This window comes from Falco rusticolus, chromosome 5 (assembly GCF_015220075.1).
Source record: "Falco rusticolus isolate bFalRus1 chromosome 5, bFalRus1.pri, whole genome shotgun sequence".
Lineage (NCBI taxonomy): Eukaryota > Metazoa > Chordata > Aves > Falconiformes > Falconidae > Falco > Falco rusticolus.
Window position 1 is genome coordinate 39,357,003 of NC_051191.1, and position 144,179 is coordinate 39,501,181.

The following is a 144,179-nucleotide window of genomic DNA, read 5'->3' on the forward strand; positions in this document are numbered from 1 at the left end:
CTTGTGGCATCATTAATTAATTTCATAATTTTCAAAGCGGTTTGTGTTCATTAGGGGGAAAGAGGCAGAGGAATGTAAGAATTAACAGTAATTTCTGTAGCCAAAACAAGTGAGGGGCTGTAGCCAACAGTCTGCACCATGCATTCCCAGGCATGTTGATCATACATTCAGAGTGAAAAAACAAGGATATTGTAATCAAAGAGGAGAAGGTTACAGAGAAGTGGTTTAGTTAGAACAAGGGAAGATGGATAACAAAAGGAAGACAAAGGAGAGTGAACATCCCAGACATTTTGCAGTAGAGTGAAAAGGGGAAAATTACTCCCATATAACTCTTTCACTGTTCACTCCTTTCTCAACATCTTCAAATGTATTTGTGCCATATCAGTGGCAACACACTGCCCCAGCTCATTTGCCACATTATTGAGCTCTTTTTCATTTGGCCTTGATCAACCAAACTCCCTAGTCATAAACTTTCTGACTCACTTTCACACATCAGCCTAGTTTCTATAGTGTAGAAACACCACAGAACAAAAGCCTAAGATGATAATGTCTCCTCTTTACATTTAACTTCTCCATGAAACATATCTCAGCTCTGAACCTTCTTATGCTTTCTGACATACGCAAATGTCTGTTTAAAATCATCAGATATATATGACCTCCTTCACCTAAGGTACATCCCACCCTAATGTCAGAAACTCCTGATCACTGGCTATTCACCAGTAAGAGCCTCAGAAGATTTAACATGCTGGATGTGAGAAAGCAGGAGCAGAGAATACCACCATTCTGCTTCTTTGCTCTGGAGTGAGAGAACTTCATGTAAGTGTAAGTTTCTTGCTCCGATGTCCACACATATTAAATGGAAAAAATAAGATTTTTATGAATTTTTAGCCTGTGTTCCTTGTGGTCTCAGCATCAAAGGAGGAAAAAACCAGAGTCAGCAGTCAGATGAAATTTCCAGGGATTAAGGCCTCTATATCATCACCTGTATTCCTCTATGAAGTTATACACTGCCACACTAGTTACACTGCAAATTGATTACATCATTTGTAGCCATCATTTGTAAGACTTATGTTTGCTCTGGACTTCCTGAGTCATCAAAATAACTCTGACAAGCCTCAGCTCTATCCAAGATCACAAGATCAACGAACCACCTGTGATGTTAATGGCTGGTTATCATGGAAGCAACAATCAAAGCAGTTTACTATATAACACAGTTTCAGTTTTATATAAACCCTTTTATGTAATTAGATGCTTGTTTTCAACCATAGTCAAAGATTAATCTCCTTCCGCTGATCTAAAGTAACTGGCATAAATAAGCCTAAGAGATCAATGAAACTCTGGGTAATTTTGTCTTTATTTTAATTTCTTTGCAGATGAATCATTTAAATTAATGATAACAGAACACTTTCACTGAATGACTTGGCTAAACAGAACTTCAAAATCAGGCTGGCTTGTCCCAGCAGGAATGGTGGAAAAATGTCTATGGTAAGGGTTCAGAAGTATTAGGGAGGATATGGAACACAAAGACACATGTACCAAAACGGAGTCAGAATATTTTTTTTCTTGCTGACAAACTCTTCAAAACTCTTTCAGGTAATCCTAGAGTTTCAATAAGCTCTATTGATTTAAGGAATGATTCACAGTTGGTCTGGAAATGAGGGAGCTTTTAAAGTGTAATCATCAAACCCATATGGTTTATTTCACAACATCTTACCACTCAACTTTAAAACAAATATAACTCGAATCACAATACAATGATGATTGATGTTTTTCATCAACGCCCAATTATCATTCCATCACGGTGCAAGACTTTAAAGCAGAGTTGTCTGAGCCAAGTAAAACACAAAGTGAGCATCTGAAAATCCAGATCTGTGCTCTTACAAAATGACTTACCAAACATTTATTATTTTCTAACATGTTAGGTCACGTTAGTTGTATATGGGTATACAAGATGAGGCATTTTCATCATATGCTTAGGTAGCTCATTTCACTAATTTCTCAGTAAGAATCCTATCTGCAAAGAGATTTTCACTCTGTTTTAAACAGGGCTTGTGCTGGAATTCTTAGCATTGGTGGGGTCAATTCTCAGGTTTTTTTTATTTCACTGGTCTCTAAATATTTGATACTAAGCATTCATACAGCTACCCACATATGTTGCTGGGTATTTCATGGGCATTTCATGATCAAATCATTACAAGTCCACTAAACTTCCCCTTTATCTTGCAGAATATGTTAGAATACATATTTTGCAATTGTGTTTATATACATATATATATATAAAATATGTATAGATATCCTCATATGTTACAGAGAAAGAGGTATTCTCTGCATCATCTGACATGACCTAACATGATTTTCATTGGAAATTAAGTTTCATAATTCAGAAGCAGGTTGTTTGAGGCTGGGTTTTTTTCAGCATTGCACAGTAACAGCAACAAAATGATAGGAGGTTATGGAAATAGAAAGAAGTCATTTAAACATGCAAGTAAATGCAGATGATAAAAGACATATCAGTAATCTAGGCAAAATTGTTACAATATCATAGGTTCTACATAACTTTTAACCAAGTTAAGTATTACCTCATTTTCATACCATGTATTATTCATAAGCTTTACTTGGAGCACAGTATATATTTTGTCCTCAAGGTCTGTAAAATAACTAAAATACAGTTTACATAATAAACACTACATATTTTGCTAAAATGCAGTCACCTCAGGTGGGCATAAAAGCAACTATTTAATAATGTTCAAAAATAATACATACCACTTAAGAAAAAAACAGAGAATGTTTTACTCATTAAAAAAAGTCTAGTGCATGTTAGCCAAGTGCAAAATAATAAACAAAGATAGAATTTATCTGACACTTTTTGCCTGACACAGCTACCTCAATAGGATAACATTTTTTTATTTTCATCTGTGGAAAGGATTTTGGTTTTATCCTGCAGCTCATATTATTGTATCTCCTATACTGTACTTCGCAATGCTGAATTGGTGCTATGATTCAGTGCTATGGCTGTTTGACGGTTTACATATTTTTGTGGGGAGAAACAAGAGAAGCATTCTAATAGGGATGTGTGTGTCATTTTAATGCACTTGGATCTTTTGCAGCAATGAAAAAGCTGAAATAAAATGTTTCCTTTTCAAAGGTGTCTTGATTTTCTTTTAAAAAAATCTAAAAAAAATCCAAAAAGCATTCATTTTTTTACTTAGTTTACCACATAAATGAAATTTGAGTGATTAGGTAGTTATATTGTTTTTTGAAAGGTGTACTTATTTGCTTCTGATTTTCATTGGAGGAGAAAGAAGAAATGTGTTTTAACACATTTTCATTTTCTCATCAAGACTTTCTGAAACAAATAATATTGCCTCTTGATCCACTAGAAACTTTCATTACAAGATTGAATGAAATAATATAGTCAGATAAAATGCCTTCAGGTATATACTCTGTAATCATTAGAACATGTCATTACAGCATCACACCAGACATAAGACACATACCTTCTGCATTTAGTTGCCTGTTCTTTTCACATAACCATTTAGAGCAAAAAAAAAGCAAACACACTTTCACACAGAGGTTTATAACAACATTCTTGACTAATTGCTTGGGTGACATCTTGATTCCAAATACATTTTGATTTTGATTTTTGTTTCTGTTGTACTTCCTATACTTCACCTTGGGGAAGAAAAGATTAAAGATAATGCCTGTTAAGTTTGGCTTCATATCTTATGAAAACCAATGTGAATACAATGTATTTTCCCTTAACATCTTTGAAAATTTCTTCAAGGATTCCCAAAGGCCCCTTTACACCAGTCCAGCAATATAAAGCAGACTTAAAGAGGATGCAAACAGAATATTAATTCCCTATAAAGACAATTTGTGTTGCTTACACATAGTGTAAACAAAAGCCATGTCCCAAACTGCTTGTTTCCTGCAGGACTGATTTTTGTTATTTGTTCAAAATTGAATTCAAACAAAATTATCTCTAGGAAAGGGAATTTGTTGACCTGAAAGAATCCTGTAAACTAACACTGTAATTTTTATGACTCCATTTCATTTCTACATGCACATTACCAGATGTCTGTTCACACCATAACCCTGTGGAAAATAACTTCATTGCATGCAGGTAATAATCCATCATTAGTCACCAATTAGAAATTCATGAGAGAGTGTGAAAACACTCTACATTCTGCCTGGTTGCTTACAGTGTGTGAGGCCTATCTTAAAAAGAACAGTTCAATGTCAAACTGAGTTTCGTGCTGCAGTCCTGAGTAACAACAGTACCACATGCAGGTCCCCATTCTTCCATTGCAAATACTCATTCTCCTCTGACACATCATCACCCTGAAATATTTCAGTTGGTGGTATCCAACCTGAAGGTTGTGGCACTTGTGAGTGGAGCTTGAGACACTAATAGAAATTCTTTTTTTTCCCGGCTCTTATCTGGCACCATGAGCCTAGTAAATCATATGTTTGCTTGCCTGTCTGTGCCTGGGTTGAGATGAACACAGGAGATGACTGGCGCCCCTGGGTGCAGCTCATAACTGTAACTAAAAGTAATATGATAACTTAAAAAACAGTGTGATCTGCTAATTAACAGCAAAACGGACAAAGATGGAGCAGTGAGTAGGAACAAGTACATGGTATTATATTCCTTTCAGGAAAATTGCTTTCCCTGCAACTAAGAAAATACGCAATATGGCCTCTTCAGACTTTAGTACAATTCTTCTCAATCTGTGGTCAACAAACCACAGGTGATGATGCTGCTTCATTTATTTGGTCAGAAGTTAAGTGATGCATTGACTAAAACCACTAATAATTGTTTGGACTAATGTCTTAAGCAGGTATCAAGAAACAACATTAATCATTCACCTTTCCTTCCATGCTTTCCTTCCATGCTGAACAGTAATGGGCATCAAGTGTTGCAGAGGAATGTGGGCATCACTTACTGTGTATTCACGTGCGATACAGTTCAACAAGAGCCTACCTCATTCCTAGGTAACAGTTGTGCCTGCTTCCTTTCTAGGATTACCTGTCTTGTAGGCATCTCACTCCATCATGCTCCTGGCCCCTCGGTTTCAGCTCCATATGTACCCAGAGCAATGCCCTATTTGGGGAGGACAGGTACCCACCTCCTATCCAAAATTATCATCATCAAAAGTGACAGACACTTCTGAAATTATCCCACAGTCTCGGAATAGAGACGTGCTGAGTTATGGCAAGAATGTATATGAACACAAACTAAGCTTAGGAAATTTTCAGATATGTCCTTTATCCAGCAGGTTGAATGTTGCGGCCAGGCAGCCCCTGATTTGCAGCTGGCAGGTGAAAAGAAATTTGAATGGTGTCATCTGTATACACAGACAGATGTCCTTGGCCAAGATGGCCTTGATCTGCTCTTTCTAAGCTGCTGCACTGCCATGTAGGCACACTGGCACTACATGGAGCTTTGAGGACACTGCACTAGCAGTGGCTTGGACAGCACCTACACAGGGCTCAGATAAAGACCTATATGAATGGTATAGGCTGTCTTATATCTAAGCCGCCATAGTTCAAACGAGGTGCTTCACCCAATGTCAGATATCTGCCTTCTCTAATTTTATATGAACTAGTAAAGCAGAGGTATCTTTTGGTTCTGATGTAGGTCTAACAAAATCTTCACTTATGATATCTTCAGGGCTAGTTTAAGTGCTAAATTTTCAGTGAATACTGATGAACACCTTGATATTTATATTGCCAGTGCCTGGGCCAGTTTTTTTTTAAGAGGGGCTTAAATTCAAAGATCAAGAAAATGACTATGAGTTATAGCAAGATTACTATATAGAAATGTGTAAGACAGCCTCATTTAAATGCAGTCAGGATGTGTTCGGGGTATGGCAAGTAACCCTAAGCAATGCAAATTTCAACACTGGATTGTGAGTACTTGCTATATAGTATAAGAAGGAACCATAGTCCGTCTCCATGCAGCCCACTGGATACCACTGTTTATACAGTACATGATCTGAGGTAAGACGTTAGCATATTAACACACATAATGTTCTAGAGCACATTTACAAAAAGCACAACATAAGACAGAGAACGTTCAAACTGCTCAGGGGCCAATCTTGGCCATAATTTTCTAAGATTATTCAGTTCATATTTGCACATGATAATCAACACAAAATTAAATATCCATATTGCCTAACTACATGTATATGCTCTAATAGCATAATTAAGATACCCAATTTTAAAATTAGTGTGGCATTACTAAACAGCTTTTCACATTATTGTTTCATTCATTTAAAATTATTTTTAGAAAACACAAATTCATATGCAAGGTATGGTACACTGTAAAAATACTAAAAACTGTTTAATAATGCATATTCACAAAGGGCCAAAATTAAGACTTAATAGGCATACTTGACTACCTATGTCTTTGTATTTGAAAACTTAGTACTACAACTTTAATGTTCTGTTATTATGGTTTATGTCTGGTTGTTTGAAATAGAGCTTTGGGTTTTGGCTTTTCTAGATAAAAAAAATCCATGCTTTATAATGGTGTAACCAGTCAGGAAATGTTTGCACATTTCATAAGTGAAAACAATACTATTTTTCATTTACATTAAAAGTTTTATTTTCAGGAAGTCAATGGACTGACCTGAGAATTGTCACTTCTATTTCCAAGCAGATGTGAATTCAGAGTTACTCAAATACCTTTCTTGTATATTGTTCATTACTGTGTTCAGTGGTTCAGTGGATATTTTCAAAGATGAATGATTTTGCAACAGCCTTTGTCCAATGTCTTTTTTGGTCTTGGAAATCTTCACCAATATTTGCTTTTTATGACAGGTATCAACAGCAATCATCTACAACAAAAAGTAGCAGTGTGCAACACAAATTTATTTTGCTTCCAGATGCCAACAGGGGTTAAAAGCTGTTCTTGCAGCCTTACAAAGTAATATTTGTAACACTGAAAATATAGCCAAATTGAAAACAACACTCAAGTCTTTGTCATCAATGTCTGTTTTGTAGTCATGTTTTTTCAGTACCTAAGATAATTAATAATTCCTGACATATTTATATTGTAGAAAATATTAATTTTCCAATCCCTTCTTTTGGAAGTAGCTGAATGCTTAAAAATTAAAGAAATAATACTTGAGGGAAAAAAATGTCTGGGAAGTGTTATCTAAAAATAATAGATGTTATAAACAAACTGTCAGACTGAACATAAGCACAGAACCCAGCATATAGATAACACCAGTGGATAAACTGCCACCACAAGATTAGTAAAATGTGTCTTTCCTCCTGCATGGATCTTTGGTCTGATTCCCACTAGATGACTTAGCTGAACTGCTATGCTTATTTCAGAAAAGTACCAAGTGCTGATATTATAATATTGGTTGAAGAAGCATCCACCGTGCACTTAGGGAAATGGTTCCAGTAACTAATTGTCCTCATTCTTAACTATTGTGTCTACAGATCTAATTTCATTTTACTTGGATTTAGTTTCCACTGGATTTTATCATAACATTTTGCCTGAGCTTACACAGTGTACAAGTGAACACAGGCCCAGCTAAGCGTCTAGTAAGAGCTGAGTCACATAAGGCCAAGTGGTGACTCCTGAGGGACCTTGCTCCAGTAGTGACTGACAAAGAACAACTGCATACTGCAAATACTGCTTTAATCCAGCTCTTATGTCCTGTATTTATCTTTTGTCATTCATGTTTTCACTATGTGATACCAAGTGATACATTACAGAAGTCTAATATAGTGTAACACTGATTTTGTTCAAAATTACAATCTCATTAAAACAAGTGGATTAAGTTATTTTGACAGGATCATCTTAATAACCATCTTGACCTTCTTTTGATTGTTTAATGAGCATCATTCAGCATTAAGCATATTATTTACTCTGTCAGACGTATAGCTGCTTATGTAAGAATTAAGAAAACCTATCTAGAATAAGATGTGCCTTCCCTTTTATTTTTAAAACTATCAGCAGAAACAGTAATTTTATTGTAATTTCTGAAATTTTCATGGTTTCTCAGACTTATTAGAAAGTAACACAAGCAGATGATAGGTACCATCTTAAAAGATCCAAGATCCAAATTATCCATAATACTCTAATTTACAGATAAAAATCTATAATAGGACCTGTTTAATAATGTATCTAGGTAAAGCTGGAAATTTTAAAAAATTAATGATTATCATATGGAAGAAATATATTTGTCTTTTTCTTTCAGATATATTCTTTTCTGCTTATTGATTGCGTAGTATGCAAAACCAAAACATTCTTCCTTTCCCTTATCAAGTTAATTTAGTCATTATAGTCCAGATGAAAATGAATTCTCAGTATATGTCAGCGATGGCAAAGTCCTATTATTCTTCATCTGAAGGCCAATATGTCATGTATCTTGCAACTGCTTTCAATACTAAATGTAGCTAGATGAATAACCACTGACAGGAGCTTTCAGTCCTGTTCTGCATCCTACATTTAACAGATGAACTTTGGTGATTTTGCTGGATTTATCATACAGAATTCAGAGACAGAATTGCTGGTTAGCATTCAGCAGTAACTGAAGCTTGCAGAGAAAGGCAGCTCTCCATAGGGCTGGCAGATTTACCATTTTCCATCAGTAACTGGGGGGGGGGGGGGAGGGGGGGGAGGCAGGGGGTGCAGGGAGCAAATTCAGAATTGTGCAAGGGGGAAAAAAAGGAAACAAACTATCAGTCTGCTTGTTTGGAGATGCTTGATTTCTTCTTCCTTCATGTTCAGACAAGTCCTTGCTAGCTTCAGACTTACTTTAAATTCCTTGGAAATTATGTAATAATGGATTTAGTTTCCACAATTGCAGCACAGTCTTAACTAAGCGATCAGCTCAGCAGAACTGTCAAAATGATGGTACAAAATTTGCTGAATTTGTCCCTAAGTGACCTGGACTTCACAGCTTTCTGTAATTATTATTATCAGATTGTGACATGAAGTTCCCACAGTGGCAAATGTTGATAGGCTTACACATGATCTTAAACAGTGTTATAATGGTCTGGGGTTTTCCTAGAGGAAGAATTATCATTGGCTGGGCTTCAGCCTTCCTCTGTCCCTCCCAGCCGCTCAATAAAAGAATGTGGAAGGAGTTGAGATATCTTCTAAAGTTTGTCATGTAGGACACTGGTAAGGTAAGTAGGTTGCTTGGAAGATCTTCTCTTTTCAACTGGCATAATGCCCCAAATGGAAGAAATAATCTGAAAATGCTTAGTAGGACTGTCAGTCCCCCCCTGCTGTGGGTATCTGTGTATAGGCATATGCATGCATGAACACAAAAACCGTCCCGGTGCACCAGCACACTCAAATTAATCATTTACCTCTTTGCTTTTAATGTTGCTGCTTGATTTTCTGTTGATCTTTTGCATGCATTGTTTGTAATTTTTTTATTATTGTTATACCAGAAATACACAGTACTCTGAAAGGAAATTGTAGAAGGGTATATTTCAGAATAAGGGCAAGCAACACTATGTCAGAGGAAGACACTAGTTGTCAACAGCCTATATTTCCTGTTTATAAGAAGGAAAATGGGTATGTTAGAAAAAATGAGACTTTTATTTACTATCTAATGAACAAGGAATAAACTGCTTGTGAAAAGCAATCACAATTTAGTCATTCTGGTCATTACAGACCCTTTAGGTCTTTGAAACCAAGGATGGAGTGACTCTGTATGGTGTGACTCATTTTTCCAGATGATGAGTTCACTTGGCTGCTGGGCTAGAGTGCAGAAATGTCCCATTGCCCATGCTGTAAATGCTTAAGTAGCAATGGATTATGTTTCAGTTTAAGTTGCATCCCTGTTCACATTTGAATCATCTCCTCTTAATAAAAAAAGTGATCACTGAAGTAACCAGCCCTTCTTCTGGAGTAGCCTGGCTATAGTCTGCTCATCGCTCTAAAGCAGAGGAGTTTTGAATGGCATGATACTATGCTTTGCCTTATGAACAAATGTGGAACAGCTAAATCCTGCCAGCTCATTGACAGCAGATATGCTGTAGAAACAGCTCAGGCCATCAATCCCAGCACTGGCCTGATCACAGGGTAGTAAGAGGCGCTGCACTCTGCAGTATTTCACTGCAGAGACAGATGCTGAAGTTTGCACCAAATGACTTCTACTTCTTCAAAACACTTTGATGGCAAGTTCCCTGTCTTCTGCCTCTGTCTATCTCTTTTCAGCTGCTCATAACTATCCCTTCCATACTGCAGGAGGTTCCTCCTGCATATCCACTCCTTCTAGCCCTGATTTTTATCCCACTCCAGTCAGTAAGTGCTAGGTTAGTTTGAGCAGGTTATATAGGGACTTTTAGACAACATGGATCATTTTGACAGAGGATGTAGTAAGCATTGGGAAGAGTAAACTGTGGAAAAGCATATGTGGTCCAGCCATAACCAATGTTGACTTTGGCGTGTGCTGACCCAGAGTTCTGAAAATGGAATTTAACCCATGGCTTTTATAAGCAAGGAAAGGCTTTTCAACCAGCTCCCTAATTATGAATACACTGAATAGCAAAGAAGAGATAAAAGATATGCATAAAGTCAGACAAATTCCAGTTAGAGCAAGGAAACTAGCACCTCACATACAGTCACGGCATGTGGGTGTATGTGAGTGTGTTAAAAAAAAAAAAGTGAAAATTTGGTTAGAGGATATTTGCAATTCAAGTATCCTGGCATGGCTACTGCTATGTTGGTGTGACCTGAAAAGGAATGAAACCCATCTCCAAAGCATTGCTTAAATTCTTTATAACAGACGATTTGCAGGAGAATTACAAGCACATTGAAAAATTCAGGACTTGCAGTAAACTGGGTATGCAATCACATTGGGGAAGGCATCGTTAATGTGGTAGAATGCTAGAAAATGACACATCCTCTTCCTGTCCTACCTAGTGATTTGCATGTATGTTTTTAAGAAATAAAACTGATGTCACAATAATAGGAGATGCTCAAAGACTAGAAAGAAAACACCTGGAAAACCAGAAAGTGACCTTGAACTTAAGTTCCACTAATCTTCTCACTGAGCTGTTCAACTTCTACCTTAGCTGCTAATGGGGAAAACTGATAACTCCCAGGCTGGGCTTTTTTTCATGTTTAAAGATATAAAAGGAAAAATACATAGAATACAGTCTTGAAATTAGATTATCAGTTCCTCATAGGGGTTGCATTTTCATGCTTGTGTGAAGTGACCTGACTACTGGATGGTCCAGTGTAATAGCAAGACATTATTAATAATCAGAATCAAAATACCATGCTGGGTATTCATCCTCTTATCTCAAATACCAACAAAATATCATTTGCTCATTTCAGGATTGTTTCATCTAATTGCCAGTTACGCAAATTAAGGCAAAGTGTGGTTATTTTCTTGTGCATAGAAGCCTTTGAAATACCTCCAACTTCCTTAAGTCTCATTCTTGGTTGTTGTAATGGAAGAGCAGCACTTTTAGTCCCAAAATTTTCTGTTATAAAACCAACAGCACTTAGAGGTAGACTTTCATACGGATTTAGTATTTGAGAAGTGTGGCGTGAGCATACATAATGGGATTTTCAATGCTAAACCCTTTTCCCATCAGCTTGCTTCAACCAGTGGACACTAAAAATGCACATAGGGACATTTTATAGCCAGTGAAAAGACAGATTTCTGTGGTCTTCCAAATAACTCTTCATTGGACTGTGTCATGAGCTTGGACACCTCATCCAATCTTGTTATGCTCCTACTTTTAAAAAAGGGCTGAACACATTTCAGGACCATCATGTCTCAGCATGCCTGTTTGAAAAGTTTGTAAATGTATTTAGAAATGTGTTACATAAAAGTGAATTTGGAAATAATTTTATATTCATTATCAGGTCTTTTTTTTTCTTTCTTTTTTTTTTTTTTTCTCAGATCTTTTGCCAGCAGACCTTTTTTACTGAAATATATAAAAGGGGGGGGGGGGGGGGGGGGGGGGGGCGGGGAGGTTCACAGCAAGCACTTCAAGTCACCTGCATTCGCACTGACAACCATCCCTGCATGTCCAGGTATCAAAACAGCTCATGACTTCTGTATGTTCCAGCACATTTTCAGGTGTGAGACACTCAGTAAATTGCTGGTTTGGATGTTTTATCCTTCCATTCCAGCTTTTATTGTTCTTTGATGAATTGCTCACTTAGTGTCTAGAAAAAATAGACATCAATATTAATAACAGCTCCAATGAGCTGTGGCAGACTGAAGGATACAGCAGATTAGCAATCATTGCATGTCATAGACTTATGATGATAATTGGAATACATATTTACGTCTACAAAAAATAATATTGTAAATAATTAGAATAAAGGACAACTTTAAATTATGTATAGACTGCCTTATCCTTAGCAGAGTATTAACAATAAAGTTATAGAGGAAAAAAACAAGCTGTTTTGATTGTTTATGTTGCACAGGTACAAGGTGAAACCTAACTGAAACCTCACTGTGATATTCATGGGGAATATGTATTTTAAATTACAATACATTTGATGTATAATATCATAAGATGTAGATTCAACTCTTATTAAAACAAAGTTCATCCAACTAATGTTTCAAAAAGATCAAGTTAAAGAAAATTCCATGGTTTTATCAGTAAGATTAATTCTTTAATTTGGAAATTAATGCTATCTGTACCCTACCAGAAGGCTTTTAGAGGCAGGCATGCAATACAGTGTTCTTTATATCTAAAGAAGTTAGCCCCATTGATGTGTTAAATACATTTTTATTTCTGCTGCTGATATCAACTCAGAATTTGTCTTTTTGCCAACTTCCACTTATTCAGTACAGAAAAGATATTAAATGACTGAAAACTCTGTTCACATGGTTGTATAGTCACTTTCCAGTCAAATTAAATGAAAATGTAAAGCATGTGTTAGCTGTCTCTTCTGCAACACAGTAATTGGTCTAACCTCCCAAATGAAATTAAATTTAACTTTCTTTTGATGACTCAAGTCTGAAAGGAAGTAAGTATACCCATATTTAAAGCTCCTATTTACCTTTCCCTTTGTCTTCTTAACAGAGATAATCTGGAGCTTTGTCCTAGCAATATAGATGCTAATTTTACTATCTGGGAAAATCACAGCCTGTGACTCCATCAGACCACATAGAAAACTCTACTCCTACTTTCCCATTGTTGGCATCTAAGATAAATTTTTGTGAGTAATTTTCTTTTTTCTCTCTTTCTGTCTGATTTATATACAATTCAGATTAGCAATGTTTTTCCTTCTTAGCACCGAGTAGAAAAAAATATATGAAGGTTGAAATGACAGTAGGAATCCAGAAAAGTTGCTTTATCTCTACACAGTAACTATATATAAGTGACCCCTAGTAAATATGCTAAAAGTTTTTATCAAGAAATCTGTAACCTGGAGTTTACAAACCCAGAAGTATGCCCTTAGAATTTACTCCCGGATTATATCTTCTTCTGAAACAGTTTAATACTAGTGAGATGTAGTCTCATGTCAGCAATGCCCCTGCTGGCACACAACACTGACGTTGCACTTTCCCTTCTGGCCAAAGTTAAGCTTGGTCATAATTTATAGACACCTATTGCTCATTTTACCCCAAGCTCCACCTCCTCTTTTCATTCCAGAGCCACCAGGACAAAGTGCTAATGTAATTCATTTCTAACCCAGTTTGGTCAAAACGATCCAAGTTATGTGGCAGTTAATCTGTTGAAATTGATGTCTGTCTGACTGAACTAGGTTAAGGAGCAATTACACAAGCAGTTGAGGCAATGGATCTGGGCTGCAGTTCTTTAACTGGCTGACTGCTGGCTGCTGCACTTCTGATACATCCCACCCCACCCCTGTTCTTCCATTGTCCCTTCCCCGGGCTCCTCCTGCCCTGACAGAACTTTTTGAAACTCCTAAATCTGCAGAAAACAGCTCAGTGCAGGACCAGCCAAAGACCAGAGCTGGTAAAAGGAAGGTGACAAGAAAAAGCAACCAAGAAGGAATGCGAGGGAGAGGAGGTGAGGTTTAAGGAGGAAGCCAGGTTCTAGGAGCAGCAGAGTTTGCTAGGGACAGGGACCTCCTCAGCCCATCTGGAGGCATCCAGTACAGCAGAGGTGACTGACTGTAGAGCACCTGTCCCTGCATTCCTTAATCTTGTTCCTGCCACATTAAGGGTTATCTTTGCTATAGTTTCAAGTACGCCAGAACTGGACTTCAAGTGAGTAAGAAACAGGGCATACTTGGAGAAAGACACGATGAGGTAGTAGACTGTGCCAAAGAGGGATTTACATGCATCCAGGGCCTTTAAACCCATTTTACCAGAGATTTCAGCATGGAGTTCTAGAACAAAAGGAAGAACCTCCTGCCTGAGATATTTTTAGCTTTGAACTCCGTCCCAAAGTTAGGGCAGGAGCAGATGTTTTCTCTTTTCCCCAGCTGGAGGTTTCTGTCCCAGCCCACCTACGACTAACTCAGTTTGTGGGGGAGCTCCCTGCCTCGCCCCAAGGAAATTCAGCCATGTTCATGCCAACAATCTGCATTATTTGAGCTGATCTCCTTTGATGTGCCTAAAGCGAATTAATGTGTGCATGTGACAACAGCCTGAAGATGAGCAGCTGCTGTGAACCAGAACTGGCACTCCTGGACCCAGCAGAAAGCATCTGTCCTTGATTGCAGGTCCCTGAACCAACCCCCTTATCATGAAACACAGTAGGAGGAATGTATTACCCCTCTCTTACTCTATAGCATAATGATTAAAACCCTCACCTCAGACTGGGGGGAGACAGAGTTCTAATACTTTTTCTGCACAGGGGAATGTACATGCACATGCTTTGGATGTCCAGTTTTCAGATTAATGAGCATTTCAGAGCAGGATACTTTGTCCTTCCTTCTCCAGCGAAACCTAAAGCAAGAAATGGAAATCCTTACCATCTAGTGAAACTCTTGTCATCTAGAGCTTGACATATTCACTCAGGATGGAAAAGATCAAGAGCCCAGGCCCTCTCCACCTCTCCAATGAGCACCCACTGTTTAACTGAAACACAAATCTTTTCCTACTGACTATCCCAGAACATGCATGTGGCTGCTTGACACAGCTCTCTGTCAGAGTGAATACCTCATCATCTGCTTGCTGAGATAAGTACTCAAGCAGAGAAGAAAATTAACTGGAGGACAGTGCTGTAACTACTGTAAAGTAAACCACTGCTGTAAAGTGAAAGGGGTATTATACCGTCTGGTCTCACTTTAAATGAAGAGCAGAAATTAAGATTTGATCTGAGTCTGCTGACTGGATTAGATCCTGCCAGCCAGCCAGGCAGAATGATGTCTAATTTATATACCTCAAATATGTTTGAAACCTAAGCTAAAGATGCTCACGTGATGATCTTTTGGCAACTGCAGAATATGAACAGTTGCAAACACTTAGACATGGAAGAAATTTGAGTGATAGAAACTTCAGTACTTATAATAATCAACCTCTGCAGTGTTAAGTGACAGCCAAGTAGGCACTTTGAGGCTATGTACTTTAGACTTAGCAAACTCAAACGGCACTCAGATAACTGATTGTATTTTGTATATCAAGGATAAAATCCCCAAAGTAGCCTCTGGCCTAAAGCAATATTTCAGCATTTTAGATGACAGTGATTGCATGACAGCCACCCTCTCATGCAGGGTTCCAGGGAAGGGAGGGCAAGGGCAGCGCTGGGAGGCCTCACTGGTGCAATCCATCCCACAGAAGCACGGACTGCACAGCTCCTGTCTGCCTTGGTCCTTTCCCCCTTCACAGCCAGCACTTGGAGTTGCAGTGACCAACACTAATCTCACCCTTCAGAGCTGGGCTTGTGCGTGAGCAGCTTGTTTACTAACCCTCCAGTCCTGGCTGACTTTCTGCTGCCAGGAGTTTGGGGTCTGTTTTCCACCATCATTCATTAAGTTATCAAGCAGTGTGCCAAGTTTCCATCAGCCCAGCAAAAACCTCCTCAATTCCAAGCCGTTTTCCCCATGCCAGCACTCTACACTGTAGATCCTCTGAGCTGTCTTGGCCAGAGAAATCTGTTTATGCAGTTACATTTTCCTAAGGAGCTGACAGGAGAGCATGCACTTAATTAAGGCAGAAGATTACAGTGGCCACTGGGGCTAGTGCTTTCTAAAATCAAAACAATGATGTGGGACAGGGGGGGAATGTTCAAACTTAAAAGCACAGCCACAGAAAAGATAAGCTGTAAACATATACATCATTTTGGTCAGAGATGTCCAAGGCTTCTGGTCCTATAAATCCAAATCCTAATCCTAACACTGTGTTCCTGAAATTAGTTTGCTTTTCATAAGAATCTGAACCAAACCTCTTCAGGTCTTACTCAGAGATGAAACAGGAATTGGTGGCAATAAATGCAGCAAATAAAAATCTTGCCTGGCTGAAGGCTGGAGACTTATTTTGGCAAACTTCAATCCTTCTCAGCATATTCTGTGAGTATGCAGACATCCAACTCCCAGTACAATTGAGTCCTTAATTCCTGTTCGCTGAAGTAAACAGAGGTGAAATCATCAATTCAGCTGTGTTCTCAGCTTGCCTCGGTCTACATATTGCAAGGATGCGACCATAATGACCAACTGCATTACTAATACCTGGTTGTTTCATTCATGAAGGAAAAGCTGCTCAGCGGCTGTTCAGTGGGACAAGGTAGCTGTTCTAAATGAAGCAGAATTTTTTGATTGTGATTACTACACTGAGGAGATCTAGAAATCTTCATCCTGTTTTGAATTACATTTTGAATTACACAGCATGCTTAAAGACACATCCATGGTTTTGCAAAGGAAGCTATAGACCCTTCATCAAATAGGAAGAGCTAATATTTGAAATGGTCTCAGCAACAGAGTAATGAGAAATGATCAATTTTTTTAAAACCTTCCAAAAGGGATTTAAAGAATTTCAGACTAAGAAAGCTTATGTTCATATTAGGAAAACTGGTAGAAACTTGTAATAAAAGTATCCCACTACCAATATCAATCAAAAAGTGATAAACATTTTATAATAGGGAAGAGTGGACACTACTTTTGCACAAGGAAGTCATACCTCACAAATTTACCAGAGGTTTTGAAAGGTGCTCAAGAACAGGCAGATGTGGGAAATCCAGGTTATGTAGTGAATGTAGATTTTCAAACAATTTTACATTGTTCGTAGCACAGAAGATCCCTTCAAAACTTCAGATCTGAACGAAGTATAGAAACAAAGAGTAGAAATAACCAGCTGATTTTACAGGAAAAGAAGATCATCAGGATCTGTGCTGAGGCTTATGATGTTCAATATAATAATAAATCATCTACAAAAGGGAGAAGATTGTAAGGCAATGACATTTGCTGGTAATTCCAGGCTTTAAAAATGAATATTCATGTTACTTACTGGCTGGGTAATGAACTGTCAGGGGAAATGTAATGTTTACAAATGCAGGATCATAAACAAGACCACTCCTAACTAGATCTCTACAGTAGTGGGCTGTAAACTAAATATTACTACTATAGAGAGATCCTGGAGTTAGTGAATAAGTCTGTAAAAATCTGCTCAACGCTTAGTTCTGGTTACAAAGCTAACTAGTGAAAGTCTTAGAATAGAGATCAAAAGCAAAAACGTTATTATGTTTATTTATATTATGTTATTATAAACCTATCATAGGTCATATTTTATTTTTATTATTTGTTCTGATGACATTCATGTCGAAACAATACAGTGGCATAAGAACAGGTCCAGAGGCAACAATTACAATCAAAAGTACAGATTTCCTTCTGTATCAGCAGAGGTTAAGCAGACTAGAACTTGTAAGTTTGGAAGACAGAAGACTCAAAGGATTATGCTAGAGGTCACTGGTGATAATCATAAGTAGAAGATGAACAGGATGTAATTATTCAGAAGTTTATAGACAAAACTAAGGGGCATCAAATGAAATTATCAGACACTAGTTTGGAAGCAAAAAAAGAAAGAAGCTTGCATTCAGTATGTGTAACTAATTAAGCCATAGAATTCATTATGAAGAATGGTATAGAACCCAAAATCTGAAATGGTTAAAAAGCAACAGAAAATTTTATAGGAAAACAATGCTTCCATAACCTTAAAGTACAAAGATACCACTGGCAGTTCAGAAAATCTATGAACTGCAGAAGGCTGGAAGAAAACGCAGAAGAAGTATCACAGCATGATGCCTTTCCCGAGGCATCCATCGCCTTTCCCGGGGAGAGACAAGGTGCTTCACTCTGATCCACTACTGGTTGTTCTAACATTATGTGCTACATTGTATCATGCCAAATCTCTGAGCTTCTGTGGGAATCCCATAAAAAAATTACTTCCTCCTGACAATAAAACCAAACTTTGAAATCACAAGAAATGCCTCAAGTCTGAACATTTTTTCTTGAGCTTCTAATTCAGGCCACATTCAGATACATTTCTTTCCATTGAAGGCAGCTGGAAAATTTCTAGCAATTCCTATGCAGACATTATAATTCTCCCTTTAGTATTTCTGTAACACATATGTCCACAATTAAATAATACTCAACATTTTGAAGATGTGAAGCATCGAATAACTACAGATAATGTAACAATAATTAAAACTGTAGCTATGCCATACAAAAGAGAGGGTGGGAATTGCTTTTAATTGCATACATATACTAATAGTTTCACAAGAGACTGACCTCTGAACTGCGTGGTCAAAGATGGGTTGTCTTTGATACCAGCATAAGAAGATAAGCTGAGCTATAGGAAATACTAGCTGTAATAAGGTCTTTTAAACCTTTTAAACACTGTTCTTAGAATCTGATGCTCATCAGATTTCTTGGGCTGGAGGAGCCAGATGGTACTGCTGAAAGGCCAGACATGCCTGGGAAGGCTCTCCTTCGAGCCCATTACAAGGCAGAGGCAAAATTCTCACCGATTGCTGTGGGACCAAACATTGTAACTCATTAGGAAGGGATGGGCTTTTTGACAATTGATTTAAAGATAGGGAACTGGAATATGCAGGTGTTTATACTTCAGTGCTAGTTCTGAGTAACTATTATCATAACATTTTACTACACTGCTTTCTTATTACTAAGTGTGGGCAGAACTACAGTGTGCCTCAAATGGTACAACGTTTTCCCACAAAAAATTAGCATTACTCTTTTTCTTATCTGGGAGCTTTGCCGCTTGAGCTGATTACTCCCCTGAGCACATTCAGTACACTGCTCTTATTAACCAAGGAATAACATTTACGCTAGGTGATTTACTAGAATTATTGCTTCAGTCATACCACCAGATTAATCAGATCTGTGAAGAGGGCCCCCCCATATGGAAGCATTCTCACAAAGTCTGTATAGGTGAGGAGACTACAGTACTTCAATGTCAGGGTTTTGTTACAGGAGTCAGACTTGAAGAGATTACACTAACTTTTATTTTACTTCTTACATAATCAAGACTTAATAGCTAAGAATAATCACACTAAATAAAACCTCCTTTCCTATCATTTGAGTGACAACTCCTTACTCTCTAGGGCAGACTAATACCTTTTGTGCTGACCGCTGTGGAAAGAAACCTCAACCCAGTCTTGTATCCAAGCCCTATGACTGAGTGCCCATTGTGGCTGAACTTTCTGTAGTACTGCACAAGCCCACCACCACTATGCAAGACTTCTTTGTGAACCCTGGCATCTCGTGCCCCAAATCAGTAAAGCATCACACACAGCAACATCTGAATCAGCTGAAATTGGTAAGGGTAGCTGGTGTCCATTCACCAAGGTACTGTTGTAAGGATTTCATGGGTAACGGTGAAGGATCCGATCCTTTGAGTTCACAAAAGAAACTTTGTAAGGGTTTTGGAAAATATTTGCTATCTTGTAAAGTCATCGATGTCCCATTAAAAAAAAAAAAAAAGATGACTGGCTGAAAATAATATTCCTTGACTTCCTTCATATTCTCATGATAAAGAAACTTTATTAACAGTATACTATACTGATCAGTGGGTTTAGATTCAATAGACTTTGCTTAGGTCTTTCACATAAGAAAGAGAATTATCCTATGCAAAATTGTAAAGGCCATGAGAATTGGATGGGAGCTGCTAATATACTGAATAGTGAATGTAGCCACTACCTTATAACCTCACAATATTTCTCTACAGAAATACCAATGCTTCAACTGAATGCATCATAAGGAACAAAATGCATTCCAGACTAGGTAGGAAAATACTTTATGACCCCAGAAAAGACAACTAATTCTTCAAAAGTCCTTCTCTGTAAAATCTTATTAAACATAAAGCTATTTACAAAGCACTCCATCACACATATTATACAAAGGCATGGTGATTTAGAGGACACTGAGGAATGCTCAGCTAAGACAATAACTCTCATTCGGCAAAAGTAATGAGGAATTCAGATTAAGATTTTTCAAATATTATTCCTGCAGACAAGCTAAACTGTGAACACTGTGTATTATATAAGCTAGCAGATATCCAAAAGCTGTATGAGTTGCAGAAAGGCAAACAGAGAAAGAGTGGACTTATTAAGGGGCTGACCCACAGCTTTTAGCAGTTCTTACTGCACCTGGTTAAACTGTGGTTCCTGAAAGTCTGCTCTGTGTGTTAAAATGGCTATTTCTGTTCAGTCCAGGTCCCCACTCTTTGTGTTTATAATCTAGTAAGTCCGACCTAGTTTAGCAGAATTACTCCTGTTCTCTCCCAGGGACTGTGACGTAGTGGATTGGCCCACCGTGCAGCTGTCATGCTGGAGAGTATCTCCTGGTTTAGGACCAAGAGATACAGAGAAAACAAGCCATAAGGCAGTCAACAGTCTGCACACACATCTTCAACTTACTGTTTGGTCTGCTGGTAGCTATAAACACAAATTCATGAAACTGTTCCAGCCTATCTCTTTGCACACCCTCTCCATTCCTCTCCAGGCTGGGGTCCTGTCTCCAGCCTGTGTCTTTAAAAAAATTCTGCCTTTATCTGGCTTTGTGAACTAGGGCAACTTTCCCAGAGGGTGGTGCTTTCCCAGGCTTGTTTACCTGTCTGGGGAATTTGCATTGAACTGTCTCTCCAGTGAACTGGGAATATAATACATAGTACAGCATTGGAAAGAGAAGTCTTATTTTTTTAGCATTTGCTGTTGTTCTAGCATCTAAGACTGTTTGCTGTTGTTCTAGCGTCTCAGTATAATTGTTTCTGAAGTTTCTGGGCTTCCAAGGCCTCCCATCTGACACTATTTAGTAAGTTATTACTATTTAATATAGATAGTATATAAACAGTTAAAGGCTGAGGAGAATTGGATCAGAGTTCCTGTCTACACCCACTAGTGTCTGGTCTTTGGTGAGTGATCCAGCCAGTGGACTAAACCCATACAAGTATGAAGACCTAAAGCATAGCAGAAAGCTGAAGAAGGAACAATCTGTTAAAAGGTATCATATTACAGCTAACATACATTTGTAAATCTTGGGGATAAAACATAATAATGTTAATTTTTCCACTGATTCTCTTAGTCAGATCCAGTCTGAACAAGTTCCGTCAAAAATGTAAAATGGATGTCCAAACATCACCACCGCCTGAGAGAGAAATACAGTCTGTATTTCCAGGACTGTCTTATGTATAGCTACATAAATTCATTAGGTGCCTCCCTTCTTAGCTTGAAAACTTCCGAGGCATTTACCTTTAGTCTCCCACATATACTCAGAAGTGGAAAATGGATGCTTATCTCCTACCTACACCTCTCATTTGATAGGTTAGTTAGATTGGTACTTGAACTCAGTTAAAAGTCCCTGGAGAAGACTGAAATGTTAATTGTGGTCAGGGCTACCACTAACCACATCTGATGCTATGGTAGCACTGGGTGCGTAATTGTTTAGTTGCTAGAACATTCACCCAGGAAGTGAGAGAACTGAAAATCAGTTCTTAATTGGCCCAAGGGAGTAAACACGCATCTCCAGCCCACTGATGGCTAGGTATCAAGCAACAGGATAACCCAGACAAGATCACATCCCCTGGGGAAGTTAAGCCAGTAGGCAGGCAGGCATGCCAGGGCTAGAAGAAGGGTAGGTCCATACTGCAGCCCATGTGTCTACACCCTCAGTTTGGAGGGGGAGGGCTTGGCTCCTACCCCCACTTCCAACATGGCTTCTGTTCACTAGGCAGTGACGGTTTAATATAAAACACCTACACATTCCAAGATACAGCTGCATAATACCATTTCTGCCCTGACCACTGTTATAGCATCCGGCACAATCATGTTTCATCTGTTCCTGGTAATGTAGAAGCAAGGAGACAAAATGGCTAAAGGCCTAACTTATCTCCATTGAATTCAGTGACAGAGCCCCAGTTCTAGTGAGACCGGTTAATCACTTAAGTGATTAACCCAGACCCATAACATAAGTTAATGGCAAAAGTGAGATTAGAATAGAGGAACTGCTGGCAGGATTTGCACACAGACAAACCAGTCATGCTTCTGAGACATAACTCCATGTGCGTAAAACTTTGATCAATTAAGATGACACAGAACAACTGGGACCATTACAGTCATATTTCTAAAGTATCTGAAAAAATAATTCCTGAATTTGGTGGAGGCCACAGGCTTGAAAAATGGGCAGGATCTTGTAAAATGACAGAAGTTCAATTAATCCTGAAACACCAATGTCATCAGAATCTCATTTATTTTGTTTTGTCTGTCATCTCTGACTGCAGCCATCTCTCCCTAACAATGTAAGGTCTGTATTACATTTGACCACTTTATATTTCCCCTCAGACAGGGAGCAGACCAACCACGATTTTTTTTTTTTTTCACTGTGTCACAGGCACCTTCTGTGTATGTAAATAGCAAAAAATTAGCTGGAATCCTCTTACTTGCATTTATACTTATATTTTATGTTCTATATAAATATGAACAATCCTACACCCATTGTTAACATTGCATTTCACGGGGAGTGTTTTTCAGTCCTGGCTCCAAGCACATAAAGAACTTTTATGGACCTAAAAAATATCAGGGAAGAACAGGGCATGTGAATCCAAAGCTCTGGATTCCAAAACCTGATACAGTAGCATCCTCTATAGAAGTCAGGTGACTGATGTACCTGAGAGGGGACATTCACAAGCTGAGCATCCTTGATCATGGGACAGGGGGAAAGCAGGACTATACTACTCTAGATGAAACTGTTTTGCAAACAGGTATCTTTGAGGGTCCTTGAAAGTCTAGGGAAGCGTAAGTTTAGCTGCAGAGTCATGGCTTCTGTACGGATGCAGGACTCCATGCAACAAGCACGTACCGGCAGTTGAAATGAAGCTGCAGCATCGGTGCTGGCACTGGCCTGTTAACATCTCAGCCATCGGCAATGTGGCTGGGAAGTGGGGAGGCAGGGGTGGGTGCACAAATCCTCATACAGACAGTCTGAATCTTGTTTTTTAGTACAAAATAGAGAAGTCAAAACCCAGGGTGCCTCTTTTCCATACGAGTGACTAACCACCAGACTCTAAAGCCAGGTTTGGATGGCTCACTGACTTGTGAAATTGCGTGGTCTAGCTCCAACAGAAGGGCCAGCGAGCACTTTGTGTGCCTTCTTGCTGCTCCCCTCATCATCCCCTGCCAGTGTGGGGCTGGGGGCCACTCACATTTCCCTGGGAGATGGCAGATATGCCTGTGAATTCTTTCAGGCTGAGAAACAAAATTAATTAAGTGCTTCCTTTGCAACTGCTATAATCCCCAGGCTGTTATGTAGAAAGGTCCTTGTCCAGTCAATAGCTTTCAGGAGAAAAGTGTGAATCCTGCTCCATTACTTAAGAGAATGGTTTTAAGTTTCCACTGCAGGGACAAGGGGAGCAAGTGGCAGATCTCAAAAAGGCAGAAGCACTTTTTGGCAGACATGCATCAAGCAGCTCTGAGTATGTCAGCTCAATATATATACCTGAGTTCTCTACTGACCCTGAGCAGGTCTCTCTGCACAGCCTGCTGGATCTGGGGTTCCATGTGAAGTATCTGTTTCCACAGGCATGTACTGGAAGGACAAGGAATTAACTGAGACTTTTGGATTTCACTCTAAACTTTGAATCCAGAACCTCATTTATAAATAACTACCTACTTTCTTCAACTGAAGTCTGTCCTCTTCTAGTGGATATCAAACATAGTGTTTGAAACACTAGTATTTTAGAGAATCAAGACAGAGATAAGAATATAATCCATGGCAATTAACATGATGAAGTTTGCCACATTTTTACTTTCTGAGAGAAAGAGAGGGAGAAGATAAAGCCAGATGACATGCACTGGCAGTGCCATTTTCCATGTAATATCCTCCAACACAGAGGCCAGTTCAAGGAAGTAGGATGTGCCGCAATGATTCAGTGATTTGTAGTTATAGTTATGCTTAGACGTTGTTTGTAAACAGTGTATTTTAAAAGCAGGTAGCCTTAAATAATGCTGAATAAATAGTAGGCTCCTTTTTGAATTAGGAAGCTACAACGAGCAATTTTCCACTCTTCCAGCTGACTCTTCAGAGCCACTAATCCCAACAGAAAAACTGATAGGAGAATCATGTGTTCCAACTGACTATGCACTATTCTCAACAACCCTTCCTCCCATTAAACTCAGGCTGCTGACTGATGATACAGTAAATCCAGATTAGGAATTTTAGTATCTTGTTCTAAAAATATCTCAGCCACACAATAAAACCCCTCTCTAATATACCTCTTCCTTTTTTTTTTTTTTTTCTTTTTTTAAATCCTGGGATTCTTTTTGTGCTGTCAGGATTTATGCAGGATCAGGTATTGTCTGTCACTCCACTCCAACTTTGTACCAGATGAGCTGCCAGAAAACCAGCATAGAAGCAGAAAATCAACGTAATTTTTTTGTTGTATGCTCTGGGTAACTCAGCATAGATGTGATCACTTGCCCATACCTAATCTGTATCCTGTTTGTACTGCTGGGTCACCTGGTAAAGCAGAGACTCTGTAAGAGTTATCATGAAAGCAAAATTTTATTTGCCCAGCAAGGGAAAGGAAAGGAAATACAACAGAGTGTAAAAACAGAAATTAATTATGGAATCTACAGGAGCTTAGAGATGCTAGAGACATCTTTATTAATATGTGTACTCAACGAGATTGCACTTAATATACATCTGGTGCACAAACTCATAGCCACTACCTGTAGGCAGAGAAGGTCCAAAGAGTCAGCCTTGCCATGTGTCAATGTCATGACTGCCTGACACAGCATGTATGACATAGGACTGACCACATGCTGGCTCTGAGGATCTTCTCAGAACAGGAGCCCAGGCCTTTGACACCCCCTCCCCCACCCCCCCCCACACCACCCCCCCCACACCACCCCCCCCCCCGGACTTAGCACTTGGAGAGCACTCTGTGAAATACCTGCATGATTTGCCCTTCACATCTGTGTATACGTGTGGGGAGACAAGCCATTTCACTAATTTCAGCTTGGAAGAACTACATCTTCTTCCTCCCTTAAAAAAAGGGGGGATAAATTGAGTGGAAAAAACCAAAAACACATTTTCATAGTTAGAAACCTTTTCATATTGACTGTGCACTAGAAGAATGAATGTATTTTTCTTTATTCTTTGTAGCTGGCTTTTTAAAAATGCTTTGGAGTCTTTGTTCAGAAAATCCCTTTATTTTCTCATCAGGCTTCTCACAGTGGTAGGACAGTACCTAATCTCCTTCATCTTTTTCCTCCCCTGGGAGGAAAACACATCCTAGGACCTTTCTTGCGATTAGGGAAGCTGGCACATTACTCCAGTGCTTTGGTGCAGTTTCTAATGTGTACAACTTGGAAAATGCCTTAGGCTGGCACACTACTGGCTATGTTCCCTTCTAGATGGAGCAAATCAAAGTGAGACAAACTTCAATGCCCTGCTTCTGTGGCTTCTGATCACTTCTGTATTCACAGAAAAAAATAAATCCGTCAAAAGTTGCTTGTGGGTAAACTGAGCAGAGAATATATATTGAAAGGCATTAGTGAAGCCAGTAAAAGTAACCCACTCAAAGAAAATAGTTAGATTTTTTTTTCCAGTGTGCTGCATTCATTTGAGGTTAGTGGTTAAATACAGAAGATTTATATCAGAATTTCCACTTAATGAAAGTATTTGTGTGCATGATCTCTGTTTAGTTACTGTTAGTAGGGATTTTGCAAAATGTAATTTTCAAAAAAGCAGTAGGCTCTTACTGAGACTATTACCAAAGGTTCATGAAATCAGGGGGTGTTGATTGTGATACAACATAAATGACATTCTTGATTTCTTATGTTTTTCTAGGCTAGAAAATAAATGCATTACTGGAGAAACTGATACATCTTGTGTTCCAAGAGCACAGATTGAGTTTATGACCTGAATATGCTGTACATGCAGCAAACAGTAACCATATAATCCCATCACGTGGTACATGTGATAATTTACAGGAAATCTGAAACTGGAGAAATCTTATGGTTCTGCTTAATACATTTTTTATGTAGTCATTAGAGGAGGCCAGAATTAAGCACAGGAGAGAAAGGTGAGGAGTCATCTCTTTTAGCAGAAATCTCTTTTAGATTCATAGGAATTACTCGCAGATACTAATGTCTGAGACATTCATCCTTGCCTGTCAGACGGCACTGCATCCTCCACACTCCTATCAGCACCACAGCGCTTCCCCTCTTGCACTTCCCAGGGGGCCAGGCTGTTAACTTGGGCCCCTGCTCAAGTGTTCCTGTTAAAGCCCTTCATTGCCCATTATGCCCTGAGTCAGGCCCTTTCCTTTGTATCCTTCTTGGGTTCTTGCCTTGTCACAGCTCCAGGCTGTCACCTCTGCTTCCCCTCCTCTCTACAGAAAAAAAGCCAAGAGGCAATTTGTCTGCAATGGCAATCAATTATTTAATAGCAAGTGAAATTATGATTTGATAAAGGTTACAATGTAAATAAATCAAATATATTTTTGGCAGGACACCACACAATATTATGAACAATAAACTAGAATGCTGTAAAGTCAACAGGGCACACACTAAATAACTTAGAAACAAGCAGGTCTTGAAATGCTACTATAAACGTGGAGTAATCATTGAGTAAAGTCCCACGGGGACAATCTTTGACCCTAATTTTAATTTACACTTTAATTAATTATTTAAAGGAGAAAATAACAACAACAACAACACACCAGATATCACCACAGCTTGCTTTTGGCACAAATATGAGAGAAGTGGTGAAAAAAATATGCAATGGCTTGTTTACTGACATTGGGGTTTTTGGCTGCTTAGGTAATGGTATAACTTCTGTCATGATCAAAGGTAAAGTCATGTACTTAATCAGAAAGACTAACAACCATTCTCCCAGGACTGGAGGTGGAGGACCAAGAGGAGGGGACTTCTACTGGATCTCACAGTCCCTGTGAGGGATTAGACCTCCCAAAGTGGTGGTGGTAGTATCAAAAAGGATAATGGAGCTCATTGACGCATAAACAAGGGGATAATGGTTTGAAGTGGGAAGATTTCTCTGTGGTATGCTGCACTTGAATGAGAGCTATCTGACTTGAAGCAGAAATTAATGTACAGCAAATCAGTTGCCTTTGTTATGTATGAGGTCAGATGAACAGTCCCTTCTCATCTTAAAATACAGTAATTTATGCATACAGGGGAAAAAATTACCCTCACTAGAGCTTTATCAATCCCAAGAGGATCAGTGGAGCATATAAGGAATAGCAATTAGGTTTATAGTTATTATTTTAACAAGAAAATTTCAAACAAATCTCCACAATTTGACATATAATTCAAGGTTTTCCAAACTGAAAATTTCAAAATGTCAACGGTTCAAAACTTTGTGTTCCCATGATTTCCCTTTCCCCCTCCCTTTCACCAGTGAATGAATGATGCCCAGGGGTTTCACTGCATTTTTAGTCCTCTTCCTCTTCTCTCCCCCCGACCCCCAGCTTTCTCTCTCTGTTATTCTCAGAAATTCCTCAGGTTTGAAAACATTACAGAGTAGTTCAAGGAAACGGAAGGTCTCCGCTTTGGCAGGCCCCGGCTGTTTTCCCCAAGCACGGCTCTAAGCAGCCCCGTGTCCCACCAGCTGCCAAGACCCACACGGGGTAATGCCAGGCGAGCAGCAGCCCCAGCAACACTCTCGCCCTCCTCTCCGCACCCTCTCTGCTGGTGGCCGGCAGGCACTTAGCTTAGGAGCAACTCCTGCAGCCCACCACCTGCAACTTTTCCCCAAGGAAGAGGGATCTGGAAATTTTATGGGGTGATTCGAAGTGGCCAGAGCAATTTGGAAAATCTGGGCATTTGCATTGCTCTCCTTTTCCCTGTCTTCAATGAAGTGTTACATGGCAAATGTAAATTGTCCTGAATAGAAAAAAAAAAAATAAAATTAGGAACTTTGCACATGTCTGTAGAGTGAAACCCAGACTGCCTGATGAAAGGACTAACAATTAATTAAAAGATTGTTACAAACCAGGACTTAATCACGTTCTTACGGGTTACAAAAAAATCAGTGTTGTCTTTAGACAGTTTGCTGATATTCAGTATGGAAAGTTTTCCTTAGAGTTGTTCCAGGAAAGGGGGGGGAGGGGGCAGGGGTACAAAGCCTACCATTAGATACATTTAGGAGTAGTTTTATCAACAACTGTATTATGAATCTGTGTAAGAAAAATCACTCCAGTCCTTTCAAATTGCTATGTACTTCATAAAAGACCAAGCATTTAAAGTGAGAGAAGTATGATAGAAAGAGTTTTCTTAACTAGTATAATCTGGCATTGAAGAATTTGGAAAGTGTTTTATATGGATTTTTGTGGTTTTTAGCTGGGTGGCCAAAGTATACTACATTAATTTTAAGTCTGCACTTACAGACTGCAGCAGAGTGGAGAGCAAACAATTAGGTTTGTTTACTCACTGAATTGTGATACTCTGGGTCTTTTATTGATTTAAAGGTATGTTGATCATATTTTATGCTTTGATAGCACCTGTCAATCCAAGTTTTCAAATGCTTTACAGTAATTAATCAGCGAAAGCCACAGACCCTTGCTCTCTCTTTAAGCCAGATACAATAATGCTGAAAATGCAAAGACTTGATATATGCTAACGAAAAAAATACATACAAATGAAAAAAACCTTATAAAATAAAAATCTTTTGCTGTGATAGGTAAGCGTTAGGAACCCTATTTTCTATACAGAGGAACAGAACTGTAGATAGTCACAGCAAGTTAGCAGCAATGCAACACATAAAAGCTACAACGGCTCTAGCAGTAACCACAACTGGGACCCACATTTTGAGAGGTGCCCAGTACCCAGTAACTCCTGTGCTGCTTCAAGTAAGTGCCCAAATAAAAACAACCGGAGTTGCAGTCCATGCAAAAAGCCATCTGCCAGTTCCGTTCTTTAGCTTCCAAATAAGGTTCCTCCCAGTCAGAGATTACAGGATATGAAAGCCTTGTTTCTGCTGTGATGGTAATGGGAAAATGTGGTAAGGAAAAGCTGAGAGCATATGCTGCTGCAGGCAATGCTAATGAGGGGGCCACTCATTAGCACAGTAGCCTTCCCTATCATAAATCTGCCCCTGATTTGTTAATGTTTGCTAATATGTAGTTTACTGTAATAAATTAGAATAAATTGTACTAGCTAAATTGCCTGTGAAGTTGCAGTTTCCCTTTGCAAGACTGGAGCTGCCTATTTGGTTCATTTGCTTGTTCCATTCGGCCCTGCTCTGCTCCGTGCAGCCCCGCTCCCGCTCACAGACCCACACGCACCCAGGAGGTCTAAGCAAAACGAAATCACCACCAGTGAGTTTCACTTGGTTTCAACCTGAAATCATGCAAAACCAGACACATTATTTTTAGAGAAGGTAATGAATGAAGTTACCCAAATGAGTTTTCCAAGAAAATTCCAGCCAACAAGGGCTGAGATTTGGAGTACATGGGTCCAGACCAAGACATTAAGCCAAGACAATACTGATCACAAGTACCTCAAGCTCTTTTACCAGTGGGTACAGTAAATTGCTGATAGCCATTTGCTAGATCCATACACTGCCATCAGAACTGTTGACCACACAGAATGTAGTTGAATGTACAGAAAAATTATACAGTTGCTCGTTAATCTATTCCTCTTCTTAGGGTAGAGTCTGACACTGCAGACAATAGCAAAAGGAAGGGAAAACTAATTTCTGCCATTGGCTGTGAATTCCCTTACACCTCTGACACTTTAGGGATGTATGTGAGCCAGTTCAAGAAGTTAAACAAGAAGAAAATTATTCTCTTTTTTGCCCCCTGCAGGCTTAACATGCTGCTGACTGAGAAAGCTGAAAGTTCATTTAAGAGACTACTTACTCAAGTTAGCAAAAACACCGGTGATTATGCAAGAGGAGCAGAAAGACTGTAAATTGAGGGGTAGCAGGACGTTCTGTGAAGCAAAATTGTGCCCTCAGGAATCCTACATATTATTTCAATAGTCTGCAATCATCAAGATCCTTATTTAAATATCATTAACAGAATCCAGATGTAGTATCACAGAATCACAGAATGGTTGAGGTTGGAAGGGACCTGTGAAGGTCATCACCAGAGAAGGGCAACACAGCTGGAGAAGGGTCTGGAGCACAAGTCTGATGAGGAGCAGCTGAGGGAACTGGGGTTGTTTAGCCTGGAGAAAAGGATGCTCAGGGGAGACCTTATCGCTCTCTACAACTACCTGAAAGGAGACTGTGGGCAGGTTGGGGTCAGTCTCTTCTCCCAGATAACAAGCAATAGGACAAGAGGAAATGGCCTCAAGTTGCATCAGGGGAAGTTTAGATTGGATATTAGGAAAAACTTCTTCACTGAAAGGGTGGCCAAGCATTGGCCCAGGCTTCCCAGGGAGATGGTGGAATCACTGTCCCTGGAGGCATTCAAAAAAAGTCTAGATGCAGTGCTTAGGGACATGGTTTAGTGGTGGACTTGGCAGTGATGGGTTAATGGTTAGACTTGATGACATTAAAGGTATTTTCCAACTGAAATGATTCTGTGATCCGGTCTAACCCTCCTGCTCAAGCAGGGTCACCTAGAGCTGGTTGCATGTCTCCAAGGATGGAGACTCCACAACCTTCCTGGGCAAATTCTGCCAGTGCTCTATCACCCTCACAGTAAAAAAGTGTTTTCTCAAGTTCAGAGGCAACCTCCTGTCTTTCAGTTTGTGCCCATCACCTCTTGGCCTGTCACTGGGCACCACTGAAAAGAGCCAGACTCCTTCTTCTTTGTACCCTTCCTTCAGATATTTGTACACATTGATAAGACCTTCCCTGAGCTTTCTCTTCTCCAGGCTGAACAGTCTCAGCTCCCTCAGCCTTTACCCATGTGAGAGATGCTTATAAAATCATGTGAGGGAATTTTTTTCTATTTCTCCTGTGAGGTCAGGTGATGGAAGACAGGATGCAGTATGCATTAAAATCTATCACTTGATCATACTGAGGTGTCTGTGGGACATCTATGTGCTTAAGCTCCCTTTATAATAATTTGAAATCTTGACTGTATGGTCAATAGAGTCTAAAGAGTAATTCATCCCATCCTAAAGTAACTGCCTAAACCAGGTGAGATTAACCATTCTTTAAAATTGCCTATTTCAATAAAGGAAGCATGGCACAGCTATTTACACTGAAGGTGACTAAAATTGCATAAAATTAGTGTCTCCTGTAAGCTCTAAAGTGGAATTTGTTAAAACTTATAAAATAAAAATACAACTGGCGTGTGCTTATTCTGCACAGAAGGTATGCAGGGGCTATTCTAAGGTGCTAAATCAGTCTTATGGTCCCTCAAAATAGCTTTAAGGCAATTTTTCAAAAAATCTGTTCTCCACTGCAGAAATCTCATGTCTTTGACATAACAAGATTTGAAGGTTTTGGTCTTTGAAAACAGGCCTCATAAAGAAGTTTTCTCTGGTAAACAAATTTACTATAAATGCACTATTATTTAGTAAATGCTAAAATATTACACATGTTGGCCTAGACCATAAAGATATTTGTATCAGCTACTGTTTCTGGGTTCATTTATGAAATAGGATAAAACACAGGATAATTGTCATTGAGAGGAGCTGTATCAGAGAGCGATCACCTAGCAATGTACTGTAGAGATTCAGTTTTGGTACACTAGTGTATTCTTCTTGTTTAATGAATAGTCTCTGGCTTGTCTGAGACTTTTGTAACTTTTTGCACATGAAAGAAGTATACATAGTGGGAGAAAGGAGAAATTATGGATGAGCTTCAGAGGGGCTTTGATAGGATACAGATTCAGCTTCCTTTTAATCATCTGGATATCATCTGTATGATCATCTGCTTCTTCACAGAAGAAAACAAACACTAGACATTTTTGGCATAAGATTTAAGTTGGCTAGTATTAAACAGCAGCTGTAGATCAAGCCCCTTCATAGTCACCCTCCCTCTCAACAGAGATTCTAATTTTAAATATTTAGGTTTCCATGTAGATGAGACTGTATTTCTGGAGACACACTCATGCAATTGTTTATAGAAAAGGGGTTGTGATGAAATTAGGTGTGTTTTATTATTTGAAGACTTGTTATACTTTGCCTGTCAGGAGAAGTTTAGCACTGTAATTAATGTTTCCACGAATTAAACACATAGTCTAGTACATACAGTGCCAGCATTTAAGTAAAATATATGGTTGCTCTATCATCTGTTTAACAGACTTTGCCAGTTCACATTTCATGTTCATTTTGAATATTAGTGAATCTCTACTTGTTCTTCCTTTAAAATATCATTGTTGCATTGCATAGAAAAGAAATGTAATTCTATATTACTACAAAGAACAAGTCTTTTCAATATTCTCCAAGTACTCAGAATATTTGACATAGAATTTGGGCTTTGATATGAATCTGGGGTTGCACCTCTAATTATGCCTTTCAATTCCAAACACTGAAAACACTGAGCATTGAAACATTGCTTTACACATCCCATTTCCCTTCAAAATACTGCAAATAATATTTAAAATATGTTTGCCAGATTACAAGGATAAAAGCCAATAGCCATATGGACAAATATGCTTTACTGGAAGATCTGAATTCAGATTTTCAAAATACTAAGGTTCTGAAAGGAAGAGAAGAAGTTACCAGGATAGGTCAGCGCCTACCTAATCTCACTATTGTCAGCAAGTCTTTGACATGTAGGAAATCCTTAAAAATCTAGGTAATTCTGTACACATTGAAATGAGACATGCTAGATGTTGTGAAAATTCATCCAATAAAGTGAATGAACTTTTCAATCCAGTTTCTTATGTCAGTGCACACTAATCAAAAGGATAAATCCAGCTTGTTTTACTCTCACTTGGCATTCCATTAAATGCTTGCGAATTGGATATTTGGCTATTGAAGAGCTTGTGGCTTCAGTGCTTCTCTGACATTGGATCTGCAGTAACTAGGAAACTCAACTTGCTCAGATTTTTCCCTGAGTGAAGAGGGCTGGAATCAGGCAGTATCTTTCAATATCCTGAAAGAAAACAGTGCAGCAGCTGAAACCAAAAGGAATGAACAGGACCTGACAAGCAGCATCCAGTACAAAATGCATACAGAGGATGTCTTGAGCAGTTCTACCCTTCAGAAGCTAACCACAACGTTATTTTCTTGATAAAAGATAAGTAAAGAAGCATGGTAATAACATGTAGGGAGATAGGGTCATGGTGACGGGGGGAGATGGATTTTGGGATAGACAAGGACAGAAGAAATATGGTAGATTAAGGTAGACTAGAAATTAAGGTGGAAATCCAATACAGAATCTGGGGAGAGGTTTTTTACTTTACCTTTTCAACATGTTTTTCAATGGCTTAAGTCCTCACTCCAGTTCACAATGCAAAGAGTCCAGAAACAGTTTCAATGACAGAGCTGATTCTATTTCATCACAACTGTACTGCCTCCTGAGATGGAAAATACAGGACTAGTTTCTCAGGCCATTTCTTAGGGTTGTACTAAACAGAGGGTGTTCACAGATGAAGATTAAGTCTATTTTATACAGGCAGGAGGAATTACTATGTTTTGGGGTTTTTTTAAGGCTTTCATTTTCAGAGTAAATGAAGTGAATAGCACAAGAACAATTTCAGTTACAATATAGTCCATGTTTCCAAAGCTAGTTTCCAAAAGTATTCATGACTTCATGTTAACAAGTCTTGCCACGTATATTTATCTCTTTTTTTACTATTGAAGCTATTAACTGACTAAACCAACATTAAATTTAAAAGCTATAAAGGATTAACACATACTTTATTTTGAAATACAAGCTTAATTGAACATATGTTTTGACCTAGAGAGGAGCTTGTTTGTTTACCTGTAACCACACAATGTGCATGTGGTGAGATTGCCACATAAATGGACTCAGCAAGTGAAGCGAACAGTCTAAATGGTGAATTTGGTGTCCGATATCTCTGACCTTTTGCTGTATCAGTGAAAGCAATATAGACTCATCAGTGGTATACAGTCAAATGAAGTTATTCCAGGAAAAAGCAGTAATGAAAAATGGAAAATAATAGAGAAATATATGAAGATTTCAGAACAGAAATTAGAAATAATTTCTTTTTATTATTTTCTCCCTATATTCTTTTTCATTCTACATTCTAATTACTTTTCAAGGCCAGTGATTTAACCTTCCCCATTTTAATTTTTAAGGAGAAACAAAAAAGCTCTATGATAAAAAAAAAAAAAAAAGAATTAGCTATTTACCTCTTTGTCATTCCTACCAGTGGATCTTCTATGTCAAAATAATGTGTTGTTTGAATTGCTCACTGATTTTCCTTACTAGTCCATGTGTGTATTTGGAATATGCAGAACATTACTCACATGGTATGTAACTTAATCTTTAATGCAACAGACTTTCCCAAACAAGAGTTTATAAACACAAGCCATTCTGTTATTACTCCAAGGGCAAAGAACCATATTTTGCTCTAAATTGTACTGGTGACTCTTTTCCTCTTTAGAAATGTGTGGAGTCATAAATTTGCATCAAAGAACCTGCAAGTATGGGGTTTTTGCACTGTACAGCACAAATCAAGCTGTAGTACGGATATGATCCGTGAGTCACACATGAAGTTATTATACATGCAGGCACAGCACGCAGAGCTGCCACTGCTGTGTGGTATACCCTGACATCATGCTGCCAGTGGCAGTAACCAACAAGAAAAGCCTTGGTGACCCATGCCTGGATCATACCAGACTTGTGGATATACACATAGACAACTATGCATCTGCATTTCCTACACAGAAAGAAGTGAAAGTTCAGGTCACCAATTCCTCAAGAGCCTAAACATTTGACTCTACAAAAATTTGAGGACTTGGAAACTAGGAACTGAGTAAATCTATGTTCAGCTGCGTGCAAGGGAATGGACTTTATGAGCCAGACGGTCCTTTCTCCATCATATGTTCCTTGAATGAGAATGGAGGCTAATGTAAGTGATTTGAGTAACTCTTTAAGATGTTACATTAACTGTAACAGATTTAGGCTTCTACCTAAACCTACCTACCTGTGCAGCTTTAAATCACACCCAAGCTAGATACTTCAAACACTCAAAACTCAGCTCTGCAAAAATACCTGGGGTCTCTTTTTGAATGAAAAAGATAAAAAATCTTAGACTTGTTATTGTGGGGAAAGTCTCTTCGGCACCATAACTAAAGACTTTTGATACTAGAATCATTTGTTTTTATTCTGTTACAGTAGCAATAGTGGAACAGTTCTAATAAATAGACCTCAAATTTGTTACCATAAAATTCATTTAGACACAAAAAAAGAGGTTAACATCCTTTAAACTGGACTACTTTAACATACCCTCTGTTGCTATAGCAATTGCAGCAGAGCAATAGAAAATGGGAAAATACCCCAATACTGAGTGTAACTACAGTTGATTTGCCTGACTCTAGGTAGAATGAACACAGAAAAACACTATGACACATAAATTGACATGATCTAGCCATAAAGAGAGCACAAAAAGTATACCTTTGCAGTCATTGGTTGAAGAAAACCCTGTGTTCTACATGCACATGACATGAGCAAGTAGTATGGACCAGTAGATGCAAGCTGGTGCTGCATGCATTTCAGATGTCTTTACTTTGGACTACTTCTAGTCTGGTCCTGTGCACCAAATGCCCATTAAATAACGGAAGCCTCCTGAGTGCACTCCTGGAATACATCTGCAACGAGAACTAAAGCAGGGAAAATGGGGACAAAAGTGCACTCCCTATGATTAGTGGCGATCTAGTCAACAAAATCAGTGCAGTCTAGCTCCATGAATGCTTATATTTCCCTGTTGACTCTTGTGAGAGTTTGACTTGATGACCATATTGTAAATTTATAAACTGAAGAAGGCAAATGCCATGTTCTCCATCTCAGAGGGTGCTTTCTAACAGTGTCTAACAGCTTTGCCCTGTGTGAGTTCTCATGTATCTACTAAATGTAAACCACTACCTCAACCGTTCTCTTCATTCCACTCAGAATGGTCCCTCTCTTCTTCTGCCTATTTTCTGGAAACTTAGTGGCATATAACCTGCTCATCCTCTGTCTTGGTTAAAACATATAAATTGAAAAATCATAGGGAATGATCTGACCAACAAAAATGCAGGAGGACTGCCTAAACTTAATTTATTTAGGAAAACATAAGCTAAAGCACAAAAAATATTACCAAAATCACAGCAGAAGACTCAAGAAAATATCTATTTTAAACAAGAAGCATCCAATGCTTTATAAGATTTGCAGTCAGACCCGAGCTGCCTCACCCACTGTGTGATAGCAATGCGACACTGCAGATTTTTTTAGTTGGAGCCACTAGCTGTTAAGCAAATATCTTTCTTTCAAACCATTCACTTCCATTTCAGTTTTAAGTTACACAGGCAAACAGAGCTAAAAGAACAAGCTGAAGCAAAGAGGCACTGAAATTCTGCAAAGGAACAAAGCAGAAAAATGCATTCCTTCGTTTTCTCATATTTGCACAAATGGAAACTTGAAAAGTGAAAATGCCAATGGTACTTTGAAAGTATTGAGTATCTTCAGCAATTTAAATCTTTAAAGATTACTGCAGAGAGAAAGATATTTCCAGAGTTATTCTCTGCCAGTATCAGAAACTCCCCTTTATTAAACAAGTTCAAATAACAGCTCAGTGTTTCCAAACTTAAAGAAAATGTGAAGTGTTATGTTTTCCACAGGGAAACAGAGACAATATTTTCTTTTCTGGAATAAGTAATTTTATTATTTATTATATAAGCTGCATTAAGTAAAACAACAAAACCAGAAAAATATAAAAAAAATAAAATTGCCAGTTCCATCTGAGAACTGCAGCTACCCCTGGAGAGAGCAAAGTCCTGGAAACATATCCTGCATGAAAAATTGTATCGTTACTGCAGTATGTTAGAGTTTCATACACAATAGTAAAGGTACTTCTGCCTCTTTCCTCTGGAATTAGAAAATATTTTTACTGCATGATTCAAAAATTCCACTGTATTTGGTTTTCCTGAGCTTCCATCAGCAATGGTTCATATTCTAGAAGATGACAGAGAAAGTACCTTTTATAAATTCATGATTTATGTAAGAATAAGTATTATGGATCAGTCTAGGAGTGATGACATCAGTAAATATTACTGTTATCAAATGAGATTTCTTGATCTATCTGTAGAAATAGCACAAACTGTTTCAATCAAGGAGCCAACTTTCCCTCCTCAATTTGCAGTTTGAAGTTATTCCTAGAGAATAAGCAAGGATAAAGACCACAAGACAGAGACAGACTGACTGCAAATGTCTTGGCTAGGATGGTACAATTCCGTATTGTGGAAAGCAAAACAAAGACAGAGAATATATGACCTATAATTGAAAGTATGAAAACCAGAACTCCATTGTATCTTAGTGTCATATCGAGAATTTAGAAAGCAGCAATGCATCTGGTGATGAGGGCACTGATAGATTTAATCCAGGATTTTGAGATAATTTTAAGAAAATATAATACAGCTTCAGATCTTTCTTGAGAGAGAAAATGAATTTTTAATGAAAAGCTTTTAAAAGGGAGATTTTCAGCATGGAGGTTTTGATCAAAACAAGTGTAAAGAAAACAGCAGGGCAGCCAGTACCTGTGAGAGGTAAGCACGGCATAAGAGCTCTGGATTTTTTCCTGAAATGCTTATACAAATCTGAGCAATTGCACCACGAGGGTCTGAAGAGGTGTGACTGAGTATTTAGTCATCCTGTCGTTCAGACATCCACAGGATTGCGCAAAGAACTAGTTGTGCAAAGCATGGGTATGAAGGATATTCTTCTCCATTGCTGTGATACCAGCCAGACTATTCTGTGGTGGGTCTCTTGCCTTCAGTTTTGAGCAGACATGCCACCTGGGCGATACACAGCAGTTCCCATATTTTCCAATACAGCAAGTTTCACTGGAAAATTTCCGACCAGCTCTCATCAAGAATGGGCTCTTGTTTGTCAGGCCAGATAAGCCACCCCACCATCTGACAACCTTTCCCACATTTCTTGGCTGGTAGCACTTGATATGAATGCCAATGGGCATCATCCCAGCCCCAGAAGATGTTCACTATAAACTGAAGCAGGAATCAAGGGGACTCCCATGAATCAAGGCAGCAGCTAGGAACATTCTTATTACTGGAGGAGAGAGGTATGGAGAGAAGCAGCCCATGGTAACAGCACCAAGCTTCAGCAGATGCCTACACGGGTGCTAAAGTAGAAATACCAGGCTGAAAGCAAACTGGGGGAAAATTATGTTCAGATTCCAGTTAGACAGTGAGACATAGAAAGCCATTAGTGCAGTGCCCAGAAGAAAAACAAAGAACAGACTGTGGTGATGTATCTTTTCAGATACTGCAATTACCTATGAGAAATCAATGTATCCTTCAGGCAGTTTTTTATGCAGTGTAAAAGCAGACAGAGGCATAAGAACGGAACATAAGCAAAGTGTTAGTCCCAGTGTACACAATCCCTACAGGACAGCTAGAACTGCACTGCCTGGCGCACCATTAGCACCGAATGAAAACCCAAGGTCATGTTTTCTGGAAAGAGTTTAGTTAGTGGGATAGGTGGTCTCATCACCAGTAACCATCAAAAAGAGAGCACTGCATACTGCAAGACTAAGCACAGTTCTCATTACTGAAACATTAGCGTTATGCTGCAGGGATAAGGAACAACTCACTAACAGCATTACTAATGACAAGAGATACACATCAAAGCATGCCTTCTGGAGACAAGTATTCTTCCAGCTCTATAAAACAGAATATATATGCAAAATGCAATAATTTTGTTTCTCTTTTGAAAGTGTTGAGAATGGCAGACAGTAGAAAATTTCATACTCCAGAGCTAGCCATGTCTCGAGGAGCAAACGCCTCAGGAAGTTAGTCTTTATTACACACAAAGCTACAAGACAGTTTTGTTTAAAAAGGCAGGTATAAAGCAGTAGTTCCAGAGTATCTGGAAGTTGACACAAATGCATTCATCGCATGTGGAGAAAGAGGTATGCCTGAGATGAACTGGGTGAACAGCTACTTTACAAGCAGAAATGCTAAATCAGTAGCATGCTAAGATCTATGAAAAAATATTCACAGTCCAGCAGTCAACAGAACTAGGAGATCTATAATAGATCTTTTCATGATTAAAAGTTACAGAAACTACAAGATAGCAACAGATTAGTACTCCATTTTCTAGGAAGTGGACCGGATGGAGGGCAAAACTAATGGCACTGGTGAAAAAGTCTGTGTTGCTTATAAAGCCTGTCAATGGGTTCCTCTGATTGTGTTGAGACCATTAACACCTCGCTGACCAAGAGTTTCTTACTGCTTCTTTGCACTTCCCTATCATAATTTCTACTTGTATGGACTGATTCTCAGCTTACACACAAATTCAGGCAGACTCTCTTTTTGATCTTTGAAAAAAATGTAGCAAACCTGACTTGTTGAGACAACAGGCCTCCATGCCCTGCAGTTGAACACAAATCAGTCAGTGTCAATTGGGAAATTAGGCACAAACTATCATCTAATAGGTGCTTTGAAAGCAAATAAAGACAGGGTTGCAAGACAACCTGGAGTGTCACAGTGGTTATCAAACTCATCAAAGAACAATGTTTTCCTTATACACTCTAGCAGAAGAATGAATGACAGAACAAAAAAACAGTAAATGATGGGGGATGATAATGATCCAAAGATGCAAGGCCAGCAGATCTGGGTACAGCCTTTAAGGAATGGGGGAATGCGGAAGCCCAAGCTGCACTGGAACAGAGAACATGGGAGTCACATGGCAGATTGCCCTGCAGTAGGCAAGGCAAGCAACGAAGGGTTACCAGTGACTGGTCTTCTCATATGTAGCTAGGCCAAGGCCAGGATCTGAGTGTAACAAGAATCTCAATGACTGGTGACACTCAATGCTTTTGATTTTTCTGCAAGACTGGCAAACAACATCAGATAACAGCAAACAACATCAAGAGCAAGCCAGAGGCTACATTAAATGGGATCCAAACAAACAGATAGAGAAGTCTAGTAAAACCATGATGGCATGAAGGGAAAGGATAGCTTCCTAGAACATCTGCACACCACTGCTATCTGGCCCCAGCAAGTCACAAAAGGCTTTCACAAAAAACACACAGTAGTTATGAAGTGAACTTATATGTACAACTGAAATGGAGGGATACAGCCCAGAACTGTTCTTTAGTTGCTTCCTAAACTGTGGAGGGTGGTTTCCTTGCCACAAAGCTGTTCAAGAAGTACATGCTGAGCTCATACTAATTCCGTGGGGATATGTAATAAAAAGTATGCAATGAGGACTGTTTATATTTTCTCTGAAAAAGGATCAGCATTAAGACGTGCATGCTCCAAAAACAGCACCTTGGAAACACCTCCAATCCAGACCTCATACTTTACATTAGTGCTACAAGAGGATGTTTCTGGGTCTGTCCATGAGATTCTCAAGACAGTTGCGATGGTCATGTTGGAGGCAGCAAGCGCTTTTTCTTCTTCATCCAAAGGTGAAAACAAAGAGTGTGAGAGTATTCCTCAAGAAACAGAGTCAATTGTTTATATGTGTATTAGGATTTACATTACACTGAGGTAGATTTACAGCAACCAAATGTGGAAATCAATGAAGAAAATGTCAACAGATGCAGGGAAATGGTTAAGAAAGTCACCATAAGTTTTTCAAATGTTGGCTGCAGATGTTTGTCTACAAGAAAGTGTTCTTTAAGAATCTCCGAATCCTTGCTTGGTGAATTAACTGGTTACAAAATAAGTACCGGTTCTTAGCATGCTGCTGCAAGCAGTGTGCAGCGTGCACCAAGGAATTCCAGTAACCAAAACCTAGGCAGGATTTTTATAACAGTAGTTTGGGATTAGGAATTTAATTTTAATTTATAGTACCTGACTGCTTCTATGGGCCTAAATCACTTATTCAAAGGTATATTTGAAGTCAATGGCACAGTTGGAAACTGAGTTTTTACTTACTAGAACTCTGTACTGAGGTCCTTCTTGCATGACTGAATGGAAGCTGCATTCATCAGATTCATAATCTAGAAAATATATGTGGAACAATGTCCTTACTTATCTTAAAGCAGAGATAAACTCTCTGCCTTTTTTCAGAGAGTGACTTCGTTCTATACATCACTTCTAAGTATGTGCTGCTTTTTTTTTTAAAGGTTTTTAAGAGAGGGAGGGAGAGAGGGAGGGAGGGAGGAGAAGGAGGATATCAGTAGTTCCCTTTCAAAATTATTTTGAAAATGCAGATTTTACTTTTCTGTACATAAAATTTTGATCAATTTATAACATATTTTTGCCTGAGGCTAAGACAGTCTTTTCTGCTTATGTAAGGGAGAGAACTGAGACCTATTGGATCTGTCTACAGATATCTATAGCCTCTCCATGACCTCGTCTCTTCACTCTGTGGAAGCTCCTGCCTTTGGATAACAGAAGTTTTAGAGATGGAAAGCAGAAGGAGAGGGAGCCCACCTGCTAGCCACAGCAGCCTCCCCTACTGACCCCACATATTTCCACTGTAAAATCCAAGGAAGAGGTAATGCCTGCTTCAAAGCCTGGAGCACAGATAACTTTGCTGCCACTCTACCTGGCTGCAACCCAGAGCTGCTGGGGGATCTTAGCATGTGGCAGCCAGCTTGCGTGGCCATGTTGCAGGGACTACACTGAACACAGTGAACAGGCTCTAAGCTGGACACTAGCTTTCCTCATTCTTGTGAATCAAAGAATCTCAAAATACGTACCTATGTCTAAACACAAAGCACAACCTTTTATTGCTATTGACATTTGACAAAATTATTTCAGAAACAAACTTACACCTCCACAGGCTACATGATTCCCAGAGACCGCCATCAGTCACTGCACTGAAATACCTGATTTATTATATGCAGGTATGGGGTAATTACTACATATTTATTACTTATTATTTTATTATATGTTTATTTTGGAGAGGCAATAGAGTATCTGTAATTAGGTTTGCATCCACTATGAAGCCCTTTTTTCAAGCTGTTTTATACGTTTGACTTGTCTTGGCTTGAAAATTATCACACTTGGCGAATAGGTCTTGTTTAGTTTGAAAATATATGTACTAGCACTTTAGTTACTGAATTTCAACTCAGAAACAGCAAAGAAAGTTACTTTTCTTGTTTATTTCATTAAGAAGGAAAAAAAAAATGTTTGGTGGAGGATTTACATCTATTTTGTTCAGCTTTGACAAGTTTCCTGTGAAATGACTGTCTCTAAAGCACATGGTCCTTAGTCCTTGCATGAGTTCCATCCTTTCAAAAGTCTGAGCGTTCACAAAACCTGCGTGAAGCAAATGGGCATCTGCCTATTCACAATTCATCCTTCAGACTCAAGGATTTACAACCTGTTTTCCATTCTTTTCCCTGGAATCATCTTCTGTCTGATTAATGGAATATTTGGCTGAGAAACAAGGAAATAAACCAGTTTAAACTGAAGCACTGCAAGTTCCTTACCGATACCCGTTATTTCCATTGAACTGGTGGTGCTGTTTGGTTGGTTTTTTTGTTTTTTTTTTTTTTTTTTAAGATTCTATTACCAAAAGTTTGTGTGTTCTCTTCTCATTATTTAAATGCAAAACCTTGTTCCCCTAAACAAGGTCCTCCCCTTTTAGTGGTAGAATGGTGGAAAGCAAAACATTTGAGTAACGGATTATTTGGCAATTTCCCACCAGCACAACCAGAGATAAGATTGGTTTCCATAACAATTATTTTCCCTCAGTAACTCTTACTAGAGGTTCCTTTTAAACCTACGGGGGTCAAGCCCTTGCAGTCCTCAAGTGCAACTGGTTTTATCATGCCTCCCTTCAGTATGTAAATGCAGTTGTTTTTATTCCAGTTTGCTCTATCCCTTAAGGAGAAAAAAAAGTTTTTTTACAAGTTCACAGATTCTAAAATCCTTACAGTGACAATCAACCCATTGACTTAAAAAAATTTCTAGGTTTAATTTCCTCTTTCTATTCTCTTCCAGTATTTTGCAGTCTTCCGAAATTAATTTAAAATTGAAGTAACATCTAAAGAGAAGTGTTAGAAGACCTTTTTTATTTTCTTTCTTAGGTGATAAACATCTTAAGCCTTCACAACAGGTCTCCCATTTGTTTAGTTAAAACACATCTTTATTACCTCTTTCAGCTAATGTGAAAAGGTGCAAACATTTCACATACCCAAAGCTTTTTGGTGCAGGGAGCTCAGAGGAATAAAATGACTTGAAGCTGCCAATGACGGTCTGAAAAAGTAATTAATTACCAAGAGGCTTTCTAGAAGGATTAGTGTCCTTTAATATGCTGATTAATCAGCTTTTAAATAGTGAAGACCCTTGAGTAAGTCTTCCCAAGTAAAGGGAATGTCTTTACTTGCTGGTATATGATAATGGAATTTGAAAAATCAAAAGTGATTAATAACTGAAGTGTGGTTAATTGTACAAACATAATTATTTTCAGAATGGAAAAAGTGCTTAGTAACACATTTATTCTCTACCTATACTGTCTGGCTGAACGCTTTATTCAGGGGGTTTTCTTATTCTCCCAGCAGCAGGCAACAAACATCCCAGGGACTTCCATGAGAGCGCGGCCGGGCGCCTATCGCCCCCCGACGACACCCACACGGACCGCGACAGCCGCTTTGTGCTAGAGCTCGGATATTCCTAACACCCGCGGGCTCCGTAATGCCCCAAAATGACAAATGACCGAGAGCATTCAGCATCTCAAATTGTCTCGCACTTTACAAAAGTAAGCGCTAATAGGCCTGCTCTTTGGAGCTCTAATTAGTACTATGCATTGGAAACGGCCCCTGAAAGCCTCTTACGATCTCTCGGTCAAAGGCAACCTCAAAAAGCAAATAAATAGCAGATAAATACCTTTTTAAAAGCCCAGTTATAATTGTTATTCCATGTCACATAGGAATACTCTGCCTCTTTCTTACAAGTAAACATAATTATTTGCAAAGGCTTCTTAACTTTTAAATGGCTTGTCACAACCACCTCTTCATACGAATTTAATGAAAGGAAAATGTCAAAAGTCCTGCTGGGTGAAATAGGATGGAGTCTTTTGTTAGCTGTGTGGTAAGCTCAGAAGTGTACTTCCCTGATCTTTCACTTGTACACCTACTTCGGTGCTAATTTTCTTATCTTCAGAGTATTCTCCTTTATTGCAAACTAACTTTCAGAATAAAACTCACTATATAGATTGATTTTTGTACGATTAACCTCCTTCAGAAAACACCACTCCCATGCCTTTGTGTGACTTTTGATCTGGAATTAAAAAGAGCACTTACACTCCTAAAATTAAGCATGTGTATAACTGCAGAACAGAGGCCTAAATTATCTCTTGTCTCTATTTCAAATATCTCCAGGTTACACTTGTTATTTGCTGTCCTCTCTTGTGTTTGAAGTCTTTATCAATTATAAACATACATAACACAAATTCTTTGAGACCACAAATGAAAACAAGGAATACAAGTCTCACATCCTGCAGGACATTTTTTTCCAATGTCTCTTCAGACCCTTTGCTGGTCTTTCCTGAAGTTTCCAGCTGAAAACCTGATCTGTGACAGATCAATTAAAAAAAACCAAATAAATCAGATTTCGTGATGCAGTGTATTGAGTGCTCTACTTCTTTTCCTGGAATGGACCAAATATGTTCGCAGAATAATTCACCAAATCGGTGGGAGCTGTAGGACTGTATTTAAGGTCACTGTTAGCCACTATGAGATAGCACTGTGCTATTTACTACGGGACAGAACAGCATTATTCTGATGGGGAGAAATGACAGCCTCTTTAAGGGCATGCAATAAAACAACCATTAGCTTCAGTGTCATCACCTTTTATTGATGTTTATTTACTGTATGTGTAGCAATAACAAATATTCCAAGTTTAGCATCAAAGAGATCAAAATTGCAGTTCTGTAACAGTTTGGTGAGTTTGAAAGAGTGAAGCAAAGTTTCCTCATCTGGGAACTTCTAACGCCCCAGCAGAGAGGATGTTTCTATCAGCACTGCAAGTGACAGAAGTATGTGGGGTGCAGCAGGATTTGCAGGTTTTCCTGCCAGGCTGCTGAGCCTGAGGCTGCCATAGATAAGTCTCAGTTGAAGGCTGTACCAGCTGTGTTTGGAATCTACCGTACTCGTCCTGACAAAAATGCGCGGAGCACATGAAGTTAAATATCATGTGTGCAAAAAGTTACAGTACATATAAAATATATTTGTGTGTATATGTATATATAAATGTGTGTATATATGAATTTGCAGGCACAATATAAAAATGGGTGTTCTGAGCATTAACTGCACACAATTTAAATAAAAAAAAACAGGATAAAAACACGTACATTAAATAATTGTACCATACATGCAAACTTTGTGGCTTCAGACAAGCTTCTACAACTCTAGAAATGGAAGAACTTAACACAGAAGCACTGGTGCATAGTGTCTGGTTTGCTTTCAACTAATTTTCAATTTTTGAGCCCCTTATACGTTTTTTACTGGCAATACAAATGTCTGTGAGGCTTATGAAAATGAGCTTGTTTTTCTGGTACTGCAGGTTCCATGATCATTAATACCAGACCTAAGCATTACTGGAGTAAATGGAAGTGCTCAGGGGAGCCAGATCAAGTGTGAATATGTGACTGTATGCTGCCAAACTGGACAGTATGATGCTTAATGCTATCTTTAGGATCTTATACTAGTTTTGTTTGAACCACAGATAGATCCATGATGATCCAGGATAAAGTTAAACCAGTGGAGGGAGACAACCTTTGAGCCAGGGGAGTTTCAAGCACAAAGATTATCTATGGAAAAAATACTGAATGCATTTGAAGAGAGACAGATTTTAAATTCAAGGGACTGTGACATTGCTAATCTCAGACTCACTGCCCAAACCCTAGATTAACCACCACATTAAATGAGCTTCTTCAGGCCTCAATTTTTTTGATATGTTGTTTTCAGTGGCAACAGCTTAGGGTGTACCCAGGACCCCTAATGCCTTGCGCCTTATTCCCTCGTTCATGTTATGGCACACAGCATCATTTGTGGGGCCAAATGACAAACCAAACAAATGAACAGAGCCAGGTTAAAAATAACTCCAACAAAAAATCACGATCTGGCTTCCTGTAAGGCAACAAAAGCAGCTGTGCTCACACCACGGAAAGGGTGGTAGGGGCAGGTCTGAGCAGGCAGTGTGCTGGATGGGAAAATCCAAAGCCACTGCTGCTTAAGAAAACAGTGTGAGGAATCCTTCACAGGGATATTCTGCTGCACTCCCTCATCCTCCCCACTTGGATAGCTGCCTGTGGGTATGGAAAAGCCCTTAGGCCACAGGCTAAAGGCTATTCAGGCAATTCTGATTTGCTGAAGGAGTAAGACTAGAGACAGCTTTGGGCCACTCATGCTTACAGAATGCTTGCAGGTATAATGACTTTCCCACCAACTGTAGTCAAGTCTGCTTTACCCAATGTCTGCACGCTCAGATCCTAATACATGAAGGGGTTCTGGTCAAAAAGGGTTCTCACCACAGTGGGCTTTCCATTCTGTGCCCAAACTTTCTTAAATAGATGCTTAAATTATCTTCTGTATCAGGGCTTTTTGCAATAGTCTGTTACAGCTCTGCAGATCAGTGTACAACACTAAATAATGATGACAACAACAAAAGATTGTTTGCATTTGCAAAATAGTCAGCTGTAGCCTCTTTGGTAGAATTATTCATTTCTGTGAGCTGGTCTAAAGTATTTTATAATTAAATATATACTTAACTTGAAAATATGTTTAAGAAAATAAATCAGATAATGAAGTATTTGGAAAACATTAAAGTTTAAGATATTTAAAATGCAAAAGAAGTCAGGCAGCTATACTTAAAATTCAAAAAAAGCCTATCACTTCATATTTAACTGTTGCCATTTTTTAGACAACAACATACATTCAAAAGCCATGTAAGAGATTATGGGTTTAGTTTTAACTTTGAATACCCTCTTCTTACTGGTTTTATTTTATCATACTTCATGGTTTATTTTTTATGACATGCAGCCATATATATATGTAAAAAGCACATTTATTTATAATTGAGGAGATTATATACAAACTGAAATATACACAGGGCTAAGCTTCCTGGCTAGATCTCTTTTGATATTATTTTTTAATTGTATTATTTTACTAATAAGATACAAGTCCAAGGGTTTAACATTGCTCTGGGAGAATAACAGTCACTGAGAAACACATTGCTCACAGCTGCCGTGAAATATCCATCAATGAAAATTTCAGCACTTTTAATTCCATCTCAGTGACATCAGTGGCATAACTAAAATATTACTCACATGTAGTACTCGGTGAGTGTATGTGTGATTTTATCAAAATTCTAGGAAAGTAATTTTGTGCTTAGCAGGTTTTTTCTAACAAAAAATCAGAATGAAAAAATATTACTGTGGATAACGTGGTATATTAGTGGCAGATTTTTTTTTCATTATGATTAAAATAAGATGTAATTTTATCAGAGTTTAAAATGATCAGCAAACTTCTTCCTATTTATTTTAGTTTCTAGCTTCCCCCTCCCAGCTCAAAAAAAAAGGGGGGAGGGGGGAATTCATACTATAGAAGTAGCTTAGCCAACATTATGGAGACTTTTCTGATTATAAATCACTCAAAGGATAACTGAATTATCCAGTATCTACCATTCAGTGAAAACCATGGTTTCTTAATCATGGCTGCCAGACTTGTGCCCAGCCTGACCATGTATGTGGTAGCACTGCTTTGATTTTGACACTGTACATGTGGGCCAAGGCACTGTGCCTTCCTTTCCACCTAGGATGTGGTAGGATGCTGACACTTCTTGGCATCTCTCTGGTAGGTTGCTTTTTCTACTACTAAGGTCGGTACAGTCCAAAGAGAACCATACACTGAGCTACTTGCCTTGTAGCAATGCTAAAGCATTGCACCCTTTTATCCTGTTTATTTCCTCTCCGTAAGCTGCAACAGCAATAGAGAACACAACTGCAAGGAGAGTCCCTGAACCAGAAGTTTCTTGTTTGGAGATGACAGCACACAACCAGAGAAGTATTTCAAGATTTAACACGTACAACACTCTGCACTGCTAAATATTTCCTTTGATAGATCGGAGAGTGTAGAGAGGCCAGTGGAAGGCGCAATGACTAGGCTGCAAACCTGGGAGGGAAAACAACAAAGGAAAAACTTCACACCGGACAATATTCATGGAAATGTGTGTTGATGGCTCTCATAGCTTACCCTAGCAGAAAACCCACTCGACAAAGTCCCTGAGAGGCAAAAGAAGTGCCATGGCCATTAAGAAATGGACAAACCTCAACCACCCAGTGTTAGTGGGTAGCAAATGGAAGGTGACATCTGCATTTCAGAGGATTCCCAAACTGTGTTGCCTGAATGTGAAAGATGTAAAAGAAGCCACAGAAAAAGATGTGGAAAAGAAAAAGAAAGATGTAAAAGAAGCCACACAAGTTTTGCTTGTATAGAATTCCCAAACAGTGGCAGAGCCATGAACAGGGTTCATACTAGTATCCCTTGCAGTTTCTCCCAATTCCATATTAACAAGATTAATACAAAGACCATGTTGCAGACCATTGTTCACCAATCTGGCCAGCTGGTGCACAGCACTGGTGTTTGTTGCAACTCAGGCTGGGCTATAGCTGGTGCCCAGCCCAGCCCCATCAGTAGGCTGTGTTTGCTGATGCCTGATCCATCCTGCTCTTTGATGCTCTGGCTCAGAAAACCAGACTTTATTGGCAAACACAGCTATTGCAAGTAACCACTTGAGCAGTTGTGGAAGTGATGCAATGTGTGTTTGGCCAATTTCTTACTGGGACAGTGCTTGTTTATTTTGTTTTATAAAATAATTGGGAAAGCAACAGGCAGCAGACAGCACAAAGGGGGAGCAAGTCCAGACAACATTACAGTCTGCTATGACTTACTGGTTTCCCAATGACGGCAGTGAGACAGCTTTATGCAAAATCTCAAGTGCTGCTTGCTGTGCTGTGACACTGAGTATTTGTTTTGTTAGAACTAGTACACTGGGTCCTCCTGAGCCTGTTATCAGCTTTCTGTAGCCCTCTCCACTCCATTCCTCACCACTCCTCTCCTTTTATATCCGACCCCCAAAATGGGATATAGTACTCAGCACCAGCACGTTATTTCTTTCTCTCACATAGAAAATCCCAACTGATATACCCCAAAATACCTTCTTTGATGTTTCATTGTTGACATATATTTATTTAGTTTGTGATGCACTACTAGATCCTTTTACAGGTCCTGATTTTGTATCTGTACCTGATACTTAAGCACAGCACTTCCCTTTTGTTTTACTAAATCTGATAAGATTTAACCTGCTAATAAATCCTTAACACAATTTATTGTATCAGCCAACAACAAAGCAAACTATTAAGGCAGTGCAATAAAACTAAAACCTACAATAATTCATATTTGTGAGAAATTTTGCTTATTACTGTTACAATGACATTTAAGGTATCTATGATAGAAAAAGTTTGAGAAATACCCTTACATATTAGTCTATTTAGCTATTTAATGTGTATGTTTGAAGGCACATAGTGGGAACCGTCTAAAAACCCAGGGTCTAGTTTAAACTAGGTATAAGACTCTTTCTAGTCAACAGAGAAAATCCTCCAGAGGTTGATTCATTCCAAATGCCTTGATTGCTTATTTTAGAAAGGTAGTAATCACTGTCTGGATACGTCTTCCTCAACTGACTATAGAAGAAACCAAGACAACTGCTTTAGATACCAAACTTCCAAATTGCTAAAATTACACAAGATGAGTCCCAGCTGCAGCTTGTTCCCCCCCCCCCAGAACAGCCAATCAGACCTTAATTCTTCAAAGATTTAGGCCCTAACTCCAATTGATTTCTCACTGTGAGATCCTTTGAGCCACTGACTTCAATGAGAGCTACACACCTAACCGTGGTGAATTCTTAACATGGGGGGCTGCAAAACAGACAAAAAAGTTATCACATCTGCCTGTGACGATTTAAGTAGATATATCTTCTAAGCACCCGGACCACCCTTTTGCAGAAACTTCCACCCCTGTTGCCGGTGTGGAACATGTGTTCAAGCTCTACGTGCAGTAGCACCCCCACGCTAAGGAAGGGGAGGAGGGAAGAACTGAAGACATTATTGTCTGGGAGAGCCACCGCTAGGCTTGACAGAGCATCTCTTTTGGATTCCCTTTCTGGCCACTTCTTGATCCTTCTTACCACGAAACATATACTTATTTTAAAAAACCCAACAAACTAAAACAACGAGTAGAACAGACCTGGCAGGTGTTTTATTACAGTAGCACCATGCTGAAAATACATCTACTTATTTTTATTCAAATTGACAACATTTGAACTTGAGCGTTCCTTAATGACATAAAGCTAACTCTTCTTTTTTCCTCTTTGAAGTTACATCACTGTAGATGTTGATTGTTTAATTGTCCGTCCAATCATGCACTTAACTTCCCACTTAGCCCCATGCAGGACATGACTTGAAGACATTAACAATTGTCACTAATGTGGATTGCCTTAGGATGTTTAAGTTTATTTGTAATGGAGGCAAACATTCACTGTTTGGAAGAATTCTATAAAAGCTGAACGTTTTCTGCCCTAGGCAAAGTTTTCAGAAAGAATTCATATGTTTTTTCTGGTTGTAATCAGTGCATTCAAATTATGCATAATTTGATTTTCATGGTTTCAGTGTTGGATCACATAAAGTTAAGTATAATTACTACCAAAATTAAATTGCTGTATGCACCTTAGGATATTCACCATGGACTTATGACACACTAGCAGGAGATTCACAATTACTAAGAAATTATTTAAGAACATTTCATTGCTTTACTCTAACGCAAGTGAAATTGCAATGGTCATGAAGTCTTAGTGCTATTATAAACTAAAAGTAATAACAACTGCTATACACAATGGGCAGAAGGAGGGTGGGAAACCTTTGCATTTAGATTAATTTCCATGAAAAACATTCCATTATATTGGATCAAATTTTTGTTTACACACACACAAAGTAAAGAAGTGAAAAGGGTCTTCTGCATCCAATAGGGACTTTTTGTGGGGCCCTCTAGTAACTTTCAGATCGCTGTCTGAGGCAAAACCTATTGCCTACTGCAAGCTATTTCATGTATGCAAGCAGCTTCCACAAAAACCATGTCCTGCTCCACTTCTGTTTTTCTAAGCAAGATGGGTCTCACTGGTCCATCTTTCTCTCCAGCTGTGGCTTTAGACAAAGTTTTATTAGCCTTTTTTTTTTTTCTTCTTTAATGGATTAAATTGGGGAACTTGCAATAGGGAGTGATGATCTTGAGAGGATGAACTCCTCATTTCCTTCTCCCAGATAGTCCTAAATAGCTTCTTTGACTAGAAATGGAATTGGGGAAGTTTAGGAATAACTAAGCAGAACATTAATTCTGCCAGTACTCCTATCGGGCAATTTACTGACAGGAAAGTGGATAGATGGGCCCTTGATTTCTCTCTCACTCTATCAGAACTGAGATGTGTCAGGGCACAAGCAATGTTGTTCTGCTTTGCTTCTCTTTTTTGCTGCTGAACACTACCTAAATCGTTTTATTTACCCATGAAAAGTAGAAAATCTGAAATGCATACTAGACACAGATTTGGATTACCTGGTGATCCAGGAATACATAAGGAGACTCTTAATTCCCAGGGTGGACTTAATGGACATAATAATTCAGCAGATGTAACTTCATTTCTTTGGACCTTCTGATATAAATCCTGCAGATATAACTACACATAAATACATATATCTATATGTAATTTTCTCTTGTAGTAGCTTGAGAATCCTTTAAAAACTGACTAAACCCCCTTAATTTAGATTAAACAAAATGTTGAAGTTATTAATGTTATAAAAGATGTTCTAATTTTTACTCAGAACAGAAAATGTATAGTATCTTAATTTGGTTTTGCTTAACTTACCAATAGGTAAATTACTTTCAATGATCTGCCAAAACCAGCCTGATTTAAGGCTGACCTTTTCTGGAGGTAGGTTACTTGAAAGCAGTGCCTGATTTCAATGCATTAATGATATGTAGAAAAATCATACTTAGACAGCTTCTGGGTGTGTCTTTTGCCTAAAGTGAATGCATATTTTAAACAGCATATGTTTGGACTTGAATCTGTAAACGCCTGTTTATCTGATTTAAAATAATCAGGGACTGAAAAAGACAACATTAGTCAACACACAACATCCCAGTGAAGGGTCTACAGTTCACTATGCCAACTCCCTTCCTCCACTCCCAAGTCACCCAGACTACTATGCTCCCCAGTTTTGTGAAGGAAACTAATCTCATTAGCCAAGGAGAGAGCTTGAGGGTCTAGTTTTATGAGAATTTTCCTCTGCAGCCACCGCTTCCCCCTCCTCAACATCATCCCCTCAGGCTGACCTATATTCAGACTGCCACGGAAAAGGGCCTGCCTTTGCATAACCACTATGAATAAGTCCTCTTCCTTGCACAGCTACATGGAAAACTGGATGGGGAATTATTCCAACTCAGAACTAAAGTGGGGGGGTGGTGGTGTTATTATTTTTTATGGATTTCAGTCAAATCAGTCCCTTAATCCTGTTGAATATGCATGTACACTGATACATGCTGATGCCAAACAAGGGTCGGCAGAAATCCCTTGCTACATGCAGAGACAATAGGATGGAGGAACATGACACCTCTCATTCTGATATACACTTAGGGCAAATATAGTCCAGCCAGACATGTGAAGGACACATTTGTATTTGCTTATGTACAGTCATGGTGCACTCCCAACCTAAAACTAAACATGAAAAGACAGACCCCTGGGCTTGGGGGCTTCCAGCGTTCATATCAGGTACAGAATCAGTCCCTGAGACTTCTGAAAAGAGCAAATCTCCCCATGGGAAGAAAGACTTTCTGTCATGGGCTCTAAAGTACAGCATACAAGCATTTTAGAATTCATAGTATAATCCATTTTAAAACGTTTTATCGAGTATTTTGAGAAAAGAAGCTGCAAAGACAAATGGATTAATTTTCTGAATTGATTTACCTTGCTTAATTTAAAACAGGCTCATGTATTATTAGCACTAAATATGCATTAGGTTTTTCTAAGGGCACAATATCCCATGACTGCATGAGTGGTTTTCAGAATTACAAAAACCAGTTCTTGCCCTTTTCAACATTTTCACCTCCTTTTTTCTTTCTTTTTCTAGATTCTGTCTTGTTCCATAGTTCACATATGCAGCATGTGTATTATTGATTGCTACGATAAAGTAAGTTCAAAATACTTTTTTTCCATTTTTTCTTTCCCTTGGATGTTAAAACCGACAACTTAATGACTGTTGCCACTCTCTCGTGAATCACTGCCTTTGCCAACACTGGAGACAAGACAAGCTCACTTTTCCCAAATAAGAGGCCCTTTGCTGTGCACTTTGGGAACTGTAGTACAAGGCTTAGTTACTTTAAATCCATTTTAATTTTAGTGAGGTGCTCGATAATTCTCTGAAGCAATATAAACATGAAGGTCTTCCTCTTGAATTTTTGGTCACTTCACTAAAGTAGCAGGTATGGCATATTTTACCTAAATATGAACACAACATTGTCAAGAACAAATGCTGGCACTTCTGAAACAGAAGGAACTTTCCCACTGACTTCAATGGGAACAGGTAAGGCTAATGATGGATAGCTTTGAAAATCTGAATTTGGCACTGCCCTACCGGCTGTTTAGAACAGTTCATTGTTTCACAGGCTTTGTTGATCTAATGTCACCCTAACGTTTTTGAAAGGAAGAAGGCAGCTGCAAAGAAACTGAACAACTATGACAGCCGATGCTGCTGAGGCAGTTTTCATTTACAACAAATAAATGAGAGTAACCTGTAAATATAAAATAATTAAATTTTAGCCTGCATTTTGTTTCTTTGCTTGTTTGATGTGTAGAAAAAAAAGTGTGTACCTGCAGTGTTTGCTTTCCCACAGGAATTTCCTTAAGGAGCACCAGTGGTCACTGCAGCACAAGCTGACAACACATCACACCGCTCTAGCACACCCTACGCACCTGAAACAGTCACCTTGACTGGGGCACGTGGAAGTTTGTAGTCAACTCAGGACTTGCCTGCTTGGCTTGCAAATCCGTGATTCCTGACTAAAATTTTAATTTAACCTGTGTCCCAAGATACATACGGGAACAACAAAAACAGGGACAAAGTTTCAGGCTTACAGATCTTGATAGCGGAGCTCCAGGTTCCCAGCACCTAGGATGTCTACAAGGAACATGTAAGTTTCATGGTGAACCTTGGAATGTGTAAGTTTCATGGTGAACCTTGGAATCTGTAAGTTTCATGGTGAACCTTGGAATCTGTAAGTTTCATGGTGAACCTTACACGGAGGTGGGAAGGAAAGCCCAGGGTCTGTGCGCAGCCCAGTGTCTGCCGAGGCAGAGCGGGGTATGCGAAGCCTACAGTAATTGAATCCATTGCAGGGTCTGGGTTTACATATGGAACTTGAACAATAGGTATTTACTTAAATTACACAGATTACCTCAGAGATGTGGAATCTGTACGCCCTGCCCACTTCCCTGAACCTCTGGAACTGGGATCCTGTGGGGAACATAATGGGCTTAATTACGGTGTCTGGACTAGCCGCGCAGGACCCGGAAGGCAGGAGTTAACCTCAACTCACCTTTTACATGCCAGTGACCCCAGGCTTGGCTGGGAACCTGGAGCGGCTTCTGGATTGCCCCGACGGCCGCGGCAGTGAAGGGAAACCCCGCACGGGCAGGGCCCCGGCGCGCAGGCCGCGGGCGACGCTCAGGGCTCCGGGGCCCGAGGCTGCGGCCCGCCGGGCCCGCTGCCCGTTGCCGCCCCCCCACCGCGGCCGGGGAAGGCGGCAAGGGCCCACACGTGCACCCGCCGTGCTCCGAGGGCGGCCATCGTCCGCCCCCCCGGCAGCGGGCAGCGGGCCCGGGGTGGCACCGCGGCGGCCCGGCAGCTGCGGGGCGCGACGCCAGCTCGCCCGCGCCCCGGCCCACCGTCCCACATGCTGCCCCGGCCCCGTAGGGCCAGGCCGGCCGGCCGCCCCCGACCGCGGCGGGGCGGGCGGGGGTTGCGGCTGTCACATGGCTGGGGGAGGGGGCTGCGGCGGGGCGGGCCGCGCTCGGGGCTCCCCCGGCCGCGCGGAGGCGGGCTGAGGCGGCGGAAAGTTTGCGGAGTGGCTGGCGGCCGGCGGCGCTGCGGACCCCCATCCCGCTTGCTGCCTCCGCTTTTTTTCTACACCCCCCCGCCCCCGCCTTCCCCCCTTGGCGGCGGCTCCGGGGCATGAGCGGGAGCCGCCACCCGCGCTGAGAGGCGGGAGGTCGCGCCGCACCCCGCTCCGTCAGTGAGGCAGCGCCAGGGACGGGAGCGCGGCGGCCCCGAGCCCGCCATGCCCCGCCGGCCCCGCGCGGCTCCCGCCGCCCTCCTGGCGCTGCTGCTGCTGCCGCCGCTGCTGCTGTGGGGCCGCGCCGCCGCCCGCTGCCCCGCGCCCTGCCGCTGCGCCGGGCACCTCGTCGCCTGCAGCCGCCTGGAGCCGAGCCGGCTGCCCCAGCGGCTGCCGCGGGGGGCGGTGCAGCTGTGAGTACTGGGGCGGCGGGGGGCCGGGGGTGCCGGCCGCCCCTGGGGGCCGAGGTGCCCGGCGGGGGCCGCGGTGCCGCCCGCGGGCGGGCTGTGCGGGGGGAGCGCGGGTTCCGTGGCGCAGCGAGGCGGGAGGTGCCGGCGGCGAGGGGCGCGGGGCGGGCGGGGGCAGCGCCGGGGGCCGGCGGCCCAGCTGTCAGCGGGGGCGGCCGCAGCGGGACAGCGGCCCCGGGCGGGCTGCGGCCCCGCGGGGCGGTGGCGGTAGCGCCCGGACTGAAACCGGGCCCGGGAGCGCCGTGCGGTGTTGTGAGCGAGGGAGGAAAAAAGTTCGGATGACTTTCTTGGAAAGCGTGCAGTCATCATCAAGTTAATGCTGAATTGCGTGTCGGGAAAACTGCGCTGGGTTTTCTTTGTGCAGCGCTTCGTCCTCGTTCCCCGACGGTGTTGGCTGTGCTGGTTCGGGTGACCCCGGAGCTGGCCCCGCGCGGCGCGGTGGCGCGGGATCGCTGGAGCCGCAGCCGCGCGTGCTGAAGTGGCATCTGTAGAAAATCTACTTTCGGCGACAAACTTTTATGGGCAAAGCATAAATTATGGGAGCTTTCTAAAAGCCTGAGGATAGCTGAGGGACTTCTCACATTTGTTTTTAATCTCTTGTCACTCAAAGATCTTCTGTATTAGTCGTATTAATTTTCTATTACATTTCCAAAGCAGATTGAGATAAAGACTTTAAAGTAAACAGGACGACTTTCAATTAGTTGTGGCTAATTCTGTTCAATTGCCTCGTCTGGAGGTCATGCTGGTTTACGCATGAAATGTGGATGGCTGTATTGACACCATATGGAACTGAACATAGGAATGGCTCTGGGAGTTGAATATTTCCAGAAGTGGTATAGGAAAGCGTGAGGGGAAAGAAACTTTTTTTCTTTTTTTTTTTTTTTTCTTCTTTCTTTTGGCTTATGTGTTTTAAGCATACAAATCAAATACAGGATCTGCTTTACATTCAGCAACTGGTTTTGCTTCCTATTATGTTTCATCCATCCTGTTCTTTTGAACTATTTGAGTATGCAAGCATAAGTTTTCTGACAAAATCTAAGGGTTTTTTGATAGTAGGCTAAGCTTCGTAGCTTAGGTTTTTTAGCTTAGCTGACTTTAGCTGCCTTAAGTTAAAATTCAGGTGTGACAGCAATGCTAAACAAAAAAACAAGGGGAAAAGACACAACCTTCATTTCTAGAGTTGCTTTAAAAACCCCACTTTGCATTAGCGGTAATCCAAATTTGTCTTTTCCACTTATGTTACTGAGAGACAATAAAACACATTGCAGGGCTTTTTTGTTAGCACAGTGAAGGTTTTCTAATTAGAATTCCCTTGGTAGTATAAATTGTCCTTATGTAAGTTCACATTCCTTTAAAAGTGTGAGAAAATAAGTTCCACTTGTATAAATAAGCTTTGGTCTGTTGTAAGAAACCCTGCTGTGATTGATTACTCATTGGACAGCTGTGTCACTTGCTCTTAAACTCACAGGAGTACATCTTTGTAGGTGTCACCAAACCATGTGGTCTGGCCGCTTTTGTGTAAATATTTCTTTTGTTTGTGTCAAATGCCTTAGAAGTACCCTGCTCTTTCTTCCTTCCCCTCTTAATATGAGAAGGAAGAGTGCAGCATTGTCTGTTACCTCCAGCTACCCCAGTACTGAGAGCTGGGATTGCACAATCCATGAGATTATAATGTGTTTCAGTTTTACATATGCAAAAAAGGTTTGACTAGCCCGGGTTATTGTTGCAACAAACTGTGCTCTTACAAATTGTAAAAGACTGTTTATGAATTTTATTGGTATATGTTTACTGTGTTTTCCATGGAAGTCCATAGCGGGTATAGCCAAAGGCTAGTAGTTTTATTGCAGGTTTTCCAATCCTCTTTAGAAAACAACAACTATTACACCATGTTCTCAGCATATGCAAGTGAGATCTCCCAGGCAGGAGAGTGAAAGCTTTTGTGCCTGAGAAGGTCTAGTTATGTGTTGGGCTTTACACCTTCCTCTGCCCATCAGTCGACTCGCCTGGATGGAGTGTGGGTCAGACAAAGTTGGTTTTTTTGAAGCTCCATTTCACTCTTTCTTGCCTTTTGTGTTCAAATTCCCCAGTGAAAGAAAATGGGAGTGTCTCCTGTGGAAGGGCTGCGTGACCTCTGAGTGGACAGGGAGGGAAATAAAAAAAAATAAAAATGAGCCTGACTACCAAATTATGTCCCCTTCTTTTTGGTGGCAAGTGTGAGGCTACTGCTTTGTATGGAAGTGGCTTCACAAAATGGGGTGTAAACAGGCTAGAATTGTGAGCTTTACTATGATTTTAACAAAAAATACCATCTTCTGTAACTCTGCCTTCATGGAAGATAAGAGTCTGCTGAAAACCGGTAACAATTTGTAATGGCTTTGTGTAAAAACAGTTTTGAAGTTAGATTTCCATTTACTTTCAGGATGTGTGTCCTGAGATTGCAAAAATGTGGCTTTCTAAAGCTGCTATAGCAGAGCCAGAGATAGAAGGATGGAGGGAGGAAGAGTGTTGACCAGTGTCCTCCGTGCAAGCAAGCTGCTGGTGGCACTGCCATACCTTTCGTCAGGTTCACCGAGGAATGCTAAAACTGTTGGTGGGGCAGGAGGGAAAGTCTGAAATACGGTTTTCACTTGTGTTTGCATTACATCTTTAGTATTTACATTTTATAAATCCACTAGTTCTCTACCATAATTGCCAGAAAAAAGGGCCGTATGGTTTTCACAGCTGTTTTTCAATATTTTCCAGACTAAAACTTGAACATAGCAAACTGATTTATGAGTCACTTTGGATCAGTGTCTTAAAACAGCTACAGCCTGACTTTTTGTTTTTCAGCTCTCCTGATTTCTGCTGAATTAGCAGCTCTATAGGCCCCAGTGGGACTGATTAAGAAGCTGTTGCTGGATTTGCATTTTAAAATTTGACTCGGGGCTCAGGTTTCTGAGTTCTCTAAGGAAGAAGATGATAATTGTGACTAAGTGTTGTAAATTAAGTTAGAGTCTAAAAGTTATATTTATAAAATGTGTGAAGAAACACTCTCCCTCTCCCTTTATGCTTTAGGTCTTCCTTTCAATTTTTTTGTCTCATAAACACTGATGTTCAGGGTTATGTTTCAGCCTTCTAACGCAGGGACTTGTGAGTTACATTTGTATGGCCGTCTTTTCGTAATGGAATATAAAAAATAGTTTCTTACATAAAACAGGTTCTAAAAAGGGCCTCAAAAACTGGCATGCTTCTTAAAGTGGAAACAATTCCTGTTAAATGCTCAATGACTTACTAGAAATCTGAGGTGAGGAACAGGTACATGTACTTTTCATTGTTATAAATAATTTCTTAATATAAATCTGGTTTCTGAAGTTTCTGACTGCATTCACTGTTAACATCTTTGAAATTCTAGTAGCAGAAGTAATCACAGAGGAGGTTTTCTCCCACTTGTAATGTGGTTTTAACAGACAAGGGAAGTTCAGAAATGGAAAATGCATAGTAATAATCTTGGTGTTTTAACGTTGTCAGCTCCATTTCTACAAAGGAAAAATACTGATTCATTTTCAGACCTTTTCTTCATACTTGTTTTAAGATATGTTGAGAAATGCATTGACTTGAAATGTGCTTGTAGCTTTGCGACAGGGATGATAGATTTTTACATTTTAAAAATGCCTCAGATCCAGTGGTTATGAGTTTCAGAAACTTCTATAGGCTTAAGCTTCACTTAGAATATTAGCAAAAGACGAATATTTTAACTCTTGGTTCACTTCCAACCACTCTGACTTAACTTAAAAATGTAACTTGCAAGGCTTTTTTTCCCCTGGAGTTTCTCATGCCAGTAGTACTGAAATAAAATGTTTAGTAAAATATTTATAATTCATATTTTATCCAACGATTGGTAGACAAGCATGTATACAGCTGTGTGAAACAGGCGATTCAGTATTGTCTGGAGGCTTTTTTTTATTGTTGTTTTGCTTTGGATTTTTTTGTAACTTGTGTTTGACAACCTGCTGTGAGTAAACCAGGAATGAGGAATTTGTTATGCATGTACTTTTTAAAATAGGTGCTATGTGGAAAATCTGAGGGTATCTTTAGTGTTAAAAAACAAACACAAAAAAAATAGTTTGAAACCTAGTGTAAGTTGTTACGCTCACGGTTGGCTTGATGGACTCCAGATGGATGTGAGCTTGAGCTATGAGTGAAAGTGTCTGGCTCCAGTGTGGTGATCATGCACAGCAGTGGTTGTAATTGCAGGATTTTTATAGTTTTAAGAACTCTGCCAGATTTTTTTTTTTTTTTTAACATGTTATAACTCCAGCAGAACAAATCTACTCACGTCTGTTACTGTCTGGTAGGTCCTTTAGGCAAATGTTTTAAATAAACCTTTTGCAGGGTTTTTAGATGAAATGAAGAAATGCAGGTTTTTAGCACTAACTTTGAAAGCTTTTTGTTGAAATAATTACTGATTCCTGAGTCTTGTCTGAAGCATGGAGAACAGTAACATATTATGCACTAACAGCCATAACTTCACTGAATTTTGGCTGTTTATTTGCATAGTTCTTATAATCCCTACAGACTAAAGCCAAATATTGAATTAAGTTTAAGGGTAAAAATTGTCTCTACTCTGTCTGCTTTAAAGGACCAAGTTAGATTCCTGTCTAGATCTTTGTAACGACATATTTTTTTCAGTATTTACATTTAAGAATGCCGTATGAGAATTTCAAATCTATGCAGCTAATGTATTCAGATGTTAAATAAAGGGATTTTTCTCCAGTCTATGGCCAGACGAATGTTTGCACTAGATTTTAAAACAGTGAAAGATGCAGTCCTCAAAATCAAGTGTAGTTAACTTCATTTACAGGAGAACTCAAAATGATAATGATGAAACTAGCATTTGTGGATTTTTGAAAATGTTTCACAGTATTGGTTTTCCATCTTTAAGAGGAAAATCTGTAGGGGTTTAGACACCTGGAAGAAGGCATGGATGTATATTAGGTGCTTGAGTCCAGAGCAGAGTCTTGGAAAACATTCCCTCTTTGGCCACCTGAAGGTGGTGGAGGGTGTTCCCCTTCTCTAGGTGGCTCACCTTCCCACTTTTTTGTGCTGGAAAATGCCTTTTGCACCTGCGGGTCTGCCCTGTGCACGATCCTGTGCAGCCCTGGCTTGGGAAACTTAATGTGTACCTCTTCCCTGCTTGTGGCTGTGAGCCAGGTGCTGGTGCCACAGCCCTGCAGCCCACTGGGCCTGATGCAGGTGGCTGGCTTAGAGCACATCTTGTAACTGAGTGCTGTTGGTACCCCTTGTAATGCCCATATGTGACTGGGATTACTTTTAATGCTTGATTTTTTTTTTTATTATTATTTTTTTTAAATGCTGATTCCAGTGGAGAACAAAAGGGACAATGGAATTTTCCCAGCAGCACTGAACAGGTACTGCATAAAGCACCAAAATGGTGGGGGAGTCTAAAACATGGTTTTACTGTCCGCATGTGCTGTTGAAGAAACCTAGGTGGCTGACTGGGTTGCAGCATTACACCTGTGTCCAAGGATGTGCAATGGTGGATGTAGAGAAACCGGAGTTCTCTAGTTCTGTAGTTCTTCAGGGCTTAGTCACAGAGAAGACCACCTAGCACAGCCCCTGAACCTGGCCTGATTTAAGCCAGTTCTGGTCTGTGTGCAGCAAGGATTTGCTGATCATCAGGTTTCTTCACTTCCAGAACTGTGGATCGAGAGTAGACTTGTCCGTGGCAGTCAGGCCTGTGTTTGGCATGCTCAGTATAGGTGACTGTACTGAGTTATATTATCCAGAATAAGTAAGGAATCCCGGACTTTCCTCATAGATTGAACTTGAAATATACTTCATGCCCACATGGAAGGACCCCAGGCAGCTTGGATGACTGTTCAGTCCTTTATTAGCATGGGAAAAAGTATCATGAAGTGTGAGAAATTTCTTTGCCTTTACTTGATGCTGCAGCAGCTCACTGCTGAAGTGTACTGATACAATTCTTTACGTGTTCACATTGCAAACTCTGAAGTGAGCTTAAGAACTCCTTAAAAATAGTGCAGGTTTTGTTTGCTGGCTTGGATAAACTCAGTGTTAAAATGTTCAGTGAATACTTTGCAGGTGGCTGAATTGGTGCAGGTGAGGTGGTGACAGGTAGTGTGGGAGCCAGAAGGTGCATGTTTTGGTGGATGAATGACTTAAGAAAAGGGAGGTCTTCAACAGGGTTAGCCATGGTGACAAGACCAGTTGTGGATCTGTACAGCTTGTGCAGATCTCTATAGACGTGCAAGTTTGAGTTTCTGTAATTAGCTTCTCTGCCTTCTGTTCTATGCTCATTCTTTTATTTCTGTGATGTTTCCAGTACTTCTGAGGCTGCAGCAAAAGTTTCTTAGGACTCCTTTTTATGGTACTGTGAAATGTTCAATAGGACATATGGTAAAGATGCATGGTGTCTACAGAGAAAATAATTTTTTGACAGTGATCAATGCATTCTTATTACCCTGGCTTGTTTTGTAGCAAACACTACAAAGATGTTAAGAAGATTTCTTACAAACTGCATCAATATATATTTGGTATCTTCAGTACAGAGTGGCACAAGCTAAATGCATGGGCTACTTCTTCAAGTGCAATTAAGAGTGTTATTAATGTGACTGGTATACAGGTATCTTAGAATAGAATTAGGCCTCCCTATGTCTGTTATTTAATGATCTCCATTAAATTTGATTATGTAGGAATGGAGTCCTGAATTGCGTGGAAGTATGAAAATAGGATTGAGGTTTATGTACAGTCCTCATTGTGTACTTATGATTTGTGTGTTGCTTTACAGAAGTAAGTAAGAAGAGCAAATGATAAAAATACTATGATTGACTCAAGGAATGAGAGTGCAATGAGTACTGGTTTATGAATTTTCCTTGTAACCAGAGGTTGTTTTAGCCAGATCTTTTGTTGTGAAGGGATAGGGAAGAGGGGTTGTTGTTGGTGTATACGAGTCAAAATCTTGAGATTTTTTTCATGGGTCTTAGACACATCTCAGTGAACAGTTCTAAATTGTTCAGAGGTACAGAAATTCTTTGACACTGCTGGCAGTGATCAAGGTATTTACACTTCTTTATACTATGCGTACTCAAATCAGTTTCTATTCTAATTTTATTAATACAAAAAATTGTACTTGGAAACAAATTTTAACATAATTTGGATTGAAATTGTATTGCTTTACCTGTTATTTTATGACAAAACTGACAGGCTTTTTATTTTTGTAATCTCATAGGGACTTAAGTCACAATAAATTGTCTTCAATCAAGACCAGTCTTTTGGATCACCTTCATAGTCTTCAGGAAGTGTAAGTTAATTTGTCTTAACTAACATACCCCCCTCCAAAAAAACAACCACCCAAACCCAAAACAACCAAAAACCCCCAAATCAAACACCCAAAACAAAAAAAACCAAAGAAAGAAAAACAACCAGTGTTTGTGTATGCCAATTGTATAGCTATTTCTCTAGCCTGAACAACAAAGATGTTTGTTGTTCTGATATTTTACATTAAGTGAAACGAGTTATTTTTTAATTTTGGGGTGACACAGTTCAGCAATTTAGCAAGTCCAGTGTACATACTTCTGTTTGACATCAAAACTAACTCTCCCTTTTCTAATATTAATAGGAAGTTGAACAACAATGAACTGGAGATCATTCCAGATCTGGGACCAGTCTCTGCAAATATAACTCTTCTGTCTTTGTAAGTAGGTCTTACTCTTGTCCTTAGTTAGTGGAACTAACAGGGTTTGTGGAATATATGTGCGTTACAGAGATTAAAGTGAAATAATTGGAAATAGAGCAGCTTGTGGTTAGGAAGTTGATTATGTCATATTACTTAGCAGGTTGTTTAAAATGTGTATAATTGAGCTTAATCTTTGCAGTTTTTATGCTTCCCTCAGATATAAAGACTGCACTAGAATTAATTTATGTTGTGGTAGTGCCCAGAAGCCTCAGCTCTGTTGTGCTAGGCACTCTACAAACATTAGTAAACGTTATACAAACTTGTACAATGCAGACTTTAAAACAAGAATTATATTATCATTATGCATCTTGGCTGAAATCCCACTTGTGTTAAATCATGGCAGAATTCTGTCAATGTCAGTGGGCCACATGGGGAAATCCCCTTAAGATGCAACTTCAGGACAAGTATCTAGGTTAGAAGATGTTTTGCCAGTATCTTTAAAATGTCTTTTTAAGCCCATTTTAACATGTCATAATATTTTTATGGCTGAAGTTAATACATGTAATTATGACCCATGATTATGTCTATGTTCATTGTTCTGCTTAAAAGAAATTAGTAGGTTACTTTATGTGGCATCTGTAATATGAGTCTAAAGTTGTAAAAGGCATATAGGGCCCATAACCAAACCAGTTGATTTTAATGGAAATTTTATTCCTGAGGTTTTAGCTTGAAATTAGTTTGATACCCCCCCACCCCGTGATTTAATTTCCCTAAAATGTTGAAGGATGTGCTAACAAAAACAGTTACTGTCATACTATTCATTGGCAAAAAGAAAAGACACATTTTTTTGTGTGTGGGATTTGCGTTTTATCAATAGGAATCTAAAGTACCTAAAGCTAGTAATATGTAGCCTTCTGGCCGAAGCTTGCCCTTGAATACAAATTGCAGGTTACCTTTCTTGAAGAACCCTGAAGGGTTAAAACAATATAGTAAACTTTGGAAAGCTGTTCAGTTAATTAAATTGATCACTATTCAATTGCTTACATCTGGTGATTTATAGGGGTTTGTTTTTACTCTAGGCCCAGGTCAGCTAAGTCAGATGGTGCAGTCACTGTGTCTGGACTGCTCTGTTTGAATAAGAGCTAAGTGACATTTGATACTGATGTGATTTCTTACAGATCAGAATTAGAAAAGAATGAAAGAAAAAGCAGATGGTGTCTGACAAGTAACTCTTGAATTTAAGAATATCTTCTATTGCCTTAGTGTTGACATTTTTACACTGCCATAGCATTCTGCAGTTTAAACATATGATCGATCTAAAGAATATATTATTTTTTTTTACCACCTTGCTAAGGTTCTTTTTACCACAAGGCTGGGAATATAAGCATAGTCAAGTGGTTTGTATCCTCTTGCTTTACTTTTGATTAATACAAAGTTGAGAGTTTGTCTTCGCATCTCCTCTAGCCCTTCTCATGGAACCTTAACTAGTCTGGATGGACCTAAAATCATCCTGCAGCTGCACAAAGACTTTTGTGTTCCTTAGAGAGAATAAATGAAAATCGGTCATGGCTGGATTGGTTGTTCCATATCTTTAGGTCACTAGCTTGGTTCATTTACTCACGTGGTCAAACATGGGAAAACCTTTGTTAGATCTGTGCTCTGTGCTATATATACTGAAGCTTAAAAGATGAGGCAGGGAATGGGAAGGTATTTCTAAAAGCTGTTATCATACTACCAATGCAGTTAAAGTTGGTCTGATTGGGTGCTGGCTTGTTCTCGTTCTAATTTCCGTTTCTTCTCTGTGGTGTTGGGAGATTATTGAATATAAGTGCACTCCAGCTGAGATTTAATACCTATGCTATGAACACAGCAGAGATTATTTAATATTATTTTTGGTAGAAATAATTAATATAAATTAATTAATATAAATAAGTAATATAAAGGTTTCATGTTAACTTATGAATGTCAGTGTATAATAGTTAAGATAGTTGTTTGGTATCAGAATGGATGTACATAGAAAGTGATATTACATTCTTCAAAAAATAAAGTGTTTTGTTTCTTTTGCAAACAAAAAAACTTTAAAACATAGAATAGAATCATAGGGTCTTAGAATTGTTTAGGCAGGAAAAGACCTTTGAGATCATCAAGTCCAACCATTAACCAAATTGCCAAGTCCACGACTAAACCATGTCCCTAAGCACCACATCTACATGTCTTTTAAATACCTCCAGGGATGGTAGCTCGACCACTTCCCTTGGCAGCCTGTTCCAATGCTTGACAACCTTTTCCATGAAGAAATTTTTCCTAATATCCAATCTAAACCTCCCCTGGTGCAACTTGATGCCCTTGCCTCTTGCCCTGTCGCTTGTTACTTGGGAAAAGAGACCAATATCCACCTCACTGCAACCTCCGGTCAGGTATTTGTGGAGAGAATTAAGGTCTCCCATGAGCCTCCTTTTCTTACAGGTTGGAAGTTATTTATGTAAATATGTTAAATCTCATTTTACAGAAGAGAATATAAATAAAGAGGAATAAACATACAGCAGTTCTCTGGCATAGAAATATTTGTAATATAGTGTTATCATAGACGGACTAATAATCTATTTTATTTAATCTAATAATCTAATGACACTTTTAGATGTGAAAAAATGCTTGCACTTATTTTTTTGTGTGTTATATGGAGGGGTTGAATCTAACTTAATATATCTGAAGTCATGCAAAAAGAATACATATGGAACAATAAGAATATAACTTTTAGAACTACACTTCACAGAATAACTGTACTCGAAACATCTGATGACTTTCTTCAGGATTTTAAACTCCTGTGTGAAAGAAGCTTGTGGAGCCTTTCCAAAACAATCCACTGTTTCCTTATTGAGTCTTTGTTCTGACTTTCAAATAATAGCAGAAAAGAGGGTGCTAGTCTTCTGAAATTTGATTTGATTAAATTTCTTATGAGATACATATATGTTGGTTCATTACTGTCAGTTGAAAAGCCAGTTGTTTTTTCCAAGGAGTCTTCAAGGAATGCTGTGGAAGTGGTGCCCTCCTTTCTTGCCACAATCTTCATTGTTGAAGAAACTATCTTGCAAGAGGTTTTTTTCCCCACTTATAAGTACTTGTCATTCAGCTGTGAAGCCTTAGCATTTTGCCTTTTCTGCAAGAAATTTTTGCCCTGCAAAGGAAATTACGCTGCTGGTATGTCTACAGTGAATAATAATAGTGCAGGTACCTCCATACAGCACTGTATGTCTGAATTCTTTGAACAGTATGAACAAGCATGGGTGGATTATCATGTTAGTGTAGTTTCTATTTCTGGAGCTGCCTCACTCCTAGCTATCTAATTGATATTATCTAGCTTAGATATTTACATACTGTTGAATTATGCAAGGTAAACATACCCAGAGCAGCAGATGTTCCCAGTCTCATGGTCTCAGTCTGTCTGTAACATGAAACAATGATGCCAACATTTTGTATTTATGGATGCCAGTTGAAAGTTAAACACCATGGGAGAGGAAAGCACCAGGCAGGAACACCGCCCCCACCACCCTGGGAAGACCTTAGGTCTGTTTGAAGGAGTATACAAGCACATGCAGGCACACTCTCATTATATGGCTGGAGATCCATCTATGATTTTATTCATGTGATGAGTATATATCTTGTCACATGGCATGGGAATGCTTCTGAGCCTCCTGGGAATCTGGAAACTGCTGTGAACTAAATGGGTGGTACTTTGGACTAAATCTTGTCAGGAGGCCTTAGGCTGTGAAACTGTGACTGCCTGCCTGACAGTAAGAGATATAGTATGTTCTGGACAGAGCAAAGAGTAGGATTCATCTTCCTTACTCTAAATTCTTGAAAGTTCAATGTCATAAGTAGAAGTTACTAACTGTAGATCCTCTTCAGGTTGAATGGAGATGAAAAGGCGCTCTCTGAAGGGATTTGTCTTTCCTAAGATAGTTCAGATGACTTTCCTACTGAAACCCAGCTTCTTAAAAGTAACTTTCAGATGTCTAAAATTTATTTTTGAAAAAACTAGCCAATGTACTTGGGCATGCCTGTCTTAAAGTGATGTTACTTGCAAAGGTCTTATTGCATCTTTCAGCATATTTGGCCATTTAAGTCAATTACTTGAAATTGAAATTGCAGGGTGTTCTTTTTGCTCAGCCACCCAGCCCTTTTCTCTATCTTCTATGAGAGAAGACAGGAAGAGAGCAGTATACCAAGGCAAAAAGAGAGAAGTTCAGCCATTTCCCAGAGACTGCCAGCTTTCCAGTCAGCACAGTAGCTTGAGCCAGGAGGCCAGGTCCCTCCAAGTGCTGGACAACATAAGCTTTTGGGGAGAATGCTGGATTTAACAACAGATTACTGCAAATATATAATGTACAGGTGCCACACACGGTAATGTAGGTGTGTTTATTTTACTATTAGGGATAGATAAGTTAGATGTTTTCTAATTTGCATTTCTGAAGTGCTTGTAAAAACAGTTAAATTAATGTAGAATTGCTTTAAATGGTTGCGGTAGAAAATTCTGCAGTTCTGGGAGAATAAGCAAGTTACTTTTCATTGTTTCTAGATAGGTGGATTGCTTTTGTGTTAGGTAGAGAAATGGGCACTTAATGTCCTTGTTCCAGGAGAACAAGCAAAGGTTCTGAATTTGGTTCCAATACCAATGGCGTTCCTTATCCAAGATGTACCAGTCCTGTCCTATATACCCTGAAAATCTGCTGGAATCTGTGATACTGATACATGAGAAGAAAACTAGTGTTGCCTTTTAGGTCAGTCGTTGCTGCAAAGTTTTGTACCTAGGTTTAATTCAGAAATAGGTTGAAACTGAGTAATAGAAGTACAACAGCCTTGTATAGAAGTCCTGCATGGTGCTTAACTGCCAAGTACTATTTGCATAGGGGTTTTATTTTAGAATTCTTCAGAAAATGTTAGCTACTTTTAGTGTGATTAGTGTTTTGTAAGGAAGACAGACTGATTTGTAAATGCTGCAACATTATTTAAGGTTTTGTTTAAGGATACACAGTTCAACTAACAAACCCATGCTACTTTACTTGCAGGATTCTTAAAAATACGTAATTGTAGACACCGTCCAACATCAGTGCGCTATGTCCTTGACTACTGTGGAAAATGGAAGGCAGCAGTAACTTTAAAGAGAACGAACAGCACTGAGTCTTAAAAGTATCTTGCCTCACCAACTAAATTTTACTGTTCTTACCAAAATACATCTATTAAGTTAGAATTAATATTAAATAAGGGTATGTTATATAGTAATATGTTAATATTAATAAGGATAATAAGAATGTTATATAGTAATCCTCTTGCTGTCTGTAGAGACTAGAAGGGCTGTACATGCCAAAGACTACAGTGCATATAGTGAAATTCTAATATTAGGCTACCTTTAAATGATGGAGTGTTTTAAATAAACTTGTGATTTTATGTTTTATTGTATAGAAATTATTTTATTGAAAAGCACTAGTACATAGAGTGCAGTTGATTTGGATGGAAATATCCTTGTAACTTACATTGTAAAGACTGATCATGTTAGTCTAGAACAGAAACAGATATTTGGTCTTACTAAAGCCAGAGTGGAAAATACAAAGTTCATAGTATGGAAGTAAAGGGAGCACAGATGATTCACAATTCAGTAAAGTTTTTTCAACTTTTACATTAATATGTGGTTTGTATTAGGTTCCCACTTTTTTCAGAGTCTGAAATCTTTTGTTTGTAAGAGACATACAGAATGTGCAATGTGGTACAGGTTTCCTCTGTCATGCTGAGGGGACCCTCCAACCCCATCTGTACAGGAAGCCTTTAAAGCAGTTAAAACAAGGAATCATATGGCCTTTCACTTTTGAGTTCTGAGATGATGAAAAATGTTGCTAGTATTGTGGAGGTTTCTTGAAATGTGCCCCCATGTTTGTTAGGTGCCAGACTGAATCCACAAGTAACTTTTCTGAAAGCTTTCTACAGCCTTCAGTTTGTAATGTCTTTCTGTTGGTGTATGATGAGTTTAAATACATCGTCTCTGAAGACACATTTGGTGTCCTAGATGTTTAAAAAAGTAAAGGAACAAAAACTATTAACAAAAAAGATTGGTCAGGAGATAAAAACAGGACAAAAGGATTTCAAAGTAGCCAGTCTTAGGTGACTGCAGGGGTCACAAGTTTTCACAGTAAGCAAAATAGTTTCAACTTTAAATGTAGCTCTCTGATCAGCCACTACAAAATGACTCTGGTTACTTGGTTATGATTACTTGATCCATTATTCTCAAGCCTTTGGCGTTTAGTGAACACTTCTGAAAAGCCTGTCTAAAAGTTTAAAGTGAATTTCTGTACTGAAAAAGCATGAAGTCATTCTCTCCAAAGGGGAAAATAAAATAGCATAATGACCTAAGCCATCAACAGTGATTTGTTTAAAAACAAAAAGACTATTTTGGTAACTGAAAACAAACAAAAACCCAGGGAATGCCTAAAAAGTTTTTTTCAGATCCAGGTGGTAGTCTGCGCTCTGAATGGGAGGTTCTACTTGTTGCTCATCTAACCCACACATCTGCAGTGGGGAATTTATTGGAGATGATGATCTGCAAGTTTTAGTGTATACCAGGCTTCATCAATAAGCTCTGAAATTTTAAAATAAGTTATCAGAAGAGCCCAGGTTTAGCTTTCTATCTTCTTATATTAGCTCCTTTCTGCTACCTTGCTTAGTTGCTCATTAATCCTGATTTCAGTCATCAGTAAAATTTCCTCAGTGGACAGCATGCTCCAATCTGAGTAAAATCCCATTGGTGAAAGACCTGGCTACAACCTTGATTGTTTCTTGAGGTTGGTAAAGCATTGTGCTATCAGGCAGTGGAGACAAGAGCTAACTCCAATGTAATACAAACCTTTCACATGTGGAGCTTACGATACTGCAGTGTCAGTATCTTTACTTACAGGGCTTTCAGGATGAATAGCATTGTACATGCTACCTAATTTAAATATATCATCTGAAAAAGGATTTTTCTTTATAGCTCTCAAAACTAAGTCTTAAACTGGAGTAGTTTATCATAGATCTTTGCTGAACAAGATGCTGAGCCTGTGACTAGAGATTTGTAAGTTCATCTCTGTTTTAGGCAGCTTCATGCATGCTTCTGTTCTCCTTACCAAGAACAACAAAATAGTCTTACCTTTGTCTTTTGGGGCATAGGCATAGTAACAGAGCATATACTAGTCACGGATTTTCATTCTTTGTTGAAAAAATCTTTGTTGCTAGAAAGATACTCCTTCAAAATTTGAGCATGCACTGTTGCGTCCTGGCTTGATTAACCAACATACATTTTAAATACCTATCTAACTTTATGCAAAGTTAGTGAAGAAAAGTGGGAATTGTGCCCTTGAAGGGATCTTGTTTTAGTATTGTGTATCCGTTTCTGTTCAAAATGTGGAAAAGTATATTTAAATATGTTTTGTGATAATGAGCATTCCAGATCATGCTTCAGGTAGTCACATTGATAAGTAAAAGTCAACAAGTTGAAGCAAATATGCAAAATAGATTATACATTTGTCCCAGCTGGCAATGTAAAAATAAGAGTGATAGTTTGCACTGTGTGACAGTGTCTTAATGAGGAAAAGTCCTGCAAAGGGTCTTTTGTAAAGACAGAATTTTTTTTCATAATCCATGTTTGCAAGATTATTTGAAATAGTTATGTATGAGAAATCTGCCTCTCTCTCTCATCTCACAGTAGGCCGGGATTAGAAGCTGCCTGTAAAATCCAGGAGAATGCAGTTCACATTTAGAAAGTTAAAGTCACGAGAAAGAAGGTTAGATGCAACTCCTGAAAATGAAAGCTTACATTCAGTAGGAGTGGATGCCTTTCCCTTCTGTGCTTGCCAGAGAAAGTGGTATTGTGTGTTTGTAAAGCTAGCATGCTAAACTGAAGTCTGGCTCCCAATATTAAGAAAATGTTGGTCAAATATTTTACATCCTTGTCATCTCTTCAGTTACCACTTTATTATGGGAAGGATTAAGATTTGGATGCTGCCTGGAAGAGTTTGTTTTGAAGAAGGATTGAAAGAAAGGGTAGAGGAATGCCAGACTGGGCTTCAGGCATAAGGGTACTTGGAGAAAGTCCCAAAAATGAGAGTGGTGGTAAACCATGTGTGACTTGGGCTGAAGTTGCAAGCAAAAAGCTAGAGTGAAGAAACTTTCTGGAATTAGTTTTTGCAGTCTTTGATATTTGGTGTGGAGACTAAGAGGAAGTAAATGAAAGAATTTGAAAAGGAACCTGTCTTAGACTGGCAGACATGGAAACTAGATTTTTTTATGGCAGCAATTTAGGCTGAATGATGGGAAAGGGAAGAAGTATGTAGAAACACAGAGTTTGTTGTAGCAAAAATATGAAGTAGTGAAAGCCTAGACAAATGCTTTTGCAATGAGAATGGAAAAGAATGCAAATTTTATGAGCTAGTTGCAATGGAAAAAACTGGCATGATTTTCTGATCAACAGTGTTAAAGAAAAAGATAAATTAAAAAGAATAATAATGGATCGGAAAAATAGAGAACACTGTTCCCATGTGACAAAATGGAAGAATCGTAGGAAATTTTGCTAAGGAGGAGATGCCAAGTTGAAGGGCATATGGTACAGAGAATGAGGGAAACCAGAATGAAGATGTCAGGCATAAGTATTAGGTTATATCTTAGAGAAGTGGTAGGTGGTTGTTCCAGTAGAGAAGTGAAATGTAATGACTCAGTGCCTTGAGTGAAATAGAAGCAGATAGGAGAACTTCCCTCAATTTTTACTAACAGTTGAGATTAGGGGTAGATCTAGAAAGGTGTGTGGTCTGAAGAGCCTGGACTTAGGTGGACACCCTCAAAAAGGGAAGGTTGGCTCTGTAACAATAAAGGACAGGTGTTTTTACTTAACGAGTCCATACATCAGATTAGAAAGATGATTTATAATACTGGAGGGCACTATGCTGGATTTAATCTGGGTCATACTTAAAGTTGTCCAAGATTTTAGCATTAACTAAGTCACAGAGTGCACTAAGTCTGTGGTGGGTTATTATTCCTGTTGTTAGCTCATGTTGAAGTAGCTATGCCTGCATTACTTTTGTTTAGTGTTGTTAAAATAAAATGATGAACTTACACATTCACTTGGCTATCACATGCTAAATAACTTGTGATTATTTTGGGAAGGCCAGAAAGTGGAATGGGAAACAGACTCCAGGGTATCAAAAAGGAAGTTTGGAGGCAAAGTTTAATTAATTACATATTGGTACTATGACTGGAATCAGGGGAGAATTGCTATGTAAGTATCAGGTGTTTGGAAGTTTGGATTTACCTCAGTTGTCTTTTTGATGATGAAACATCTCTGATCCCAGAGTTGTTTCATTCTGCATCTTTCTCTTCCCCTTTTCCCACTTTGTTTGGTTTGGGAATCAATAAACCTTTGGTTTCAGGTTTTGGACTGGGTATCCATAGCCTATAGAGTTCTGAATTTTCATTTTCTACTTTATGCCTGTATACCATAAAAAGCACAAAAATAAGAGCAGAGACTGGCTGACCTGGCTTGAAAGAGCAATGACAGGCATTGATCACGGAATGGAGGAGGCCTTCAGAATAAGGAGCAACTGCTTGCCACAAGGAACGTGAGAAGCCTGTGTGTGAAGGAGGCATCAGACTTGTAGACCTACCAGTAAGACTGGAAATGAGTCAGAATCCTGGCTCTATTTCTGGCATCTTCATCTTGGGAGATTTCTGTATCTAACAATTGAAAATTTTCAAAAAAATGGATGTTCTTAATTCAGTGAAGTCAGGTGTCTAATGGTAGGGGGAGCACGTAGTCTCATTCATATAATGGGTTTTTTTGCGTAAGGGTAGAGTTCAGCTTGAATCCATAATTACAATATTTTAAATGATGTAGTTTTTCATTACAGTCTGGCTAATGTTAGTAGTCAAATGGATAGAAATAATAATAAAAAAAAAGCCCAAATCTTTTTTCTCTCTTGTAGGAGTTACTGACACTCCTTCTTCTGATATGTGCTCTTTAAAGTTGTCCAGCCTTTTCCTAAAAGACACAAAGCACGTGCCTTCCAGCACTTTCTGAGGAAGTTTATTAGTTTTGATCTTTCATCTTTACTATAAATTATATTTTTTTCTTTTTGCTTAAGTTTGCTTCCATCCAGCATCTTGACATCATTGCTTTTTACGAGAACTCCAGAAGTCAAAGGAGCTTGGTAGGGCGAGTGCGGGAGTGCAAGAAAAGATAGATGATATGCATGAGTCCTATGATGTCAGTGGGTGAGTGGAGAGAAGAACAAGTGAAGCAGCCACAATGATTTGAGGAAATATGAAAGAGGAGACTCTGAGCTGTAGTGGCACATAATGAAGACCACCCAATACATGCTGAGATGTGGACAGTCACATCTGCTTTGCCTGTGCTCTGATATGGCTGCCTCTAAGCCAGCTCTAATCTGGAAGCCATGTAGACACAAGATGGTTAAACTAAACATCTATGAATCCCAGTGTCTTGGTTTTAGCACAGCTCAGAAAGATATATCTAGCCCTAGCAGAGTGTTTTTTCTCTTTAGGTATCCTGTTGGTCTTTAGCAAGAGACCCTACTATGATTTTATTTGCCTGTTTGTGGGGCAAATTCAATATAACCTGCCTCTCAGGCCTTAGTTGAGGGACAGGAGATACCATATTAGCCCAGAATCACACTGGTGTTAAAACAATTATTTTGCCTCCAACATCTTTGGAGAACAGGGTACACAGATGCAGCTCTCCAAAACTGTCATTCTAGACAACTTTTTTACCAGGTTGCTCTGCCTCCGGGCTTCTACACGTTTTCCTTGTCAGGATCATGGTGTAAGATAAAACTTAAGAGGTTCTCAAAACACAGCAGACTAATGTCTACCTGGAAGAAAGAGTTATGCTGGAGAAAGAATTGCAAGGGTATTTTTTGTGCTGAGATTTTGAATAGAAATAAAAGCTAGGACTTTTGGTCTTAATCTGTTTCTGAGTTGGGGTTTCCATGTTATAGGATCAGAGCAACGAAGCTTGCATAGGTATTTCTCTTAGGTAGAAAACCTTACATATTGTCAATCTTTGTCAAGAGATACCTAATCATACTGTTTCAGATCTTCAGATCTTTTTTGATTTTTTTTCAGCATGTAATAACTATTATGTTTAAATGGTGTTAACTAGATCCCTAACAAAATGGATATGGAAGTTGCTGTCCTGATTTATATTTTCCGAGAGGCAGGGAAAGTGCAACTCAATATTTCAGATATGTTGTAGCTGTTGTTTATATAGGATGAATCTTGAGACCATGATTGATAGGGCTGTTGTAGATATTTTGGCCTAGTGGTATGGTTAAAGTAATGAATGCTGAGAGGGGAAAGCTAATGTTTCTCATACCCAAACTGATACTCTGTCTTAACCGGGTGTTCACACAGGCTTACGTAAAAATAATTAAATCAATCTGCATGTGCTTTTGGGTTGGTGTTTGAGGGTTTGGTTGGGTTTTTTTTGCTGCAAGTCAGGGTGTAGGCACTCAAATTGCAAAAAGCATGTTCACATTCATGCAGGTATTTTTGATGGTTTTATCTGCATTCCTCGGTGCTCCTGCTGCTTCAGCTGTAACAGAAGATGTAAGGAAGCTGCAGCATGTTGCTGTGAATAAATTGTGATCAAGTTGCTGCAGGTCTCCTTCTGTAAGAACTTGGATGTGCTGGTTCTCTTGTTGCAGGGGATCTCTGTTGCTCTGATCTCCCCATGAGGGTCTGTGAAATGAAAGCAAGGCGGTGTGTGCATGTGCAGCTCCTTTTCTCTGAGCACAGTAATAGCAGTACTTTTCTGGAAAGTTGGGTTTTGGGTTGAGTTTGTTTCGTTTTGTTGCCGTGTCGTGTCCCACCCCCATGAACAAACTTGTGTATCCTTGTGCCAACACAACACAGAGGGTACTGTTTGGCTCTGCCTTGACAGGTAGGCTTGAATCTTCAAACACGTCCTTTCTTACCAATTTTGAAGGTAATTTGGCAGTTCTGAGGAAACTGATACATTGCTTTTAACTGATACATTTACTTAAGCAATGATTGCGAAGAAAAATTGGAACTGAAGTTTCTCATTTTAACTAAATTTGGGTGTTAAAGTAGAACTGTTAGGATATGTTCAGCGCTGGATATTCTCCTGCCAGGTGTGAACTATGGCACTTAAATTATTTTTGAAGAGAAAATTGGACTAGGAATGGAGCAATAAGAAGTGAACCATTCAGGTATTTCGCATTTTTGTAGCTTCTACAAATATGAGTAAGCAGGAAGGTGCAGGGAGGGCTAGTTTGATTTTAATTGTGAGGTGGACTAGGACTTTCATATGTAGCTCTGTTTGTTTCAGTGAATAAAAGAAGTTGCTTTCTCCCCACAGTATAGCCTTACCATCTCCAAAAAAGAGAAACGTTCCCTGAAACAAACAAGCTGGTTTTTTTGTTTGGTTGGTTTTGTTGTAACATGGTCTGTGTCAGGTAATTTGCCAGATAGTTCAAGTGCTAATCTGAAGGCTGTAGAAGAGTTTTATTCGGTTCCATTAGGTCCAGCTAAACTTTGTAATACAGGGGCTATTATCCTGCCAGTTGTGAGGAATTTCTGTTTTATGGAGCAGTGCTGACACAAAGACAGCACTGTGCAAGCCGTCTGTATAACTGAACACTTTCACACTGCAATTTCGGAGGCGTGCAGTTCAGGAAATTGCTGGCTTCTGCTGGAGCACACTTTTACTGCAAGGAAAATTTTATTCGTCACTCAAGTAATTGGCAGTTTTAATACCTTGTTAGTAATTACCTTATAAACAAACTAATGCATAAAGGCAAGGCTCTATGACCTGTTATCTAACTCACAGTCTTATTTGGCCAATGGAACTGAGATGTGGTGGTGGTGTTTGTTGTTGTTTTTTATTAAAGTAATTTGTTTCCATTTATTATAAATACTTTCAGCTAAGAGTTAAAAAAATGCAGTGTACCTCTACCAGACAGCCTGAGGAATGAAACACGATACAAGCAGAGTATTGGAGGGGCTGCAAGATCACTTACCCATTCCCATATGTGGTCAGAAGGCCCATTAATTTAACTTATGGTTCAGTTTTTGAGTCAGGACTTTTTTGTCTTGAGCAGTAATCCCCTCCCACGCCTTGAAAATGTAAGGGTTGTCCATGCTATCCTAAATGTGTGGCTTACTATTTGATCCAGAGCAAATACTTCTGATAAAGGCAAACACCTTCCAGAATCAATATTCTTCTTGATAATTTTACTGAAATTATCTTTGCCTGAAATCTCTAGAAGCTAGGGAGAAGTCTTAAATTTTGATCATTCATCATACTAGGTACAGAATGTACCACAGCTAGAACTGACTTGAACATCCAAAGGTAATAAGGATCAATTTGGGCTACATTTGTTTAATTGGTTGTGATCTGTTTTCCCCTATGTACTGTTAGCCCCAAACAAATAACCCAATTAATGTTGCTGATGTGTGTGAATGATTCTCTAAATTATGCAGCTGGGATGGAAAACCTGGTAGGTTGCTGGGTATGAACATGAAATAAGATTACTGGAAAAAGTACACTTCATTGAAAGTGAAAGAAGGGGTGTTCCTTATAGCAGACTAGGATACCCATGTCTTTAACAGTTGCAGAGCTTTTGTTGTGGAATTGGGTGTGATGCTCAGCAAAAGTTTGACCAGACATGAAGTCCAGAACCTCTGTAAGAAGCAGAAATTCTACTCTTCCCTAACTTACTAAAAAAATGTATAGGATGAAATCTTAGGTCTAATTGCAAAATTATAGAACATCTTTCTGAGGGGGTGCATTGTCACCTATCTTGTCTAATCTGGCTCTGATTTCTGGGAATTCAGTCTGATTTTCATGCCGTATGAGTTTTCAAAAACCCAAAACACTATGTCTAGTTACTATGATGTTAATTTGATTAAAATAGAAAACAACTCTAATCTCACTGTGACATACATTGAGTGCAAGTAATGGATATTTCTACTGTTCAGAAATAGATGATGATAGTTTTACATCTTGTTTTAAAAGCCATGACTTACAGTAATAGGATTACAACACAATATTTTTCATCTTGTTTGCTGGGAATATGTTTTCAGAAATGTTGATGAACACATCTATTTAGAGCATTCCAGTTTGTGATTTGGGATGGCTAGAAATGAATGTTATGTTTAAAGAATGCTTTATTGGTTTTCTTTGACCAAAACTTATTTTCAAGTGGGGGAATTAAGAACTAACTTCTGTCAGTCATATGTAGTGAACAAGTGTTTGCTCTGGAAATGACAGCCGTTAGACTATTGTTCTTAAATTTCAGGACCTGTAACAAGATTGCCAATATTTTGTCTGAACATCTGAAGCCGTTTCAGAATCTAGAAACTTTGGATTTAAGCAACAACAACATATCAGAGCTGAAAATATCATCATTTCCATCATTACAGCTTAAGTATCTGTAAGCAAAACTTAGTCTTACTTTTTTTTCTTTCAAGTTGCTTTTAAAAAACTTGTTGGAAAACTTAGGTTGGCAGTGGTTTGTTAAGGTACTAAACCTTCTTTCAGACATGCCTTAAATATGTATTCCTACTTTTCACCTGTCGCACTTAACATAAACTAACTTTTTGAATACATGAGTTGCTGTAATGAGATGTTTTAATTCCTAAAAATTGAAGTTCGTCATCTTGAGATGAAACAGAATGATGTGTCTCAAGAGAAATGATTATGTAGCAAAATGAACTGAAGTTCTCAGTGGTTGGGCTAATCTTGAGTTGCAATGGAGTTTTGTGGACTTTTTTGAGTCTGCCTTAATCCTTATTCAGTAATACTACAATGTCCGAGCTATACTGAGTGAGAATCAAGTAATGGCGTTGCAGCATGCTATCTTTTGCCAGTGGTACACTCTTGCAGAGTAGAGCAAAATGTTGGTGGTGAAATACTATTTGACCATAGGCTGAGCTGTCAAGAGCTCTAATTACTAAGATAAATGAAATTCCATTTATCAAGGAGCAGGCAGTGCAAAAGCTTTGTGTTTCACTACTTGGTATTAAGAATTTATTAAGTAACTGTAAATTTAACCTTCTAGACATTGTTTCAACAGGTACATTAACAGTAACCGAATAACCTCCATGGAGCCTGGTACCTTTGACAATTTGTCTACCACACTTCAAGTATTGAAACTGAACAGGAACAAAATTTCAGCAATCCCTCAAAAGATGTTTAAACTCTCCCATCTGCAGCACCTGTAAGTGCAACCTACAATTGACTAATTGTTTTCAGGTTTTCCAGAGCACTGGCAGTGCTTGAACTTTAGCCTTTAATTTAACCAGAGGCAGAGTGAGACAGACACAGAAAACCTATTACTACAAACCTTACTAACTGCAGCTTTGTACTGAACAAAACTAGTGTTATATATTGGTGAGATGTGAATAGTCTTTGTGTTTAAAATCATGTTTGCCTATTAAAAAAAAAAAAAAAAAAGGCTGGAGAGAGAGGTACGAGCAGTATTGCTGTAAGAAAGTGTTGGAAAAAATGCTAAGTGAAGTAAACTTACATACTTCACTACAGTGGTCCTTTATTTATTTTGTGTTTTCATGGTGAAATGAAGGGAATTTATTTGATTTCACAAGGTATGACAATAAGCAATATGTTTGATTAAATAGACTTCCATCAGCTTCACTGATACAATGCTGCCTACAAATGTTTTACCAAATAAATAATAGGTAAAGTTATTTAATATGGAAGAGGCTGGGGAAATATCCCCCCTTTTTAAAAAAAATAACCAAAACCCCCTCGCAAAACCCCAACTTAAGAGTGCAGGAAGTTGGTGAGAGGATGGGCTAGGACTGCACATTGTCAAATCCTGAATAATTATTTTCCATGTTAGATTGTCAAGAGTTAAAAAGTACGAACTCGCTTATGTTAACCGTGAAAGGGAAAGGTCGTAAGAACAGTGAAGCATTAGGATGTTTGACACATCTGGAAACAGTGACTGTGCCTTTTCTGTATACAAATGCAAGAAGAGGTTGAGGTTAACTGAAGCCTTGGTAAAAGAGTATGAGAACAGTCTTGCAAAGCTCAGGATTTTTTAACGATCTTAGTAGACTTTCTGATATTGAGATTCAGCTCAAATTTTGGAAGTTGGTGGTATTCTTGCCTAAAAAAGTTCTGCTGGTTCACAATTTAATCAGTAAGCTGACCTAGTTATGTTAGGTAGCTAATCTTCAATGAAGGACAAAAATTTATGTTATCACCTGAAAGAAGTATTCAGAGGAGGAGTGGGGAAGAACTGAAGGCTGTTCTTTCTGAATGTTCTTTAACTGCTTATGTGCATTTAAACATGGGAAGAGAAGTAGGGTTCTCTGTTGAGTGTCTGTTATCAGGTAGGGTTTGTATCAGGCTGCTAGAGAGAAGAGCTGAATTCTTACAAGACTGAGACTGAAAAATAATTGTGGTATAACTACAGGGAGAGAATTATTTAGGCCTTTACTTCCCCAGGGGAAGAAAGTTTTGGAAGGAGAGGATTCTTTTTGGTTTGGTAGGATGCAGGTTGATAGGTGTAATACGTTCTTGAAGGGGCAGATGGTTACTTACTGTATGAGGACCTCTTCTTATTTTCTTGCTGTTGTCTAGTCCTGTCCCTTTGTACTATGTATCAGTTGTTGCTAATAAATAACCTGTTAATTTGGCAACTGTTAGGTAGTTTAAAATTCAGTTCTTTATACCGGTGTGAAGCTAGACTTCCCTTTTCACATAGCTCAAAGTCAGAAAGCTCCTTGGAGTTGGTGCAGGGTTTGGAGTTAAAACAGACCAAAGCCAAGAAATTGTTGTGGAGAGCAGGAAAATAGAAAATACTGAATACTACTGTCAGTGCAGCTTGCCCTCCAGCTAGTTACGCCTTGTAACTCCCTTCCAGTATACACACAGGTCACAGCTTCTGATCTACAAGGGGTGTGTGTAGTGGCAGAAGGGTGAGTGCTAAGACTGCTTTAGAAGGAGGGAGGAAACTATTCATAACTAGTTGTGGAGAATGAGGGAGGAATGTGTAACGTATGCTTGGCTCCAGATTTAAAAAAGAAATATCACGCAGGATATTTAATTTTGCCTAGTTACCACAACTAAAAATTTTAACTTTTTCTTTCTGAAGATTATTGATTGTAATTGCAAGCTAACCTTAATGGCTCTGCTGCTGGATAAACACTAGGAACTTGCTTTTACTTTTGAGTTAGCAAACAGGATTAACCATGACATTCTTTAAATCTGAATATCAAGGAACTACCAAGTACTTGTCCTCACTATCAGAAAGGCAGAACAGTATTAGCATGGTTAAACATAATGTACTACAGTAAAATGTTTGGGTTTTATTACATCTTGATTCTCTTGGTTTATGTGCAAGAAAAGCATTTAAATAAGGTTTGTTTCCAGAGAGGGAAGAAAGGTTGTTTGCATGCAGTGAACTTTACTGTGCTTTAACTGTAAATTTTATTGATGCAGGGAGCTGAATCGCAACAAAATTAAAAAAATAGATGGGCTTACTTTCCAAGGACTTCCAGCTTTGAAATCATTAAAACTGCAGAGAAATGGGGTTACTAGGCTCATGGATGGTGCTTTCTGGGGATTGACCAACATGGAAGTCTTGTAAGTATAAACTTCTTGCTGATAGATTCTGCTGATAACGTCTTCGTAGAAGTGAACAAAATAAATGGAATTGCTGGATAAAATGTAAAGATGTTTTTGAATTAAATTGTTCTAGTGTGGCTTGAAAAGCAACAAGAAGTCATTGGTGAACGTGTAGGATAGCACAATCTGAATGCATGCATACAAGTAGATGTAAACTAAGGCTGCAACTATATAGCCAGTACCATGAGGTCAGATGTGGACCCTTGGCAAAGTGTGCATGTCACAGTTTCTGAAGCTTATGTCTTTTATCTGTTTGTATATGTTTGTGTGTGTTTGTAGGCAGCTGGACCATAACAACTTAACAGAGGTAACAAAAGGCTGGCTTTATGGCTTGCTGATGCTGCAGCAACTCCATCTCGGCCAAAATGCCATCAGCAGGATCAGTCCTGATGCCTGGGAATTTTGCCAAAAACTCAGTGAGCTGTGAGTAGCTTTTATTCTATTGCAGTTTTGAAAGCCAGGTACATGCCAAAGCATGAGCTTCTTACCACTGATCTGTGAATTTTTCATAACAAAGTTTCCAAGGTGACAGCAACTTTTTTGTTTGTGAGACAGTTATATTTTGTTGAAAGAAGTTGAAGCCAACCGTGACTGCTTCATTTCACTGTGGCATTTGAACCAAAACTGTAACAGTCATTTTCAAATGAAAGAAGTTAATCTGCAATAATTTGTGAATTGTTTGAAACAGTACACAAGCTGTGTGGTCAGAAAGGCTTTGTGATAGCTGTAAAGGAAAAAACTTTGTCCTACCTTTACTCTTGAAAATTCTCCTGGGTTGAACTGAGTAATAAGCACTGCAGCATACATTAAAATATGTTTTTTCCTTGAATTTGCAGAGATTTAACGTTCAATCGCTTAACAAGATTAGATGATTCAAGCTTCGTTGGTTTAAGCGTGCTGGTTGGACTGTACATTGGAAACAACAAAGTAAATTACATTGCTGATTGTGCCTTCCGGGGACTTTCCAGTCTACAGACCTTGTAGGTTGACAGACTCAATTTTTAAGGTCGAAAGCCTTAAGAAAAACCCTCAGTGTTTATAGATACTTTCTTTTCTCCCATATGAAATATGCAAGGACCTTTTATTAACTATCCCAGATCAGCACATGTTTTTCTTACAGTAGGATATTTGTTTCAGAATAGTTGGGAGGGGGAGGACTTCCTCTTTTGTTAGGGCTGGGCACAATGGCTGGTGATAATTATGATATGAACTTTCTGTAGCATTATTATGGGAAAGGCACGTCTCCATTCAAAGGCAACAAGCAGCACTGCTACCCAGAGCTTTAGGGATCTGGATCATAGTTGTATCTTAACTGAATCAACATTTTCCCTTAACGGTAAAAATAAGAAGATGACACTCAAAGCTCTGTATTACTATGGATGTTGATGCTTGTTGTGACTGGGCAATTGCTTTAAGCATTTGAGCATTTTTTGAAATAACATTTCGTAAAGGAAGAGGAAGAAAGAAGTAAATTAATCTAAATATATTCCACCTCATTAAAGTTTTCCAATTGCATACTGTTGACTCATCTGTTAGCCAGATGAATGGAATCGTTGCCTTTCCCTCTACGCTTTGAAAAGGGTGCTAATACTTTACTTTTAGGGGTTTGCTCACATCCTCACACTTTGGGCATCTAGGAAAGAAACAATTCAAAGGGATGTATGCTATGTTTCTAAAGTATACAGAGGGATATAGATCGTAAAGAGAGGAAGTCAGAGACTTGTGAAGTGTCTAGGAATTGTTAGACTTTTCCTCCTAGATTTTTTTTTCTCTCCTCTAGCCCTGTTGATTCTTTGCTGAAACACCATTCTTTTCACAAATCTCTCATCTCTTTAATGCTTTACAGATAATTAAGCTAGTGTTGTGGATGTTGTAGGATGTAAAAATGATTCACTTTATTAATAAATCTCTGTGTGTTCTCTGTGTGTTAGCTAATATTATGAACTTAACAAATGCATGAGTATGTTTTATTTCGAAGGGACAAACATTGATCCCTTCCCTTCCTATAATACTCCTTCTCTTAAGATAATCCTGTATCTGAATACCTTTGTAGAGGAATGTGTGTTGGTTTTTTTAACAATTCATAAAATTGTTAGGTTTGTAATCTCTTTAATTATCAGTGGAAAAAGTACTAATAGTCCTCGAAGTCTCTCAGTAAAAGTTGAAATTAAATAGCTAATCAGGAAGAGCTTCTCTTAAAACAAACAAACCCACCAACCCACACCCCCCAAACAAACAAAAAACAACCTACCAGAAAGCTATTTCAGAAATTGTTTTACATAATACATATTCTTGAAGAACTATGTACCTTGTTCTTTTTAATTGCTCTTGTGGTTTGATTTCTCCTCCCCACTTAAACAGGGATCTGAAAAACAATGAAATATCATGGACTATTGAAGATATGAATGGCGCCTTCTCTGGCCTAGATAAACTTAGGAGGCTGTGAGTATTGCTACAATATTTGTAGCTCATAATTCCTTAAAAAAAATAGCTTAGATTATGTGTGTTTCAAGGGACAAGCCTAACACTTAATGATAATGTATTTTCCATAGCTGAGATAATTATTTTTAATCCCTTACCACTTTGTTCTCTATAAAATGTTCTTTTCCTATAAAAGAAATTCCAGATTGTTCAAGTCAAACTAATCTGAAATATTTTAAATATTACTACTAATTATGAAAACATTTCTCAAAGAATGAGGGTTTCCCATAATAGGAAGCGATAAGTGCGTTATATGACAAAGGCATAGTGACAGAGGTTGTCTGGTAAAGGAATGCAGCATTCAGTGGAAGTGGCTTCATTGCACTGAAATTTTCAAATGGGCATCTATGAAATAAAAAGATGCTTATGTGTGTACATTTAGAGTAGTCCATATCACTGAACTGTAAGCATTAAACATCTTCTAAAATAATTGTAAAATCTAGGTGTTTACTCAAGGGGAATAAATTAGTATCTTCTAGAGGTGAGACATTTTGCTGCATTGGGGAAGGTCGAGTGGTGAATATTAGTCACAGTTTAGAAATTAATGCCAAAAATGCAATTGTTCAGCTCAAAAATGCTTCTATTTTATTGCATCTCTTTTTGCAACATGTACTTACATTTTTCAGAATACTCCAGGGAAACAGGATTAGATCCATTACAAAGAAGGCATTTTCTGGTTTGGATGCACTTGAACACCTGTAAGTAGCAGAAATTAACATTTAACCCAACAAAATAGTTTTTGATAGTAAATGAATTGAAAGTAGGACTACCAAGCTTTACTTACGATTTTGAATAAAATACACTTACCCTGTTTACTACTGTGATCTTGAGAAGGTTCTTCTATTTTGGAGTTATGTTGAATATGAATTTTGGAATTAATGCACAAAGTGTTACGTATTAAGCGTGCTATAAAACTCTTTAATCCCGTCTCTTTAGTTTTTGAGCTAGGGGATCCTTTGTATATCACTAAGGTAGCAAACTATTCCTTGAGTCTTAAATGCATTCAGTTTAATAAATTACTCTTTAGTCCTCTAATGTTATTCCTCTAATGTTATTTTTCTTTTTTCCTAGAGATCTAAGTAACAATGCAATTATGTCAGTTCAAGGAAATGCATTTTCACAAATGAAGAAACTCAAAGAATTGTAAGTTTCTGTCTAAACACACCACCTCTATTAAATATACGTATATCCATTTAAATATGTAAATGAAAGCCATGTAAGATATTGCCTGATGCCATAATAAACTCCCCCTGTAACCTCTCTGAAGTCACTTAAGGGTATGTGAGTGTTTTGGGGGGTTTTGGTTTTTATGTGATGACTGTATTTAAGTGAGAGACTGTAGGATAGGAGGCATTAATTTTCTGCTACATTTGGTGTCTGGAGTCCTTATTTTAAATTGGCTGATCTCTAATAGGTATTAGATAAGGGAGACTTTGATGTAATGTGCTATAAGATCAGCAGTGCTATCACTGAGCTAAAGCTTACCGGACCAGTGAAATTCTACCAGTGTGTAATTACCAGTGTGTAATTCTTTTGTAAAGACCTGGTTGTCATCGCTTGTAATTGGGTCTTTCTGTCCTGTAGTCGCAAAGGGGCAGATCTTCAGAGAAGTCATGAAGCGGTCACTGGGAAGAGTGTATTCTTCTAGTGAGTTTTTGGGGGGGTTTTTTTGTCCTCTTGCCCTCTTTTTCTGTGGATAAATGCAGAAAAACATTGTCACTGTTCTCTGTGATTTGAGCACAGCTAATTCTTTAGCATATATCTTACAACTCCTCTATTCATATCAGCCTTCTTTAGTCACTTCTGTTGTTCTCAGCTGCTTTGTGGATAATCTGTCAACAAGCTAAAGAACAGCAAAAAGATGCCGCTCTCATTATAAGTAGAAACTGCCTGAAGCTTGTCTGAAGTTTTTAATTTGTGTTCTCCAGACTCCTGTCAAGTATCACCCTAGTAGCTGGTGCTCTACTTCATCTTAACATATTAGTCCATGTTGGGTGCCATAGATAAACTAACAAGGAGCCTTGCGTATTTCATAGAATCATAAAACAGACCAGTTTGGAAGGGACCTCAAAAAGTCATCTGGTCCAGCTTCTGTGGAAAAGGGAGCCTAGATGAGATTATCTAGCACCCTGTCCAGGTGTGTCTTGAAAACCTTCGTTGCTGGAGACTCCATCACATGCCTTGGGAGGTTGCGGGTATATGACTGTTCACATTGTGAAATATTTCTTTCTTGTATCCAGACAATATTTGATTAATTTAAGTTCAGTTTGATGTTACCCATATCCTAGTGTAGCTGAAGCTGCTCTAGAAAGCAGCAGCCATGCTTCTACCATAGTGAGTTGTTTTCTGCCTTTCTTCTTCCTTGAGTTGGATCTGGTTGTATTGCTTGATTAGTTTGCTGAACTCACTCAGCCAGCTGCAGGGTAACTCAGCCAGCCAGCTGCAAGGCAATTGCTAGATTTGGCACAAGAGAAGTGGTGGGAGCACAGTGACGACAAACAGGGATTGATATAGATGACTTGAAGAGTGATCAAATGTGATGGAATGACAGGGTAACACTGCTCCAGGAGGTGTAAGATGCTGTAAGATACCAGACTATGAACACTTCAGTGAAATAAGTATTCAAGAGTTGTTGTTGGTTTTTTTTTTTTTCTGTACTTTTCTTGAAACACCTGGTAGACATCCGTTATGTCTGAGAAGAGATAGGCAGATGGTAGAAAGTACTGTCCCAGAAGAAAGATTATTAAGTATAAATTCCTATATGGTAATTTTATTCTGAGGCCCTGAGAGAGTAAACCTGAAAATAATATGACAGAGAGAGAGCCACTGCATCAGGGTAGCAAAAAACGCTGTGGTTTCTCTGCCTCCTAAAAATAACAAGAATGCCCCTAGAACTGCAGTGAATGATGACCTGTTTCATCTCAATATGAACTGGTGAGCTGGCATCCTAGGTTTTATCCATGCAGTGTTAGTGTGGAAATGGCACAGAGACGCTCTTCCTTTACTTCAAGAAAAAAATCAAGAATTGGTATGTCTTCATTTATCTTCAAAGCTGTATCTCTCCCTTGATCCATAAATTATTTTTGCCTCTCCTCCAAAAACAGGTAAGATGAAGAAATGGAATTTTGTTACTGTGTTTTTTAATGTGTTTTTTTCTAGGGTGATTCTGATTTTTCAGGTAAAACTGAGAACTCTCTTACTTCAACTCCTGGTTCTAGATACTTCACAGAATATCCCTTTGCTTTCTTATTTCTTTTCCCCTCTGTGAATGTAGCTATTCACATAGTTTAGGTAATCTGATGCATTTGTTAGATTTCAACACTTAAGTATTCCTCGTTTCCCTACTCCCCTATTAAAATATTTTGCCCAAGATAAATTCTGACTAAAACAGAAATGAAGGAATGAAATTGTCTCAGCATTAGCTTCCAGGGCACCTCCCTTCTGGACTGTTCTCCTACATGCCCATTATGTGTGTCCTGTTGCTGAGTGTAGTCTTGTACCCAAGATGCTACAAACAAGCCTGACTGCCTGGCCTTACATTTGTAGCAGAAGCTGGGAGTTCAGAATACCATGTCTGCTTCGTGGAATGTAGGAGTCATGACAATGGTGTCACCACATCTGAGCTAAATAATACTGCTGTAATTCTCTTGTGATATATGTGTTTAGGCTAAAAGTTTAGTTTTGTTACTGATGTGCTCATATAGATCTGTATTACAAACAGACAAAACAAGCAAGCAGGCTTTGAATGTAACTGTGCTTTTTCTTAGGCACCTAAACACGTCAAGTCTCTTGTGTGACTGCCAGTTGAAATGGCTACCACAGTGGATGTCAGAGAACAACTTTCAGAGCTTTGTAAATGCCAGTTGTGCCCATCCTCAGCTGCTAAAAGGGAGAAATATTTTTGCTGTCAGCCTGGATGGGTTTGTCTGTGGTGAGTATAGCCTCTATTTCTCATTCCATAGGACAAATTTTGCCAAATGCATTTATTTTTATTGTGGTGTCTTTGATATGTTTTAATTTCTCAAATAAAATGCAGAGGATTTAATGTTTGCTAACATTTCCTTCTCAGTTCCCAGACTGTGATGTTGATGCTCAAAGCTTGTGGCTTTGCACAAGATGGGGAGTGGTGGTTTTGTAACTCTTATTGCATGTACAGCTTGCTTACATAGTGCATAGCATAGCATGCAAGGGAAAGCTCAATAGTTTCTGGTGGTAAATGTATACGTCTCTAGATTTAGAAGATGGATATTGTTTAGATAACTTTCATTTTTAAGTGAGACATATTTTGGCAAACTCAAGATGCAATTTTTTTGGTTTGATTATTTGTAAATTATTTTCATACTTCATCAGTCTCGGGGTTATTCCATAGCTGAGAAAATCTGAAGGTAAAGTAGCCATACTGGCCTCAGCTCTGATCTTTTTTGTGTGTGCTTGTTGTCTGCTTCAAAAATTATTTGGACCATGTAAGTTATTGCCTGTATGTAAACTGTGTTTTAAAACATCAGATTACCACAGTTTCGTTGCTTATATTTTGTATTTCAGTATGCCAGAGAGTAAATGCTAGTAAAATAGTTTTACTTTAAGACTTGAGAATTTGAGGTGATAGCATCTGCCTTTAAAATGAAATTTCTTTGTGTGTTTAGTAACATTGGTTATCACCTATTTCTTAAGTTTTCTATTTAATGCAAAGGGAAGAGTAAAGATGTGTGTTTGAGTACTCAGATACATTAAGTGGGAACTTTGAAAGTATCAGGAAATTAAAAGCTAACTGCATTTCTTGTATTACTGTTGTATAAGTTTCATTTTTCTTACTAAAGAAAATTAAAACTTTATAGTCTTCAGTGACAAAACAGTAACCATGTTTGTCTTGTTTCCTCTCATAGCAAATATGACTGCTTAATTTTTACTATTGCCACTCATACCCTTTTTTCAGTGGGAAAGCAGGCACAGAATATAAAATAGTGTACAAAAATGTTTTTTCCCTTATTAGCAGTCAAATGTTTAATATGTTAATGCTGAATAATGAGTGGGTGGTGCATAATCTAGCTGCTGCTGGAAAGGAGAAGTTGACATAGTGCAGGAAATTACAGATTACTCAATAGCTAGTGGAGTCTATATGAAGTATACATCCTTATTTATGAGAAACCACAAGGAATCATGATCTTTCTTCGAGCTGCTGAATGCCATTTTAAATGAATTAATCTCAAACCTTTTAAGATATATTAGCAAAAAAGGATGTACTAAGAGTAGGTTCTTACATTTAATATGTAATTGTCATGCAGAAGTAACTGGAATTTCTTAATGAGTGTTTCACTGTTTGTTAAATCTTGAAAGCGTGCCATCACTAGACGTTTGGGTGTACATCCCTTGTCTTAGAAGTTTCCAGTGGCCTCACTTGCTTTTACAAAACTTTCAAGAGGAGCATGTTAAGTCCTGTCTGAAATTAAAACAAACAATCTATTAATAATCTATTAACATAGAATGTATATGAGTTTATAAATTGTCCCAATCAAGCCAAGTTATATTTTTGACAACAGTTAGGAGATGGGAGGGAGTCACCCTAAATTTGTTAAAGGAAAGCGTGTGTTAGGCAAGGGTTCCATATCTGTGAAACTAAAAAATAGAAAATCTGCATAATTTGTGCTTCCTAAGATCATGTCTTTCAAGCTGAAACAAATCATGAGACATTTGTGTTCTAAAGGTAACTGGAAGAAAAACAGAATAGATGCTTTTTTGACCTATATTAATTGCTTCAAGATAACATAGCAATGCTAAGAAAGTACCATTTAAGTGATGAATAACTTGTTTTCTCTTTATATAGTAGTCAGGTAGCTTCTATATGTAGTAGTCAACTAGCTTCTATAAAATGAGAAGTATGTGTGTGCATTTCTGTGATACATATATTCATATACACTGTCAATTTATTCTGTTCTGAAAAACCACATTGCCAGTCTCATCCTAGAGTGTTCTTCTGTAGTCAGTAGTATCTGCTTATTTGAGTGACCTTTTCATCCCCTCTTCCTGCGAAAATAATTAAGATTTGAAGATATTTTATTACTCCATTGATAGTACAACTAAACCAGAATGAAGTATGTTCTGTCCTTTCACAAGGCTAATTGTAAATATTTAAATGTTTTACTTACTTTCACTGACTTTGCACAGGGATAACTAGCAACTCCATTTGCAAATGGTATAGTTTATCACGGAGGAAAACCAAGTGGCCTGGGAGATTCTTAAGGCCCATACTTAGGGTCCCAGGTCAGGGGATCCACATTTTCCTGTCACTGGAGTGCAGCTCCAGCCTTGCAAGTGTTCTGCAGGCAGCTCATGTTAAGGCTATCAGCCCATCTCATTTTCTTTTGTAGCACACAGTGTACAGGTTCTTCAAGGAAATAATGCGTTGACCCTGGTATGTTGTTCCCAAACAAATAAAGACGTAAGAAGGTAAAGGGGCTAGGTAAAACCTGACTTTCTGCAGTGCAGGCAGGGTCTGCGGTAAGGAGTATTTGGGGCCCAGGGCTTTTTCTGAAGTCCTTGTGAAATTTGGGCCTGTGTCTTTGTCAGGAGGTAGGAAATATCTTGAAAGTTAGGAATACACTAAGGCTTTTGCTTACCGAAGACCAGACATTTAGTTGCTTGCTCCTTTTGTACATGCAGTGTATATGCAATTGAAAGAATAAATAGTTCAGAAGGCAAGTAATTCTGTAAACTCACAAAATGGCACTTTACTATTGGAAAGTCACCTTCAAAGGGACCTCCAGAAACTAATCTCCTGAAGTTCTTGTGTGCTGCCCTGCTTAAGGGAACTTCAGCACTGCTGTGTTTGTAAGGTGGACCAAGCAGCCACAAATCACTGGAACAGTGACTTTTGGACTTGATGGTTTTTTGTGGGTTTGAGGAGAACCCTCGACATTAACTTGCAGTTTCTGATGGCAGAAGAACTATGGTTTCAATAAAGGAAAACTCAACAGTAGCCTGAGGTGTTGTAAAGATGAGGGGTAAGTTTCATGACTGACATTCAGAATAGTTCTTACAAATGTCAGGGGGTAGTTGTCTCCTCCTTAGTGCTGCTGTTGAGCAAACTGTACGCACAGTCTGCTTTTAGATGTACTTTCTCTTCAATAAGAGATGACTTGGCACAATAAACTCCTAAATATGGTATCTTTAAATGCCCTAAGGCTAACAAAATTGAAAATGAAAGCATTGTATATCCATTTTATAAATACCTATCTGACTCTTCTCTCAAACCAATAAAACAAGGCTTACAAACTATTTCTATAAGAGTCCTCAGGCCTCACGTATAGTATTTTTTTTCTTCTTCCTCTGTGTTACTTTTTCTCCCTTCATCCTTCTGCACAGATGATTTTCCTAAACCACAGATCACTGTCCAGCCAGAAACCCAGTCAGCAATCAAAGGCTCCAATTTGAGTTTTGTATGTTCGGCAGCCAGCAGCAGCGATTCTCCAATGACTTTTGCATGGAAGAAAGACAATGAATTACTGCAAGATGCTGAAATGGAGAATTATGCACACCTCCGGGCCCAGGGTGGTGAAGTGATGGAGTACACCACCATCCTTCGACTGCGCAATGTTGAATTCAGTAATGAAGGGAAATACCAGTGTGTTATTTCAAATCATTTTGGTTCATCCTACTCTGTCAAAGCCAAACTTACAGTAAACAGTAAGTATGCTACTTCTTGCTTGGGGACTTGAAGTAGAATGATTTTAATCAAGATATGTGAACATAGTTTTTTCCTTTCTCATTATATGTGACTTTAGAAGATGCCTTAAATAAGCTGAGATTAATTCTAAAAATATATCCACTTCTAAGATCACCGTTCAGTTTTACCTCTGGCCTCATTGTGCTGAACCATAGTATAGGAAAAAACAAATAGTAAACCACAATTCGTAGTAAATCTGACAAAATCTGTGTAATAAGATGGAAAAACATTTGTCTTTTCTCCACAGGAGGTAAGTGTATACTCTGTTCCAAGGTACTATGGAAAGGTCATGTAGGAGGCTGTTAGTAGAAATGAGATTTTGATCAAGATGGTCTCACATACTTCATAGATCTCTCCCTTTCTCTTTGGTGGCTACTGATAAATTTAGGTTGTAAGCTTCTCCAGCACTTTTAGGCCCAAGAATTAAGAGTTAAGAAAATGCTGTGCAAAACCCGAAATGTTATGTTTCATTTATTCATTTTGGTATCACTAACTTTTCTTTAGTGCTGCCTTCATTTACAAAGATCCCTATGGACTTAACCATTCGTGCTGGGGCAATGGCACGTTTGGAATGTGCTGCAGTTGGGCATCCTGTCCCGCAGATTGCTTGGCAGAAAGATGGTGGAACAGATTTTCCTGCAGCGCGCAAGAGGCGCATGCATGTCATGCCTGAAGATGATGTATTCTTTATTGTTGATGTAAAGATTGAGGACACAGGAGTTTATAGCTGTACAGCTCAAAACACTGCTGGAAGCATTTCAGCTAATGCAACGTTAACCGTACTAGGTAAGACATTGGCAATCCTTGATGGTGTAATCTCCTTGAAGAACAAAACTATTGCTGAGCCCTTTCAAATTCATAAGCTGATTAAAAGTAGCAAAGCTGTGAAAGTGTTGTATAGGAACAAAAATATTCTGAAATAATTTCTGTTTACACATAGATAGAAATACGTACTTCAGCACACAACCACTATTACGCAAAATAATAAAAGTTTGTTATGTTTCTCAGTGCATACACTATGTCTGATACGTGGGGAGGGAGGGAAGGGGGCTTCTATTTTTGTTAAGAGACAGGAGATTTTGTTTAACTTGTCATTTCCTGATGTTTTATTAGCCATTTTTGAGCTATTTCTCTGCAATCTTGAGCATGTATGTTTGGCCTTTTTACTTTCTAAGGTAGTTGAGTGTCTAGGTCTGTTCAATTGACAAACTGTAGGCTCTAAGATCAAATTCCTTGAGTGTGTTTTTTCTGAGAATGAGAGTAAGCTTTATTAGGCCTTACTGATGCATTTAATTTAGCTTTTCCTCTTGAGCTGTGAAGGGACATGTTCCCATTCTTGCAAGGTCATTTAGAGTATAATCGCTTATGCTTTCTTTTCAGAAACACCATCATTTTTGCGGCCTTTGCTGGATCGAACTGTAACAAAAGGTGAAACTGCAGTTTTGCAGTGTATTGCTGGTGGTAGCCCTCCACCCCGACTGAATTGGACTAAGGATGACAGCCCTCTTGTGGTAACGGAAAGACATTTCTTTGCTGCAGGCAATCAGTTACTAATTATTGTGGACACAGATGTGGAAGATGCTGGGAAATACACTTGTGAAATGTCTAATACTCTTGGAACAGAACGGGGCAACATCCGTCTTAATGTAATTCCTACTCCCACCTGTGATTCTCCTCAAAACATTGCCCCATCACTTGATGATGATGGATGGGCTACAGTTGGCATTGTGATCATAGCTGTGGTTTGCTGTGTGGTGGGCACTTCCTTGGTGTGGGTGGTCATCATCTACCACACCAGAAGGAGAAATGAAGATTGCAGCATCACAAATACAGGTGTGTAAACTGAAGGTTTGCCTTGGAAAGCAAAAAAAAATGTTTGTGGTTGCTTTGCAATGACTTTATTGTAGGAACATTTGTGTGCTTTGACTCAGAGTCAGAAGGGTGAATTACTTGTTACCTTCAGCGCTTTGCTGACAAGTTTAAAAATACTTCTACAAACTCTGAAGTGCGTTGATGGCTTTTGTGTGTGTTTTGCTTCTCCACAGATGAAACAAACTTGCCTGCTGACATTCCAAGCTACCTGTCATCCCAGGGAACACTGGCTGAAAGGCAGGATGGATATGGTTCATCTGAAAATGGCAGTCATCATCAGTTCCTCACATCTTCTGTGGGAGGGTATTTCTTGCAGCAGAGGGACAGTAATGGTAGGTGTAAAATAGTAAGCAGATTTTCCATGTTGCTTGAGTTGCTGCCGTTTGGCTATTGTCTTTCAAGCTAAGAGAAATAACAACATTAAAGAAATGTCTTCAACAAAGTTTAAGAGAGCATATGAAATGTATTGCTTGGGTATTGCTTCGATGAGGTAATAAGTAACTTGGTTCTGTTCATCCAAATGATGCTACGGCTTTGCTTTAATCATGAAGTTTTTCTCTATAGTCTCAAGGGTAAAATTAAACTGATGATCGCTTTTCCAAAATAAGAGTGTCCGAAAGGAGTTACAACAGCATGCTTTCCTCTGTTACAGCTTGAAAAGAATGCTTTTAATGGAGTGTAGGCATAGGTGGTAATACCAGTGTAACTTTAGTATAATAAAACTGGTTAAACTTTCCTGTTAGAAAAGTCATTAGTGTCCGAGTCAATAAAGGATTTAAGGTGATTGCAACTTAAAAGCTGCAGTACTTAATATTTATACGTCTGGCCCCTGAGAATGCAGAACATAATCTGGGTTAGGGAGGAAAAGGCAACTTACTGGGAAGGGGTTGGGGTCAAGGGGTACAGTCAGGGTTTGAGGCAGGGGGGGAATGGAGTAGTGGTGAGAAAATTCTGCAGTTGTAGGGTAGTGAGAGGAGCAGCCTGTTTGTGGAGTAAAAACCGCAGACCATGTCCACAGCTTTCAGGAACCACTGAGCTGAAAGTCAGTGTTTGAGCACCCAGTGGCTCTCAGATTCTTCCACCTGGGATTTTCTTGTTAGCACTCTGCTCCAAAAGGTGGCTGTGTGATGGAGCATAAGCCTGGCTTCCAGTACAGGAACGAAATCCCTGGTTCTGATCCCTGTAATTTGGTTTGTTCTGTTATCCAGGGACTGTGTAATGAAGCAGTGTGACATATTCTCTGTCAAACTAATTAATTGAACACTTGCTAGAATTAGAATTCTCATCAAAAGATTAGGTTAAACTTAAGCTCTAAATACACTGTGAAATGTGGTTGAACTGATGGGGTTCTTAAAAGAATAAAACTTAGTTAAGAAACCATAAGCTGAAACTTAAGAAAAGACCGTATGCTGACATGTCAATTTTATTTTTAAGGCATTTGCCATCTAGATAATGGCAGTGAAGCAGACCTTGAAGGTGTTGCAGATCCATTCCTATGCCACTATCTGGGGACTTCAGGGACTTTGTATTTGAAAGGAAACACATATGGCTCTGAAGCCTTTGAAGCATACAGTGCAAGTAAGCTGGGGAGGGGAAAAAAGTTTTAGTCATAATTTGATCTTATTCTATGATGAATCTATATAAAAACAATTTTTCATTTTTTTAGGTTGCAGCCCTGACCAAAGAACAGCATGCCTGGACCCTTATGAGTCTGGCTATTTAAAGAAAAAGGAATGCTATCAGTACTCACCTCCACTGGAAGATCCATTTGACCAGTGTGTTGGCATTATTGGGATGCAGGCTACAAGTAGCAAATTTATTAACTCCGTTTATACTCAAAATGAAGGAACTGGACTAAAAAGCAAAAGTCTGCATTCAGACACATTTGATTTAAACAGAAGTTTGGAACGTTCATCTGTTATCAGTAACAGCACTTTCATGGGTATGTTCTAGCTATTGTTTTTTATTCAACCTGCTGATATCCTTGCTGTGTAGTTTCCTACTTCCAACACTAAGCAAAACTGATTTCTGAGCTGCTTCTTTCCCACTCTTACAGTAGGTAATTCTGTAGTAGTGTTTAAATGTTCATATAGCTGGCATTGTGAAAAAACTAATTTTGTGCCATTTTTCGTGAGCTTATTTTTGTGGGTGTCTGTGAATTTATTAAGATATAATATAAATACTTTAGAAAGGAGGAGAAGAGAGACAGGAAGTAATTGAGAAAAGGCAGTTTGAGAGTTGTTCTTGACGTTTTGCATGTATTCTTGTCTTTTTGTTTTCTTCCTGCCTGAGTAACTTACAATATTGCATTTAGGCTCACTCTCACCACTGCTGTGCATGAGGACAGTTGGATGCTCCAGTACTCAGGATGCCTGCTGGGTCCTACCAGGAGTTAGCCAGGAGATGGACCCTATCCTGTGTTGCGAAGGGGGCAGCTTGGGGCTTGGTCAGAAGCAGAACTGACACATCAGTTGTTCAGCTGTGACAGGTCACATGCGGTAGTCCAGTGAGGTGGTTCACCTCTGGATGTGACACTGAGCCATGTTGTGCTTCTCAGGAAACCTGACTTTTAAGGACCGTTAAATACAACATGCCAAATGTTTGAAGTTCAGGAACAGAAAAGTGATTACAGTAAAACTGCTTAATGAGCATATTTAGATTACCAGGGTATCTTGATAGGTTACACTTACATAACAGTGTCATCAGTGGAGTGATTCTTATCTTGTCTTAGTATAGCTGGCAGATTTCCATTGATGTTAGGATACTCAAACACACCTTAACAAACTTCAGGCATACCAGAAGTTTTGCCTGACAGGCAAAAGCCCCAGGAGGGCTCAGGGCAGCTGGAGAGACTTGAACTCCATTGTGTGAGGATATATTGTATAATACAGTGAGCCAGAACTATTTACCCTCCAGAGTAAGGTACTGTGGGAAAATGCCCTCATTACCCCTCCTTTGTCTTCTTTTCTCGTGGTGTGTATGACAGGAGCTCCTGAAGCTTAATTCAGGGTTTAAAATTCTAATCCAGATTGCAGGTAGAGGTGAGGGGAATGAGAAGACTGTTGCTTTACCTTTGAAGCTCCCTACATTTTGGGTATTGGTTTGGTTCGTTGGTTAAAAACATGTATAAACCCACATACTGTTTTCATCCCTGTGTTATCTGAGCACCAGGTGCAGCCCTGGTACCGTGGATTGTCTCTGGGCTGGTATCAGCATGGTTGATCAAGGCGTCAGTCTTCTGGCTCTGCAAGGGGACCTGGAATGTGCATCACTGGGCTCTTTGTTCTCAGGGGGTGGGGAAGGAGGTACAAGCTCTGAAGTTTTCCCCCCTTCGAAAGCCAGATGTTTGGACTGTAAAACATTGCAGATGCCATGACATCTGGCAGAGGCCCTAGGACTACACATGGCCTCCTGGCTGCCTGCCACTATTGCTGTGGTGGGACTGTGCACACAGGGCTTTACCATGTGTCTCCTGCAGAAATTAATTGTACTGTATGTGGGTATATCCAGGAGTTAATGCAGCCTCAAGGGCTCATATTCCCACTTCTGCCCTAAAAATCTATGCAGAGCTACTTTCTTTTGTCAGGTCTCAGAGCTACTACCTCACCCAAGTTGCAATGTCATTGCCTTGGATGCTTCATAGTCATTAGTACTCTTCAGTCAGACAACCTATGGTTAGATCTTGGAGGTGGTGGCTGTGGAAGAAGTTGTGATAGATCTCTTTTTGTTAGTAGTGGGTTGGCTTCTTCAGCATCATTGTCTTAAAATTCAGCCCCCCCTTTTGCCTCGACAATCACAATGAAGAAGACAGCTGGCATTAACATCACTGTTGATGCATGAGCCAGAAAGTTCACAGCTTGGATTTATTTTTATTTTTTTTTTTAGGACAGGATTAAGTTGTAGCTTTGGTGCTGTGAGGAACACCTTTTCATGTTGTATTAGGAGCTAAATTGCTCTGCAGATCATAGGTGCAAATATGGACCTTGTCCAAATCTGATTTTAGTAACATCTTAGATTACAGTTGTACTTGAAACCTTTGCTTCTATCAAGTAAGCAAAACTGAAAGGATGGTTTTTTGGGTGCTAAATTTATTAATGATTGTAGTTTAAAATAATTAATAAAAACTGAGTTCTTCAAAATCCACCGGTTGCACATTGTCCTCTGAAAATAAGTCTTTTGAGTGTCGTTTACAGGCACAATAACTTTTGATGCTGTATCCAGTGAAAAAAGAGAGGGCCCTTCTTCAAGAGGTGTTGATGCTAACACCTTCCCAATGGTGAAGAGTGACAGACACACTATTTTTTGGCTAGTGAATCCAGATACTTATGAGTAAAGATTCAACTGAATGCCAGATTCTCTTTGGGCTACATCTCTTCTAGCCATTTGCAGACAAAGCGATGAAGAGGTGTGAATGGAGAATTTTGTTGGCGGGACCTTTGTTATTAATGGGAGATGCTAGCCAGAAAAAGATTGTTTTAGCATTCAGATTGCACAGTAGGAGGGTGTTGTATAACTCTATACATGTTAGGTTTTTGTCATTTGTTGCTTTGTTTTGTTGGGGTTTTTTTTGTTGGTGGTGTTTTTTTGGAGGTTTGTAATTTTTGCTGAACTGTGTGGCAGATTTCATGTGTCATTCATTCACTGGAGAACTAAACAGGGAGACTTGTGACTTTTGCATTAGAAAGTGTCTTGTGATATGTTCGCAGGTTGGTCTGTGTACCCACCTCCACCCTCACCTCCCTCCCTCAAGAAAAATGGGCATGAAAGTAGTCATGGAAACAGGAGTAATGAAGTTGTGTGTGGCTATACATTTACTTTGGAAATGTTTCTAATCTCTCAGGTGGCAGAATCTTGCCTTATGCTTGTGATCACATGGATGTTTTCTTTTAAGGGGTAAAATAACAGTGAAGTAAAATCTCACTTTGGTGAACTTTTGCTTGGGTCGATCCTTGGCTTGCGTTCTAACATGCAGCCCTTAGTGAGACACAAAACTGTTAGCATCACTATTTCTGTACTTACTCATTTGCTGTCTTTCAGGAACATTTGGAAAGCCTTTATGGAGGCCTCAACTGGACTCTCTTTCAAGTTGTAGACAGCCAGCAAATTGCCAACCAAAAACCTCCCGTAATAATCCTCATGCCTCACTGGACTTTGATGCAGAGGCAGATGAAGATGGAAAGGAAAGGACAGTTTCTAGAGGAGAAAGTAGCATTTATACTTACAAACAGTCCTTTGAAAACTTTAGGACTTCTACTTTCCAATCCTGTGATTTGGATACATAGCTCCTTTTGGACCTGCCATTGATTTCTGGAACCAAAGAAATACTTTGACATACTACTACCTCAGTGTGGAATTTTATTTAAAAAGAGAATACACAAAGGAAGAAGGGAAGAAAGAAACCACGTGATACTATGAATTCAGAACAAATAAATACGTTTTTATTCACATAAAGCATAATTGCCAAAATGCTCTACATTTTTATACAGGGAAAACATTCCTTATGGGAGTACTATATTTCTAATTATTTTATAGCGTTGTTTTATGCAAATAATATCGTTTGTAAATTAATGGTGTAAATAATACAACATATGTATTTCTATGTCAGACTTCATTTTATTGAAATTAGTAGTAAGCATTCTAATTTTGTACTGTTACTTGTACTTTTTTACAAATGGAAACTCCATGCTGTTTGCAGGTGTCATGCATCTTATTTGCACATTACTTTTAATAAAATATGCTGCCATGTGGTCTTCGACCCACATTAGTATATGAAGAATGAAAAGCATGAATGAATTATGTTTGTATATAGTGTTGTATACGTAGGTGCTTTCTGTTGCGTGTTTGCACCTTTATTTGACTAAAACATGTGTCTTTAGATTTACTGTGTTAAATATGTTCACCTTCTAAGAGTGGGTGTGGTCCTGCCACAACTACTGGTAAGGTGGGTTGAAGCTATTTGTGGCAAAATAAGTGTGCAAATCATCCACTTTGTGAACTCCCGCTGTCAGATGTGTGTGCACGCGTTTTCAGTTTTCATGTGCACAGGGCTAGTACCAACAGCTTGCCCATGCCTGTGTGCAAATACCTTGTCTGCCTCTGGCAGAGGATATGCACGGATCCATATAATGCTATTTCATAAAAGAAAAGAGACACTGTTTGTCTGCCTGGTAGCATCATTCTTTTCTAAGGGTCTTAAGCTTAGTGTTAAGTGCTTGCCAAGTGTGCAGTACATGCCCAAGTCTTTGCTTTCCCATACCCTTTCTCCCTCTTTTTTGCTTCTGCAACCACTTCTATGCCCAACATGAGAAGGTAATCCAAGTAGAAGATAATGTTTTCTTTGGTTTAACTCATGCTTCTGTTCCTTACTCAGCTGCCCTTTTCTGGTCAGAGATGAGATCTGTGCTTTTTTCAGTTGCTCAGTCAAGTCGAGCAATTGTAAATTCTTGCTGGATTAAATTTGCAGTAATGAACCCAGTGCCTTTAACTAGATGAAGTCAGAGAAAGAGGATTGCTTACTATAAAATAGTAATTAAAACTAAGGAAAAACACTCTGGTTTGTTTTTCTGTGTACAGATGCCTACTATTTTAAAAAGCTGTGGATCTCGTCACTGCTGCATTAAAACAGTGAGACTCCAAAATGGTTAATGTTACAGGACAGTGGCTTTTTAAACTGCCTACTTTGAAGGTGCAACTTTACATAGTTGCCAAATCACTTCTTTTAAACTAAATTAAAAGCAGCTGTTAGAGTAGGCCATCACAGACATCACAGCTTATGCTAGAGCAAAGGTTTTGCTGCCTGTTGTAGCTGAGCTAAGGGCTTTTTGTTATTTGTAGCCAGAAACCTGGTACCCAGATTGCGATGCAATTTCCCTTTAATTTAGGCACCAGTATGAGAGACAGGAAGTTAATCCATCCTTAGTCACTGGTGGTCTCAGTGTAGAGAATGGATTTTGCGTGCTTTAGTTGATCATATTGCCAGATTTTCTGACTCTTATTGTTAATTTGTCTTCATTGCTGCCAGATGTGCTAATGTGGTGACAGACATTGATATGGGTATTTGATTATAATTAAGTGCATTTTGAAAGAGATTAATTTTTCCTGAGTTAAGCACAAAGCTCTAAGTCAACAAGGCAAGAAATGTTAAATTTTTTTCACTCTAACTCCTTTTTCTCTCCCTCTTCCAGTGACCCTAGGTTTTTTTTAGGTGGAGTAGAGCTGGGGGCCATGATAGCTTGTGTTTATAAACAGACATTGCTTTTTGACATATCTAAAAAAACAGAGAGAGTTAAAAACAGTAAGTACTTGTTTCATTCCAGAATTAATGTTTATTCTTAAGACTCCGTGTTAAAGGTTCATCATGAAAAACAGGATTTTAATTTATTTTCTGTAGTGGGGGAGGGTTGGGAACAGTGACAGTGTAATTTTTATTCTTTTTTCATCTTCTCCCTTAAGTACTTTTTTTGACTCACTGTTGGAGAGCATAAAGATCCTAATCACCCAAGGATGTGGATCTCTGTACTCAAATAAATGTTCAGGGTCAATGACTGAATTTTAACTGCTTTTCATCAAGTTTCATTTAGCATCCTAAAAGTACAAATGACTTAAAATTTTATTTGATGACTTAAATATCCAGAAATGGAAATGAATGCTCCTGAGTCCTCTTTTCTGCCAGTGTGTTTTCATGTTTAGTAAGTTGATTGTGCTTAAATACAGTGGCAATCTGTAAATTGCAAGATACTTGCAATATCTTAATAGTTCTTTTTAAGACCACTGATGTAACGAAACATCTGTTTTAAAGGCTTGCAAGTTCTCTTGACTTCATTCTCTTTTTTTGTTTGTTTTTTTTGGTTTTTTTTTTTGTTGTTGTTGTTGTTCTCCTTTCCTTTCCCCCTCTGAAGATCCAGATGTTAGGGAGCTGGTAGTTTGATATTTACACAGCTGAAAGCTAAATCATAAGTTGATGTGATTGGGGGGAGGAATTGTGGCCAACACCGAGTAAAGCTTACCCTGCATCTCCAGAGTCTTAGAATGAGAAACAAGTGTTGCTGAATGACAGAACAGACATTTTGCAGTTTTATGACCAGCGGCAACTGGAATCTTGTCATGATATCACTTAAAACTTGTAAAATATTCCTTTAAGGCAAAGGCAATATCCTCTTAATGCTTTACACAACAAAATGTTTTACCCAATGAACTCATACAAATAATTGCTGAATGGTTTCTGCAAGTCATGAATAATAATTTTAATAATTCTAGACAGATAAATGGAGTTACTTGGTGACCAGAATCTCTTTGGAGCAAGCATTTCCTAACTGAGTAACCTAAATGGTGTGTCTGAGATGACACTGGGGGATACCTGCATAGTTTCTTAACCAAAGGCTGTTACTATTTTAAACACACAAAACCTTAAGGAGCAGTACAGTATTTCAGGACCAAATGCTTTTAACTTGGAATGAATTACTTAACCGTAAATGGTTCTTGACAGTGCCACAACAGCAAAGAGCTAGGCTCAAACTCTCTCCTGAAGAATATTGCTACTTTTCCAACTGAATACTTAGTAGTGTTGCCAAACATTTCTTATTTCAGTCTCGGGGATATCTTGAACACTTGGCCCTTATTCCTTGAATTGCTCCAAAGAAGCTTAAAACTAAGACTTAAGATTCAAGATCCATTAAAGATTTCCAAAGATTTATACTGCTAACATTTGTGTTCTGCCAACCTTACAAGCCAGGACCATAACTGGGGATTGTGTTTCTTTTCAAGTATAAATATAAGCAGAAGTTTTACTTGTGAGACCTCTTGTTGCAGATATAGCACGTCTCGGAGAATTGTGTTTTCTCAGTGAAGGCTTCTCACTTTGTGTATTGCTTTGTCATAAAGAATGCGTCTGACTAGTTGGATGTTAGTTTAGCAGCTGTGTAAAATTATTTTATTCAGGAAATATGGCAGGGGGCTGGGGGAGCAGGGGGAGGGCCTCAGCCTGTCTAGTGAAGGCAGGATGTATGACAAGGTGCAGTTCTTGTACATATGGTTTTACTCAGATGAAGAGCGTACCAGATACCCTCCTTTATTATATTTTGGGGAAGTGTTATAGCCGGGAATAAAAGTCATAGTGTCTTTGTTCACTTACGTGTGGCAAAAAGTGCTTCTTACAGCTGTTCTGCCTAGGTGTTAGGGGTCGGTAGTTGCAGTGAAATAACATAGGTGCACATCCTGTGACTTACCGAGAGGCGCAGGAGGCCTCTCCCGTTTCCCATGCTGCCTTTCCTCTCACATCTCAATACTGCACCTGTGTCCACTGGGGATACTCTTTGGTAAACGCACGCTACTCTGTTTCCAGTTTCTTTGCTTGCCCTGTCACTGAGGTTACAAATGCATCCAGTGTACAGAGCACCCTGTAGCTGAAGGCAGTAAGTCCGTAGTGGCTGGTGCTGGAGGAGAGGAGGGGAAGTGTGGGGAGACAGGCTAGCCACAGCTTTAGGAAGTGCTTGTTGTGGATATGCAGTAAATACATAATTGAGGAGAGAGGTATAAAATATTTTAATCCAATATATGCATTCCCATGTTCTTCGCAATACTTTTTGTGTATTTAATTCCACTTATCCTCTGTGCTTTAAAATGCCAAAAGCAGCTATGCACCAAAAAGCATGTCATCTGAAGAGTTATGTCTTATTGCATGTAAAATCTCCTTTTCTGGTAGACAAGAAACAAAATCCATTCATTACTCTGTGTTTGTGTTCCAGACTAAATATTGCTGGTACAGTGCATAGTTTCCCAGGGTCGTGTGGTCCATGGGGTTCACTGTGCCAGAATGTGTGTGTGTGATCAATGTGATTCAAGAGTGCTATGGGACAGCAGGACCTGAGAGTGAAGTTGGTAGTAATTTAAGTTTGCTGCTTGTAAAACAAATTTAGACTTTGTGACTTGAGTCCAGGATTTTATTTCGCACACAAAAGACAACAGAACCATAAATTGCTCTAGATTACAGACTAGATGGTACTTCAGCATGATCACTTTTCCTTGGCCAACAGCAAGTGCTTTCATGTTACACCAGTTCAGCTGGACTGTTGACCATGGGCTGTTCACCAACAAGTGCAATGCAGGAGTTTGCAATCTGAGCACCTGTATATACCATGTTTGGAAATGAATGGTGACTGATTTAAAGCCCTGTGAATTTCAAATATGACGGCACTGGAAATTAAGATTTTACTTACTTGACAGAGGTATTAAGATCCCCTGAATAGGCTGTGAGATTTTTGAAGCCTTTGCTTTGAAAGACTTGGATGCAGCATGGTCTAAAGACCCCCTCATTTGCCATAGCAATGTGCATCCTATCTACTTTCTGCACTTCCTTTGTAGATGTGCATGGGGAAGCTCTGACTTACGATTTGAGACCGCTGCTGGATAATCAAAATTCAGGTACTGATTATACAGCTATTTGAAATAATAACTTGAACAGCAAGGCTTCAGCTTCTTTCACGGTAAAATGATGCAAAACCACATCAGTTCCTATTCAGTTAAAGAAACTACCTTTGGCAGTAATCCTTGTGTCCAGTGTACTTATTTTAGAAATCTACTGAAAAACACTAATGGGGGAATTTATGCTGATGTCCTTTGGTTTTGTTTATGCTGCCGTTTTCCATTTTGCATTGCTATAACATGGAGAATTCAGGGCTGCAGCCACCATTCAACAAATGGTGAGGTTTCATGCTGATTTTCTTAGATGTGCCAGTACTTAACAGCCATATCAAATTCTGTCCTGCTGCTAATGTGCTGGCACGCCACGTGTGAGGGAAGTAATCAGAGCTACTGTAAGTCAGAGCAACAGAGATATTGTAAAGTGAATGTAGGGGAGGAAGGCTGGAGTTCCTGCCATATCATAGAGTGGTTCTAAATAATCTCCTTGTTCCAAGGGAATAATTTGTGTCGGTTTTAACATTTACTACTCACAATGCAGTTCAATAAGCTTATCAAGGAGTTAGAGCTGCCACCCTATCAGCACTTGAATGGGGCATTTGTGCCATTTTCTGCAGGACACAGTATGTTGGAGCTGGAGATACTTGGTGAGATACTTGTCTGATGCTCAGTCCACATATGACAGAATTGTTGCTGACAAAGAGCCATCTAGGTGGCAGGGCTAATTGTATCTGGAGAGATATGCACATCTACCCCAGAAATGTTAGAGAAGTTTTTGAAACTGCTTTTCAATTTCATTGTGATTCTAGACTCCTATAAATAATCAGAAAGATTTGGTCCTTCATATGGTATCAGGAGGTCTCTCAAGACATGACTTACTGCATGCAGAAAGATTTTGCAGACTATTGACTGACATAGTTGAAAACCAGAGAGCTCATACAAAAAAAATACTTGTTCCACTGGTACCGCATAATAATTGTAACACATCTCCGAATGAGGTTGCTTTTTTTTTTTTAAATAGTTTTTTAACAGTTGTGGCTGACTAGAACAGCAATTAAGAAGCTACTATTTGAGTAAGTTGTAGAAGACACATAAACAAGCCAGCTCTTATAACTGAAACTAGCTACTCTGTGGCTTAAACTGTACTTGCACTGCTACCTGCTGTGGGTCTGTATGCCAACAGCATTAAGAAAGCACCGGTGCTACAGTGGTCAACTGCCCAGAGCCTGGCTTCTGCCACACATTGATCGTATTCTTTATTAGTGTAAACTTCTTTCTCTGTTAACCTTCTCAGAAAAGGGGAAACATGGTCTCCATCATAATTAGCTTACACAGCCTTCCATGTAAGCTAAAGAATGGAAAGTGTCGGGCACACACAGCAGCCTCGTAGGTATTTGCTGTAAGCAGGGAGAAGTTAATCTGCTCTCAGATTTTGGCAAGGGGACAAACCTCTATGTTTAAAAAAGTGCTTAGAATGAATTAAATTTCACCTAAGTGTGACCACGCAGTAGGTAAAGTAATAAAATGATAGTGATGATGGAAAATATGACTAATCAGAAAGCTGTATTAACTTCATGAATAAAATTATGCTTTAATGTAAACTGAGGTTCTTAAGTGCCTCATTTTAAAAATGTGTTTGTTTATTGCACTGGAGCTTGTAACAACTGTGTTATTTCACCTACCAGCACACTCCAGCAGTTTCATCTGAAATAGCATTTTCACTCAAACTAGGTTTTGGTTTTTGTTTTTTTGTTTTTTTTTTTTTTAAAAAAAAAGAAGATGAAATCAAAAAGCTGCTCTGTGACACTGATTTTTGGTTTACTATATCACTTACATCAGAACATAAAAAAAATCTGAAAAAATGGAAATGCTTTGATTTTTGTCTTTGAAATTACTTGTTGCAAAATTATTTTCATTTTTGAATTCTCACTTTTCCACTCAGAACTGGAATAAAGAATGCAGAGCCCTTTGGGTTATCAGGGCAACACAGACCAGGTGCAGAGGCTGGTGAGGGCAGCGGTGTTGCTTGTTCTCTCCCCACCACACGTCCCTCTTCCCAGGTCCATTTGATCTGAGTTTGGCATGTCCCTGTGGATTGATTCTCATTGCCACCAGAGCACGTATCTCTTCCTGATTTCTTCTTAGCTGTTCTGACTCGAGTTTCTACAGTTGTAGAGTCAGGCTTAATATTTTTCTGTGCTGTTAGGAATATTCTGCTCTCTGTACCCTTGGAGAATTGTAGGAAGCTGGTCCCTGCACTTTCTGCATTAACCCTAGGTGGTTTGCTTCTGAACAAGCACGGAGTGGACTCTCCAGAGTTACCACTGTGTGTGCTGTGGGCAGGGGAGCCTCAGTGACAGCCCCATTCTTGAGATGACCCCCACCCTGGGGGTGCCTTGCTCCAGCAGAACTCAAACACCACCTCTGATTCAGGGGCTGTGTGAGCACTGCCCAAACATTCACTCCCTTAAACTGAAATGCAAATCAAAGGCTGCATCACACAGTCATCTCTTAAACAAGGCAGCTGGGGAAACTTCTTAAAGTCTATAATGTCTGATCAACTTCGTTTACTTTTTTAAAAAAACAACAGCTTAGCACTGTGTTGCAGGATGATGGAAATCGTATTCAGCATTCCCAAATATCATCAGCTGTCTTCCATGCTTTCTTCAACATCTTACTGTCTTGCAAAGAAGCAAGCAAGTTGTAGGTATGGAGGTTGAAGAGAGGGATCTGGGAAAGGCATTCCTACCCCTTTCCTCCACCCAAGCCTTTCCAGTTCTTCAATAGCGTTGGACCTCTTTTCTCCTCTCAAAACATTCTTAAATGGAAAAGTAGGGATTTGTTCATATAGTTCATAGCAATTACAAAGTAACTATTATATAAATTTGGTGGGATTTTTCTCTTTTTAATGAGGTCTTTGACAAAGGAGTTTTGAGCTTATGTGGGCTTCCTGTTTTGAGCTTCATATTTTCCTCAGGGGGGAAAAAAAAAAAAAAAGGAAAAAAAGGTCTGCTTTTTTAGGGCCAGCTGTTTTATATAGCTAAGTTAAAACATGCCTGGAAAGGCTGTGGTTATTCTCCTGTCTGAAAAATAATACACTTTTTTCTTCTTCTCCCCCCCCTTTTTTTGTAACGTTTAGCATATTTCCCTTTAAACGTGTTGTTTATTTCTGTATTTTCTGTGTGTGAATCTGCCACCACCATTAGTTTCTTTGAAACACTGGCTTCAAAAGTGGCCATTGGTTTCCTCCTCTTCCTCAAATATTCTTGCAGATGTTGCTGTAAATCAATTACAGTGCCGACATAGCATTTGGCTGCCTGTCAAATGTGCCATAATAACGCAGCTCAGTAAAATGTGGAATTTCTGAGGTACTGCTTGTAATTTTTTCAATGGTGTTATAAATTCCCAGCCATGTCAGCACAGGTGGAAACAAAGTCATAAATAATATGTGTGTGTGTGCACGTGCACGCACGTGTGTGTGTGTAGAGGGTGGGGAGTAGAAGTTGCATGCACTTATTCTTCCTAAAGGGTTCCCTAGGTGCTTCACTGCTTCAATGATTTAATTCAGCTACTTGAAGCAAATTAAAAAAAGAAATCCTTTCATTAAAATCAAAATAATCTTGCTAACAAAGTTTTAGAGAGAGCATGTGTGCATGCAAATTAAAGCAAGTAGGCTGTCGCTGCTATGGGTACGAGCTGGCACTGGTAAGCTATGCCAAGCTTCCCAGTAGCCCTTCAGATAATGATGAAAGAGCCGTTTCAGTTACCCACTGGGAGCTTCTGCTTCTCAGAGGGCTGAGCCGAGCTGCCCCTCGTCTTCAAGAGAACCCAGCAGTGAGCTGGAGCACTGTGCTGATGGTTCACAGTGCTGGGCAAGGACGAGAACGTGCACTGTCCTGACATCTTTTGCTTTCCTGTTTCCTTGGGCAATCGATTCTGAGAGGCAAGATGTTTGGGTATTTCCTCTTCGTTGAGTTAACCAGTTTCGAATCCCACAGGTTTTTTAGGCTACTTAAAGGTAGAGTCACCTTTAGGAATGCAGCTAATCCAGCTGAATGGTCCATGCTGACAAGGCAGCCCCTACCCCGCCTCCCTGGCCATGCCGAACCTTCTGCCTCTCTTGTGGGAACTGATCTTTCACCTGAACACGTGCTGAGCCTGGCAAGGAGTTAGACCATCCTTTCCCCAAAAATAAATAGTTTCTGTCTGCTCCCTTTGAATCCATGAGGACTACACAGGAGGTGTTACACAACAGCTGAGGGCAAAACATTTGGTGGTATCTTAGAGAGAATTTGATGAGCTGGTTCTGCTGAACTACCTGACAGGAAACCCAGGCTCTGGGAACGCTGATTTTATGAATATCACCTCTTATTATAATCAGTGCTAGGACGTATTAGTGCTTCACAACCAAATAATAAGCTCAGCCTAAGAACTTCTTACCCACTATCTCAATTGTCACTAGAGAAACATGATTTAGAACAAAGTACCAAGTTACAGTACACAATGATATTTATAGTCCACAGATGTGGTGACTAACATTGAACTGCACACAAAACTAGCATTGAAAGAATGCATATTTTCACAGTTACAGACTTTAAAATCAGGTATCGCTAAAGGTAAAAATGAGTATTTGGCCTTCTCAATGTCTTCATGCACTTTCTATATTTAGCTGCTTGGAAACAAGATCCGGTAATATATGTATATGGTATTTTCACTTAAATTTATTTCAAATACAGTCTAGCCACTAGTATGCAACAGGATCTTCAACTGACAAGAGTTATTAGAATTTAGAATTAGCAAAATAAATCAGCTAATTTAATTGGAAACTAAACAGTAAGTATTCTATTTTTTTCTGCTATCTACTTTTTTATGGTTATCAGTATCTATACCAGCAACTGCCAAACGGAGCACACTTGAACCGAGATCCTCCCATCCATCCAAGTATTTGATTTAAGTGAAAATATATAATTCTACTCTCAGCAGACTTCAAAATCAGCTTACTTGTAAATTTTTTTTTACCCTTCATGTTGCAAAATGGCATACTGAAAAAATAGGTCCTATATAAAACCAATTGGTCCAAAAGGTGACCAAACCCAGTATAATTTCCCTTAAGTAATAAAGCAGTAGCTCCTTGTTACTGCTTCTGTTCCTGGTCCCTCTTTTGTGTCAGTGCTGAGAAGCCACATAAGACTGTCTCCCGCTGGTGAGGTCCTGCCTTGGACCTCCAGCTTGCATGGAAAAGGCAAGGGCTAAAATATGGGTTTGGCGTTGTGGTGGCTTGTATGCTTTTGTCAGAACCTTACAGTGAGAAGACTCAATAAATGTGGAGGAGAGCAAATATAGGAAAAGAGAAAGAGTGTGACCAGGGAGGAGTGTCAGGAATATAAGGAGTAGGCCATATAGATGTGCTGGGAGATACAGACTGGGAGGAATAGAGATGTTCAGCTACCAGAAAAACCCTGTAGGCTGGAGGGTGAGCAGAGATGAAGGAGAACATTTGACATTTGTCCTACTGCCACAAGAAGGGTCTACTCTGCACATTTTGAGCTCTTTAGAACAAAGTTAAATCAAACTGCTCTGCCATAGATCATTATGAAAAATACTTTCACTGTCTTGTATTAACACCACCCAACCCACACACCTGAAAGACATTCTCACATGCACAGTGAAGAGCCCATGCTGTGCAGTCTGGTCATTTTAGTGGAGGTTTTAACTCAAACAAGTGGATGCAAGTGGTAGGGCTAGGGTTCTTTCTGCTTCATTTCAGCTGACAGAAAGTTGGGCCTCTAACCTCTGGTAACTGTTTTGGTTTCCCCTGGACTCAGTGAAGTCTGAGTCCTGTAAGTGATAGGCACCTCAGGAGATGCTTCTTCCCACACATCTTGGAAACCCATCTGAGGAGGAGCTGCACCGCTGTTCAAGGCTGCCCACAACTCTGCTGATAGCCTTGAAACAACCAGATTAAATTAAAAGCCTAACTTTTAAACATGTAGGGGTAGGTGAGTAAATTTTGTGCTGTAACAATATTTCTTCCTCAGTAGGAATGACACAAAAAAGCAAGGTTCAGCTGACTTCATATAGCCTCAATCAGGTTTATAAAGCTTGTCGTGGTTTCTCCAGCTGGTGACTGAGCCCCAGGCACCCGCTCGATCACTCCCCCCGTAGTGGATGGGGGAGAGGACTGAAAGAGTAAAAGTGAGAAAACTCATGGCTTGAGGTAAAGACAGTTTAATGGGTAAAGCAAAAGCCGTGCACGCAAGCAAAGCAAAACAAGGAATTCATTCACTTGTTCCGATCAGCAAGCAGGTGTTCAGCCATCCCCAGGAGAGCCGGGCTCCATCCACATAATGGTTACTTGGGAAGACAAATGCCATAATGCCAAATGCCCCCCCCCCCTCCTTCTTCCCCCAGCTTATATACTTGGCTTGACATCATACGGTATGGGATATCCCTTTGACCAGTTCGGGTCAGCTGTCCTGGCTGTGCCCCCTCCCAATTTCCCATGCCTCCCAGCCCTCTGGCTGACAGGGTCCAAGGAACTGAAAAGTCCTCGACTTAGGGTGAACATTACCCAGCAAGAGCCAAAACCATCCGTGTGCTGTCAATATTGTTCTCACACCAAATCCAAAACACAGCACTGCACCAGCTACTGAGAAGAAAATGAACTTTGTCCCAGCTGAAACCAGGACAAAGCTGCAAACAAGAAAAGAGATATGTAATTGTAAACAGTGGTGCATGTGATGCTGAAGCTGAGATCATTAACACAATATCCTCTTCTGTAACTTTAAATGCTCATAATAGGAATGGAGGACAGGAGGGCTAGAGAGAGTCAGCATTCAGTCCATTTTGCCAATATGACAAATAAATTACTATAGAAAATGGTCCTCCATAGAAGCCATCTGGGTTTTCCTTGTCCAATCCACTTAGAAAGGTTTTCTAAAATGTGCTTGTTCAGAAAGATAGGAATCTTTTTCTGATTTTCAGCCAAAGTTTACTCAGGACAGGTATTTGCTCTTTGGAATAACATTTCTCAGTTGCTGAAAGTAGACGAAACTGTATCCAGTTTTAGACTGCAATGTTTTTATAAAGACCAAGCATATTCCATCTCAACCTTTCTCTTAATGAGCTAAAGAATCCAAATTTCTCTACTTCCCTTTGAATATGATTTTTTATTTTTTTATCGGTTTATTACCCATTTTTGGCATCTCTTTCTTCTAAATTTATAAATCCAACCAAACATCTCTCTAAATCAACAATGGCAGTAATTTGAAAAATTAGCTTTATTCTGAACATTGAGTTAAGTATTGAACACCACCACACCACACCCCCCCAGGAGAAAAACAAAAAAAGTGAATGTAGGTGTATCCCTTGTGTTTGATTAAAGTCCCCTTGTGGCGTCCACCAAACTTATAATACAGCCCTAACAAATTCTGCAGACTTACAAGAACTGATGTGGCTGGTGGGAGGAAGAAACAAGTTTCTGTTGAGCAGGATCACAAAAAGATAGTGGCTTGTTCTGAGGCAGGTCATGTTACACTGGGTGCAAGGTGGCCTTGTTTGAAGTCAATAGTATATTCCTCTTCTTTACATTAAGATTTTATTAGTGTTCTAGCAGTTAAGTATAGGATGACTGGAGGGGCTGGTAACAGTGCAATGGAGTACTGGGTTTAGAACTTTATTAAAATGATCTAATCTCTCCATAACACAGCCAGCAATTAATTGGCACTTACAACTAATGGAAATAAATCAATCTGATCAACATTCAAAATATGTCATTTCTCAGAAACCTGAATTTAAATGAAAAGCAAGAACACACTCTGACATGTTAGCTTGTCTGATCTCCAGTCTGTTCACACTAAATGTTAGTTGTCTAAAGCCCATAAATAATTTTAATTACACGGTACCAAATTAACATTCTAGCCTTAAACCTGAAATGATACATACAGAAGGCAGCAATGAAAGGAAAAAAAAAAAAGCCTCAGCTTTCCCAATAAAGTGACTAACTAAACAAACAAAGTCATATTCAGACCACCTACATGTCCAACATTGTAACTGCTCCCTTCAAAACTTAGTGGTTTTGCTTTTCTTTTTTATCTCCCTTTTGCTTTCAGCCGAGACACTTATGAAAGAAACATGGTCTTTTCTGAGTTTACAATCATCTGAATTACAAAATGTAATTCTCTGTCCGTGTCCTGACATGAAGCTAAGGCCAAGCAGGTGAAAGCAGGTTATTCTTTGAAAGGGTCAGTCCTCTGTAAGCAGAAGTAGCTTCACAGCTTTCTGCAGAGAATTCCCCAGTTCCAGGTTATTTCACTCCACAGGTCCAGCTTTATGTACCAGATGCTTCTTTTTTTTTCTGTTTTCCTCACACTCATCACAATTTCACAAATAGGGCAGGTGCCTTTGCTCTGCAGCTGCGGAATTAATCTGTGTTAGCTCAATAGGTGCTTACTTCTAGCTTTGGCTTTGGTCTGATTTTTGCTTTTGTGTATTTGGTGAAGGGTTTTGTCCTTACATATTGGGCAGCCAGCAATATCTAAATGGGATTAGTTTTCTCACAACAGAATGCTTAGTTACCTATTAATACTTCCCTAACTGAAAAGGTTGTTCAAACTCCTCATCAGCTGAGCACAAAACCATCTAGAGATACAAGAAATTGTACAAATTGAGAAAGAAAATTGAAGTCTTTCCTTTTTTTAATTCATCCTATTATTCCTGAAACACTTGATGAGAGTGTTTAAAGGGAAGCATTGTCATCCTTGCCTTGCAGAGGCTGGCTGAGCCCATGGTCCAGATGGTCCTTTGGAAATGCCTGTGTTTCTCTAATGACAACGAAATGTCCTTGGGGCAGAGGCCTAGGAAAACATCTTGGGTTAGCAAGAATTGCTCCTCAGGTTTTGCTTTGCATTGCTCTTCTCTCACATGATGGAGAGACTATTTTACCACTAACATAAATTCAGAAGTGTTGTATTCATGTGTGAGGTTCTAACAGCTAGGATTTTGTTATTAAACTGGATGGAACATAAACTCTTTGTTTAAGCACACAAATGTGAAAACAGACACACGCTCCCCAAGGGCCTAATGTATTCATTCTGATTAGGAATCCTGAGAGATGAGCCCAAAGAACATGAAGCAGTATTGTATTTAATTTGCTGTTTTGTTATAAAATGTTCTACTATGCAGTTATTTATTTTTAAGTTTGAATGGGAAAATTATGTTTTGCTGCTGCAAAACTCTTATAACTTTGTACTACCACCCAGATAAATAAAAAAAAAGTTAAGGTGTTTTGTAAGATACAGAATTGAAAGAGAGATTAACATTTTTTTTCCACAGCAAATATTGTTCTATGTCAATAAAATCCTGAAAAAATAGTTGACCTTTTGAAATAGTTGCAGACTGAAAAACAGTAATTTTCTTTTCTTTTCTTTTTTTCCATTAAGTTTGAATCTTTCAGTTTTAGTTTCCTTTAGTGAAATTTTAACATTCTTCCCAAGTAGTATCCTCAAGTGTTCAGAAATGTCCAAACATCATTATCAGTTTGTCTGATGAAAAGGAAATATCTGCTGGTCTAATACATCAAAAGCCTCTTTTGTATATCAGAAAGATTCATTCCTAGCATCGGTAAACTTGCAGACCATAACGAGGTTTCCAGGCTGGGATCCTGCAGGTGGGTGACAATATCTTCACTGTCTTAACATCTCAGTTTCCCTCTTCAGGCCTGACCTCTTTTTTTGAGTGAATCAACCAGTTCTTTCTGTAATAAAATCCAGATAAATTTCTCGGGAGGACCCTGTACAAGGCTGTTCCCAGTGGCCAGCTGGGGAAGCAGTATCACCATTCCCCCCACAGAGCCTTGCATGCCTTCAGACCAAGGTCCAGGGCTTGCAACACCTGCCCTTGGTATCATGACATACAACCATTGGCTTGACAGGCTGTGACACAGTCCCTACACCATTTCAGGGCATTACATCTGGAGAAGAAAGAAAGAATTTTTAAAAAGCTCCAGAAATAATGATATCTTAAATTTACAGAGGTGCCAAATGGAGCCTGGAGACAACCCAGGCCTACAGCTATCCCGTAGGGCTGCTGCCAGGGTTCTGTAGCACAGCATCCTGAGCAGCATGCACACAAGCCACTCTGTGTCACTTGATCTGGAGCCAGGCACCGGTCTCTTGAGTGGATGTCTCTGGGTGGTGCAAAACAAGGACTGGCATCTCACAAGAGAAATTTAGATCTTTCGCTGGATGAATTCACAGCCTGACCTTTGTTACAAACTATAACACCATCAGTCTCCATGTGAAGGCAGGGGAGAAGGAGGAATAGCTCTGGGCATCTGTCAGTTTGAGATTACTTTGGGGTCTGTTTATATCTGTTTGTTTCCACTTACTTGTTCAACAGGCTTCTGAAGAAATAACATTATTACACTTTGTTTTTAATAAAGCCGTGGTTATAATCTTCTGTGTCAAAGACTTCTATTCACATATGAGATGAGAAAAGGGAGCGAGATGGTTGTGAAAAGTCTTTAAGGAAACAAACAAGAGGAAAAAATACAAATATAGAACAAGATGTCAGCAAAGACAAAAGAAGTTTGTTTTTTTCTTTCTAGTTATGAGGTTTGCTAAGAATGAGTCCAGATAAGATTGCAGCTAAATACTCTGAGCTGGCTTTAGCTGGAACCTGAGGAGTTGATCAATCTCTGACTCAAGAGATGGAGACTCTCCACTGGGATCCTACTGTACCCTGTACAATATTTCTACAGTACACCACTATAGCACAGTTAGGCTCATGAGATAGTTTTTCATTCAGTTCTGTCAGCACTGAATATCTTCTCGTACTTCAACTGTTGTCCAAATATACTGGAAGACTTCATTCTTCATATTTTAGGGGCGTGTCATGGTTTAACCCTGGTAGACAGCTTGGTTCTACCCAGTCACTCACTCACTCCTCTCAGTGAGATGGGGAAGAGAATGCTAAGAGTCAAAGTAAGAAAACTCATGGGCTGAGATAAAGACAGTTTTAATAAGCAAAGCAAAAGCTTCACATGCAAGCAAATAAAAATAAGGAATTTATTCAGTATTTCACATCATCAGACAGGTGATCAGCCATTTCTAGGAAAGCAGGGCTCCATCATGTGTAACGGTTGCTTGGGAAGACAAATGCCATGACTCCAAATATCCCTTGTTCTTCCCCACGACTTCCATTACTGAGCATAATGTCATATGGTATGGAATATCCCTTTGGTCAGCTGGGGCCAGATGTCCTGGCTGTGTTCCCTCCCACCTGCTTGTGCCCCCCCATCCTGCTCGCTGCTGGGGTGGGGAGCAGAAAAGGCCTTGAAGCACTGCTCTGCCATAACTGAAATATCCCTGTGTTACCAACACTGTTTTGGTCACAAATCCAAAACATAGCCCCATATAAGCTACTATGAAGAAAATTAACTCTATCCCAACCAAAACCAGTAGAGAGGGAAAAGGCAGTATGAGACCATAATTGGGGAATATTGTTAAATTTGCCTAATACCATCCTTTTTAACTGATTTTTAAGTACCTTTCCTGTTTTATTCCATTGCATTTCTAAGTTACTTACAAAACGTGCAATATGACATCTTGCTCTTACTGAAATCAACTAGCTTTAGACAGGTCAGGATTTAACCCAGGAACTTCTAAGAAAAAAAATTTTAAAAGCAATAAAATATAGAAAATATTTTTGCAGGTAAATGTGTAAACCTTTAATCCATATTCAGTGACTTTACATAACGAGTACAATATGATTTGGGAAATCAAACCCTTTTAAAAATTGACAAGAATTAAAAAAAAAAATTACAGAAAAGTAAAGGTCTCAAAATTTGGAAAATAATCATAAAATCATCTAATCAGTGATCTTCTGGGGAACATTTATTCAAGACAAAATAAATTACATTTACTGAAATAATTGCCTTCAAGAAATAATTTGACCAGCTCTCCAGTTAACTTAGCACTAATTTGAGCAAAAGAAGCAAAACAAAATCGTGTCTGGGGTAGAATCTTATGTTTACTCTTCCTTCCTTGTTAAAATGCTCATAGATAATTTTTATTGGTAGCAATTTGGTGTTAGTGGATAACCAACAATTTATTACTAGGTTCATGCCATATTGCTTCTCCAACTTGCAGAAACCTATTTATTTCATGCATAAAACACTTCTAATTTATCACCTCTTGAGAGCACTTAAGCAACTGTGATTCAATTAAAACAATGTTCAATGGCTGTGCCTGTGTTTCACACTTGGCTGATAAAAGAAAAAGATGGGGTACATTACAACTATTGACTGGCTATAGTTTATTTATGGTTTTGACCTATAAGTCTTTAACAATCACCTTAATTTTGTGTGTGTGTGTGTGAAGAGTGCTGAGCTGATTAAAGAAAGCTATGAGTGCAATCCAAACTGAGAAAGGAGAAGGAAGCTTTAATATTTTATCTGTTTATGTAGTGAATTTATAGCTTGTGACTGTCAGTTCTAGAGAGCAATTTTCTTTCCTTACATGCATAACAGGGATGTCACAAGCACTAGTAGTGCAATCTTCCCTAAACTGGAATAGCCCCCAGTGCTATTTTAAGGGATTTTTATAGGGATTCAGTCTCTCACCTATTTCTGTTAGTTTGCCAGACTCCTGTGACAGGCTTTCTGGCAATAATGTAATTTCAGTTTGTGTGATCAACACACCAGAGAAAGGAAAATAGCGTTCAAAAATTATAATGGTGGGGAAACTAAATCAGACAACTGTATAGTGACTTATCAAGGTCATGTGGAAAGTCAGAGCCAAATGCCAAATGCCTTTTTTTTTTTTTTTTTTTTTATCATTGGGCTAGGCTGAATTTGAACCCAGAGGGAAGTGCACAAAATTTCTGAGGCACCCAGTCCAGCTGAGGGAAGAACACAAAGATGGATAAACCCCAATCTTCTAAAATGCAAAAAGAAGAAAAAATAACATCACTGCACTATTTTCACCCTCTGTTTAATCTGCTGTATGGTGCTCACAGGGAAGCTTTGAAATAAAGAAACTCAGAACATGAAGTGGAAGGGTAGGTAGTGAAAGGCACTTGAGGTGCTTACTCTGCTGTATATTTCCCAGGCTCTTCTGAATGATAGCTCTCGAGGCTGTTACTTTTCTGGGGATCACAAGAACAAGGCAAAAACATATTTTGTGTTTGGCTTTTTATTAATTAATTTGTGCAAAAGGCAGTTTTTGCAGGCACTTTCACAAGCACAGTTACCAAGGTATCTCCTGGGAATGAAAACACAAAAAGTTACTAACATAAACTTTTCTGGATAAGGCTCCTGTATCACTAAATCCTCCAGCACCACACACAGGAAAGGGTGAATTTAAAGAGTGCAAAACATTCTTGTAAAGCTAGGTTTGGGAAACAGTAAGTTGGAACTGGTGGAAAATTTGTCTTTCAAATTTTATTTGGCATAAAATATCTTTTTAACAAACTTTAGATTGATTTTTGGTCAGAAACTGCAACTTTTTGTATTTTTTTCCACTTTATAAAGACATTTTCTGCAAAAAATAGAAAGCAATTTTGTCAGATGCATGTTGGTTTTGTTTTTAAGGGAGATTTTTTTTTTTCCCCAACAACTTAATTTTGTTTGGCAGGCAGTGATGATACGGCAGGGTGGCTGAGCAGTCAGGTGAGGGTGGGAACCAGTGGGACCCCAGGAAAGCTGCGGTATTTTCCTAGAGATTACCGATAGAAATTTGTCCTGAAGGTGATATGAGAATTAAACACTGAGTATGATTGATTTTTACATTGATTTTTAAATTTATTTTCTCAATCTTTTTAGTCACTGATGACAGCTATGGGAAGATGAGGGTTTTCTTTGTCTTGGTTTGGTTTTTGTTTGCTGGTTGGTCTTGGTTTTTTTCCCCTACCTAGGCCTCTGTGTTGTTGCTGCTCTTGTTATTGTTCCCGGTTTATTTCAGCCAGCTATTTGGATAGGCTTTATGTTTTACTTTGCATTGAACTGTTGCTTTCTGGCTGTGGCTTCCACCTCTAATTTTGTACATAATGAACAAGATAGAAGAAAAACAAACACAATAGCAAAATATGTCACTATCCTTTGCATCTTTTCCATGCTTTTTGCTGATCATATGCACATCATTTGTAGTGCTGCCAAGAGCATCTCAGCCTCAGTCAACTACCTTTGGGATTGTAATTCCTTTATGATCTATTTTCCTATTTATTTTGATCTGAATGGTTTAGTAGCACAGCTTGGAAAAGATACAGGCAAAGGTCTTTGGACTAAGTTTCTGTTGAATTAACATGAGCCATTTCACATACCATTGGGTATTGGCATAATATGTTTCGGGCTGGCAATTGGCCTTGAGGACATAAATCAAATTCATTTATTTTCTTTTTCAGCTCCTATCTTACTTGGGCAGTAGACACTCTTATCACAAGTTAATGCTATACTAGCAACAGATTACAACAGATATTAGTAACAGATACAAGAAGTTCATTTGCCTATCTTGCTATTTATCCTACGTATATTAATAGAATATGTCTGCTACACAAAATCCACTGTATTTAGTTTTCTCTCCTTTAGTCCTTGCATATGGAGATGTAACTGCATGGGTTTTAATTTTTTTTTTTCATGAGGAGAGGAAAGAGAGACATGATCTGCATTATTCATAGGGAAAAAAGTATGGCCAAGAGGTAGGTCTGGTGAATTGAAGGAAATCACAGGGAAAATCAGTAATTAAATTTAACAAGCAAAAGTATGTATATAAGAGCCCAGTACAGCTCTCTCTGAAAGGCTGTATTTCAAAAGACACCTGTAAAGTCAGAGACAACAATGGTAGTTTTCAAAATGTCTCTGGTGTAGATATCTGTGCTTTAGAAATCTGTACCTAACATGGTATTCCAGTCTCCTTTTGCAGACTGCTATGAGAAATAGCTACTCCTAGAAAGCCTCTCGTATCACCTTGATTAACAGATTTAAAACATCAGATAGAATCTGATTTATTAAGCCTTTTTCTCTCCAAGAACAATAAAAAGAATCTGAGTAACTCAGCTGTACCTGCCTGTTGCATCAGTGCTTAAAATTTCACTGTGATTAATCCCACTTACAGTTTTATAGAAGTTGAAGTTTTGCACTAATTTTTGATATTGTGATAGAGTTGTGTTCTTAAACATGGCATGCCTCATTATGAAAATAGTGCATATGTTGTGTATTCATGATCCTTAACAATTCTGCAGTGAATGAGAATTAGATATTGACCAGTATGCTTCAATACAGATACGAGATTTAATCACATGCTTGAGTATGATCGTCAAATATTTATGTAAATGAATCAATAAAGATTATGATAAAGGTAGCAAGACACACATAAAAATTATTTAAAAGAAAAAAAAATTTCTTATGGAGTTAAAATTAATAGTGTATCTATGTATGTACACTCATGGATATAATCTTAGACAGAAACTTATATCTGTGACTTAGCAGGTGGCAAGAACATTGGCAATTGCTCAAAAATGTGAGGGTGGTGGTTGCATTGTTCCTGGCCATCTCAACTGATGAATTAAAATTAACTTAATTTAAATAACAATATTTAAAATATTAAACTGAAAATATTTCTTGTCTGTCTAGCTGCAGAATTTCTAGATGAAAGGAGCAATTGAGGTAGTAAAATCATAAAGCAGTATAATATGAACCCATCACTGTTGGGGAGTGAGATTAGTGCTGCAAATCTCTGCCATCTGCTCCTTCAGCTTCTTGACCAGGTTTCAAGGCAGGCAGTATCCTCCCTTTTGTCCTATTAAAAGTGACATGTGCTGTCTTCTGTATCAAGGTATTTGATGCAGTCCAAACTTTAGACATTCAGAACCAAAATTAAACAGAGCGGTCTTGGACCAAGCCATAGGATGTTATTGTTCAGAGGTTGTCCATTGAAGCATTAAACTCACAAAATGTAAACTCAGAGTAGGCAGTGCTAAGCTGAGCTATAAGAACCAGTCCTAAATGAGCCAATATGTGTACTAGAAGACAGTGATGTGAGGTTTTTTTCCATAGTGTTTGAACCCACTAATGAAACTCTTTTGCCCCACATCTTTAATGTGGTTCAATTAAAGTTAACATGGTATTTCTACACTGCTTTGCCCTGCTCATGTGTAGCCATGTCTTCAGCAGACTTGTCCAAGCTACAGCAAAAGATGTTTATACTCATGAAATCTCTGCAACAGACACATATTCCATGGAGAAAAGTAAGGCAAAAAGGCAAACAAAACAATTTAACTATAAATATTTTGTTATTTTTAACCTGGCTTCCCCTATCAAAATTAAAAAGTTTGATGATGTCCTTTTTAAAGTGAATTTGCTCAGTATTTCTATATACACTCAGTATAGCTGCATACATTGTTTCAAAATACCATTTTCTTAAAAAAAAGCCACCATTTGAATATTTTAAAATGTTTTGTTAACTTGCCAGAGATTTTTTTTGTTTTGTTTTGTTTTTTTGTTTTTGGGGTTTTTTTTTCTGTTTTGTTTGTTTGGTTGGTTGGTTTTTTTTTCCCCCAGAGCTATATCAAGGATCAAACATTACTTCATTATCAGGTTTTTAATGCTAAAGGTTACAGGCTCTGAACAAAGGTTCTCATATCCTGAAATTATAATTTTGAGGAATGTGTATTTAAAGAATATGTGTTGTGACATACCTGAGAAAACATTTAGGAAATATTTTTTTTAAAGTAACTTTATTTAAACAGATCTATATTATATTTATAATATAATATTAACATATATTATAAATCTATATTATATTTATAATTGCATTTAATCGGCAAAAGGAAGGTGATTTCAGAAATCCATTTGCTCAGCAGATTCTGTTCCTTTTTTTCTCTTTTTCTTTTCATTGTCTCTACAAATCAACAAGTACAAATACCTCATCTAAAGAATAGCAAAGGAGGTGTGAAGACATGAAGAATCTAGGTGTACTCATCACTGGCTGTTATATTAAGAGAGCAAAAGAAAATTAAGAACCTTAGCTACACAAAGATGGGGTCAAGGGATGACACTTTCCATTAACAGTATAGAGAACAGAGGTGAATGAGCAAATCTCACCAATGAAAGAGCAGAGACAGGGTGAGGGCTAAGTGAGCATCTGGAATACAAGGTCTACATCAAGCAAATGCAAATATCTCAGCTACAGGTCCTTCATAGCCATCTTCCATTCTTTTATTATTATCTTTGTTACTTTAATTGCACTGGGTATTGCTCCTTGCTGTATAAACCACAGCTTCTTTCCTTACTGGAATACCACTGGTTCTGTGGTGTGGTTTGTTTAATTTCATAGCACATTATAAGACTATAATTTATTTTGAATTTACAAAATATAGCAAAATTTTTGACCTGGGGCCACAGAATATCCTGTAGTGGAGTCTGTGCATTAACTCAATATTTCTTCATGTGAGTAAGTAAAACATATTACAATTCTCTGATGCAGGAGGAACAATATTTAAAATATTAAATATATAGAATACTTTCAGGAAGAAAAAAAATTAACAAAATCAACTAATGCACAACCAAATTAACTACACCTAAAAGCTGTTATTAGCTGCAGATTTCCCCTGATGTGGTATGCTTTTGTGGTGTCAATGCTTTCCTTTGTCTCATTTCTCTTGATGCTAGCAGTGTTACTTCCTTCTTGCCTGGTAGGGTAGGATTTCCAGCTGGTGAAAATTAGTCAGTCTGTCGGACTCTGAATCATCTCTTTAAAGAAATCAGCCAAGCTAATTATTTGTATTCTAAAGGCATTTTCACCTTGTCGACCACGTTCCAAAAGTGTACTCAGCATTGGGCAAACAAAGCAAGTTAATGATGTGCTGTTTGAAAGTAACTAACTCGTCAGCCACTGTGCAGTGGTGCAAGTTCTTGGGGGAAGAGTAATTTGCATTTCCTTTATTTTTAAGAAAAGGATGCACTGAAAGAATGAACTTGTGTGTGTGTGTGCATTAAAACAAAGGAAGAGGTAAACAATAGTTCATGAATCACAGAGAGCAAAATTCAGCTTGCTGTAATTCCACTAGACTTTCAGGCCAAGGTGCATGTCTTTTGTCAAAGACACTGCAGATGGGGTTAGAATCCAATGTATGATGTCGGACTCTTTTCTAAGTCAAGGAAGTACATTGCCTTTTTTCAGGTGATCATTTCCAAAGACCTCATACAACACCCAGAAATACAGAACACTTACTATGTATTAATTTTATGTCAAAGATTTTTCATTATTGCCTAGTATTAATAATACCACAATTTTTATGATGTTAAAGTATTTTATTTTGTATTATCACAAATTCAAAATTGATTTTAATTTGTTTAACTTTTGTTAAGGATATGTATGGACACACTACTTTCAGCTCAATAAATGCAGCTCTGTGTGTGTGTGTGTGTGTATGTACGTACCAGGACAAAGTAAACCCAGTCTATATGCACTCAATTCACTCAGGCCTTTGAACTGAGCCAGTAAAGGAGGCAGCTTGTGGCAGCCAAACCTTGAAATGTTAACAGAAGCAGCTAAAGAATGTCTCGCCAAGTCAGCAACATCACTATCCTGGTTGCACCCATAGCACTAAGTGCTGCCAGTGAAGTAGGTTGCAGTGCTCGGTTTCTGAGCCCTTTGGCTGCCAGGAAGGCTTTGTGTGTGGCTGTGTAAGTAACTATCAGTCCTTGGCAAAGGAAGGGTGGGTACTAATGCTAGTGTGCAAGGAAAGAATGAACAGGTGAGAACTTTCAAAACTGTGTTCTTTTCCCTCAAACACCACTGTCTGCCGTCCAGGAGCTGGGAACGGCACTGCAATGCTGACCTCAGTGCGGTCAGAGTTTCAGTTGTTTGCAGTGGTCATTGAGCTCTGTAATTAATTTGGCTACATTAAATCATCCAGCTGTTGGGTCCACATTTTGCCCTCAGATGCATGTGTGTGGCTTCCGTGTTTCAATGAGAACAGGGTATGCGTAGCCAAGGATAGAATCTGGCTGTATGTATACACATATGTATACATATGGATCTCTGTATATACAGTAAGCGTAAGGAAGAAAAATACATTTTCCTGAATGATAGTATTAATTAGCTTCCTATTTCCTTTCTGTACCCTGTAGAGTCCTGGGCTTTGGTGTTTGGCAGTCTTCTTTAGGAAGCATGTAGGTCATTTGGTGACTCTGTTTCAACCAAAGCAATGGGATTGATCCAAGCTTTTGTCCTAACCTCTAGCTGAACCACAGCCTGAACTGTTTGGAAATGTTAAAGGCAGTGAAAGAAAGGGTGAGAGAGGGGAGAAGAAGGCAGAAAAAACAAGAAGAGGAGAAGAGAAGAGAAGAGAAGAGAAGAGAAGAGAAGAGAAGAGAAGAGAAGAGAAGAGAAGAGAAGAGAAGAGAAGAGAAGAGAAGAGAAGAGAAGAGAAGAGAAGAGAAGAGAAGAGAAGAGAAGAGAAGAGAAGAGAAGAGAAGAGAAGAGAGGAGAGGAGAGGAGAGGAGAAGAGAGAAGAGAAGAGAAGAGAAGAGAAGAGAAGAGAAGAGAAGAGAAGAGAAGAGAAGAGAAGAGAAGAGAAGAGAAGAGAAGAGAAGAGAAGAGAAGAGAAGAGAAGAGAAGAGAAGAGAAGAGAAGAGAAGAGAAGAGAAGAGAAGAGAAGAGAAGAGAAGAGAAGAGAAGAGAAGAGAAAAGGGGAGGAGAGGAGAGGAGAAAAAGACCAAATGTTTTGTTTGTGTCTGAGACAGGAAACAGCAATACCAAAATATCCCAGAAAGGCTATTCTTGCTGTACTACTGACCCAGCCAAAACCAAATGCTTCTGGAAATTGTTCAAGGAATCCTGTTTGAGTTATTTCCAGCCCTGCTTCTAGACCAGTGAGGCTTGTATCAGGCATTCAAAGTTTGAATGCTTACCAGCTGCTTCTTCCTTCTGCCTCTCCCCACCTAAACGGGAGTCCAGACACACCACTTCATAGATGTGGCACTTCCTTCTGCAGACATCTCTGACTGGTTCTCTGCCCATACAGGTCAGGCAGTTGAAAGAACTAAACATAGTATTTTCTAACCATAAAGCAATTCATGCTAAGACAAATAAGTTATTAAGCAACGTCCTATAAATGAGCAAGAGTTGATGGTGTTATTGTCCTTCCTGAACTGGTTTGTGCACTTCAACAATTTGAACATCAGTATGTATCCTTTTTGGCACAGTGACTGTAACTGAGTAATATGACTAACCATTTGTCTGTTATTGCAGAAGTGATGCTGTGTTTCTCTCTGAACCTGCCTCTGTGTATCTCCATGCAGCTGCACTTACAGTTCAGGCAGCAGCTGTGACTTATTTTTACTCTATTGTTTCAGAGCTAAGCTCTGAAATATGAAATATGAGTTACTTATTCTCTTTAAACTAAGGGAGCATTTTCCCTGACCTCATTCTTCATATAGTCATCCATGTTTAGTTGGAATCTGGGACAGAGGTGGTGCATTTCATATTCTAACTGAACTACTTTTCTCATTACTAACTATCTTAAAGAATTAGGTGTTGGACCTTAACTGAACAAAAAAGTCTGTTTGATTAAAACCCAGAAAAGAACACTATATTTTAATAGATAATTTTCTGCATTAAAAAAATAATTGTTAGTCATTTGCACTATTTATTTCAGGTATGTTATCCATAACTAAGCCTCATTATTCCTATAAAATGACAAATCTTTTAGGTTTTATTCCTGCTCGGTAGGTCCAAACTCAGTCAAGACCAATCTTTTAAGATTTGTCTCAAAAATCTTTTAAGATTTTTAACATTTGTCTCAGCAATACAACATTACTTCAAATTATTCAAATCCAGCTTGTAATTCTGCTTGGTTCGAAATAAATAGCTGTGCATGAGTCATAGATTACATGTTCAAAAAGAAGCAATGTGGTTAACTACCTTGACCTGTGACATAGGACATCAGGTTAGCCTGAATTAGATATTACTGTGGCTAGATCATGACTTTTAGAATAACCTTTTTTTATTATTATGGTTCTCCTTACATAGGTATATGTAGGCTAAGATCACCTCATACCTTCATTTTATCTTTGATAAAATTATTAGGCTGCCTGGATTTTTTTTTGTTATGAGTCATATCTTCTTATAATCTAATTATTCTCACAAATTTTTTCTGAACTCTTTCCAAATATCAATCCTTCTTAAACTGCAGACATAGGAATTTGCTTGAGTATTCCACCAATGTTTACTTTGGTACAAATACACAAGTGTTACTCATGCTTTACGCTTGCTCAGTACCCTCTTGTTACTAAATTCAAGGATCTTGTTCACCTTTCAAAACACAGAATTTCATGTGAATATCAGATCAATTCAGAGCAGGACCATCACTGTGGATGTTTCCCATATTAGCATCTCCCCTCCTGTTAGTACTGTTTATGTCCTCTATTCCTTAGTCTCTCGCTCTCTCTTTTTTTTTTTTTCTTGTTCAAATCAAAACACATACTGTTTGCAAGCTTCTAGCTTATAATAGCAATGAAGATTGTCCTTTGTCAGTAACATTTGCTCTTTATTATTTTCCAAGCTCTAATTCCAAGCTCTAACTCTTTCTGATAACTGCAAACTTTGTTAATGATAGTCTTATGTTATCTTCCAGGTCATTGGTAAAAACTCATTAAAATATATTACCAGTGCAATATCTATGGGATCACACTAAAAACACGCCTGCTTGATGATGCTTTCTCTGATATCTGTCACTTAGTTAATGAATAATATATGTACTGTTCACTGTGTTAACTTTGTAGCATCTTGTATTTTTAATCTACATGTCCTGAGATCCACAGTTTGACTGAACTTTGGTTATATACAGCAATGTTACTACCTTTGTCAACTCAACTTGTAATCCCACCAGAAAAAAAACCACAACATGTTAGCTTGACAGAATCTATTTTCCAGAAGACTAGTTTGAGTGGCACTAATAATATTTTATTATTTATCAATGTAATCTTCCACCGTCTGTTCTACTATTTTGTTTAGAGCAGAGATCAAGCTGACAGAATATCTTTAGACAAGTCATCTTGTTTATCCCTTTTAAATACTGGTACAACATTAATTTTCTTCCAGTTTCTGAAATTATTCCCATTTTTCTAGAGTTATTGAAAATAGCAGTAACAGCTTAAAGACCCTTTCAGACAGCTCTTAGGATTTATATTTTTTATAGTGCTTAAGTCATAGTTCATGAATGTATGAGTGCTCTTGAAAACTTTACCCACAAGACCTCGGTTGTCGAGGCATAAACTATGAACAGTGTAGGTGTTATTGATAAAGAAAAGTAGGGCTGTGGTTTTTTTTCTTTTTAACTAAATCTTTCTCATATTTTTATTCCGTTTTCCTTCCCTAATAAGACAAACCTGCAAGATTCTGACATCTTTAAAAAGGAAGGTATTTGTGGTTAAGGAACTTACCTTGGATGGTACAAAGACTTGTAACTAAGTCTCTTAAGTTCCTCATTCCAGTATTATTTATGTTCTTGGCTAGTGGCCTCTCAGTGCAAATACTTTCATCAATAGTTTTAAATACATTAGTTAACATTGGCTGAAACATGACATCCTTTACCAGATCTCCCCTGGCCAAATGATGCCTTGGCCGTATGTACCCCAGTTTTCTAAATATGTGATTATTGGCGCAGAAGATTCTGAGGAATATACACTATGAAACCAGGAAGAAGAAGGTGGCAAGGGCAGTCTGGCCATGGTTTCACACTATAGCTGGAGCAAAATTGGTCAAACCTTGACTAAAATGATCAGGTCCCACTTTTGTTACTACCAACTACACTTGCTTTCTCTTGGATTTCACCTACTGCTTCCATGAGCTATATCTGCATCTCACCTGGTTTCACTGGGGACAATTCAGCTAAATGAAATAGCATAACATTGACCAGAACACAATTCCAAGATGATAAACAAAGGCAGGGAAGGAGAAGTGTCTCAGGAGAAGCCAGGAGAAAAGAAGAAGATACAGCAAAGCAGAACAAATGAGAACTATTCTACTTGGGAATGAGCTGTTACGTGCAGTTTAGCCATTTAGAAAAATAAGTCTGTAACAGTATATTTTCTAATAGAATGGTTAGAGGAAAATGAAATAAGGACATACTAGCAGGTTTTGTATATATATTTTACTTTCGTAATAGCACCTGTACAATCATTTATTAACTACAGATTAATTTTAGACTAAATACATGTTTTTAACTTTTCTTTTTTGGTCATTAGCTATATATAGAATGGCCGATATTATTCTTATTGCCAGTTACAATAAGACAGCAAGAAATATGATTTAATTTAGTAAGAATTCTAAAAGGCAACAAGTTTACACATCTCATACCATCAATATGAAATGCAGAAGCTAAAAATATAGGCAACAAATGTCATATTGGCTGACTGAAAGGCCTAGAGGAATAAAAGGAATAAAATACTTCAAAATGAGAATTTCATTGTCCTTTACAACTCATCAACAAAATTATAGCATGGATAAATCACAGATCTAGATATGCTTGTAATAAAGAAGCGTGCATTTTAACAAAGAATTGGACTCAATTATAATAATGTTTCAGAAAAACCACGAATAATGTATTTGTTAAAAAGACTTAAAAGCAGCAATATGTAGTATGTTTTATGTATATTACAGTGCCAAAACAAACACGACCACATAAATGCAAGACTAATTTGGAGAAACAGTTTCTCTACCGTAATCGTGAGGGTGAAACCTGTGATTATGGGCGCAATCCTGCAATCCCCAGCAATTGTACTAGGTTTATTCAAGCCAGTAGTCGAGCTGGGCATTCCCACATTCTGACTGTTGCTAAATTCTACTGACTCACTGCACATAAAACGGCTAAGCTAAATGTTTTATACTTTCTTCATAAGTCCATTGGCACCACTTGTTCACTCTTGGCCTTGGTAATGGCCACCAACTCATTTCTAAAGAACCCACATACAGTTTTATGTTAAGAAGTAATCTTTTTATCATCTCTTGTTGTTTTTCTTCTGCTTTGATCCTTTCTCAAGATTTCTTCTCACCCTAAGCAACCTACAATTCCACCTTTCTGGTTCCTATAAGTTATGATTCTGGTCTCCGTTTTTTCACCATGACCACTTACAGTGACCATAACATGTCACACCACTGTTATCTTTCTCTTCATTGTTTCGTGTTTTTCCTCTCTGTCCTGGTTTGAGCTGGGACAAAGTTAATTTTCTTCTCAGTAGCTGGTGCAGTGCAGTGTTTTGGATTTGGTGTGAGAACAATGTTGACAGCACACGGATGGTTTTGGTTCTTGCTGGGTAATGTTCACCCTAAGTCAAGGACTTTTCAGTTCCTTGGGCCCTGCCAGCCAGAGGGCTATGGGGGCATGGGAGATTAGGAGGGGGACAGCTGACCTGAACTAGCTAAAAGGATATTCTATACCATGTTGTATCATGCTTACTATATATAAGCTGGGGAAGAAGGAGGTAGGGGAGGACATTCGGCATTATGGTGTTCGCCTTCCTGAGTAACCATACACGTGATGGAGCCCGGCTTTCCTGGAGATGGCTGAACACTTGCCTGCTGATGGGAAGTGGTGAATTAATTCCTTGTTTTAATTTGCTTGTGTGTGTGACTTTTGTTTTACTTATTAAATTGTTCTTAAATCTCGAGTTTTACATTCCTTTCCGATTCTCCTCCCCACCCCTCTGGGTGAGGGGGGAGTGAGCGAGCGGCTGCGTGGTTCTTAGTTACCGGCTGGGGTTAAACCACAACACTCTTCTCTCTTTCTTCTCCAGCAGAAAAAAAAAAAAAAACCTATGAAAACTTTTGATGAGATAATGCTATCAAAACCAGCAGGCTTAAATTGGTATTTTTTGTGCATGCCATGATTTGGTCCCTGAGGACTGATCTGTAACATTTTCCTTTTTGTAATTCTCAGTCAACCCAAAAATCCCATAAATTTAAAAACCTGAAACTTGAAATGGCTACATATGCCATCATGATCAGGTCCCTGTGTTTGTAGACGTTTAGAAACAATGTCATAATGTTTCCAACAGAAGTCAACAAGGGGGGGCAATGTTGTAAACACTGTTCTAGGTCACTGCTGTGAAAGAAAATTCAGCAGGTCAAAATAGTTGAAAATGATAGTTGCTACAGATAAAGCAAAAAACACCCTGTCCATCTGCCTTTACATATAATGATTCTGGATGCATAAGAAAAGCTTCAATGAGTTGCTCAAATCAGCAAGGTAAAGTCCATGTCTTCTACACTTAATCCTTTGAAAATGAGGGGTCTGCTTGTCTAGACTTATATGAAAGTCTGCCTCCCTCTCTTACAGATACCTCCAAAGCATAATTCATCAAACTAAAATAAATACATTTTAAAAAAATTAAATTAATCAAATTATGGGAGTGCCTTTTTCTTCCCATTGAGTAGTTTATCTTGTTAGTCTAGAAGACTAATTTAAAGAAGATACTTAAATATCAAAATATTAGTTGAGAGTGATGCTGTTGCGAATGGCTCCCTATTAAGTGAGCAAGTTTCAGGCACTTTTGCTTGCAAAAACTGTTCTGTTCCATATGTTCTTGTCATATGGGTCATTCCATATTCACAAAATAATCTTACTGATGGCACAAATATAAAGAAATGTAAAGATACTTTCTTAGTTTAGGGAGGGAAATAAATAGGTTAGGGAATTAAATAATCATCTGTAGGTGTTCTTCACCTAACTGGTGAAAGTGTGTTCAACACAGACTAAGAAAGAAATAGAAAGTAAAATTTATCTTTAGATAAAGAGTAAAAAAAATAATAGTTGTTCTTTGACAGCAGTGGCAAAACTGTCAGTGACAAGTGAGGGTTTTTTAAAATGATTGAAAAAGATATCAAAAAGTTATTTACTCTTTGGAGCTTGTTGATTCACTTTCATGAGAGCTTGAGGGGAAAGAAAAAGGAATGTTCTTTTTCTGATATTTGTGAAGCAGCTACCCAAAGGAGGGTAGTTGCATCAGAATATCAAGAAAGCGAAATTCAAAAAAAACCCCAAAACAACACACAAACACACCAACATCCTTCCTCTTTAATCCTGTTTCAGTGACTCCACAGCTGGAAATTTAGTAGGGGTTCAATTAAAGTAAATTGGGAACCTAGAAATGAGCCTAATGAGCTTTAAAATTAAGGCAACATGACAAAGAAAACCGACAACCAATACTCTAACTTACAGATGTTATGGAAATTACACATGCAAGGCACCATAACAGGGTTCAACTCTAGGTTTCCACTGAATCAATGAGCCAAAAAGAGATTCTTCTATAAAGTCCTTTTTATTGATAGCACTATAGTTTGAGCTGGGTGTTGCCGAAGAAGGACCTCGAACAAAGAGATCCCTGGCCAATTATATCCTTACAATCTAAGTTCCCCATCCCTTAAGTGACAGTTTGGACCAGTGGTAATATTAGGGTCTGGGATCTTCCTGTTCTTCACTGGGTCCTTTCACTGTCTTTAGATAGGCTATTTCTTTTCTTATCTCTAAGGTTGCAGCTTCTGTTAATGAATGTGGCTTCCTTATCTTCTGGCTTGAACTGAACTGGGGCCTTCTTTTACTTGACTAGGTAAAAGTTCAACATACCTAGGTGAAAGTTCACAGCTTGTGGCCTAAGGCCTCAGCAAATTAAGCTACTAATGCTAGGCAAGTTATGCTAAAAAAGTTTTATGTAATTAGTATACCAAATTACACAACACAGAAGATGAAGAGGAAAATGTAAAACAATCCCAAAAGGAAATAATTGTCAAGACTGGAAATAGCGTCATGCAAAATTCAAATCGATGGTTGCATCCCACATTTTGACAGGTGGTGTGGCAATAATTATTACTGTGGTCGTATTTTCATTTGTACTTTAAGGCTTATGGAAAAGCACAGAGTACCTTTCTCAAAAGGTTGTGATTTTTGTGGCAAAACTAACATGCTTTTCTTTATATAATTAGTAATTAAGGGAGCCAGCATATAGCTTAAAACATTGTCTGATCATTTTTCTTCCTCTCTGTGACTATACAGCTGTTTCACAGTGCCGGTGGGTTGCTACAATTTTCTGAAATCAGATAGAAGTGATTGATTTTATTAAAAAAGAAAGCCCAATACACAAACATACCAAACAAAAACCCTGGGTGAGTGTGATGTAAGGTAATTTATCTGTGTAATGTAATCTCCAAGTGAGGGTTTACAGTCAGTTTGTTCAAGGACAGGTAAATTACTTTAAGAAGCTGAAGTCTCTAGAAGACATTTCCTCACATTTTTCTTGCCCTGCTGGATAAAAAGTCCACTTGCTCTTCTTCTTCACGTTAAGTGCAAAGTAAGGTAGGTGGCACCAAAAAAAAAACCAGCCAGAAAGATGTTTTTAAATATAAGCTGTTAGTTTTTCACCGGGAGTATCAAAGACTGGGTGGGTGGGTGACAAAGTGTGGAATTAGCTGTAAGAAAGTCCATGACTTTGCTTCAGAAGATTAGGGAAAAAAATTGCTAGGTATTTTTATTATTGATATTTTAAATTTTACTAAGTGTTTCTTGTGTTAGACTTAAAATTATCAGTAGCCTTTTTTCATAACTTCAGGTACACAAGGATTTACTAGTTCACTGCTGTATTCAGGCAACAGGAATCTGTTTCAGATAAGGAATGATTTTGCATCATTGAAATTCAAGTAACCAAGATTCAACTACATTTTATAATTCTACATTAAATAAAAATAGGGGAAGATACCTTGCTATAGAGGAATATAGTTATGCTGGTTGTTAGAATATTTGATTTGGGTGGGGCTCAAAAGAGGAGGTGCTTGGTAGAAAATATGGTTGAAAATAGAGCCGCTGAATCACTGTGCTTTAGCTTCCTGCCTGCCAAGAAATATGTTTGTAGTTTTTTGCATTTTCTTGGTGCTTGCCCATTCATACCTAAGTCTGTTTGGGTGCCACTCTTACTGTCTGACTTTCATTAAGGCTATACCATCAAACGAATTACAAAGTTCTAGAGAAACAACTGGGAAGAGGACCTCTAGTCTAGGTCTGTGTGCAATTTGTTGTGATTAGCATGGGTAAAGAAGGCTGCAGGCTTAAGAAGGTGAATCGTAACAGCCAGATCTACCAAAAAGGGACCTTCAGCCCACTCTTAACTGTCCAGTAAAGACAGTTGTGCTGTCACTTTGTGTCTCCAGAGCCCCTCTACTAATGCAAAAGTAATGCATTAATAAGATGGGCAAGTCCCCTTTTGCTACTTGCATGTATATCTCTGAAGCTTGAAATCAGTCTGAAAAATACCCCAAAACCTAATATAGAAAAAAGAAACATTCAACTAATTCTAATAGAAGAAATACACATGCAAAGTAAGATTTTCTATACAGCACAGCACAGGTGATGCACAGACTTCATACATGTTATACATGAGATTTAATTTGGACAGAAGAAACTTTCAAATGAAGAAAGGTAAGAGGAGAAAATAGCAAATGCTTTCTTTCCCTTCAGTTCCTAAATGCAACTTATTCAGATTATCTATCACTGTTCAAAACGGCACATAAACCATCTTCTTGGCTCTTTTTACTGTACTATAATTCATCTTTGCCAGGAATTGTCACCCCCATAACAACTTAAAGTTTTCCCTTGGCTTCATTCTCACAAACAGTAGTAGCTGGGGAAAATGATTCACTGCCTCTGCAGTGGCAGCACCAGAGGAAGAGATCTCTGTCATGGCAGGGCTGTGACGAAAGAAACAAGCTGATTTTGCAGCGTGCCCCACAAGCATGAGGGACCTACTCTCCTGGGCCCCGTTTGCTGCTGGAGTGGCTGCAGCCCTACAAATGTTGTTTGGGAGTCTAGGGATAGTAGTGCTATTGCAGGAGCCTTTGATGTGCACTGAGTGTGCTTTATTGAACTTCATGACATTCCTGTCAGCCAATTTTTCCAGCCTGCTGAGGTCCCTCTGAATGGCAGGATGAGCCTCTGGCGCATCAGCCACTCCTCCTAGTTTTGTATCATCCACAAAATTGCTGAGGGTACACTCTGCCTCATCATCCAGGTCGTTAGCACAGGTTTTAAACACTCTCTGGGCCTGGTCATTCAGCTAGTTCTCAATCCTGCTATCTGCTCATCCAGCCCATATATCAACAGCTTGTCTATAAGGATCTTTTGGGAGACATTATCAAAAGGCTTACTGAAGGTCAGGTAGACAATATCCAGAGCTCTTCCTTCACCTGCCAGTCCAGTCATTTCATCATAGTAGTTTATCAAGTTGTTCAAGCATGACTTCCCCAAGGTGAATCCATACTGACTATTCCTGATGATTTTCTTGTCCTTAATGTGCCTGGAAATGGTTTAAACAGTTAGCTTCTCCATCACCATCCCAGAGATCAAGGTGAGGTTGACCAGCCTATAGTTCCCTGGGTCATGCTTCTTGCCCTTCTTGAAGACAGGAGTGACATTTGCTTTCCTACAGTTTTTGAGCACTTCTCCAAATTGCTATGATTGATCACGTATTATTGAGAATGGTCTTGAAAGGACACTTGCCATCTCTCTCAGCCCTTATGTGTACATTCCATAAGGGCCCATGAACTTATGTTCATGGCCTAAGCATTCCTTCACCTGGTCCTCTTCCACCAAGGGTATATCTTCCTTGAACAGGTTATCCTGCTGGTCTCTGGGACCTGGATTTCCTGAGGGCTGATCTTGCTAGTAAAGACAAAGGCAAAGAAGGCTTTCAGTACCTCAGCCATGTCCTGTGTAAAAAGATCCCGTTTGTTTCAGCAGTGGGCTCCCATTTTCCCTATTCTTCCTTTTGTCATTTATGTACTTACAGAAGCCTTTCATGTTGTCTTTTACATCCATGGCCAGGTTCAATTCCATTTGGGTTTTAGCTTTCCTAACTTCATCCTTGGAGGTTTGGACAATGTCTCTGTATTCCTCACAGGTTATCCAACCTTGATTGCACCTTCTGTATGCTTTCTTTATGTGTTCGAGTTTGGCCATCTCAATTGGTAATCTTTTTGAAGGACTCCTTCAATATTAAAGAGAACTGTCTGGTCACAGAAGAAAAGTTTGTCAGTTAAGGATTTTGTGAAGTGTCTTTACTGAGAACATAAGTCACTAGAGAATTTTAGGTATGACTCCTTTATTTGTTCCCAAACATTTAAATATACATTTAAGTTCCAAGGAATAGAATATAAAGGAAATCACAAGCTTTTCAGAACTTAGACTAAGCTAAAGTTTCACAGTCTTCCCAACTGGAACAGCTGTCTGGAGCATTAAAAATACGGAAGAGGGGAACCACAAGCATTGTGGTTTTAGCCCAGTTGAGAACTTCAGCTAAAGGAACTTATTTAGCATATTGCCCTCTCTAGGGTGATGCTCACTTTTCAATTGGTACCTAAGGCCTTTCCCATATAGATTTAATTTGTAGAGTTTATTTTGTTGCCTTTCCAGTCTGGCACGAACTCCAGATTTGCTCCTTTACTCCTTGTCTTGTACTTTATTTTTGGATTAAATTTTCGTGCTCTGTGATTAGAGTGGTGTACTTGTTTGTGCCTAGGCACTTCGGCAGCCTGGGGACAATTTCCCTTTGGTGGGATGCTGGTATGTCACAATCTTTGCATCTGCATTATCTGTGAATATGATGTAACCTTTTTCAAAAGACTGAAGTTGGGGAAACAACTTCTTAAAATTCCATCAATAAAAAACTTAAATCATTATGCTGACATTAATCTAGAAGCTTCTTCAGCAACTAGAGACTGCCTTTTCCAAGTAAAGTATCTTATAATTTTTTTTAATAGCTTGTCTTCTCTCACATTAGTATTTTCTATTTTCTGTTAGTATTTTCTTGAGTTATTGTTTGGACAAAAAAGAGCACTTCAAAAGATTTTCGATGTCTGACAGCAATGTCTGTTCACAATTATGCAAATAACAATGAACCATCTGGGTTATTTGTGTGAGAGGACAATCATGACTAACTAGTAAAAGGTTTGGGATGATATCCATATACTTTATACTTGAGATCATTACCCATGAATTTTGGACTTTGCCCGTGTTATAGGAGATAAAATTGTAGGCCCTAGTTTCTCATTCCACATACAAAATACTTATTTATATCCTTACACTGACTGGTCACTGCAAGATGGTTGAAGTATTGCTCTTTATAAGTTTGAGGAAGGTAGAAAGCATGCTTTAGCATAGAGTTCAGCACTTACTTGTTCTTAGATATTTCAACAAAATTATTTACACACAGGAAATACCATAAACTCAAACGAAGAAAAAAAAAATTGTCCTTTCTTTTAAACATGGGAAATGGAAGCAAAAGGAAGAAGGCAGGAGCATGCTAACTTCTGAATACCAGCCTGTTCCTGACAAGAAATGGTGTCAGTGTATGGCTGCAAGTAAAGAAGCAGCAAGAATTATCCCAAATTTTCTTAAGGGATGTGATTCTGCATTTGAACCTGATCAGACTGGGGGATGAGGATCTGCTTCTGTAGTCAAGGATGTGAGCTCTCAGCTTCACAGGTTAGGAAGCAGCAGAAAAGGAGCAAGCTATACTGGTAATGGGTGTTAGCAACTCATTTTAGTACACAAACCTGAAGTGCCTACAGCACAGCTCAGGAATGCTGAGCATTCATGATTCATGAAAAAAAAAGGAAACATTCAATAACAAGCAATTTGATCAATCATGCAAGTAAGGATACACATTCTGTTGGGTTTTTTTTTTCAGTCAATCAAAATCTGTGAGTTCAGCAGGTTTATGTTTAATTTACCCCTCAAAAGGGAATTGTGATTGGATTTCTAAATTATCTTCTTAATTTCTAGTTGCATTTTCATGTCTTCTTAAATGCTTTATATCTTCCAGTTGTCAGGAATAAAATAGACATGAAAGGACCATGCAAAGGCCTTTAAAATGTTTTTGACAAGCTATTCTTGTCTGTTTGCTAAAAATGGAATCATAATTGTGGATTATATTTATTTCAAGCTGCAGAAACCAAATGCGCTTTGAAGGTGATTTTGCCTCTAACATCCCATATAGCGTGTAGCTCTATAGCAGGTATATTCAGCTGGTTAGATTTCCAAAGAGTATTAATTCTTGTAAAATTTTCATAATATTGATATCTTACCCTGAGGTTTTGTTCTGTGTGTAAAAAGGTTGCAATGCCTAAAATGCAGGGGCCTGTCAAGGCAATTAAAACAGGCTAAGTACCTTGATACCTTGCATAGCTGATAGGATGAAATCAGACACTTCAAAGAACCAGAAACCTTTAGCCAGAATGAAGGCTTGTTTGGACTTAGCTAGTAAGAAATATCAAGCAAAAAACTGTGTCTTTCTGCTCTCCTCTCACAATTCGGAACATGGAGGCTCTTTTGTAAGTGAAAATCAGTTAGGCTTATATTTTCTACAAAAATTTTTATGGAACAGAGACAGAAGGTCTGTCCTAAAAGATAAGGAGCCACACACCTTTGACACTGAATGCTATTGTTACCCCATGCTGGACATCTGGATTCAGCTCCCTTGGCAGATAAAATCCCCTCCCTTTACTCCCAAGAAATGCCCCTATCACCAAGCTGTAAGGTATTCCAGACAAGGAAGCAATTCATTGCTCTCAGTGAAGTATGGTTGTGGAGGAGCCAATAACTGTGGTCCTGGGCCAGAGTGAATAAAGAAATGAAACATAGTGGAATACAATTCTGCTTCTCCCAGTTTACTGCTTAAGAGTTGAGCTGGCAGGTGAAAAATCTGGCTTCTGATCTATGGAATCAGTATTATTTCTGGTTTTATATTGTCCTGGGGAAGAACCAACACCCTTCCTTTTGGAAAGCTAGAGGCAGTCTGCTCCACATTCTGTCTTTAACCCAATATCTTTCAAGTTCTTCAATGCATACCAGCAGGCCTTTAAGTGGAGGAAGAAGCATACAAGTTATCAGAATTGTTAGGGCACCTCTGGTGTGGCAGGAATTGTAAGTCAGAATCTCCTCAAGGTGGTGAGGGGGTTCACAAAGTCATTGCCAGTGTCCCATGTTAATATCCAATAAACTATTACATACAATTATTAATAAGAGAAGTGTTTTCTTTGCTTAAAATTTCCTGGGATGAAGCACATAAGGACTTAAGAGAGGATGCTGGGCTGTGAGTCCCAAGGTGCCACCTGTGTAGCTAAGTCCCAGGGAAATAAATACTGGCATACAGATGTACTGATGCAGATCTATGCACAGCTTGCTTTATTGTTTTCCTCCTGGTAGATGCTTCCTCTGCCTCTTGCTGCCATTGACCCCACTCTCGAGACACCTCTTTTTCTCCCCCTACATGACCTGAATAAAAGGATGCTCTGGTATAGTTATTCTATATGGTGTAAAAACTAGTACTCTAGGAACTAGCTGAAGTGTGTTGTCATGGTAAACACTGTTCAATCCAGCTGAAAATATCACACTTTTTCATAAAGGTGTACCTTTCACTGCAAAGTGGATGTTGCTTCTTAGACGTTAACCTTTCTCTCTCTCTGAGTCAATTGTGAAATGCTACCTGTGCACCTGGCTTTTCCTGCTGGTGTGTTTGTGTTTTCTTTGTCAAAGTCTGGAAGGACTGAGAAAAAACTGCATAAGAAAATCCAAGGATATATCACTTCTGTGACTTCTATTAGACATATGCCGAGTTAAGAATAGCAATAAGCTGAGGTAATGGGTTTCACTTAACCCTGACTGAAAAATTCTCATGGTAAGCCAAAAATTAGTGTTTATAATGCAAATATATACTCTATGTCATTAGATAAATGATGGTTTTCAGGCAGTAACAAAGTTCTGTGAGATCCCTTTAAAATACTAAATTGCTTAAATGAATATGCCTTGTCAGTAGTATAACCTGCGATATAATTGCCAGGATCATTAGAGCTTTACTGAAGAAATGTGATTCAGAGAGTCACAGCAGTAGACCTAAATGTGACAGAAAATGTGACAATAAGATAGACCTAGTCAAGTATCTTTCTGAGCAAACAACAAGCAAAGTCAGTAAAGCAGTCTATTTACATGAGAAGTATGGGTAGTGGACATGAAGGGGAAACGTATAGGTCATGACAATCATGCAAGGTCATGACAATCCATAGCATAGTGAACCAAATTCTTTACTTAATTGTCTTTTGTTTCAACCTCAAAAATGGAAGCAGAGTGAAGACAAAATTAAGTAATGAGGTCATTCTGAGACTTAAACTTTTGGTGGCTTGCCCATCATTAAATATCAGTAAGCACTGGTAAAAAGAATCCTTTTAAAGAGAATGGCAGAAAAGTGTGAAATGGAAAATGTCTGCATAGCAAAGAGTTTACCAGGAAGAATTTCCATTAAACTGAAGAATAAAAATGAAGAGCAGGCAGCTGTTAAATGTTTTGACATAATGGGTTAATATGGGTAAAATAGCACATATATCCGTCTTGTTTGTGAGTGTAACATATTTACAGATACTCTGTCTCTAATCACATACAGATTTTATCACAAAACCCCACGTCTTACTTTCTTCGAGAAACAAGCAAAATAAATGTTACATGCATTTCTAAATTTATGAAGATTTGACTGCATTTTTGAAGGCAGAATAACTAAAACATTATTTTAAGATTAATAATAATTTTCAATGTTGGCATTTTTCCCTAATAAAAAAAGCATTTCAAATTTCAGTTTATGATTAAAAATTGGCAGACTGCACAAGGCAGACTGAGTGGCTCCACTTCAAACAATATAATGAAAAAAATATTAACATAATATCATATCTAAGAGTTGTATTTAGCATAACCTCTATCATTGTAGAGATTGGCCATGTACCCTGTGGACTTCCCCAAAGCTCTTGAACTTGATTCTGGTAATCAGAACAAAAGTGCATGAGAGGCTGTAAGACTGGAGAAAATAAGAAAAGTGAAGACTGCTGCCATTCCTGCATCTTGGAGGATGATCTGAGTACTCATATGAGCTATTTCTTACTTCCTGCATGTTAGCATGTCCAATACAGGAAAGGTTATTTCAAAACAGTAATTTGATCCTGCCATGCGAAGTGAATAAACCCATTCTAGTCACAACATATGTTTTTTCCTGTCCAAAAGTGCATGAGGAACCAACACCCCTCCCACCCTCACACCCTCCCAGCTTGACCGGATATTTCCAATGATTCAAGAGTCCAGCAGGAATATAGAATTCATGGTGAGGTGTCACAAGTAAGTAGCACAGCTCAGAAACGCAGGTCTCAGTGTACAGACTCATGGATTGCAAACCAATATGGATGTTTGTTTTATTGTGGTTTGACTGAAGCACCTACCTCATGCATGCCCTTGAAGCAAGGATGCCATTTGCAAGTGTATTCCCGGTGCTTTAAGGGGAAGTGGAAAGGAGTGATGGAAATCAGGGACTAGTTTAGACACTGCTATATTCATAGAATCAAAGAATGATTTGGGTTGGAAGGCACCTTTAAAGATCGTCTAGTCCAACCTCCCTGCCATGGGCAGGGGCATCTTCCAGTAGATCAGGTTGCTCAAAGCCCCATCCAACCTGGCCTTGAACACTTCCAATGATGAGACATCCACAGTTCCTTTGGACAACCTGTTCCCGTGTCTCACTATCCTCGTTGTAAAAGATATCTTCCTTATTTCCAATCTAAATCTACCTTCTTTTAGTTTAAAACCACTACTCCTTGTTTGTCACTACAAATCTTGGTTAAAAGTCTCTCTCTGTCTTTCTTATAGGCCCCTTTTTATATTGAAAGGCTGCAATAAGGTTTCCCTGGGGCCTTCTCTTCTCCAGGCTGAACAACCTCAGCTGTCTCAGCCTTTCCTCATAGGGAAGGTGTTCCATCCCTCTGATCATTTATGTGGCCCTCTTCTGGACCTGTGCTAACAGGTCCATGTCTTGCTCATAGTGGGGACCCTAGAACTGGATGCAGTACTCCAGGTGGGGTTTCATGAAAGCACATAGACAGGGGAATCACCCCTCTTGTCCTGCTGGCCGTGCTTCTTTTGATGCAGCCAAGGATAAGATTTGCTTTCTGGGCTGCAAATACCCATTGCCAGTTCATGTCCACTTTTTTATCTACCAGCACACCCAAGTACTATCCACGGGGCTGCTTTTGATCAGTTCATCCCCTAGTCTGCATTGATACTGAGGATTACCCTGACCCAGGTGCAGGACCTTGCACTTGTTGAACTTCATGAGGTTCACATGGACCCACTGCTCAAACCTGCCTGGGTCCTTCCGCATGGCATCCCTGCCCACACCGCACCATGCCTCTTGGTGTCATCTGCATATTCAGAAGTATTCTTTTGTTGGTTTATATACAAGACATGAACTACCCTCAGAGCAGCAAACTATTTGCAACAAGAGAAATATGAATTAAAGCCCATACAAAATGCAATATTAATCACAATATTTTGTATTAGCTTTTCTTGTCATACTCTGAAGCTATACCAAGAAAAATACTCAAAAAATCTTAAGCCATCTTTGACAAAGAGCACACAACTGACATTTTGCAGGTATTAAAAGGTAGTACACATACAGTACAATGACAGGTTTGTTAGGAGACAAGGTGAAAGGTTTGATTAGGGACCCCTTACCCAGTTTACAGCTGGTAATTACCTTCATTTCCATCCCACATTCATAGCTCATAAAACAACTAAAAATCTATGGCCTGGGAACATAGCAAACCAACAGACTAAAACAAAGCCTTACACTGCTCTTTCTTTTTAAGTCTCTGAGAGACAGTGCTTACTACACTGGCAGCTGTCTGGTTTTTTTATTCTTATTCAGAACCTGTTCTGTCCTGTGCAATGAAATAGCTCATGCTTTGTGATAGGTTTGAATGTAATTACACACCACACTGTAATACATATATCTGAAAAAAAATAAATTAGATTTATATGTGGCCAGTACCAGACCAATTCTGGTATTTTCTACCTTCTGGAGCCTTTGGCTTTGCAATATTATATTATTTTAATGCTCTTCAGACAGCTTGTTTTTAAGGTTCATATGTTCAAAAGAAAATGTCTTTTCTGTTATGCTGAGTTTGCACTGACTTTGAAAGTTTGGCTTCTAAGCCATATTATTGGTACCAAGAATCAGGTCCATACAACACAGTGCCTTAGATCCATCCTGAATGCTGAAACAGCCAGTAAGAATCTATGTATAGGTCACGAAATTTCAAGGATTTGGAGGGAAAATACTGTACTTGTAACTGCATTCAATATTGCCAAGTCCAGCTGAATTATTTCAGTGCTGGCTCTCCATTTTGTTACACAAGCTTTACTGTAAAGGATTGGAATCTGCAGAAGGGCTCAATTACACAACTTGTGTGAGGCATGGTGAAACAGTATCATTAGTGAGTTAATTTCTACAAGCAAGAAAGGACTTGGCCCATAAAGCTATTCCTGGACTCCTGTACAAAGTTGAGACTAGCAGTCCTGTAGCCAGAAAGAGTCCTCATTCAGAAAACTAGTCCCTCAAATCTGGGACGGATAATTAGACCAGTAATGTATGTGGGGAGATTTTCACTATCCAGAAAGAAGCCAGTTTCTCAGGCTGACTGAAATTGCAGGAAATAGCCAAGGATGGAGGCATGCCTCTGGAGCGTAAGCAGAAAGGAAATGTTGAACCTACCTAGACATTTAAATGTACTTACTGGAAGCTGGGGGTTTTGTCATTGTGGATAAGATTCATTCGCCAGTGCATAGGAGTGTAATGCCGTTTCAGATGCTCAGTGGTATCCTGTCAGATCTCCAACTAATTTTGTAGATGAAGGAGAGTCCCCTGTAGATCCTATATCATATAGGCCAACCACACACAACTGTCTCACATATCTTAACACATTTTAAATGACACTACCTACCTGTGTTTAAGCAAGTGAATCCCAGCCAATATAATATTTTACTTGTTTCCTTGTACTAGATCAAAACTTCGGCATTACTGACTTTTTTCTTTCAAAGGACTAACTCAGGATGCACGAACCTCTGGCATTAATTTGTAATCCATAGTGGAAACCTTTGAAAACCTTTTCATTGTGCAGCTAGATTTTCTGCTCACTAACCTGGCTGGATACAGATACAAAAAATCAGCATCTCCCTGTGTTGCAGAAGGCTAAATATTCTTTCCCACTGAGCAGTCCCATCACTGTCTTAACAGCTACCAGGGTTCACTCCAGAACGCACATAAAGGAAACAGCACAAACAAAAAAATGCAGCTAACCTGCTGTTTGATACTGCCTTCAGAAATGGTGAGTCTCTTTGAAAAAGGGAAAAAAATGCTGATGGCAGTACTGTTAACAAACAAGGGGAATGGGAAAAAAACCTAGTCTCACTTGGACTGAACTCACTAACATTTTTCTGTGATATGTGAGCTTGCATAGTATAATCTGCTAATTTGCAGCTTTCTTTCAAAAATAGCCATGTGAGTACTTACATTTGATTTACTAGCCTAATTTGTGGCCACAGAAACTGCTACTATCAGCTGTATTTATGGTAACTCTAATACATCACCTGGATACTTATAAATGTCAGCATCGCAGCTCCTTGTAATAGAAGTTTTTACTGACGGAAGACCACAGACTAGGAACAGCATTTGCTGTTATATGTCTAAGAGAGAATTGTAAACATACAGGTTACTGAGACCAGTGAATTCACATAGCTAATAACATAGAAATTCAAAGTTCATATGTAGGAATGTTGTGTTTTCCCTAGTACTTTTGAAATTCTCACTAGTATTTTTCTCCATCTACTCAGAAGCATTAGCAACAAAGTTTAAAAAGTGTTTTAATAGTGTTTACAGTTCAACTGATCTGTTGTAATATCCCCTTTTGAAGCTATTCAAATAAACATTATAAATATATTTGTTACTAGCATATGGTGCTGATACAAGGAGAAGACTTAATTCACCACGTTATTTATGCAGCAAAATGTCCTAATGGTTCCCAGACTAAGATGAAAAGCTGTTGCGGCACCATCCATGTATTAGATAATGTCTTGGCACTTTCCCTATTGTACTGTTATAAATAAATATAATGATTAAAACAGGGTGGTGTCTGGTGCATTAAGATGCATTTTTGGTTTGTCCCCGTTTCCAGAGCAGATCCACCCCCTGCTGGCAGGAGGCTTCTGTACACAGATCTGATCCAGAAATAAAGCCAATAAGCAGCGCAGGGGTTGATTCAAAGCCTGTTGAAGCTAATTGATGGATTCTAATCAAGCTGACAGGTCCTTGTGGACATGCACTGGTGACATATAAAAGAGTGGTATCAAGGGACCCACCCTGCTGTTAGATAAATAAATGAGCATGCTTTGGGGACGTCTTATTTCAGAGATAAAAATCAATCTTTTCTCTCATACTGTTTTTATCTGCAGACCACTTCCATTATTTTCTCTCCAGCTGTTGCCCTCCTTTTTTACCTTGTTGTGCGAGATACCTCATCTCTCTGTTTTCTTGCCTTTCAGAAGAGCAGAAATAACCAGGTTCAAACCAGCTGTGAAAATGAATTTTCATTATATCTTGCAGCTATCCAACATAAATATTAAACATGTGAAACAAGAAAAATTTTCACCATGGTGTTATGCTAAAGACAGGGCAAATGAACAGGTAACCGTGTGTGATAAGTTCAGGTATCAAATGGCCCCTGTAACTGCCTGTGTGAATACTTGGACCCTGTGGTAAGCCTGAGGTAAACGGCAATGAAAGACATTCTTGATATTTGGAAATGAGCTAATATGCAGATACATTTATCCAAAATCATAAAAGCTGTTTTGTATGCTGTATTCCATTCAGGCTGATGCTGCCATTTCCTGATTTACATGAGCACCTCCTAAAGAGAATATTTCATGGTCTGCTTCCTGAGACCCATGGAGCAGCTTGTGTTTGGCTGGCTACCTCCCTGTGACACATGATCCTGTCCTGGGAGACTTTCTGCCCCAGCCACCGTGCTGCTGGGGGGAGCCAGACCTGACCTACTGGAGGCACGTAATGCATCTTGCAGGGAGAAGCCACTGGCCAGATGGGTTTTAGGCCCTTGGTTGGAGAACTGGAACCCAGGCTGTTAATGATCACTAGGGCAGAAAGAGCATGTGTGCTACCTAGAGGAAGGCAGTGTGCACTGGGGAAGTAAAGGGAGGGATGACAGATATTATTACTTCTACCAAAACCATACCCTGTGCTTTTGCGTTAGTATGTAAAGACACAACCTGAATTACCATTAGGCTAAAA

At 38.9% G+C, this 144,179-nt stretch overlaps 1 protein-coding gene across 1 annotated transcript; it reads left to right on the forward strand.

Annotated features, from left to right (window-relative positions):
• Positions 1–55,562: 55,562 nt before the first annotated feature.
• LRIG3 (leucine rich repeats and immunoglobulin like domains 3) lies at positions 55,563–99,316 on the forward strand. The gene is made up of 19 exons (XM_037390418.1): positions 55,563–56,014; positions 63,318–63,389; positions 63,708–63,782; positions 78,119–78,253; positions 78,896–79,039; positions 81,289–81,432; positions 81,754–81,897; positions 82,311–82,454; positions 83,836–83,916; positions 84,582–84,653; positions 85,027–85,098; positions 87,723–87,886; positions 91,315–91,635; positions 92,180–92,461; positions 93,056–93,508; positions 93,721–93,879; positions 94,982–95,125; positions 95,214–95,489; positions 98,585–99,316. The coding sequence occupies exons 1-19, from the start codon at positions 55,827–55,829 to the stop codon at positions 98,827–98,829; spliced, it is 3,315 nt and encodes a 1,104-aa protein (XP_037246315.1). The 5' UTR covers positions 55,563–55,826; the 3' UTR covers positions 98,830–99,316.
• Positions 99,317–144,179: the final 44,863 nt, after the last annotated feature.

What these genes read in the sequence shown, in the direction of transcription:
- LRIG3 (XM_037390418.1), top strand. Translation starts at nt 55,827, where the DNA reads ATGCCCCGCCGGCCCCGCGCGGCTCCCGCCGCCCTCCTGGCGCTGCTG. An exon ending in AATATAACTCTTCTGTCTTT is followed by an intron (nt 63,783 to 78,118) that starts GTAAGTAGGTCT and finishes CTTAAATTTCAG; the next exon opens with GACCTGTAACAAGATTGCCA. An exon ending in CTTTGAAGCATACAGTGCAA is followed by an intron (nt 95,126 to 95,213) that starts GTAAGCTGGGGA and finishes TCATTTTTTTAG; the next exon opens with GTTGCAGCCCTGACCAAAGA.